The sequence below is a fragment of the Sebastes fasciatus genome, chromosome 24, assembly GCF_043250625.1.
Source record: "Sebastes fasciatus isolate fSebFas1 chromosome 24, fSebFas1.pri, whole genome shotgun sequence".
NCBI lineage: Eukaryota > Metazoa > Chordata > Actinopteri > Perciformes > Sebastidae > Sebastes > Sebastes fasciatus.
The window spans coordinates 13,762,545-13,884,440 of NC_133818.1; the positions used below are offsets into that span (position 1 = coordinate 13,762,545).

The 121,896-nt window shown below is 41.7% G+C and overlaps 5 protein-coding genes across 12 annotated transcripts in view; all 5 read left to right on the forward strand.

Annotated features, from left to right (window-relative positions):
• Positions 1–31,641, forward strand: part of LOC141762924 (receptor tyrosine-protein kinase erbB-4-like) — a 343,760-nt gene extending 312,119 nt beyond the window's left edge. Inside the window, exon 28 of one of the 2 annotated variants that reach the window (XR_012592935.1) lies at positions 31,514–31,641. The gene's annotated coding sequence lies outside the window, so the exon portion shown is untranslated. The remainder of the gene's footprint in view (positions 1–31,513) is intronic. The other variant, XR_012592934.1, reaches the window with a different exon arrangement.
• A 363-nt stretch (positions 31,642–32,004) lies between these two features.
• Positions 32,005–44,851, forward strand: lancl1 (LanC antibiotic synthetase component C-like 1 (bacterial)). The gene is made up of 9 exons (XM_074627103.1): positions 32,005–32,145; positions 32,228–32,345; positions 34,973–35,183; positions 36,470–36,617; positions 37,021–37,167; positions 41,177–41,359; positions 41,463–41,639; positions 43,284–43,356; positions 44,148–44,851. Exons 1-9 carry the CDS (start codon positions 32,059–32,061, stop codon positions 44,222–44,224), a joined length of 1,221 nt encoding a protein of 406 aa, XP_074483204.1. The 5' UTR covers positions 32,005–32,058; the 3' UTR covers positions 44,225–44,851.
• A 2,887-nt stretch (positions 44,852–47,738) lies between these two features.
• Positions 47,739–51,339, forward strand: mylz3 (myosin, light polypeptide 3, skeletal muscle). Its single transcript, XM_074627106.1, is given in 7 exon segments — positions 47,739–47,801; positions 47,804–47,839; positions 48,247–48,274; positions 49,795–49,938; positions 50,406–50,576; positions 50,681–50,758; positions 50,846–51,339. Coding segments are annotated over 7 exon segments (534 nt in total). The 5' UTR covers positions 47,739–47,753; the 3' UTR covers positions 50,875–51,339.
• A 2,979-nt stretch (positions 51,340–54,318) lies between these two features.
• On the forward strand, positions 54,319–58,911 carry acadl (acyl-CoA dehydrogenase long chain). Of its 2 annotated transcripts, XM_074627104.1 has the most exons (11): positions 54,319–54,511; positions 54,642–54,779; positions 54,872–55,036; positions 55,124–55,190; positions 55,266–55,430; positions 55,530–55,631; positions 56,072–56,185; positions 56,455–56,582; positions 56,670–56,756; positions 56,848–56,937; positions 58,884–58,911. In XM_074627104.1, the coding sequence occupies exons 1-11, from the start codon at positions 54,411–54,413 to the stop codon at positions 58,894–58,896; spliced, it is 1,170 nt and encodes a 389-aa protein (XP_074483205.1). In that variant the 5' UTR covers positions 54,319–54,410; the 3' UTR covers positions 58,897–58,911. The 2 variants fall into 2 exon arrangements, with proteins under 2 accessions (XP_074483205.1, XP_074483206.1); XM_074627105.1 differs by lacking the exon at positions 58,884–58,911 and having other exon boundaries at positions 56,848–57,754.
• Positions 58,912–59,063: 152 nt separating this feature from the next.
• On the forward strand, positions 59,064–121,369 carry LOC141762923 (uncharacterized). Of its 6 annotated transcripts, XM_074627088.1 has the most exons (18): positions 59,064–59,705; positions 83,096–83,158; positions 92,082–92,150; positions 99,502–99,679; positions 101,737–101,811; positions 103,430–103,666; positions 104,824–107,445; positions 108,471–108,668; positions 108,846–108,983; positions 109,667–109,722; positions 110,488–110,673; positions 110,756–110,870; positions 111,097–111,147; positions 112,657–112,967; positions 117,215–117,307; positions 118,317–118,398; positions 119,762–119,874; positions 119,964–121,369. In XM_074627088.1, the coding sequence occupies exons 4-18, from the start codon at positions 99,541–99,543 to the stop codon at positions 120,171–120,173; spliced, it is 4,626 nt and encodes a 1,541-aa protein (XP_074483189.1). In that variant the 5' UTR covers positions 59,064–59,705; positions 83,096–83,158; positions 92,082–92,150; positions 99,502–99,540; the 3' UTR covers positions 120,174–121,369. The 6 variants fall into 6 exon arrangements, with proteins under 6 accessions (XP_074483189.1, XP_074483191.1, XP_074483192.1 ...); XM_074627090.1 differs by lacking the exon at positions 110,488–110,673; XM_074627091.1 differs by lacking the exon at positions 110,488–110,673 and having other exon boundaries at positions 108,849–108,983.
• The last annotated feature ends 527 nt before the right edge of the window (positions 121,370–121,896 follow it).

Genomic DNA, 121,896 nt, shown 5'->3' on the forward strand with positions numbered 1-121,896 from the left:
ACGCTTTCTCTGCTAACACCCCCCCAGTGAGTACTCAGCCGTACCACCGAGGTGCAGATAATATCCCGAGTATCAAGGAAGATGCCCTCTTAGGGGCCCCCGGCACTCGGCAGGCTCGCGGCCCCGCGATTCTGATCTCATCAAGCGAGCACGTCCGCCTCCATTAGTCTCTGGCATTGTGCTCGAAATTGCTCTGACTTGTCGGGTGATTACCTCAAATGAACAATTAAGCGGCTGGCTGTCACAATAACTTGCTCCCCGTCTGTGAATTGGCTCGCCGGTTTTAACGGCTGCTGCTGCCGCCGCCATCAAGGTGCTCCAAATAAATGATCCATTCTGGAGGGGAAATGTCAGCTCATAGCCCTCATAATGAATCGGTGCGCAACATCTAGTCGCAATACAGTGTAAAGCGGGTGATGAAAGGGAACTGCTATTGGACAATGAATACGTCGGCAGAAGGAGGTGAGCCACAAAGAGATCGGTTTACGGCGAAAAGCATTTTTCGTTGTAAAAAAGTAGAATAGAGTGGAGAATATGTCACATGCACCAGATGCTTTAGGAGGGTTTGAATGGAAGTCATTACATTTAAGTCATGTATTTGTCACAATGAAATGTTGCTGTGTGTAGTGAGGAGAATCTACAGTATAGGCTTTGAAAAATATCAGCATTTGTTTCCATTTATTGACAGCACAGTGTAAGAAACTCGGCATTATTCTGGCTCACTTAAACGTATCCTCGTACAACGGTTTGTATGGTATCTCATGAAAAGTTATTCCTTTTTTTCCGGTCATGCACCGCTGCATACAATCTTTTCAAAATAAACTTCTTTATTCACAGGAAATAGCTTGGTTAGGTTTAGGAAAAGACTGTGGTTTGGGTTAGTACGGAAGTTACGTGACAAATAAATCAACATTTGGGTTACTTTTCGTTCCCCTTTAACAATCCAACTTTATATTTTTAGACTAAAAATGGGAGTTAAGGTGCAAGAAAAAGGTGAATGTATTTAGCCTCTTTGTCGCCCTTCTTCTTTTTCTTTCTGTGATATCTTATTACTTTAACAAATAATTCAAGAGTTGCTCCACGCACAGGTTTCACAAGAACCTCCCAGGTGCTGATAAATCCCAAATCAAAAATCGGTCAAGTAGTTGAGTAGCTTCGAGCTGAACCTAACGGAGCCTGTGGCGTTGGTCGGAGAGCTGCACTTATTATTTGATAAACATGAACTGCTGAAGATATACTGTTATGAGCCTCCTGGTGTGCAATGATTCCATCTAGAGCTGAAATGTTGAAGTCATTTTTCGAGCATGAAGGCCAAACATTTGATGGTTCCAGCCAATCTCAAACTCCAATGTAAACCCTCCTGCAGCGTTATTCAACGATTGGAGCAAGTGACGTACTATTAATTGCGCGAGGGTACGTTCGGGGGACGTGGATGGGTCAAGCAAACACAAGACTTTCAACCAGGAGACCGCTGTTCGTGTCCCGTGTGAAACTAAAAAGAGTTATTTTTTCACATCACTCGTCGCTATCGTCAGTCCCCGAAAGTCACGTGAGTCGCTAGTCAGTGAAGTTAACGTCAACCACGACCGTTTCCTAACCCTAACTAAGTGGTTTTGTTGCCTCAACTTAACGTCCTGTGAAAACGCAAGTTTATTTTGAAAGGACACTATGCATGTAACGAGCGTATATTGACACACCGTCCCTGACGAGTCCAGAAGTAACGCAAGAGGGGTCTCCGATGCCAAGGGGCGCTAACCAAGCGGCGGTATTTGACAAGTTGGAAGTGAGAATGCGTTGGTTCCAGGGTCTTCTGTTGCTTTTCTTAGTCTTGGGAGGTCAAAGTGATGCAGCCTCACCATGTGAAGGATGGACTTCATCTCCGGGGCTCAAAACCAGAATGCAGGCCTTGTTTATCAAATCTATAGAGAGGCACAGCCACTGATGACAACTTGCTCGAGTTGTTTGTTTGTACTCTTCCCTCCTCATCGCACCTCAATTCTACATTCATCACTGTGTTTCCCCCATGCCCTCCCCAATCACCCAGCACAGAATTGAGAGCAAATCTAGTCTGCTCCGATTGGTCTCAGCCACGGTGGGCAAGTCATCAGAAGCAGCAGCCATTGGTTCCGGACGCATCTCTATGAAGCGTAGACATCCACTAGAATGAAGTCTAAGTCTGTGTGTGTGTGGTTTAGTGTGTCTGTGTACCTCTCAGGCAAGTGGAAGAGAGCCCCCCGCGAAGGAAATCCTGCATCAGCGCCGACCAGATTACCGATCAGAGCGTGACCAATGTCAGAACGCGCGGAGTGCAGTAATGCGGCCTAATGGCGAGACAAGCCAGGGACTCTTTAATGGTAATGAATACACAATGTGAGCCCAAGGCGGGATGAGAGGGAGGGGAGAGTCGTGACCAGACTGGTGAGGAGGGAGAGATAACCACGGTGTGTGGGAAAGGAGAGGAAGCTTTAATGTTTACTGTGAGTGGACAAAAAAACAGAAACACCTTACACAGTGCATCCGAAAGACGTGCAAAAATATAGAAAAAAAATTAGTTTCAAAGTTTATACTTGACCTTGGATCACATGTTTATAACTGTTCTGGAGCTTTTGACCGCATCACATGATCTTCTTCAGCACCAATTAAAGGTGCTCTCTACGATATCCTATGTAAAGATATAGAGTAGTGATGTCTACCTGAGCAGAGAATGAAGTCGCTCTCCCTCTGTTGTAATCCAAGTTTCTCTGTGCTTTGTTGACATCGCCGGGCCGGCCAGGCATGCCTTTTAGTGCATATTCGTGCACGCAATCGTGCCCCACTGGCAAGCTCACGGCCACTATTTTGCATTGCACTCATACGGCGGTTACAGCTGATAACGCCGTCCCGACCAATTTCAAACGCGTATTTCTGATTTTCCTGTGTTCCAGGCGGCCACTGGTTTGCATTCACGCCTCTAAAATCAATTCCCAGAGTCTTGAAAGTGACCTGAGAGAGATACTGTGAGTCGTCACATTGAACATTATGTCTGCTCATAAGTTATCATTGTGTGGTGCTGCAAGTGATTGATTTGAAAAGAAGCGTTACCATGGTGTCCCTTTGACAATACAAACATGTATCTTAAGTTTCAGATCTCTACAAGTTGATTTTTTATACAACATGCAAAACCTGTGGCTACTCGGGAAGTACTGAAAACTAATTGACAGTTCCAAAAGCAGTGATATGCTTTGGAAAATGCTCAACGGTAATGTAAAGTACTTGAGACTTGTAGAAAATAGACTTTTTTCAAGACAGACACTTGTCTCACTGTTGCAGGAAAAGCACCAATTTTGTAAACTTTTCCAAATTTGAATCAAACCAAAAACTTCAAACTGCTGGTTTGAATGTGAAACGTTTCTTTAAATAGCTTCTCCAGTAGTAGTAGTAAACAGAGAGGAGGATGGAGGGAGGTGGAGATGTGGAGAGAGTGGTTGCAGCTGAGCCTCTCTTGTAGTATTTCTCATTTACTGTCCCTGTCTGTTGTGTGCACAGCCTTTCTCTCCCCATGTGATGATTCTCAGCCTGTGTGTAACAAAGGCTTCGTTCAGTGGCAGGGCCAATAAAAACAGGAATTAAACATGATCAGAGCGGCTCTTCACCTTCCTCATATCCTCCTGCGGAAGCCCACGGAGACTCGGTGCCGACCTCTCTACTGTACGGCCGACTTTCGCTGACTTTCTCAGTCTTTATCGTCCTCTCTTTTCACTTATCTTCAGGCCATTTGGGGGTCTGCACCATTTCTCGTTGGCATTTCTATTAGTGAGCTTGATTGTGGCGATCAGAGGGAGGCTGGTGGACATGTAGGGAAGTCACAGTAGCAATGGAGGAAAGCAGAAAATACGGTAAAGAAATTGTATGTCCAAAAGAAATCTTGTTAGTGGTGGCACCTTGAATGAAGACAGACATGATTTGTATATTGCTGCACAGGTTGGTCTTATAATTACGTTACTGTTTATGTTCTATATAGCAAGTCTATGGAAACCCACTTCCACCAGAGGAAAGAGAAAAACAAATGCTTGTTTATTAGCAAATGTTAGCATGCTAACATGCAAAACTAAGATGCCAAACCAGTAGAACTTTAACCCTTTCACAGTGTGTTTTCAGTTCGTCAAAGTTAATTGTAACTTTTTGGTCGCCTAAAAATGTCTTACTCAGCGTTGGGTTGTACTTAGCTCCACCCTCACGTATCACTTCTGGTTGCAAAAAAATCCAAGATGGCAACAGCCAAAATGCTGAACTCGAGGCTTCAAAACGGCAGTCTACAAACCAATGGGTGACGTCACGGTGACTGCGTCCACTTATTATATACAATCTAGCTAAACATTAGGATGTTAACATTGTCCTGAGCATGTTAGAATTCTGGCAAGCATGGTGGTAGACTCTTGGTCATATCACTTAGTATCTCATAATTACAGCGTATTATGGATATTTTTACTTTAGTCATTTGTATTCCTCAACGTTTCATTCTTAATATTTTTATTCTTTTTTTTTTTTTTTGGCGTAAATGGGCTTCCATACCAGCCACTGATCTTCTAGACATCCGCAGTTTTTTTGGGTCATCCATGCAAAAACTGATGGCAGTGCTGTATATTGACATTTAGGAATATTTATTGTATATCAGGAGTATTTATGAAAATCACAGTGTAAATTCTGAGGCTAAGGAGTGACCACACTGAACCAAATGATGTCAGTAAAGTAAATAAGAATTTTGCCGACTGTCCTTTTGAAGTGAGCAGACATGAAATAGCTGTAATTTCAATCCATACATTTATGTAAAATAGTATTTTTCTTATCTCCCCCAGAGCTTTTTTTTAAAGAATTATAACAGTATATGTACACAAACAGGTTTATTCTATTGTTTGTTTGTTTTTCTCTCCTCTCTTTTCCTTTTTATCCCTCCTTCAAGCTCTCCCATCGTTTAAATCATTTGTAAAAGGTGGATTCTGATAAGATGGTGAACACAGAGGGGCTATCATGTGGAAAAAAGATGGACTCTAGATAGACTTAAAGCATACAGATCTCTTGAAGTCGCTCTTTGCCTTAGGAAATCCATTATTTGGATGATTACCTCCTGCTCGTGAACCAAGCTACCGCGGCGAGCGCAACCGTCGGCAGTCAAAACGGACTCGCATTAAAATGCAGCTCAGAGTCCACACAGTCTATTGGATCCTATCGGAAGGTGAAATCTCTCAGCCAAATTGATCTGTTTCAACACACATCCCTAGATTACATTCTACAATAGATTAGAGGACTGTGGGGGGAAAAAGGCATTAGCAGATATTCTCTTTTGTCAGCAGAATGGTGAGAGAGTGGGAACTTCACGCTGACTCTGTTTAAGTCTGCTTTAGTCTCACTGTTAAAATCACAAAAACCCAATTGGTTTTCAGTACCGGGGACGGAAAGTACAACACAGACAGAAGAGCGCACTATATTGAATTCATAGAAATGTAATCATCTTCAATATTTAAGATATTAAACAATGTTGCTCGGTCAGGCCTGGTATTAATTGTCTTTGATCCGTCCGTTTAATCCTAAGAAGTAAAATGAAACAGAAAATTCACACAATATGGTTATAAAGTTGCTTTTAAAGCACTTTTCTAAGTGCATATAAAATGACAAAAAACTTTGAGATATAAAAGATTTTTGAGACAAATTAAAGGCAGTTTTTGAAACTCTACACATATTTGGTTATCTAATCGTCGTTGCTCAATATTACAACTGACGATGTCACTTTAAATCAGGGCCGCCAAGACAGATCTGAAGGGTCGTAAAATGATTAAAAAGATAGGAAAGCAGAAAATGTATGTGCGCTACACAAAATTGTGTGTATTTTGTCAGACATTCATCTAGTTTTTGCTTATTTTCTTGTGAATTTCTGGATAATTTGACCTCTTTTGTCATACCCCGGTAGACATACAGTTACACATCTGTTAAATCAACCAGGCCGCATTAAATGCCGTATGAATGACACGGTAATTGCAAGTCATTTCACATGAAATAAGAACGCCACTCTTGCTTTTGGCGCATCATTTGTGCGCCATGTAATCTGTACTGACTGCGATGCAAACTAGGGCTGTCAAAGTTAACGCGATAATATCACCACTAATTTCTTTAACGCATTAACACAACTTAGTGGGCTCAGTTTTAAAGCTAGAGATACGATACTAGAAATCGTATGAAACTATACAACCTAAGGAATCCATTGGCACCAACCATATCATGCTTGCTTGTAACGCTACAAAGTTCAGCTAAATTTTGGCGAGCAAAAACTGGCATGGCCAGTTTCAAAGGGGTCATCTCTTGTCAACATCGTCTTCGCTTAGTTGTTTCCTACATTTCCCAGAATGCATTTGCATTCAGAGAATTCTCTTCTTGGCTTTTTTTGTGTGCAAAAACACGAGATGGTGTTAGTTTAGGTTAGTGCATTTGTCTTTAAAATGCTGAGTACATCTTGCAGACGATCATTTTATGCAAGCCTTGTAGTGTGATAATGTAGACAATATTGAATGTACACATTTGTTCTCTTGCAACTTAAAGGTATAGCGTCTGTCTTTCTTGTCAGTTTTACCTTTCCGTCTATGTACCCAAGCCCCATTAGCCGGCATCTTGCCGCCTCTTTCTCCTGCATTTTAAGGCTGCAGTTTACTGCCAAGCGTGCTCGCTCGCGCTTGTGATTTCGCAGAAAATGATGAGGCACGGGCTTCAGCCTGGCCAAAAAATATATGGCTCTGAAAATGGATGTCCTATATTTGAGCCACTTGAAGGGGAGGGGGCGCTTGATTTAACCAGCCAAAAACTTTAACTACCTGAAGTTATTCACGCTCCAAACCTTTATGTCAAGATGTTTTTTAACCGGCCCTATGAGTAAAATTCCATTTGCTGTAAAAATTGTGTAAGCCATCGACCTTCCTGTGAGGAAGACGTTGAGCACCATCGACTTTTTCTGACCCGCTTTTTTCAAGCTGTCTTAATTTGGAGTCATCGCTTGTGAGCATGACTAATAATGTCTTTTACTTAACTGGGGAGGAGAGATAAGTAGAGGAGCATCTGAAATCAATGGAGGAGGATTAAGGAGGACCCTGGGGCTTCCACGTTCTCTATTCAGACTCCTACAGCCAACACATGCTTCTCCCTAGCACCCTGAGGACAGGGTAGGGAATACCTTTAGGCTACACCGATAGTACAATGTGCATAACACAACCCTTTTACAGTTTGATGGTTCACCAATCTTCATAACATTTCATCGCATCCGACTGTTTTCGCCCGGGGGCCTTTGCGCTTATTGGATGTTTATGATTTAATTTGAACATTATTTGGATTTAAAGTGTTGCTTTTTCTAACGGGAAAAGGCGACTGCGCCGTACATCACACGGGGAACACAGGTGGGACCTTTAAAGCTGACATTTCGGTTTCAATTAATATATGCGGCGTATCATCTGAGGAGTTGTGTCGTCGCGGAGATGCCGGGGGAATTACGGAAACGCAGCCTCAGCAAGGAATTGACTGCCCTCAGCTAGGAAATTACACTGCGACAAAATAATTAAAAGCCATGTCTAATTTAAATACATGCCTCTGCACTCTGAAATACCCCTCAGACCCCTCGGTGTGAGTCTGGAATATGCCGCCTCCACAGGTTTTGAAGTGAAATCACCCCGCAGGCGTCCGCGCCTAAGCAACAATGATTGGACCCTGCCTTTGAAAAGTGTAACAGAGAAGGAAAATAAGACGTAACCCTTTTTTTCCGCGGAATCCCAAAAAAACGGCGCCTCGCTTCCCTGTGTGTGTTTTGTGTGCGGCAAAGAGCGGCGTGGATCCGTGCAGAGCGAGGGAGCAATAAGGTGAAATGGAGACGAGTGGCTGCAGAGGAAAAATAAGCCGAATAAAAGGAGAGGAAAATGGCTTGTGTGTGTCCATGAACGCATATTTTTGTGGGCATTCATAAGTCTTTCTCTTGCATGAACACACATGTGTACCGTATGTGGCCGGTATAGGTAACAGCCCTATTATAAGGCAGTGATGCGGCTCAGCCACTATCCCAGGCCTTGCTGACAAAACTCTAATGTATAGGGCCTTGTGCTCTCTGTGCTGGGATTCAATTAGGATGCCTAACGGTGGGGCCTGCCTGGAATGGGATGGAGGAGTTAGAGCCCTGTCATATGGGCCCAGTGGGGCGGCAAGCCTCCACTCTGTCTGCCTAATACTGGTGTCACCGCCGCAGGGAGAAGCCCACTACCTAAGGGCTCCGACTGACTGAATTATCTCACTTTATTTGTTTTCTCTGTCTCTGTACAGCTGCACTAGGTGAGACTTTTACTTAAAAACAGCATTTTGTCAGCCATAGGTTGTAGATTTATGCTCTTTGCCCAAATGTAACTCAAGTATTTACACCTCTTAGCCTACAGGAAGAGACACTCGAGAGCCAAAAGGTTGCTTTTTTTTTAAAGGAGCAATATGTAGCACTGACGGCATGTTTCCTTTATCTCTGATGACACATCACGGGTCATTTTATGATTTATTACAGTAAATATGTTACATATAGGTCCTTTAATAGTGTGGACTGTTTAAAATTGAGTTACAGAAAATTAAGGTATCAAGAACCACACAATATGACCTGGAGGTTTATTCTGTTGTGGTCATTTAAAAAAAAGTAAATGGGATGGGAAACAAGATGCCAAACAAATGTCTCAGGAGGCTGAGTAATTTCCTCAAACAGATGGGCGCTGTAGTTTTATGCAAACATTACTCAAACAGGAGGAAGTAGTGCATTTCTTGGGGACTATTATACTATATTTTTTTATTTAGTGCACTTAGTGAGTATTTCAACGTATCCTCATACAACGATACGTATATTAACCATTATTCCTAATTTTTCGTTTTCCTACAAATGTCCAGCAACACGTGACGCATATGTTAATTTTCGCTTGTTACATGCATACAGTCATCTCAGAACAAACCGTCTTCACAGGAAACAACTTGGTTAGGGTTAGGTTTAGGCAACAAAACTACTTAGTTAGGTTTAGGAAAAGATCATGGTTTGGGTTAGAATAACACCAGAAGTGGCGTAACATAAGTACGGAAGTTACGTGACAAATAATTGAATGTTGACTTTTGGTTTCAGACGGGGTGAAAGAGTCGTCTATTGAGCGAAAGTGTGGTGTTTTTTTTCACCCACCCATCCGCCCCGACCTCCTCCCCACGCGGTTCACAATTATGTGGATTACACACAAATTGATTTTGTGGGATATATACGAATTACAGTGTATTACTTTTCATAGCTACGAACGGTGTATGAGAACAGCCTGGAGTATTTACAGCAGCAACAAAGATTGGATATGAAGATGAGCTCCATGAAAGCCCAAAGCAAAAACCAGTGGATCAACACCATTCTGCTTTCAATTAGAGCTGTTTTTAGTGGCATAAACTGTGTGGAGAGGCATCAGAAGTTCACGTTATTTTCAGATATGGTCACATGTAGAATCTTTGACTGTGTAAAGAGTAGCTTCGTGCTCTGAACTGCCGTAAACGGGCTCCTGCTGAGGACACAACTCGCGCTTGAATTTGGATAAACTGGGGAAGAATTTTCAGCCTGCAATTTGCCGTACTTCACGTCGAGCCCACTTTATTTGCCATTTTCTGAATCGTCCCCCTTCGCGCCCACTCCAAACATCACGCCCGTCTCCTTTAACCTCCGTCTGATTGGTGCAGCTGCCGAACACTATATCTTTATTTTGGCCTCCCTCCCTCCCATGTGAGGCCATGTCTGCAAGCCAGGCCAAACAACTTTCCCGACATGGAAGCCCGACCGGAGTGTAATCAGGGAGAGAACCTCAGAAGCACACACCCGCTTCAAAACACTCGACGTGAGCACAAAAACGTAACCAGGTAGAGCTATTCCTCACACTGTCCTCTCAGCCCGACGGCGAGGCCTCAGCGGGACGGTGGCCTCGCCAGCGATGACTCAGCGTGGGATAATCAGTGTGGAGCCGCGGCCGGGATTACGGCGGGGCGGGGAGCGCGGGGCGGTAGGCTGCGGGCGAGCAAGGTGACAGGGATTCTGGGGAGGAGGGGTTCTCCCGCCATCAGCAGACCCAGCGTGAGATGTGATAATCACCGACCCACCACAGGGCCCCAAACCGGGCCGCTAATCAGCCATTATTGAGTGCAATCACGAAGAAGAGGGAGGCCCATCAGAAAGAGAGAAACAAAAAGACACAGCAGTCTGACAGAAACACTTTTGGGGTTAAAGGAAAAAAAATATAAAGTCACTGAGTGAACCGCAAGCTCCTGGTACTTGAAATCAGCATGTAAGTGAAAATCTGCTGTGAAATATTTTCCAAGCCGAGGACAGAAAGTGAAAGTTATTTTACACATTGATGGAGTTAACCAGAAAAGAACAATGTTTCCAATATATGTGGGCTGGTAAGTATATGTATGATAATGAAAGTATGGGTTGGTATGGAGGCCCAAAGTGTTCAATATTAGATAAATTGGTTAAATGTGTTAGCATCTGTTGGGCTTGCGAGCTTAAAAGAGGCAAGGGCTATGCGATTGTCTGACAGATATTATGAAATTAAAATATCTATAATGAAAATAAAAGTGATGATATAACATTTCAATAATTTATTTATTTATTTAATTTTGACCACTTTGAGCCTCCATACCAACACATGCTTTCATTATAAATACATATATTACAAGTCCCGCTTTTACCACTTTTCTGATTTTCCTTATTTGGAATTTAGCCAAACATACCAAGTGTTAGTTTCCCCGTAGAGATATGCATTGGGATCATTACCACAAGAGCTTTTTCTCTTTTAATGTACCTAATTGCATCGCTCTTCACAGACGAATGCACACGACGAGAGCGGTTTTGTTATGATAGCTGGCAAACGTACAATTACAAGTCCCATTAACGTCCTCTTGAAAAGAACGTAGATGCACAAAAGAGATGGACTGAATACACGAGACAAAATTACAGACTGTCGATACCCCCGCTCATTGATTGTCACGGGAACACAATGAAGTCTTTAGTAGTTTTACAGAAGAGATGGAGGTATTATGTTTTTGCATCTCAGGGGTGACCAGGCAGGAAAGGGTGGGGGTCATTTTAAATCACACTTTAATTCAGCAGAAGATGACAGCCATTGTCAACACGCTTTGTATCGAGTTTTAGTCCCTGAAAGAGAAAGTAATTTAGTGCATCGGCATGTTCTGGTAGACGAGTAGCTGATTCTTTTATTCACTGTGTGTGTGGAAGGTGGGTGGTGGTGGGCGAAGTTGTAAATGTGCCTCTAGTGTGCGTGTAACTAGGTATCCATCAGTGGTCGCATGGTTACATCTCCTTTTAGTTGTCGTTGCATGAGTAAATATGAGGAACCACATTTAAGGGGATGAAGATGTTCAACAATCACATGTGGGTGTAATCATGGATGGATTACTGAACAGGCCTACCGGGCACAGGCCCGGAGGCTCCCTGGCCTTCACCTACAAAGTGTCACTCAAACAGAAACGTACTGACCAGGAAGAGACTCAAAATGACCACAATGAAACACAGATGCAAAACAGCTGCAAAGAGACACAAAACAACTACATAGAGATGCAAAAGAGCTGCAAAGAGACACAAAACACCTACGGAGAGATGCAAAACAGCTGCAAGAAGACACAAAACAACTACAAAGAGATGCAAAAGAGATGCAAAGAGACTCAAAGCAACTACAAAGAGATGCAAAACAGCTTCAAGAAGACACAAAACACCTACAAAGAGATGCAAAACAGCTGCATAGAGACACAAAGAAACTACAAAGAGATGCAAAACAGCTGCAAGAAGACACAAAACAACTACAAAGAGATGCAAAACAGCTGCAAAGAGACACAACGCAACTACAAAGAGATGCAAAACAGCTGCAAAGAGACCAAAACAACTACAAAGAGATGCAAAACAGCGGCAAATAGACAAAGCAACAACAACGAGTAGCAAAACAGCTGCAAAGAGACACGAAGCAACTACAAAGAGATGCAAAACAGCTGCAAAGAGACCAACACAACTACAAAGAGATGCAAAACAGTGGCAAATAGACAAAGCAACAACGAGTAGCAAAACAGCTGCAAAGAGACACAAAGCAACTACAAAGAGATGCAAAACAGCTTCAAGAAGACACAAAACACCTACAAAGAGATGCAAAACAGCTGCAAAGAGACACAAAGCAACTACAAAGAGATGCAAAACAGCTGCAAAGGGACACAAAACAACTACAAAGAGATGCAAAACAGCTGCGAAGAGACTCAAAGCAACTACAAAGAGATGCAAAACAGCTGCAAAGAGACACAAAGCAACTATAAAGAGATGCAAAACAGCTGCAAAGAGACACAAAGCAACTACAAGGAGATGCAAAAGAGCTGTAAAGAGACACAAAGCAACTATAAGGAGATGCAAAACAGCTGCAAAGAGACACAAAGCAACTACAAAAATGGGAAAAACAACCACAGACAAAAAAAAATGACTACAAAAAGACCAAAACAATTACAAAGTGACACAAAACAACTCCAAACACACAAAATTACCACAAAGAGACACAAAACCACAGAGAGATGCGTAACGACTACAAAAATGACCCAAAACAACAGCAAAAAGAGGCTAAACAACTCTAAAGTCTGAGTGTTTTGCTCCTTTATTGGAGAGGTGGTGAGGCATTTTGCATGTCTGTGCCCAGGGGCCCACTGTCTCATAATCTGCCCATGGATGTAATATTTGTTTGCCCACATAGTTATGAACACTTATGTGCTTTCGAGCTTTGGCAAAATTGAGGTGTCTCCTGAAATTCTTGTCAAGTCAGTTATTTTATGATCTTCCCAGTTTTAGTTTTATTTCTCCATGATATCATGACTCTGTTGCGGGTGCATAGCTTATCTCAGGTGTGTTAAGTAACAATTACTTTCTGAAAGCTTCTTATTTTTTTTAGCCTGTTGCATGTCTCAGGGTGTGATCATGTGCCACATATTCACATCCTCCAGACTGTAATTGCTAGTTGACTCCATGCAGCTTTTTCTGCTATTATCACCTATGAGATGACTTTGGATTTTTTTACCCTCGGCGGTTTTCAGCGCGGTGTCTGTAGTGATGAAAAGTCTGTTTTTTTTATCCTTTCAACTGTGACTGCAACTGTTTCTGAATAACTTACAGGACATATCAAAACACCTGTAGGATTCAGGGTGTTGACTTTGGGGAAATATTGCAGTGCTGTGAGCTGAAATTTAATTGAGCGTTGGGGTCTGAGAGCAGGTATTGAGGAGGGTGGTTCTGTTGTGCCGGACTTTATTGTTGAGCTCAGTGAAGCTTCTGAGCCTCACATGAAAGACGCTTTTGAAAGGAGAGGTAAAGTCTTTGAAAGTTGGTGAAAATGGCCAAAAAATGTCCTCAATTAAATAAGCAAGGGACGGTGATAGCGATAGAGGTCAGAGTAGCCGCAGGTCACCACTCTCCAAAAGCAGATAAGACCTTGAGGAAGATGTTTTGTGCATCCGCGTCTGTCAATCTGTAGATATTTGTTATTGTGAGCTCTTTATCTGGGCGAGTGTGCGTGCGTGCCGGCAGCAGTTTGTTTGCAGACTCCAGAAGGAATCCTAAAAAATTCATGCTTCCTTCTTCGGCAACAACCTCAGGTTTTGTTTTGCCCTTCCCGGCGAATACGTAGGTTTTAAGTTAACACAGAAATGGATTATTATCCTGTCTGGAAGCATCGATATATCGATATGTTTTGTTTCTGTGGATTGTTGAGGATTCAAAGAATACACAGTTCAAACTTTCAATCATTTGATGGTGTGTTTTAAAACAGACCTTTTTTTTTAAGCTGGTGCGGACATATTTTAGCAACATTCAGTTTTGCTGTCGTGGGCTGATTTGATTCGTGAAACATTACTCCCCGGAACCCGGAAATGAAAGTGATTAGGAAGAAGACAGATGAAGGATAACTGCTGGAAGCGAGTCCTTGCATGAGTTCTATGAATTAGGACAGGTTGGTCCTGCTCTGAATATGTGCAATTTGGTGGAGAAAGAAAAAGCTATCTGAATTTCCATCAGTCAAACTAAATGATAAATTTCCCGACTACGGCTCAGTTCATCCTCGCGTTATTCCATTTCAGAGACCTTTTAGAAAGCCTTAAATTGACTACAAACATCAATAGTATCCCGCGACACAATGTCCTTTTGTGCATCTCGGAACATGAATCTGTTTCCAGTGCTTTTGTTGTGATATATACCGTCACCTCTATGCTGCCTCTCGGTGAAGTTCATCCATGGACAATGGCTCCGTCTGACAGCAGAGATAAGGCTCCTCGAGGTGCTTTTGTATCAGTATGCATCGGCTCTCACCAGCACTTCACTGGCTGTGTTCTCACAGGAGACGAGATATCCAACCGCTCCGTCTGGACAAAGACATGAGTAGAGACGGGGCTGAGTGTGGGCTACAGTCTCCTCGGCGGTAGTACTCTGCAAACCAAAATATTCTGTTGGTATTTAGCCACGTGATACTGAATGGTTACTAAATAAGAAGCATAAGTGATTTCACTTTTCATTGCTGAAGCTTTACAAATCGTCACGGCCTTGGTTGCAGCTGCATTAGGCTACATTTTAAAGCACCGCGACATATTTGGGAAATACACTTGAGGCCTTTTCACATCAAGTATTTGTGTTTATTTTAATCCGTCATCCGATAAAATGTGTTATGCAAAGAAACCATGCACACTGATTCCGATTTTATTATTCTATTTGTTGCAAAAATACGAGACAAAACTGAATTAATTACGTGGCTGCAATGGATAGCGCGAGTCCCAAAAGGAGGCTAATTAATGAATGACATAAGCAAGAAGCTATCCTTTAGCTGCCTAGAGCACAACTGCTACTTTCTAAGCTTTCGTACGTCCTTTATTATGCGACACAATTCCAAGATGTTCTGCAATCACCTGCCAATCGGTCTTTAAATTCCACATTTGTGCTTTGTGCTGCAAGACGAATGAACGAAATGAATTAGCTTATCACAACGTGCGACAATATCGGACGAAAAATTACTGACTCGTGTTCGCTTTCTTGCCAAGAGTTAGATGATTGATATCACTCTCACTGTCTGTACAATAAATATGAAGCTACAGTCGGCAGGCAATTAGCTTAGCTTAGCTTAGCTTAGCTTAGCGTAGCCGAAAGACTGGAAATGTGGAAATAGCTAGCCTGGCTTTGTCCAAAGGTAACAAAACCCACGTCCTGCACCTCTAAAGCTCACTAATGAGCATGTTATATATCATTAGCTTAATTAGTACAAAAATCGAACTGTACACATTAAACGTCATATAACATTTGTCCCATAAAGCGACAAATTGACAATTTTACACACACCATTTTTGTTCTTATCTAATGTTGCATATTTAGCGTACAAACGTGAGGGTGGTTAAGCATTAGTTCTTCTTTTCATCAATGTTCTTTTGAACAATTACAAGCCTCTTCAAAAACCACCGTGTTAAATGTGAGCCTCATTCATTTGTCTCCTCCTTTGCTAATCCTTTTTCTAACAATGCTGTACCTCCACTTTCTGTTTGAGTCTGTGGACATTCTCAGGACCTATTAATGCATTTCAAGAAACCAGTTAGCAACACACACAGACAGGCGCGAGAGAAAGACGGGACAACACCTCGTCCTCGCTCATTATTAATGAAGGGGTCAGGTCGGACATGAAGTAAGACGTAGCACAGAGCGAGAAACATGATGTGAATTAATAAAAAAAGAGCAGCTGAAGCAGACTGTGGTGAGACGCTCTAACTAGCGTGTTGCTGTAACATCAGCCTTTCCCATGCTGCGATATCTGTTTGGTCAACCTGCTTGAAAAATGCATAATTGGGTGAGTTGGTGCTTGTGAAGAAAGAAAACCTCCCACAGAGCCGGGCTCTCACCGCGGGGGCTACTCCACAACAGCTAATGATATTATTTTATTGGTGAAAACAAGTTATTAGCGAACATATTTGGGGTTTTTGTTCAAGCTTTTTGTAATTAAAAAATAATATATTCTACTGTTCTAAAAAATGGGTTCAGGGTCTGTTTGGAATTAAACCATACTTGTCAAATACTATGCAGTTTATTCCACTACAATCACACACAACACAGGACCTGAGATCAATTTAGAAGCAGTTTTACTCTTCATGCTGTTTCAGCTTTGAGGGAAGACATTTCATTTTTCACTGTTTATTAGATTAATTTGTCACAGGTTGCCTAAACTCTGCCGCCAAACTAACTTACACGCTTGATATACTCAACCCAGTTTCACGGGAAGGCGTATATATAGCACGACATTACAAGGACGTTCAACGTGTCAAGAGGACGCATTTAGGCTTTGCGCATGTCATATGTACGCCGCTTTTCGTGTGTCATTTGTACGCCAAGAAACAAAACTACAGCAACATCCGCAGGCAACAAAACCACCCACTTTAGGGAAACATTATGGTTGGGCTTAAAATAAGAAACAACGAAACATAAGTACGGAAAACACGTCACAAATGTCACTACAATTATCGTGCCATTCATACGCCTTTTTGAATGGTCTGATATACCATTTAAAGGAACAGTGTGTAACATTTTGGGATCTATTAGCAGAAATGGAATAAAATATTAATAACTATTTCGTGTATAATCACCTGAAACTAAGAATCGTTGTGTTTTCGTTAGCTTAGAATGAGCCCTTCATATCTACATACAGAGCGGGTCCTCTTAACGGAGTCCGCCGTGTTTCTACAGTAGCCCAGAACGGACAAACCAAACACTGGCTCTAGAAAGAGCCTTTCACGTTTTTTACGTTACCTGAAGGCCACCGTAGTTCTCCGACACGCTTGTGAAACTGCGGTAACGTGAGCCGCGGAGTGCAAAAACCGTGGTACCGCCAGCCGCCGTCTAACTTCTGTTGCTCCTAAAGTAGTGTTATTATGGTATGGATGGCCTCTGAGTGAGGGGAACAGTGTTACACCGGTTTTGCACTCGGTGGTTCACCGCAGTCTTGGAAAGGGAGGAGTGAGCGGAGGAGTTGGTTGCAATCTGCAACCACACCACTAGATGCTGGCAAATCCTACACACTGTACCTTTAAAGCTGAAGAAGGAAAGTCTTTATTTCACTAGTGCGCTTTGTTCAATGGATGTGTCAATTACTATCCCGTCTACGTCCCTTCAGTGGCTTTAAATAATCACTACGCCACTAAGTGTATTTTCAGAAAATTAACTTGAATATACAATCCAAACAACTGCCCCAATTAACACCAGAAGCCTTGTCCTCTGCTGTGTCCATCCACAGATTCTGGTCAAAAAACAACCCTGGTAGCACATTACAAAAAAGAGGGTCCTTGGCTCCCAGACGCGGGGGTCCTTCTCTCTGCAGGGGAGACGTTGTGGGGAGCCGAGGCCGAGGCCGAGAGCGCTCTGCCAGCCTTATGATTCCCTCCACGTTCCTCTGATTCCCAGCCACTCGCAGATCAATAGCGGTCTTTGAGCAAAGCAGAGGTCCTATTGTGACTGCATTCGCCAGGGCCAAGCTACGGCGGCCATTGGTGCAGCTAAACCATGACGGATTCATCCTGGCCTGCTTCTCCCATTAGTCAGCCACCACGGGTGAAAACACAGACCTAAGGTCCCCTAATGGGAATTTAATGCACTTCAATGTACCTGCAGCCAAATAGAAAGAAAACGGCCGCTGTTTTTCCCTCCGCCGATGATGACTCACAGTGGATATTAGATCTCCGCAGTCAGCGAGGCCGACATGTATCATAAGCAGAGACTCTCAGTGTGCAGAAGCAGCTCCAAATTGGAATCGGAGCATTGAGTGCACTTGTGTGCCGCCGTTGGGTATGCGGCTTAGCGGAGGGATCGTTTCTTTTACTGGGACGGAAGGGTGTGCTTAATGTGGAGTGGGATGTGTGTGTGTTAGGGTGTGCTTGCTTACCTCTCGGATGTAAGCCTGTCTGTGTGTTTACCTCTCAGTTATGCATGCGAAGTGAGTAGTACCTTTATTATCTAAGTCTTGTGTTGCTGGTGTACAGAAAACTCAGTTTTTGGGCAACTTAAGCATAAAAACTCCACTGAAGCATTCAGCATATGAATTATGTATATGGATAAATGCATCATCCCATACAACCCCATAGTGTATCCACTGTGTAGCGCCTTTTTTTTTTTTTTTTTTCAAATGAAGTGTTTTTTTCTGCTCGGCTGAAGCCTCAATTGATCGAATTACTCGCTCAATTTGCCTTTCCAATCCAAACTTCCCTTGAAGAATCCCCCCTTTCTTAGTTATATATTTTAATGGTGTCCTGGTTTTAAGCGCAGAGGCAAAAGTAAACACTGTTTGTAATGCAAAATACTTTGCAGCCTAGAAAAGTGTTTCTATATATATGCGAGACACTTGCGAGGTGCAGCCTGTTGCGGCTGCTTGGGATTTTGCAGCGTGAAATTAGCATTACATTCTCATTTTTTAAGTGTTGTTTTTGTTGCATTTAGCACTTTTACATCGCTGCTAAGTTTCTTGTACACCGGTGCTTCCCACACTGCTTTATCAGCACTTCCAGTAACTATTAGGATTCTCTGTGATTTCAGCTGTGCAGTCAACAGGAACATGGCACACGGGTCGTGCTCTCTCTCCGCGCTGTGCCGTGGCCCCTTTTGTGCTGTTTATGCCAAGGGCCACGACACTGACTCTCCAGCTATGCAGGGGGCAAAGCGGCTAGCCGGTGGCCATAACCCCGTGAACCCTCCCTTGGACGCATAGATGCACACAAACGGTGAGTCGGGGGTATAAAACACGACAGTATTGGCAGGTCCCGGGATGGCTGCCCCCTCCAAGGTGTCGGGGTTTCATAATGACCCTGTACGCTTCTATCCGACGCGTATTGAGCGCTTGTGACACATAAAGCTGTCGTGGCGTGATGAGAAATAACCGCTGTCAGCCCACATCTGCGCTTCAAAAGATTTAAGCACGGAGAGGGTCGAGATGGACGGGAGAGGAGAGGAGTCACGGAAGAGAGGGGGAGGCAAAGGGCAGTCCGCATGGCAGCGCAGCGTGATTCATGCGCCTGCAATCGGACGCAGGGTTCTTCAGAAAAAACACATTTCTGTTACTTTGGCTTAGTCGCTGGCCTGCTGACTAATACCAAAATATATAGAGAATGGAGCTCCAGCACACTATGTCCAGTTCATAAAAACTTTTTTGTTCTTAACATTGTGTTGTTAGATTCTGGAGAAACTTCTCTAAATCCTCCCGTGTTCATCTTTCTTTCCAGCTGAGAGTTCGAGATCAGTAGGTGCATAGATGGATGGAGGCTGGATGGAAAGATGACATGGATGTTAAATGATACTTTGATGGTTGAATAATTGGATGGATGTTAGATAGATGGATGCATTGATTCATTAATAGATTAATAAATGGATAGATGTGAATGGTTTGACTCATAGATGAATGGTTAGATTGATGGATGAATGTTGGGTGACTGATGGACATCAGATGGATACATGGATGATGCATAGATAGATAGATGGATGGATGTTAATGGATGGATGGATAAATGGGGGGATGTTAAATGGTAAATGGATGGTAAATGTTATTGGGTCGATGGGAAATTGGGGGAATGTTAATGGATAGATGGACAAATGGATGGATGTTAATGGGTAGATGGATAAATTGATGATGCATAGATAGATGGATGGATTGATGTTAATGGGTAGATGGATAAATGGGTGGATGTTAATGGGTAGATGGATAAACGGATGATGCATAGATAGATGGATGGATGGATGTTAATGGATAGATGGATAAATGGGTGGATGTTAATGGGTAGATGGATGGATGTTGATGGGTATATGATGCATACATGGATGGATGTTAATGGATGGATGCTAATGGATGGATTGATAAATGGTTACATTAATGACAGATTGATAAATGGATGGATGTTAATGGATAGATGGGTAAATGGATGGATGTTGATGGATAAATTGATAAATGGATGGATGTTAATGGGTAGATGGACAAATGGGTGGATATTAATGGATAGATGAATAAATGGATGGATGTTTATGGGTAGATGGATAAATGGATGGATGTCAATGGGTAGATGGATAAATTGATGGATGTTAATGGATAGATGGATAAATGAATTGGTTGATGGATAAATGGATGGATGTTAATAGATAGATGGATAAATGGATGGATGTAATGGATAGATGGATAAATGGATGGATGTTAATGCGTAAATGGATAAATGGATGGATGTTAATGGGTAGATGGATACATGGATGGATGTTATATACACAAATACAAACCAAATGCACTAAAATACATTTAAAAAGTTCTGATATCTCTCTTCCCACTTTTACTTTCTCTCTCAGTAGAAGGGCTGGCTCCACACTGCGGCTGAACAGACAAACAAGTGATATCTTCAGAAAAGTACAGGCAATTAACTTTAATAACAAGTGAACACACTGTTGACAGGCTTTTGACAGGTAATCTCTCGGGAGAGGCAGCGCAACAATGACTGTTCAGCTCCAGAGATGTGAATCATGTATTTGGTTAAATACTCAATAAGAATCAAAGCCACATTCGTATTCCCAGCGAAAAAACAGTTTGCCATAGGTTGTGCATCTAATTTGAAACAGCCTTTGATTTTTTTTTTCTTCGCTGTGATGTTTTCAGGCTGGCGGGCTAATGTGATTTTGAATGATGAGACGCGCTCAGCGTGTCTTCTAACTCACCGAGGGGTTTCAGGTAGTTCTACCTGTTAACCGACGGTTAGCCTAAGTGTCTGAGCGGGCTTCCCCGCGGCGAGGCAAGAACTTCAGCTCCGCGGGGGAGGAGACGGGAGGAAGGTGGAGGCGATTAGAATCGTGTGCCGCCTCTCAATCATATCATCAGTCTTTTGAGATGAGGGAAGGTTGTTAGTGTGTGACTCAGCTCAAGTCGGCCCAACAACACGTCTGAAATGTACACAAGGGCGTGCAACTATTCTGCGCGTCATTGACGGTAAAATTGTTCATACCGACTTTTGAATGCTGATATTTATTAATGTTTATGCCACTATTCTTTGATGTAAGAATATGTAAGAATCAGAAATTGCTTGTTAACAGTGACACCTGGGGCCACTAAATCAACAACAGTCAGCGTCCTGTTGCTCACGCTTGTGCTCGTACTATGTAGACGCGAGCGACTGAACGTGATTGACAGCTAAAACCACAATATCACTGTATATTTCACATACTTGGCAGTTATGTTAGCTAATCTGTCCAATGGGAATTTTGAGGTCTGTTTTGATATCCGTTGGATTTTCCCGGAAAAAAAACATCCCGGATCCTTCAAATTAAAAGCAGTCTGCAGGCTGATAGAGGAAACCCAGAAAGTCGCGGAAGGTCTCATTTCTTAAGTTTGGTTACAGCCTGTTCACACATTGACAATAAAAAACATGTAAAAAACTTACATACAGTCCCTTTAAATGGGAAAATACTTTGAATTTAGACCATCGTAGGATACAAAAAATGAAGGAAAACTAGTCCAATTTACACGCAATGTTTGATTTCTATGCTTTTCTGGCTTGTCTCCATACATTTGTGTAATCCGACGTCTCTACTGGTTAGCATATGTTGGTTATGCTCGCTTTAATGAGAATCTTTTGAGCGTTTTTTACTCTGATTGTTGCATATTTAGTCATGAATATTCAATTTTGTGGAAAAATACTTCAGATTTGAAGCCATGGGGCTTTACGTTTATATTGTTCATCTCTTTCACCTGCACACACACAATCAGTGGTTAATCACAGTTTTTGTCATATCTACTGTTGCTTTCACTGTCTCAGTATGTTCCCGAGCAACTGTTTGTACCATCTGTTAACTTTCCAGCTTTAAACTCCAGCAGTTCGGCCTCAGACCAGGACTGTGGAGCCGCCTCAGCCCCCTCCTTTACTCCTCTGTTAACTGTACCTCCCTCCACTCTCCCTCCCTTACCTGTTTTTTTCCTCCACATCCCTGCATGATTCCTTGATTTCATCCCTCTCTCTTGACCTGCTTTGTGTGTGTGTGTGTGTTTTTGTTTCGGCAGCAGTGGGAGGTCTCCGGACAGAACAGAATCTTAATTTCAACTCCCTCCCCAAGTTTGTAAGAGCTTATCCCTCCACGCCGGAGACCTCTCTGGGCTGCTGAGCGAGCGAGCGAGGGGAAAGGATGGAGGACGTGGTGGTAGGATTGGTGTTGTTGGGGGGAGGCGGAGGGGTCTCGTGGCTCCGCACAATCAGAGCGGTGCCTGGTTTTAATGAGGAGCCTGTTTGTTAAATCCACTCAGGGAGGCTGTGCAAGTGCTTAGCATTTGCTCTCTAATTAGGAAAGCTAAACAGTCCCTATTGCTGAGGATCAACCATTAGGGGGGGGGAAGGGGGCGCTCGGCGTGGCTGTGCACGGGGTGCAGATTGCTGGGAGGAAGAAAGAAAGAAAGAAAACAATCAAATGAGTTATTGTCATTGCAAACAATAGGCTCACATTTTTTTGGGAAGAATCGATTTAAGCAGCGATGATGGAGAAGCCAGTCACACAGCGTGCCAGCAGGTATGTGAGGGTGAACTCATCAAGCATGGTCATTACAAGGAGTCCACCTAGTGGTCTTTAACAGAATTGCAGCAAAAAACACTTTATTTGTCTAAATAAGCTGCAACTGCGAAGGTGTTGACCATCCCATCATCATCATTATATGCAATTTGCTAAACCGTGCGGTCGCAGCCATCAACTGCTATCAAGTGAAGACCACCTCTCCTAAGTGTGTGTGGACGGAAAAACATGTTTCCCATCCCTGAGTGCAGGGCGCTGGGGAGAGCCACGCTGAGCATGTTGACAGGGAAAACAACAGCATTCTGCCACAGCTCCTTTTCATCGGCACAATAAATGCCTCCCTGATTACCCCCCTTCCCCGTCACGCACGCCGCTGTTAAAGTGCAAGAAGAGACGAGCGCTTTTTAGATTAAGACCCTGATCAAATTTTCATAACTCAATTTCAGGGAGAGAGGGATTGCTGTGGGATGTAAAAGTGTGTGTGTTCGTGTGTGTGTGTGTGTGTGTGTGTTGCCTGTAATCAGCTTTCTTTGTCTGCATCCATTTCTCTTTGAGTGAAACTGTGTCATTGATGATAGCGTTCGTGTGGGCGCCGGCTTTCAAATAGTCGCACCGACTTCATAAAGCCGAAGATGATAATTTAGTTGTGGTATTAAAGTTGCCGACAATTACTGCTACAGTGGTAATTTCCAATGTTTAAAAAACGCTGGTCTTCTTCAGTAGCAAACTTTATTACATTTTGTCAAAAACAACATATTCCCACGGATGTGGAAGTGTTAAACAAGAGGCCGATATTTGCAAGAGGTCATGAATAAACCAGTGTTTTCAGTACATTGCAGAATATGCCACTTGTTGAGCTTGGAAATAGTAGTTCTTAGCACACTTACAGGAATTTTTCTGGAGCTTTCAACCATACCTCCTGGCCCTCATTACCACTAAATATTTTGGTCACATAGGCTACATGTCTCGTGATAACAATCGGAACCGAATTTCCAGTAAGTGGCCCCTTTGTTAAGATTTGTGGCCTCTTCTACAAACATTTATCACACGGCTTTGTTGAATACTCGATTTTGATTGGTCAATTACAGCATTCTGCAGTCTGTCATATCTTTATAGCAGGCCGCTGCTGTGTTTGACAGACTGTTGCTAATGGACGCAGTTCTGATGTCAACCCTGGTTCCATTAAATAGGCGTTAAGCTCCATAGATGTGGGCCAGTAGCGGCCTGCTATGCGCAACATTAGGTAAACACAGAGCTTTCACCCAGGAGACCGAGGTTTGCATCCCGTGTCAAACCAACAACGGGTAGTTGTGTTTGTGTTCACAAGCGGTAGGTTTCATTTTCACTTTTGAAACGTAGTTTTTTCAAAACACAATGTTGTTCCCTTACTCTTAACTAAGTGGTTTTGTTGCCTAAACCCAAAAAAAGTTGTAGTTTTGTTGCTTAAACCTGAAGTAGTTGTAGTTTTGTTGCATAAACCTAAAGAAGCTGTTATGTTTGTGTTCAAAACGTAACGTTTCATTATCATTCAAACATAACGTGTTGCTTTTAAGTTTCGCTTTCAATTTTACAATTTAGCAGGCCCCTACTGACCCACATCTATGGTGCTTACAGTGACAGATAACGCACCTTTTAATGGCTCGATAACAGTCGAATCGGGTGCACCCCCAGTGTTGTAATCTTTCTGACAAACACTGCCAAAACGTGCTCACTCAACATTTCCAATAATTACTTGTGATAAAAACCTCAAAATGTGCATGTTACAGTACATAAAGGACATGTGCTTGATACCAGAAACACCCATGCTGGCAGTTTCATCCTTGCAGTGCAGTCTATTTAAACAGCTATCACCTCAAGCACTGCACATTACCCTTTAACGTGTAATCGTATTAATGTGTGTGTGCTGATGTGCATTTACAGTCCATAGGCTTCTCCTTTCGATCTATAAACGGGATCAGATCCAAAAGGATTCACAGGTTTCTCAGTGCACCGCTCAGTGTTTGCTTGTCATGTAACTCGTGTACGCCGCCCGTGTACTCTTTCCCACGATAGCAATATTACAGTGAGGGTATCACCCTGTCATGTGCTCCCTTCTTCTCTATTACTTTCACTCATCCTCTCTATTTCTCTCCTCCTTGTCTCGCCTCTCCTTCTGCTGCTTCAGGTTGTATCAACGCGTCTGTCACCTCTCTTTCTTTCTTTTCCCTCCCTCCCTCTTCCCAGACAGTCAACTGGTATGGCGACACCAGACTGTGTGTATTTTTAGCGCCTGCCACAGATGGGGCCGTGGCAGCATGTCAGTAGACCAGAATGTTCTTTATCTCAGCTGTCAGGACGCTCCCCGGGACCAAAAATGGAGCCCGTCCACTTCTGAAGGGGGGGAAGCTTTTTCTCCCCCTTTACTTCCAGTTGTTTTAATTGTGTCTTTTTGGCACGGTTAAATAACTGTTGAGGGTGCAAATGGAAAGGTGGCGAAGAAGGAAATGCTGCGTCAGCTCCTCTGTGGGAGCTGCATCCAAACCTATGATCAAGCTGAGGTGAAATTGCAGGCCGGGCCTCGGCAGAAATATAAGATTTATCTCCAAAGCGAGCTCCGTGAAAGGACCACATTACCAGGCGAGTCATAAAAAGATACATTTCGTTGCGGGAAAGAAGATGCAGTTTTGTTTATGTGTTGAAATAACAGCTCTGTCCTACGCCGTGACCAACCCTTGGGCAAGAGTGCACCTCTACGTTCAAGATGCCCTCTGGTAAAACACTGAACATGCACAGCTAGGGAGTATCCATTTGATTCCCTAACAAACAAAGTGTCAGACCAGGAAGCAGGCCTCTCTGACTCTGAAGAGGGAGCGAGTAGAAAAACACGCTGCAGGCTACGACTGGGGGTCAAGTGGTCGGCTTTTGTGCATCGCAGTTTGGGAGTCTGCTGAGACTCTCCTCTGGCAGCGCTCGCACACTCGAGCAGCAAAACCGGGCGGTCCACGTGAATATCAAGGAGGGGTGGGAGGAAGACAAGAGGGGATGCTGACAGAGAGGTGGTGGGCGGGCGGGAGAGGCAGAGAGGGGAGATAGTCTGTGGGGGCAAAGATGTCAGAAATGATGTGAAGTTCGGTTTGTCAGGCTGTCAGATTGTGTTCAGCAGGTGTGTGTGAGGTTGTAAGTGACTTTTCTTTGCCAATATATCTTCATTACCATGACAAAAACACACTATTTAGAATTATTTCTGTGGCTCTAGTTCACATTTAATGATAACATTGTGGATTTTAAAGGAACACTGCAGCATTTAGGGGGATCTTATTGGCAGAAATGGAATATAATCACCTTCAAATAAAAATGGTGGTGTTTTCCGTTAGCTTAGAAAGAGTTGTTTATGTCTACATAAGGAGCGGGTCCTCTTCACGGAGTACGCCATGTTTCTACAGTAGCCCAGAACGGACAAACCAAACATTTTTTTCGCATCGGCCGACGTAATTCTCCTACACACTTGGCACACGGGAGAAATTTCAGTTGGTTGCAATCTGCAACCACGTCGCTAGATGCCTTCAAATCCTACACACTGCACCTTTAAAGTATGGCGGCATTAGTCCATGTTTCTCTCATCAATAAATCTCATGAAAAGACAAAAAACAACAATGCATTTGTCCGTTTCTCAAGCCCATCAGTTCCTATTAACTCTTAAATCTTTAAAAAAAGGCTTGCAAATATAGTTTTTTTTTAATAGAACAGCTGGGCACTAGTTTTTCACAAATTCACTAAAACAGGAGTAAATAGTGCATTTGTTGGGGACTATTTTAAGCCGTGGAATGATACACATGTGGTATACTAGTGAGTATACAGCAGGAGGGCGACATATGTTAGTCATTGCGAGCATGTTTAGCATTAAGCTCAAAGCACTGTTGTGCCTAAATACGGTCTCACAGAGCCGCTAGCGTGGCTGTAGATTCTTACGGTTTGGCGTTTTTGGCCGCTCGTCTTTTGCATAAAGTTGAGGTCTAAGCTTTATGCAAATCAGGGCGTCCGGCGCGACTCGCCGCCTCTGGAAACTCCCAAAAAAGGTTCTTGGAGGTCTATGGAACAGAAGAATAAGCAGGCTTTGGCTATATAGACGATACTTGTTAGTAGGATCGGTTTGTTGATGGTTTTTGTGTTTTTATTTGCTGACAATAGGAGACAAAAATAAAGTGAAAATGTATGATGGTGGTCTGAGCTTGGTTGTTGTCCTGTGCTAAGAACAAATGATGATCAATACCTCCACTAATTAATATTTGCTCTCTCCACAAAGGTGGTTTTCCCAGCGGCGCGGTGGGATGGAGATTCAGGTCAATAATGTGTCTTTCAACGAGGAGCTTTAATCAAGCCCGAAGGTCTCCTTCTGAATCGGGTTGCATTTCGGAGCCTCATTTCCATTCGCTGTCCCTCAAGGCAAGGTAAAACAGTCCCGAGGTATACATGAGCAAAGGCTCCGTACTTTGTGCCGCATGACTAGTTTTCACCCGCGGGCCCGGTCAATTGATATGGAAATGACGGGCGGGCCAAGTACTTCTAACTGGAGAGGAAATAATGGAGCATAGACACAAAAAAAAGCAGAGAGGCAAACAAAAAAATGACAGTGATGACTGTTGCAAATCTAAGTCAATGTTATTGTCAGCTTCATTTGCGCTTTTCAAAAGACAAGGTTACACAAGTCATCAAGACGGGGAGCAAGAAAACGATGAATATACGCAACTCAATATTTAAAGTGTTCAAGGTTTGGAAAACTTGGAGTAAGCAAAAACAGTTTTTAAATAGGCTGTGAAATGTAAAAAAAAAATAAGACTTAAATGATTAATATTGTTTCTCAAGCTTTCATCCATTAAATCACAAAGGATTTGCACGCCTGTACTCTTGTGGGAACCTATTGAAGTGAAACTAAAATCTTCGGTCCATAGCAGAGTTTAATTAGGACTCTGTTTTGATGATTTTTTACTAAGTCTGGAGCAGAAAGAGAGATTCAAGATGAAACATGGGAAGAAGAGGAAGCGATTGAGGCATATTAAACAAAGAGAGAACAGTAATCACAGCCCTTCAGAGGACGCATCCCATTGCACTCTCCTCTCTTTTGAATGTGCGACGTCTTGCTGCCACAACAATGTAGTCTTTCTCTCCATTGTGCCGCTGGCAGGGCTGAACATTCAAAGGGGAGATTACAGGGGCTGGTGCCGCTTCCATCTCTGCAATAAGTGAGAAATGTGGAACACCAGCAGTGAGACTTGGCAATCAATAGCAGCCCCATGTTCTGACTGTCTGTGACTACAGTAATTATCATCACCGTCCACAGGACGATGACATGTTGTTTGGGCTTCGCAGAGAGTCGAGAGCAGATTGACGTGATGTGTCCATGGCGCCAGCGTGAGCAAAATGTTTTATTAAATGTGTTATTTGTTTGGAAGTCATTATCATGCTATTGGTTGTCATAAAATGCCACATCATTCACTAGAACACAGATCTTAAGGGGAGACACTAGAGGTGAATAAGGTAAAACTATTTAATTCGGATAAAGTTTTCAGCAATACAATGTTGTGTAAATCCGGCTATGAATGATATATGAACAAACCCCTCTGTAAAAACCTTCAGAATATAGATAGGAATGAAACCCTTAAGTTTGGTTTATGTAAGTGGTACTGAAGTGGAGATTTCTGTATTGATACATGTTGCAAAATTTCATACATTTTGCAAGATACTACAGGTGAATAGAGTAAAAAAAATAACTAAAAGATATCACCATGAAACTTCCCCAGTTGATTACTGACATTAAGACAATTATTTTTTGTATTACAAGTTTTCTGAAATTATATGTTTAAATTTGCAAATTGGACATTATCTCATTAAATATGCACTCATTTTCATACATTTCCAGAACAGAAATCTAAACATTGGGGAAAATGTTTGTTTCATTTTGTTGATATATTAGAGTCAAAGGTTTTATACTGAAGGAGTTTTGGATATCTCTTTTTATCACTCAATAAATCAGAGAATACTGTCAACAGCCATTTAAAAACATCAATTTTCGTCATGTTTTTAGGAATAAAATGTTCTTTAAATCAGGCTATGATTAATATATGAACAAACCGCTCTGTAAAAACCTTCAGAATATAGAGAGGAATGAAACTAGAAAGTTTGGTGTATGTAAATACTACTGAGATTTCTGTATTGATATATATTGCAAAATTTCATACATTTTGCAAGACTCTACCAATGAATAGGGTAAAAAATGTAAACTAATATATCACCTTGAAACATCCCCAGTTGATTACTTATATTAAGACATTTTTTTTGTATCACAACATTTCTGAAATGTTCTGTTTAAATATGCAATTGAAACATTATCTTATTAAATCTGCACTCATTTTCATACATTTCCAGAACAGAAATCTGAACACTGGATAAAGCCAGTTTCAAAATTCTTGTTTTATTTTGCTGACATATAAGAGTCAAAGGTTTTTACAGAGAGAAGTTTAGATATCTCTTTTTATCACTCCAGATAAAATTTCCGTATTGATATGTATTGCAAACGTTCATACATTTTGCAAGTCTCTACAGGTGAGTAGGTTAAAAAATGTCACTAATAGATATCAGCGTGATACTTCTCCAGATGATTACTTACATTTAGACAATTATTTTTTGTATTACAAGTTTTCTGAAAAGTTTAAATATGCAAATGAGGCATTATCTAATGCTAACTTTTGGGGAATTTAGGAGAAATCTACAGACACAAACAGACAAAGTAGTAAAATAAACACCCAAATGTGTATTTTGGATGCTTTCTTTCCACTAGTCTGAAAGAAAACACGTTATGGAAGCAAAATAGCCCAAATCTCAAAATTGATCAGTGCATGAAAAACGATGTTTTTGCCTTCAGTGTCTCGCCTTAAAGTTACAAAAAGATAAAAGTACAAAAAGTACAAGTGCAGCATCCATTATAAGAAACATGACAAATCCAGTTCTTCATTTAGACCAAAAGGCTCAACCGTATTCAGAGCATTAATCCAAGATGTCTGTCTGCAGACAGTTAAAAATGCCACCACCTCTAAGAGAGGGCGAAATATTTTCTGTTCATCAGAACTTTAATGACGCTACAGAGCCATGTTGAGCCTCTGTATCATGTCGAGCTATAGCATAATCCATGGTCTGTATTCAGATGTGAGAATCTTTAAAGCTCTTTTCCAACATAAAACCAGACCACATGGACATTTCAGCATGTAGACAACATGTGTGCTGCTGCCTGATTGATTATGCAACCTTTGGAAACATTCATGTTGATGGGCTAATGTCTGAGATTAGACACCTCCAGGGGGAACATTGTGTACTGAAGTCAGCTATTGTTGCAGGTCGAAGTGTAATCTGTTTGCATACAACACCTCCGTGTCCCCAAATAGACACACAAGGGCAGAGATCACCATTTCATTTGATCTATGATTTGTCTAACAGGGTCTCTCCAGCTCTCCAGCAACCCATTTCCGTCTCTTACTGTGTTTTGTTTCATTTGTTTATAAGATGGAAAGTGTGTCATTGAGTGGGTACACAACTTAGCACAAAAATAGAATGACTGGGAAATGCAAGAAGGCCTTTGTGCTTTTCCGTTATTCTTTTCCTCCAAAAAAATATATTGTAGGCTATGTTTATAGTCTCTGGCATGTTAGTTACTCTGCGAAATATAGTTTTACATTAAAAACAGACAAATATACACATACTCCCGAAAGGTTTTATGCATGTTTTGCAGAGGGAATCTGGGGCTCCTTACTGTATTTCCTTAAATCGGTAGGTAAAGGAATGATATTGCCACTCAGATTTGCAGAATTTAAGGAATCACTGACATTGTAAGTTTATGACCTTGAAATAGTTGTAGCACAACAGCTGCACATGTCAAAAAACCATCCATCTTTTGTTTTAATTTCTCACTTTAGTATTAATTCTTAGTACTTTGCTTTACCATTTTTTTCTGGTGGGGATGGTTGATTATTTTTAATTTAATTTAATACATTTATTTACATTTTTTGTCTTTATTTTGTGTCTTTGTTATTCACGCCTTTGTTATTCATGTACTTAGAATATGCAGTTTATGTAGTTTGCAAAGGTATTAATATTTTACAGGTTTATAATTTTTATTTTTATTTTTTATTAATTAATTAATTAATTTACATTTTTTGTCTTTATTTTGTGTCTTTGTTATGCATGCCTTTGTTATTCATGTACTTAGAATATGCAGTTTATGTAGTTTGCAAAGGTATTAATATTTTACAGGTTTATAATTTGTATTTGTATTTTTATTTTTATTAATTAATTAATTTACATTTTTTGTCTTTATTTTGTGTCTTTGTTATTCATGCCTTTGTTATTCATGTACTTAGAATATGCAGTTTATGTAGTTTGCAAAGGTATTAATATTTTACAGGTTTATAATTTTTATTTTTATTTTTATTTTTATTAATTAATTAATTAATTAACATTTTTTGTCTTTATTTTGTGTCTTTGTTATGCATGCCTTTGTTATTCATGTACTTAGAATATGCAGTTTATGTAGTTTGCAAAGGTATTAATATTTTACAGGTTTATAATTTTTATTTTTATTTTTATTTTTATTAATTAATTAATTAATTTACATTTTTTGTCTTTATTTTGTGTCTTTGTTATTCATACCTTTGTTATTCATGTACTTAGAATATGCAGTTTATGTAGTTTGCAAAGGTATTAATATTTTACAGGTTTATAATTTTTATTTTTATTTTTATTTATTTTTTATTAATTTATTTATTAACATTTGTTGTCTTTATTTTGTCTTTATTTTGTTCATCATGTTCAGAGCATTTTGTCCACTAGGAGTTTCTCCTTTATTTCTACGAGGTGCAGTACCGCCTCCGCAGCAGCAGGTGTCAGCAGCAGCAGCGCGCCAGCTACCGGTACAACCCAGCATCCCCCAGCATCATACAAAAGAAGAAGATTCAACATCAACAGTGCAGGACCGAGGTAACGGTACATCACAACGTTTTCTCCCTGTTTTCATCCTCTAGCGCATCAACCTAACTACAAACGATATATTTCTAATATATAACGTGTTAAATATTGTATGTTATATTGTGCTATTGCGACACTAAATTGCCACTAGCGAGCGTTAGCCGTTAGCTGTAGCTTTAGCAGCTAAGCTAACTAGCTAAGCTAAGCTGTCATTATGTTGCGTGTGTGGGTGTAATGTAGCTCTGCTAGAGAGCTTTACTGCGCTTTATCGCTCTTATAAAGACAGATAGCTCACTATCTTTACTCTCACTCGCTTCTCCAGTCTCCTGATCATCATATGCCCTCATCATCTCTCATCATCTCTGCAGATAATCCCTCATTTTCTGGCCCAGATATCTTTAGCAGAGCAGCAGTGACCCGAGCGGTGTGAAAAGATGGACACAAGAGCCTGGAGGAATCCATATCATGACTATGATGGGAACCCAGCGTCCACACAGGCGTTGTTTGACTGCCAGGGGAAGGTAAAAAGCATACTATGTGTGTGCATGTGATTGCAGTATTCCTCCATCATTTAACACGTTTTTCTGTCCTTTCCCCTTTCAGCTCACAGCAGAGTTTGCCCAAAGGCTGAGCAGCAAGATCAGCGAGCTGTTGGCTGTCATGGAAAACGGGCTGAAGTCTGCTGACCCAAGAGATTGCACCAGTTACACCGGCTGGGCAGGTGATGAAACATTAACACATCTTGTTACAACGTGGCAGAATATGCTCTGATTGCATACATGTGGACTGTATGTGCCATGTAATGTTGAGTAATAAGGCTGCACATGTATCATTGTGATGCTCGTTGCTGACACATTTTTTCCCTCTTATATTGAGAAAATGATTTTATGTGTAATAATGCAAGGGCTTTCAATTGATTTTAATATTTAATCATTAATCGCAGGATTATCCATAGTTAATCGTGATTAATCAAACATTTTTTATACCTTAAAGGGGGAATTTGTCAAGTATTTAATACTCTTATCAACATGGGAGTGGGCAAATATGCTGCTTTATGCAAATGTATGTATATATTCTTTATTGGAAATCAGTTAACAACACAAAAAAATTACAAATATTGTCCAGAAACCCTCACAGGTACTGCATTTAGCATAAAAAATGTTTAAATCATAACTCAAGTAGAGGAAAACATGTACATTCTCAAAATTGTTTGTGGTGCTGGGAGTAGATCCCCTCCAACATGTACTTTTTAAAAAAAAAATGACTTTCTCAGGCACACACTTTTCTTTGCTTTATTAGTCAACGTTTCGTTCAACAAGGACCTTCATCAGGACATTGAGAAGATAAAATGGTGGTGTGTGTTCTTTTAAACACCACTAAATCAATTTGATTGGATGATTGAAAGTGTCTGCCATCCCTATTGGTTGAGGAAGTGACATCATCACATATCCAGTGCACCATGAAAAAAAACAGGAAGAGAAGAGAAGAAAAATACATGTCAAACAAAGAACATCAAACATACATCACTATTGAAGGAAAACACTAATAATCTTAGCATAAATGATCACATGGCACATGATCATAAGTATATAAAGTTACACATTAAAAACACTGCTTGGCTAATTTACTAACAGCAACTCAAACAACAAGATCAAAATGCCAAGCCATCATCATCATTACAATTAAGTAGAAGTTCTATATTTTACAGACACACACTCGAATCTAATTCATCATTGAGCCCAAAGTGGGTCCCAAAATTTTGGATTTGTCAAGTCTTTAATACTCTTATGAACATGGGAGTGGGCAAATATGCTACTTTATGCAAATTTATATATATATTTATTATTGGAAATCAATTACCAACCCAAAACAATGACAAATAATGTCCAGAAACCCTCACAGGTACTGCATTTAGCTTAAAAAAATATGTTCAAATCATAACTCAAGCCAAACAGGCAACAACAGCTGTCAGTGTGCTGACTTGACTATGACTTGCCCTCAAACTGCATGTGATGATCATAAAGTGGGCATGTCTGTAAAGGGGCGACTCGTGGGTACCCATAGAACCCATTTACATTCACATATCTTGAGGTCAGAGGTCAAGAGACCCCTTTGAAAATGGCCATGCCAGTTTTTCCTCGCCACAATTTAGCGCAAGTTTGGAGCGTTATTTAACCTCCTTCTTGACAAGCTAGTATCTTTAGTTTTTTCTCTTCATATGATACCAGTATCTTCACTCTGGCTTTAAGACTGAGCCCGCCACAACCTAAACATCACAAGTTGCATTAAAGAAATTATTTGCGTAATTTGCGTTATTATTGCGATAACTTTGACAGCTCTAGTTAAAGTTACGATTTTTCTTCACAGTTAACAAACTGAGGGTCGTACTCAACATTAGAAAACATGATTCACTGAGGCATCTGAAACTTGTCCATTTAGTTAAAAGGTTACTGTTTTTGCAGTTGAAGAGATTAGATATACACGTTATTTTAGTTTACAACAATTTGAATCCATTAGTTGCCAACTATCTAATTAATGGCCAACTATTTTGATAATCGATTAATTGGTTTGAGTAATTTTTTTAAGAAAATAAAAGTCTAAATTCTCTGTCTGCAGCTTCTTAAATGTGAATATTTTCTGGTTTCTTTACTCCTCTTTGACGGTAAACTGAATATCTTTGAGTTGTGGACAAAACAAGAAATTTGAGGACGTCATGTTGGGCTTTGGGAAACACTGATCAACATTTTTAACCATTTTCTGACATTTTTATAGACCAAACAACTAATCGATTAATCAATAATATAATCAACAGATTAATCGACAATGAAAATAATCTTTAGTATTAAAAACTACTGATAATATTCATCATTCACCTCCCTCAATTGAACGTTTGATCATTTTTTTTACATTTTTAGCCCAAAATTGGCTTGTTCATATGCCTTTTTTTTGTCCGGTCAAAAACCCAAATATTTAGTCGTTATTTATTTTAGTATTTAATTTATAATCATAGATGACCAATAAATCCAGAAAATAATCAAATTTAAGGAGCTGGAACCAGATCAATTTGGGCATTTTGCTTAAAGTATAGAAATGATTAATCCATAATCAAGATACTTTAATTTTCTTTGAACTGATCAAAAAACGTATTGTTTCAGCTCTGCTTTGATTTTACAACATTGCAGTTTCAGTCAATATGCTTTCATTCTTCAGTGTTGTGCACGTATTCTAAGAGTAGATTATTCTGTAGGATACCAGATGTGCAGCCTTTCTTCAGTTACGGTTTGAAACGGGACACATTTCTTGGTTTGTTTGCAACGATAACGGAACATGTATCCGTCTGCTCCACAGGCATCGCTCTGCTCTACCTGCATCTCCACAACGTGTTCAGGGACTCCTCCTTACTCCAGAGAGCTCTAGAATACGTCAGCCGCAGTCTGAAGTCTTTGACCCGACGCCACGACGTCACCTTCCTGTGCGGGGATGCAGGGCCCCTGGCTGTCGCTGCTGTGGTCTACCATCGCCTGCAGAGGGTGCAGGAGACCGACGAGTGCATCAACAGGTCAGTCTAGAACAAATAGATATGCCTAACAGGTATTTGCTTAGATATTAGGTTTCTCAGATATGTAACTTCCTACTTATTCCTTTCTTGCTTCTCATGTTCCGTATTACAGGCTTGTGATTAATTGATCCGGATCAAATCTTATGTCACATTCAAGAATGATTTTTTTGTAGATTCCTGCTAGGGATGTTCATAATTAACCGTTAACCGACATTAAGCATTTTAACCGATTAACGCTATCGGTTAAAACGGTTAAAAGAAATATTTATAATTAATTAAAAAGCTTTAAGGAGAAAAGCTGGTCAACTTTAAGAGCCCACCTTAAGAGGCGGAGCCGGAGTTGCAGGATACAGGAAGTCGGCTCCGGTCTATGGCTCGCTCGGGGCTCGCTTGAGCGTAGGAGCAGTAGTTTCGTAGCATTTATTCAGCAACAAATAAACTGTACACACACTGCTACACCTACGTTCACAGCTGTAACGCCACCAGCAACCCCACACTCGCCGCCGCCAAACACACGGACACTTGTTATAGTTACATCGCGCTGAAAGACTGTATGTGTGTGGCGACGGCGGCGAGCAAGAAGCCTCTGGCAATGCTAGAGCTGCTAACGTAGCACAAATACACACCCTTTTTAACGGGCAATCGCTATCGTTAATCCGGGCACACAGAGTGTCGTTACGCCAGGCAGACACACTTTCAAATGTCTGCTTTATTTTACCGTTTCAGCTGCATAGGAGTCGTGTTAACTTCTATTGTGAAGAATATAGGAAATGAAATGTGTTAATCACCGTTTTTACAGCCGCTTCTTTGACCACTAGTCGCAGCCACGGTTACACACACCCTCAAGCCGGTAGCCCTGTTGTAATGGAGACGTAAATCCCCTGCCGTGCTGGGATGACGCGCCGAGTCACGTATGGAAAAACCCTACAAGACACAGGAACTCGGCTTGTGTCTTGAGGAGTTGTAGCATTTATTTCACCGACAGCCTAAACATGTACACACACTGCGCTGCTACGCTCACAGCTTCACGGTTATCTTCATACTCGATGTCAGTCTGTCACACACGCTCCCTCGCTCCATCTCTCGCGCTCTCTCTACCACACACCGACACTCGCTAACATTAGTTATTCTTTAAAGAAGTTTGCTACTTGTAGAATACATTTTAGTTTAAAAAGCATCTTAAAAATACGTAATTCCCTGATGCTCTTGGTCAGATTGTGATCACATTTATTTGACTATTAATTGTACACAGTGATAGGTCATTGTGTTCTGTGCTTCTCTCCCAGACTGCTGCAGTTTCACCAGAACGTGGTCAAAGGTGCAGGCGGGCTGCCTGACGAGCTGCTCTACGGACGGATGGGCTACCTCTACTCCCTCGTCTTCATCAACCAGCAGCTCGGGCAGGACAGGATCCCACTGCAGTACATCCAGCAGGTGGGTCAGAAGTGACAAAAACCTGCACTTCCAAGCAGCGTGACTGAAGGATGTTTTTATCCCGGACAGGCTGACTGATCATCCATGACTTCTTAGTCAGTCCAGAGATCTCATACAGTAACCAAAGAGGAACCTAATGGGATAAAAGAGTTGGGGAGGGAAATGCATGAACTTCATATGAAAAAATGTAATTAATTGAAATAACACTATTAGTAGATTTTCAGGTTCTAATCCTGCTTCTCTAACTTCTCGGTTGCTGCCCCCAAGAATCTTGATTTGGCGCCAATTTGCTCGCTCTTGCACATATTGATGTCCAATAGCTCTAAATTATCTCCATTGATGTCTTTCTATTGTACAGATTTGGTGTGTTTGTGAGGCGGGATGTGTTATTTCCCCCCCTTAGATCAGTGAGGCCGTGCTGGTGTCCGGCGAACACCTCAGCAGGAAGTTCAGGGTGCAGAACCACAGCCCTCTGATGTACGAGTGGTACCAGGAGCAGTACGTCGGCGCCGCCCACGGCCTGGCGGGCATCTACTACTACCTCATGCAGGTAAAACATCTCAAGCCTGGAGCACACTGCCCGCTTCATGCTCGCGTGACGGCAGCGTCGCGTGTTGTTTTTTTATTTCGATGTTAACAGGTTAGAGTGGACACACTGCCCGCATGAGACGCACGTCAGACGCGCGTCTATTTTATAGAATAGAAGGCTCGCCTATTTTACACGCGAGCCGCTCGCCTCTCGCCTCTCGCCTCTCGCCTCTCGGCTGCGTCTCCCAGCAGCAACAGACAGTGAAGGTGATCTATTGACTGTATATGAACATCATACCAGCAAGATTACTACAGTTTCCATGTCTAGACATCTGTAGAATATGTCACAGACAGTGAAAGGGATCTAGTGACTGTATATTAACTTCATACCAGCAAGACTTTACTACAGTTTCGAGGTTTATCTGTAGAATATGTTACGGAGATGAAAAAAAAGTAAAGTTAAGTAAACTTGTTTTTAAATCAACACTTCCTGCTTTCATTTCAAAATAAAAGCCCTCAGGCGTTTTTTTCTATAGTCAGAATCCCTTCATTTGTTAACACAAGGCTTTTATTCTGAAATATGAGCAGTCAGTGCTGTGGAAAACGCAATCACTTTGGGGGCTCCAAACATTTATAAAGTTTGGGGTTTAAATCAACACTTCCTGCTGTCATTTCAAAATAAAAGCCCTAAAGCGGGTTTTCTTTGCACAGAATTCCTTCATTTGTTAACACGAGGCTTTTATTCTGAAATATGTGCCGGACAGTGATGTGGAACAAGCAGAGAGTTGGAAAGCATCATAAATGAATACAGTACTGAGTTTTAATTGTGGATTATTACTATTATTTACTAATTACCCCACGTTTCTGAACCTTTCTCTGTCTAAAATAAATATAAATTAAAGCTGCAAGCAGCGATGAACGGGCCCTCGCCCCCGCGGGCACGTCTGGGGAACGCGCACGTCGGGGTACCCGCTGTCGTTCATTCCCGTGAAAGTCGGAAACTGCACGCAACAGTTAGAGTGAATTTTCTACTTGGAGCATGTGGCGCTGGAAATGAACTGTTGAGAACATGTGGGGCGTCCTTTAAAGCACTTCTATGAGGGTGGCTGGCAGTATACGACCATTTCCTGTTGTCAGTAGGTGGCGCTATGACTTTCAGTCATAATACCACGTATATGTCTTCAGGCCTGGACTCTTATAAAACATGTCAAATTTGGGGAAGATTGGACAATGTATAGACAATTTACAACAACTTCCTGTTTCCTGTAGGGGGCGCTATGACTTTCACTCATAATGTTACATATATGTCTTCAGGGCTGGACTATTATCCAGCTTGTGAAGTTTGGGGCAGATCGGACTATGTAAAGTCAAGTTACAACAGCATCCTGTGTCATGGCGAAACATCAGAATTCGCCGCGCCGCCACAACAACGCCGTTTAGCATAAATACAAAAGCTTCGCAATTTAGCATCATGAAGGTGTTGAGATTCTGCTGCCCGACTTTGAGATGGATCGCTTGTATCCTCTAGGAGGAGTATCGCACAGTTCCATACCTAAAAAGAGACAAAATGGCGTCTTTGCACATGACGTATGACATCACCGTTCGAGCGATCAAATATTTCTTCGCAATTTAGCATCACGGTAGTTTGAGGGTTATACCACCCAAATTTGACGCGGATCCGATAAACTCTCTAGGAGGAGTTCGTAAAAGTATGCATAAAATACATGAAAAACGCACAAAATCCAATATGGCCGACTTCCGGGTGGGCGGAGCTAATGAAACCCGATGAGGAATATGTTTCAAATGATGAGTGGGATATGCATACCAAATTTCATGAATATAGGATCAACTTTGACCAAACTACGGCCTTCCACGCGTTAGGGGGCGCTAGAGAGCTGGCTAAACATGCTTAACCCAATAACTGTACATTTACATAAAGTTCACAGGTGTCATCATTTTGCCAAGTTTCATGAGTTTTCGAGTACCTCAAGGTATGTTCAAAACCTAAAAGACATAAGGGGGCGCTAGAGAGCCAACATGCCATGCCCAAGCAAAATTTCACCACTAAATCAAAGTAATTATGAGTTTGGATGTGCGTGTAAAGTTTCATGAGTTTTTGTGCATCCTAAAGTCTTCAAAGATGTGTTCGTAAATTTTAAAATCACGCAGGAAATCCAAGTTGGCTGACTTCCTGTTGGCCGAAAAAATCTCAAAAATATTTAACACGAACTTCAAGACGTATGCAATGACATACTTGAATTTCGTGAAGATCGAAGAAACTTTCCCTGAAAAACTGCCTACATTAGGGGGGCGCTATCTCGCCCGCTGGCGACACCCGAGCCCAATCAATACAGAACTTTGAATTTCCCACCAGTTCTGATGCATATTCCACTTTTCATGAGTTTTTGGGGATGGAAAAGGTCCCAAAAACGCGATATTCCAGCGGAAAAATAATAATAATACTTAGAAAAACAATAGGTTTCCTTGCACTTTCGTGCCAGGACACCGTTGGGGTCCTGGCACTTTCGTGCTCGGGCCCTAATTATATTTATCATGAAGTTAAATGGCCATTAAAAGGCAAACTCTATGTAGAAAGAAAGGGCTGACAGCAGCAGCAAAAACACAGCTGACAGGTAGCTGACACGCGCCCGACAGGCAGCTAACTCGCGTCTAGTGTGAACACCCTAGGTGGGCATCACGCAGCCACGACGTGACGCTGCCGTCACAGTACAAGTTGTGGAGCTGTTTTTTTTTTTTTTATTATATTAAGGCTGTCAAAGTTAACACGAAAACCCAAATGCGTTTTAACACCACTAATTTCTTTAATGCCTTAACGTGATCTTCAGGTTGTAGCGGGCCAAGTTTTACAGCTAGAGTGAAGATACTGGCATCGTATGAAACTAGGAGCACAATTTTGTTTAATATCTCTCCCCTCCCAATAACTTTCATTATTGATTAATCTGACAATTATTTCAATAATTGATTTATTGTTGAACCTGAAAAACATCAAAAGGCAGCAATTACATCATCACTCATCAGTATGCATTAGTCATGGGTTGTTGCAGTTTACGGTTCTGCATAGGTTACGTTTATCTGTGTGTAAACTGGCCAAACTGACCCCATTGGATCCCCATGGAACAGGTATGTTTATTTATTTATGTGTCACACGGTTATTGTTTGACTGCGTTGTCTGGTGTAGTCCTGCAGGAGAGGCTGTAGCATTCTCTACCTTACTCGCTAAACATCTGGTACTCCTTAGTTGGAAGAAAGTTATGCCACCATCTCACAAGCGCCGGGCGGAGGAGTTTAATGTCCCGTCTTAAACTTGAGCAGCTTAAATACACGGCCCGAGGCTCTACCCAGAAGCATTATAAGGTCTGGCAACCATTTCTGTCCTATTTGGAGATTGAGTTCCCTTAAATTAACGCAATGTAGCCTTCTTTTTTTATATTTATTTATTTATTTATGTCATTATTTTTTCAGCATTTGCATTTTTAAAATTTATTTATTTATTAAGCGCCAATTTACTGTATTGAAGTGGTATATCACTTATAGTTTTTAATACTTAGCAATAGTTTCTATCCTTATCTTATTTTGGAGTATTGAGTACTTTGTCACTGTGCAATATATGTGAAAATCAATAACAAATATTTAAATATTAATAATAAAACTTCAAAATGCCTATCAGAGGTTGTACAACCAACATTACAAAAGTTAAAGATATTGAAATAACGGTATAAAACAAATACAATAAGCAATTGAGAAGACAGAACCAGTGAATATTTGGCATTATTTGCTTGATAAAGCACTAAAATTGTTGTTGATAAATTGATTAAATGACAAATCCACTAAAGAAGTAATGTTTCCCTAGCCCGTTGTGATAAAATATTGCTTATTTATTACACTTTTAGTCCTGCCAGTCTCTTTTATGTTGATTTTTTTTACAAGCACTCTGCTGCAGTTGATCTATCTATCGCCATCTGTCACTTCTTAATCATCAGTAAACGTGGTCCGATATCTCTCCCTCACAGCCGGGCTTCGTCTGCGTGGAGGAGTACGTACACAGGCTGGTGAAGCCCAGTGTCGACCACGTCTGCCGCCTCAAGTTCCCCACGGGAAACTACCCTCCATGCATCGGGGACGACCGAGACCTGCTGGTGCACTGGTGCCACGGATCCCCCGGGGTGGTCTACATGCTGCTGCAGGCGTACAGGGTAAACACGAGTGATGCGTTCGCTTTATACAAAAGGTCATTCATTGAGCGATTGCCTCCACGACTTTCCTTTCTTTACATTTCAAAATAACCCTTGTTCCCAGGCCTTCGGAGTGCCCCAGTACCTGGAGGACGCCCTGCAGTGCGGCGAGGTGGTGTGGCACTGCGGCTTGCTGAAGAAGGGCTACGGGCTGTGTCACGGCGCGGCGGGGAACGCCTACACCTTCCTGGCCCTCTACCGGCTAACGCAGGACCCCAAGCACCTCTACAGAGCCTGCATGGTGAGAGAGAGAGCACATGAAAGAGACTTCGTAATGTAAATCAGTGCGCATCATTCACCCGGCGCCGCAGCTGTTTGAGTGATCAAACAAGTGCACATATTAATTGTGACACTCCAGTGGATCTTAATTAGTGTCCAAATACTTGATCAATGCCTTTTGACTGAGAGGAATTACGATTGGGAGACAGGAGTTGTTTTTCTTATGTGCTTTAGGTAGAAATTAAGTTTCTTTTTTTAGCACTAAATCTGTTTTATGCCACAAACATACATCAGATTGGCTCAAACGGGTGCTTTGCAAAGGCCGCGCCCCTTTTTGGGGGGTAGAAAACTGAACATCCAATAGACTTCAATGCAATTTGATGTATTATTGGATTGTAATTTTGACAAATTCGTACGCATTCATCTCTAGTTATACAAACGTTCGTTTTATACACATGTCTAAAGTTATTTAGCGATGTTGCCTGAACCCTGAGCGTTCACGATACCTTAATAAATGAAGGTTGATCGCCGCCATGTCCCTTCAGTCTTCCCCCGTCCAACAGGCTTATCCAGACATCTCTACATATTTGATTGAATCCCGTTAGGCTAAGTGTTGTCCGTAAATAACCAACGTGTTAATAGCCAACTGTTTGATCTATATGCTGAGATTTAGTTGGAGTCTGATGCTGCTATATAACATTAATGTATGACTGTATTACTGCAGCAGCCTCCCACTCACGCTAACGTTGGCCAGCCGTGCTAGTCACTGTCACCAGCAGCTTTTACCAAACTGACAGTGAATATTCACAAATCATACTGTGTGTGCCTCAAATCTCAGTGTGAAGGCCTCGGTTAACCCCGCTACACAACAGCTTTTCATCATTATCTCTCCTGTGACACCGAATCTCTTTCCCCCAAAACGGAGCGCATCCTCGGAGATGACGCCACGCTGGTCTGGTCTATAGCTCGGAGCCATAAAGCCCCTCTATTATAACTTTTTTTTAAAAATACAACTTAATCAAATGCTTCTTTACCTGTTGTACTAATAATATAAAAGTTGATATGTACTGTCCTTCTTACCTACTGTGTTTCTCGAGGTATAATGCCAGAAAGAGGTAACGTTGTGTCTTTCTCTGACTTTGATGCGACATGTGAAAGTCATATGAAACTCAAAGGGCAACCAATCATGGCGCAGTTGGCCCCTCGCCAGCCGCAAATTTATTCCAGAAACAGGGAAGCATGTGAGAGGCAGGGGCCTTTTATGTTTATTGACAATGGGTTGGTAGCTGTCGGTGCGAGTCGGCGTCAAAAGCGGTGCCGTGCGGGGCTGCGCAGCTCGCTCTCTCTGGATGCGCTCCAGGTGGCACGGGTCCCACGTGTACTATCATTAATATGAATCTATTCATAGAGGATGGAAATAGACTCCTCAGATGTCTCGCCTAAGCTCCGTTACATGCTTCCCAGCGCACCAGAGTGACATTGTGGTCATAATCTGATACCTCGACACAGATGCTAGGATTTCACTGAGAGGAGCACAATTTTTTTTAGCAGTTGTTGACATTGCTCGCCGTTCTCCTGAGACGGCTCGGCTACGGTTCAGTGTTGTGATAGGATGGGAATGCTATTATGACACTGCTTCTCTCTCTCTCTCTCTCTTTGTCTCCAGTTTGCTGACTGGTGCATGAACTACGGCAAACATGGATGCCGAACACCCGACACTCCCTTCTCCCTTTTTGAAGGTAATATATGATGACGTGAACCACATATGCTGATATTACAATGCTTGCTAGAGCAGATTAATATAATTGGACCAATCTTTTTTTAAATTAAAGTTACTCTGAGGGAACTTTTAACTAGTTATGAAACAGTCTCAATTTAATAACGATGCCTCTATATGACCTACATCAGTAAACAAGACCTCTATATGACCTACATCAGTAAACGAGACCATCAGCGAGATGATTGGCTGTTTCTATATAGTTTTTTCTTTCCACATAGAGTTTGCCTTTTAATAATGGCGGCAGAGAAAGGTTCGAAGCGTTTTGCTTATTTGGAAATAGTAGTAATAAGCCACGATCAAAACTCTGCACTTTATTCATCCGTGAAGCTCTGCAAGTCACTGCATGATCTACAACACTGCCCTGTAAATATTTCAGAATGAAAGCCTCGTGTTGTGGTTGGCCAGTGTGGCTGCTCGAACCTGTTAACATGCACGCCTGCATTTGGCACACTGTACTGTATGTCACAATGATATCTGACACTTTTACAGTTGCCACATTGCATAATTTTGCAGTTACCGATGGCAGCACCTATTTTGAATTGCAATTGCTAAGCTATACAAGTGAATTGTCGCGTGAATTTGATGAAATTTAATAAAGAGAAAGCAGTTTATATGAATGCCATAGACGTGAAATTAACATCGGAAAACAAAGGAGCTGCTTATAATGTCGTATTTTCTGTATGGCTATTGTACTGTATCACACCGTGTCTCTGTTACTGTCACACTCACCACGCCACTTCTTGTTTCCAGGCATGGCTGGCACCATCTACTTCTTGGCCGACATCTTGCAGCCAATGAAAGCGAGGTTCCCATGCTTTGAGGTGTAAAAGCGCCCCCCCCCCCATTCCACAGGTAGTCCTCCCCCCAACCCCACATCGCGGGAAAAATACAACAAGGAGAAGACCCACACTTTTTCTCTATCACACTCATGCATGAAAACATTCACGTTCACAACAATCGACAGTGTGCCATGTTTTTCCTGCTCTTCTCTTATGGGGAATTTACATGTTATTAACAGGATATAAATACATATACTCACATCTCAACTACATAATTGTCTCAAAGGTGAGAGCTTGCCTCGCTTTTTTTCGGTTCCTTTTTTGTGTATAAATTCTGCTCAGATTGTGACGTCTTTTGAGGATTTCAGCAAAAAAAAGAAAAGAATTTTCTGGCTGTAAGAAACAAAACAAAAAAAAAAAGTGGTAAAACTTAAATGGTGTTTTGTTAACACTTAACTGCATATTTCTATTATTCTGTAAGCTTTATGTTTAAAAAAAAAAAAAAAAAAAAGGAAATGGATGCTTTAGTTTGCTTTTCTTTCTCAGAGTCAACAGCAAAGCTAGTAACAATGCACTAAATATAAGCTGTGCCATGTGTTCGGGGATTAACCCCCAGAGTGTAAATTGTTGCCTGTCCTTTGCACTGTCTGAGCAATAAATCATGTTGTCTTTTTACGGCTGTCGCTCTCTAGTGACTCTCAGCACCCTGTGCTCTTAAGTTTGGTGTAATGCAGCAGCGAGGAAACACCACCAGGGGGCAGCAGAGAGGCGGCATCTTGTGAATTAATATGCGACAGTTGACCTCCACCTGGCAAATGAAGTACATCCACCTCGGTCACTTCATGAATAGGTTATGTGACAATTAAATGTTATGCTAATCGGGTTGAATTTTGCATATTCAGTGGAGAAATGGATACCGCTTACAAGATGGTACAAGACAGAAATACATTTGTAAACATTTTGAAGGCTTGCAAAAGAAGCTACTTGGCTCAACTGGTCTGCTCTCTATTCCAAATAAGGCTCATGTAACACTCCTGAAAACCAAGCGACGACACAATGCCACCGCTCTTTTTTAAGCCCACTGGCCGTGCTTCTTCGTGACCCCGACGCCAGCTTGGGCCTTTGAGGGCTAAATGGGGGAGGGGTGGTTACTGTACCAGAGAGTCTCTAGGAGCGGGAGCGTTCACTTTCTCCACCCCCATCCTGCATAGAGCCAGCGTAGGAGAAACCAAACACCTCCAGTAGGAACGGGAGTAAATATAGAGCTCAACTGTCCAGGGGTGTGGTCTCCCGGTCTTTAACTGTGCTTCACTCAGTCTCACATAATGGCCTCTTTTCCTTCTGTCCTTTAGCATAAAGGGACATAATTGTTGCAGTTAGTGGATTATCTAGTCCAGTGTGTGTATTTGCTCTTCTGTGTCTTCTCAGCTGTGTCTTGTGAACAAACTTTGCATAACAGGAAAAAAAGTTGCCCACAGTTTGACATCTTGGAGTTGCAAAGACGCTCACTATGCACTGAGCAAAAATCAAGTACAGTCCTCATTATTCGTAATGAATTGAGCTTGTTGATAATAAAATCTAAATTATTAACATACTGAATATGCAGTGGCCATCAGAGGCTTGTGTAGGAACTGCAGAGCTTCTCATACAGTGTACTTTAACCTTCAATGCAAGGAGAAGCCCCACATTTAGGACAACAAGGCTGAGCATGAACGTAGTGCAGATGCAAAATATATTTCCATTCGTAACAAATAAAGTTGATTTTTTAACAGGTAAGATGCCCCTTGAGTTAGGATTGTTTTGTCAAACTGCTGTTTTCCATATTCAAGAATTTACTTTCAGAGTAATATACACCAGAAGCTGTCAGCAAAAGTCAGCCAGGGACCACCATTTTTATTTGGTCCCATCAAAGTAAGTATAAACTTTTTGTACTTTTTTTTTCAAGTTTTTTTTTCCAATTTTGCATGTACGGAGGAGTATTAGTGTCAGGCATAAGGGGAAAAAATCAGAGGACGTTTTTTATTATTTTTTTGCATGTTGAGAATAAAGGTGAAATATTGAGAATAAATTTAAAATGTTGAGAATAAAGTCATAATGTTAAGAATACATTTAAAATTGAGGATAAATTAAAAATGTTAACAATAAAGTCATAATGTTGAGAATAATTTAAAAATGTTGAGAATAAAGTCATAATGTTGAGAATAAATTAAAAATGTTGAGGATAAATTAAAAATGTTAAGAATAAATTAAAAATGTTGAGAATAAAGTCATAATGAAAATAAATTTAAAATGTTGAGAATAAAACAACATGTTGAGAATAAAGTCATAATGTTGAGAATAAATTTAAAATGTTGAGAATAAATTAAAAATCTTGAGAATAAAGTCATAATGGGAATAAATTTAAAATCTTGAGAATAAAGTCATAATGAAAATAAATTTGAAATGTTGAGAATAAATTTGAAATGTTGAGAATACATTTTAAATCTTGAGAATAAAATCATAATGTCGAGAATAAATTAAATTGAGAACAAATTTTAAATCTTGAGAATAAAGTCGAAATCTTGAGAATAAATCAAACTAGTGTTGGCGCATATACTGAAATTCAAACTTTATTCTCAACATTTCGACTTAATCTTAAAACACAAAACAAAAAAAATAAAAAACGTTCTTCTCTCACTTTCTTTCTCCTTATGCCTGACCCTAATGTTTCCAAGACGAAATCCATCAGAAATTCAATACAGCGGATTTCTTTTGTAGCAGATGTTACAGCTGTGTTTTACTGCATTAATAACAGATTCCTGTTGATACTGCCATCAGCACCATGGAGAGCTCTGGTGGAGACGGAAGAGCGACTCTGTGCTCGGGTCATTTCACCTTCAGAGATTATGCAATCAAGTCTTAACTTCTGGGTAATTTAACCTATTATTACTATTATCATTTTATAACCCCCATTTCACTCTAATGCATTATAGTGCTCAATTTAACTACATGAACTTGTCTTTATGTCTTATATATTGCAGATAATGTGGTGCAGTGACTCTCTGATTTCAGAACGGTAAGTAGTATGATGAAAGTATGTGAAGCAGCCACTCAAAGTTGACTTTAATACCTTTTCAAGCGTTTTTTTTTGCCTTACCCGTAAGAGGAGGAGCAATCTATTTTAAAAAATACCACGTTGTAAACGAGCTCTCTGTGCTCGGAGCCCCTCTGAGGTGGGCCGCCACACTAGGTAACTGACTTTTCTGCATTTTCACCGACACAGTTCAACCGTGTATCTCCTTCCGAAAAAGCAAACATTTGACGTCAAGTCGATAAAAGCGTTTTTTTCTTCCTCTTTCATAGAAATAAGTTTCAAAACAAATCTTGAGACACAAGACACGGGGTCTTGACACAGTTATTTGGTCATCTAAAAATACCCCTGTCCCCTTCTAAAGGCCTACTCCCACTGCACAGGACCGCACAGCTCTCCTTTCCGTTTGCCCTAAGAAAGTTAAAGATGTTCCAACGTGTCATCTGATCCGCCCCATTAGCATACATGACGTCACATTCCCGGAATAAATAAGAGGGGGCCTTGACCATGGCTCAGGACCACTCTGTCTTGGGACTCCAGCTTTGCTTCTCCTTTTTGTCTTTCTGCTCCTCCAGCTCCTTCTCTCCACGATGGTGTGTACATGATTACGTTTTGGACCTTTTGGGTGGGGGTGGTGCCGACGGAGTTACTTTTTTTTTCTGCCGGGGACAAATCTTTGTGGGTTTTGGATACCATCTCTCCAAAATCAGATCAAAATTGGGACTTAATAGTCTTTCTAAATCGTGATAAAAGTTCAAGGTTGAGGTTAAAGTTGACGATGAGCCCAGGACCTTGAAATACATCCACATTTTCTATTATATCTAAATGCAATGCGCCATAAATCACACGTATTTGGTGCAGTTTTGGACAGCAATAAATTCTGATTTAGCAATTGTTAGGAGATCTTACATGAACTGGATATTTTGTCTGTCGTAAATCATTTGTTTTTATTCACTTCTCTGTGCCTTTCTGTTTGTGTACATGTGCCTCCACGTGACAGGCCGAGTTCTCAGCGGACGAGATTGCGGGTAAGTGGAGAAGATCTTCATCCCTTGCAAATAACTTGTGACATTTTACTAGATCACACCCCCCCCCCCCAAAATTGTCATTTTTATAGTTTATCGTCGCACTAAAACAAGCCTTTAGTCCAAAATTAAAAAAGAAGTAGGGACGAAGAAAGATCGCCATGTGACGTGCCGTTCCGCGGTCTTCCCAGTTGTCGCGGAGAATGGGAGATATGTCTATTCTAAGCCGACCTATCCCTTGCACAGCAGAGGCGTAAATCCCAGAGTCACGGTTTAAGACGCGTCCTGTTACACAAGGAGTCCAAACTGTGACCCCCGACCCTTTTGTCCAATGCTAAAAGAACATTATGTTTGGTGGAATGCATTTGTCGTGGCTCTCAATGGGGAACACGTGGATATTTTATTATCATCTAGAAGTGATCAAATTTGGAGAGTGTCCTGTAAAGTTGTTTTGGCTTTGCACCCCAAAAAAAGATTAAAAAAATTGCAACTTTTGCACATTCTGGTACATTTCTATTACAGTTGAATACATGACAAGGTGTTGATTACAACACTGTCAGCATTCTTGTCTTTTAACTGTAGCCGAGGGGCCACGGGGGCCATGCCTCTATATGGCCGGGGTTACTCTGTCAGGGTGTATCAGTTTGCCTCCCAAATGCAAGCGGAGGCAGGAATGGAGAGGGGTCAGAAAAGGGGGGGTGGGGTTGAGGGTTGGGGGGGGGGGGGCAGGTACAGCTGTTCCTGCTGCTGCTGTTCAGAGCACTAATCTGTCAAAAAGGTCACTGGGAGGATTCATAGGAACCTTTGTTGAGTCGGTGCCTTCCGCTCGGGCACAGCTGTCGCCTCCGATTATCTGGGGAACAATGACGGAAGTATGCGGCTTCTCCTTGGTTTGATCCTCGAGCACAGTGTGGCACCACATAGCCGCCACAGCTGACTAAGAACCCTGTAAAATTAAGAATAGAAAACCCAAAGGCGATGGATCAAATAGGCACGATGGCGTACGAGACAAATCAAACTTTTCGATGGCCACATAAAAAGGATTCTTCTTCATGTCTTATAGCCTTGAGAAGTGTTTCACAACAGTTTAATAAAACAGAGCTGATGATTGAATTCAGATTTTTTTTTTTTTTTTACGAATTTGAAGGATCTGTGACAAACAATCACTCTAAAAACTCAATATAATGACAACTTTCTATTATTCTGATGATCAATGCGATTCTATGGAAGTCCATTTCTGTCTGATAGGAAAAGAAAAACAAAAATAGATATATAACAAAATTGTTAAATAGCAAAATTATGAGATAGTAAATCAAGTCTTTGACCAGGGAACAATTATTTTACTTTAAATTATTATTAAATATACTGAGTCAAAAGTATGAGATCGTCACTAAATCAAAAATAATGTATGTCACAATTTAACGATTTAATATCTCATATCTTTTTTCAAGCCCATAGATTTCCAGTGTGTGTGTCTGTCAGTACTTTGTAACTCAACGTTCTCTCTTCGTTCTCCCGGCCAGACTTCAAGGAGGCTTTCGGCCTCTTCGACAGAGTCGGTGACGCCCAGGTGGCCTTCAACCAGGTCGCTGACATCATGCGCGCTCTGGGCCAGAACCCCACCAACAAGGACGTCGTCAAAATCCTGGGCAGCCCATCCGCCGACGGTGAGACACCCCGTTCCAGTCTAAACACACAGGAGAGCGGTGGTTTTGTCATTTTATTAGCAGGAACCGCTCATTGAGTGCTCTACACACCAGAATGTAGTGTTAATAACTGATGGTAAATTGACGATTAATCCAGATGATTAATTATGTGTTTGCTGGCTTTTTTTTTTTATTCTTTATTTATTTATTTTAGTTATGTTTTATTTATTTATTTTGCTTTTGGTTATTTAAATTATTATTATTCATTTATTTATTTATTTATTTTTAATCGTATTATTTCATTTTGAACCATCATTTCCCTGTGTAGATATGTTATTATACGTTATTGTGTCTAGGCAGTGGGGGGTGGGAGGAAAGTGAAAATGCTCTGTGTTAAATATCTGTTAATAATATTCCTTTTCTTAAATAAAAATATTATATAAAAAAAAAAATTAGAGAGGTCGTTTATGGTGCCATTTTTCCAACAGACATGGCCAACAAGAGGATCAACTTCGAGGCTTTCCTGCCCATGCTGAAGGAGGTCGATTCCCAGCCAAAGGGTTCCTACGACGACTACGTTGAGGGTCTGCGCGTCTTCGACAAGGAGGGCAACGGCACAGTCATGGGCGCTGAGCTGCGTATCGTGCTGTCCACCCTGGGTGAGTTCCCCAAATATAGAAGCGCACAAATATAGTCTGCTTCAGCACGCACGGCATGTGAAACGGAGATTCCGTCCCTGACACGGATCCTTGTGCGTCTACAGGAGAGAAGATGAGCGAGCCCGAGATTGAGGCCCTCATGACCGGCCAGGAGGACGAGAACGGCAGTGTGCACTATGAGGGTAAGCTTTGACTTCCCAGCATGCCTTGTTTTTTTGTTTTATAAATATATTATACCAAAGATTTTTAACATATTTGTCTTTCTCCAGCTTTTGTCAAGCACATCATGTCTGTGTAAGAGGCCGGCAGTAGGAGTGTTGAAGAAACAGGACATCTATACTATACCAAAGACCAACCAAGGAAAGACAAGGACTATGTACAAGGGATGTTGAAGCAAACCCATCTTGTTGTTTATTTTGTTTTTCTTTCCATTTCGTCTCAAACCCTCCTCCCTCGGGACACCACCACCACCTCTCAGTTGTAGACCACCCCTCACTCGGCCTCTACTCCACCCCCGGGGCGCGTCTCCACTCGCCGCATGGGGTGAGGAACGGGGGAGAAGGGATGACCGCTCATCAAGTGAGGGTAGATCCCTCCCTTCCCACCGCCACCTCATTTCAGTCACGCCATCACTGGCCCAGCAGTGCCAAAGGTGCTGGAGAACGGACGTGGATAGACCGCCAAAAGTCTCCCACCTCCCTGAAAAGTTTTATTTATTGTCACCTTGTTCATCTCAAAATAAACTTTTCCAACGTACATCCCATCTGGGTTGATTCCTGAACTTTTATTGCTGCCCACATACAGGTGTAGATATGCTTTAGTGTAGGGCCACCAGTGCATTGTAGACGTCAATGATAAACGATAAACCATGTGACTTTTGAAAGATTTTTTCTCTCACAAATGGGAAGTTGAGTTCAAAGTACAGTGTAAATAGCCATGCTTGTATAAACATGCGATGTCTACATACAAATCATCATAAGTAATCTGTGTAAGAGAGCCTGCAGCCTTGTAGTGTAATGGGCAAGTTGGACAGACTTTTATTACACAACATATGTGAAGTATGGCAGTGAAAGGTTAAAGTGTTGTATTATTATTGTATTTTTTTTCAATTATGTTACATATTAGATGGATGCATGTGCCAAAATAACATCTAAATATCAATACCTCTTATTACTAAATGATTTCTGCACCAAAAATATGTTTTTTATTTCCATTTATTTTGCTTTATGTCTCTTATTTCTTATTTCCTGTGATGTTGCTGAGTACATGTTATCTGCGCTGAAGAGAAGGAAAGAGAAGAGAGGTATCACTCTGTTGCTGTTGTCATAGACAAAAACTTCTGTCCAGAGTGTGAACACTTGTTGCTACAAACTCAGTTTTATTTGCACTAAATTACACACAAATGAAAGATAATGTAAATTAAATATAATACATAAATATTAATAAATTAAACATATCATATATAATATTAATATATATATATATTATATATATATATATATATATATATTATATCAGCAGCAAATGCAGCAAAGTATATACGTTTTTAGTTCTCCAGATATTTATATTATATTATATATAATATATTTAATCTATATAATATATATATAAAATAATATATATAATTATTAATTTATATTATATATAATATAAATTAATGATTATATATATATATATAAAATAATATATTATATATAATTATTAATTATCATCCATAAGCCCATATATGAACATAACTGATAACATGTACTCAGCAACATCACAGGAAATAAGAAATAAGAGACATAAAGCAAAATAAATGGAAATAAAAAACACATTTTTGGTGCAGAAATCATTTAGTAATAAGAGGTATTGATATTTAGATGTTATTTTGGCACATGCATCCATCTAATATGTAACATAATTGAAAATAAAATACAATAATAATACAAAACTTTAACCTTTCACTGCCATACTTCACATGATATGTTGTGTAATAAAAGTCTGTCCAACTTGCCCATTACACTACAAGGCTGCAGGCTCTCTTACACAGATTACTTAACTTTAATCCAGTCTGCCCCAGGCTGTTTTGTGTAAATTAACTGTTAAGGGATATTTGATCCTATATTTACCTCTATGTCTTTGCACTATTTGTATTGTTTACAAAAGGACTTGTATATAGACATTGCATGTTTATACAAGCATGGCTATTTACACTGTGTACTTTGAACTTCCCATTTGTGAGAGAAAAAATCTTTCATGTATAATTATTAATTAATATTATATATAATTTAATTTAAATATATTATATACAATATAATAAATATAAATATAATATAAATATATGGAGAACTAAAAACGTATATACTTTGCTGCACAGAGCTTTAACGTTAACGGCGCCGTTAAAAACGTACTTTTGTAGTCCTGAGAAGGAGGAGCCGGTGTGATCCATCTTAATGTTGTTTCTCACTCAGACGATCTTTGCCTCTGATTCGTCTAGACGAAGGTCGCTTGTAGCAGTCAAGGATGTTTGTTAAAAAAGTTAGCAAAACGTGTCTTTTTGGGCTGAGAAATGTCTACGGACGAGGACAGGTGTCGTCTGTGACTACTACCAGGTGAACTATATGTTATATTATTATAATAATGTTAAACGGCTCTTCGTGGGTTCGCCTTACTAACTATAAGCTAACTATTAGCATCCGGGCTACTATACACTTTTCAAAATGACAGTATCCATGGTAACAGCAGAACACTCATTAACATACAGAAGAAGCGAAAACATAAACAAAGAGCTGTGACAAACATAAAAGGACAACAGAAATGAAACAACATAAAATTAAAAAACACACAATAAAAGCCTTGGACAGACTGGATTAAAGTTAAGTAATCTGTAAGAGAGCCTGCAGCCTTGTAGTGTAATGGGCAGTTGGACAGACTTTTATTACACAACATATCATGTGAAGTATGGCAGTGAAAGGTTCAAGTGTTGTATTATTATTGTATTTTATTCTCAATTATGTTACATATTAGATGGATGCATGTGCCAAAATAACATCTAAATATCAATACCTCTTATTACTAAATGATTTCTGCACCAAAAATATGTTTTTTATTTCCATTTATTTTGCTTTATGTCTCTTATTTCTTATTTCCTGTGATGTTGCTGAGTACATGTTATCAGTTATGTTCATATATGGGCTTATGGATGATAATTAATAATTATATATAATATATTATTTTATATATATATATATAAAATCATTCATTTATATTATATATAATATAAATTAATAATTATATATATTATTTTATATATATATATATATTATATATAATTTATATTAGATGGATGCATATGCCTGTAACTTCAAGAATCGTTTTAGTCATTTTTCAAGCAACAATGCCAAACTTTTTCATTTTCCAGCTGTGAGGATTTGCTGCTTTTCTTTGTCTTAGATGATAATAACCTGAATATATTTACGTTTTTGATTGCTGGTTGGACAAAACAAGACATTTGAATGGACATTACATTGGGATTAAGTTTGTTTTTTTCATTATTATTATTTTTTTCTTTATTTACATTTCACGATTAATGGAGAAAATCAACAGAACAATGGATAATGAGAATAATCATTAGTTTCATGCTAATGGTAGCATCTTTACCTTAATATCACACTTCCCATAATCCCCCTCTGCTTTACCAAAATTAATTCATGTGTCATGTGTTTCCATATCAGCTGCTTGTTGGCTTTCGAGATGAGTATAATTGGTTGAATTTCTCTCAGGTTACAGCACAGTTTGGACCAGGAGCCTGTCCCTCCGACCCGTCCAGAGACCTCCACTGCCAAGACCCTGATGGACATCGGGACCCGCCGGATTTTCAACGAGAACCATGATATCTTCAGACAAAGCGTCCGGCGCTTCTATCAAGAGGAAGTGGTTCCACATCACAGGGAGTAAGTGGTAGCATGGCACAGGCACAGAAAATCACTGGAAACACGACTACAAAGAGATGCAAAATAATGAATTACATAACCATTGTCAGTCTTTCCCCACCTCACTACGGTCCGCTTTTCCTTGTTCCAGGTGGGAGAAGGCAGGTCAGGTGAGCAGGGAGGCGTGGGAGAAAGCTGGAGAGCAAGGCATGCTGGGAATAATGATACCAGAGGAGCATGGTGGCATCGGAGCAGACTTGTTTTCTGCGGTTGTCGCGTGGGAGGAGCAGTGAGTTGTTCTTAAAATTATAAAACACCATTATTCATATCTGAGATCAAGCACTACATTTTTATTAATGAGGTTTTGTTTTTGTCCTCCAGAATGTATTGCAACTGCACAGGCCCGACTTTCGCCCTGCACTCCGACGTTATCATGCCCTACATCTCTAAATATGGTAGCAAGGAACAGATTCAACGCTTCGTCCCCAATATGACTGCAGGGAAATGCATCAGCGCTATCGCCATGACGGAGCCAGGAGCAGGCAGGTCAGGACTCAAGCGTACATGTAATATCAGCTTGCATAGCGCTAACGTGGTGTAGCTTTGATGACCCGTTATCTTTTATCTTTTCAGTGATCTTCAAGGCGTGAAGACGTACGCTAAGCGGGATGGCAGCGACTGGATCCTCAATGGCAACAAGGTAATGAGTCATAAAAGCAAAATCTGTCATTTCATTGCATCTCAACGTCACCTTGAACTCTTTTCACCTCTGCAGGTGTTCATCTCAGGAGGTTGGGTGGCCGACTTGGTGGTGGTAGTGGCCGTGACAGACCGCGAGGCGAGGACAGCGGCGCATGGCATCAGTCTGTTCCTGGTGGAGGATGGAATGAAAGGCTTTCAGAAAGGACGCAAGTTGGAGAAGATCGGGTTGAAGGCGCAGGTACCGGAGCTCAGTGGCTTGGGAAGATAGTGTGTCCATCAATCGTCTAATCTTTCATGCAAAAGCCTGATGCCACTATTTTTACTCCGTCTTTCACAGGACACAGCTGAACTGTTTTTTGAGGATGTGCGTCTCCCAGCTGACGCCCTCTTGGGGGAGGTCAACAAAGGTTTCTACTACCTGATGAACGAGCTGCCTCAGGTAAAAGGAACATGGAAAAAGTAGTTTTTAGGTTCAGTGTGACTTACTCTTTCCTAGGATGTCATTATCTCTCATGTCCATTGCGAATAAACATCCATAACTTCATTCCAAAACTTAGCGCATGATTATCCCCAAAATAGAAGCAAGACTAAAATAAAACCAAGAGTGTCAAAGCCATTAATATTCACTTTTTCCATTTAAAATTTTATTTTTAACTTTTTCTTTCCTGATTCTTTCTTCCATGAACTTATGAACTTTAGATAGATAGATAAATTGATAGATAGATGTACTTTATTGATCCCAATTTGGGAAATTATTGTTTGTTTTTTGTTTAGTTACTTTGTTCTACTACATAGATACTTCCACTCATCTGAGTCGCCAATTACTTGCTTCGGTTCGGTTAGTTTGATGGTAAATCATCTTATCATTTTGTGGCGAAGGAGCGTCTGGTGATTGCTGGCGTGGCTATAGCAGCCTGCGAGTTCATGTTTGAGGAAACCAGGAACTATGTGATGCAGAGGAAGGCTTTCGGCAAGACGATCGCTCACCTACAGGTCTGTATAACAAGTTTTCTTTTTTTTAAGAAGTCTTCTTGTGTTCCTGCTTTTGTATAATTTACTGTTTTAGCTTGTGACTGGCAACCAAGATTTTCAGAAGTTCAGGTTTAGGTTTTGTACCTGTTCTTATTCTGCTAAAACTAGTGAGATCCGCTCTGTCCTTTTTTCCTGCTAATATACATTTTTAGTTATTTATGCGCCGGCTATAGAATCCGACTTTGTTCTTCCGGAGAATAAATATCATTGCATCTAATTTCACTCCACAGACTGTGCAACACAAGCTGGCAGAGCTGAAGACTGAGATCTGTGTGGGCCGAGCCTTCGTAGATAACTGCATTCAGCTCCACGCTGAGAAACGCCTGGATGCCGCCACGGCTTCCATGGCCAAGTACTGGTGAGAATGTGTTTCTGTATGAACCGGCTTCTTATGAAACAGGCCATGTTGCTGCCATTTGCTAATGTCCTTTTTTCTTCTCTCTAGGGCCTCCGACCTCCAGAACAAGGTGGCCACTGAGTGCCTGCAGCTCCATGGAGGCTGGGGCTACATGTGGGAATACCCCATCGCTAAGTAAGTGTAACAGGATGGGAAGGAGGAATGCCACGTTGTTTGTTTTCCAGTCCATCCACCAGTTGCTGAACTGGTCTCTCTGTCTCTCCAGGGCATTTGTGGACGCCCGTATTCAGCCCATCTACGGAGGCACCAATGAGATCATGAAAGAGCTCATTGCCCGCACCATTGTTAGCCAGAAGTGATAGATGTTTTCCCGGTGGAGGAGCACTGGGGGAAAGTGGGATGGTGTGCACAGATTTTCCGTTGACAGTTTTTCTGAAAATGGGTTAGCGTATGACGAGCGGTTGTGAAAAGTCAGGGAAGGTATTACAGCGTTTAATCATGCTTGAATTCGTCAAATCAGTCAATCGGGATTAAAGCTAGACTTTGTAACGTTAGAAAGGAAAAATAACACCTGATTGCCTTACAAATGAAAATTTCAATTTGCTGATTTAGAGAAAAAAAATGAGAAAGAGCGCTGATGGCTTGACAGTTTCTCAACAAAGGCTTTATTAACCTTCAAACTTGAGTTATATTTCACAATTGTTGGTGAAATCACGACCAATTTTTATGCCTCCAAATTTGGCACAATCGTCCACTTGGAATCAAGGATGAATCGCTTCAATTTCGGTGATCAGAGGTCGCGGCGACCTCACGTACAACCCATTCTCGTGACATCTCAGAAACGCCTTCACTGTGACCTCCCATAACTCAAGAATTCATAAGCTAATTAAGATAATTTCACACAAGTGTCTAATAGAATAAAATGACGCTGCGATTTAGGACAGACACGAAGCAAGGTGGTAATTCTATCTGTTTTCTTAGTCGTGTATTTATGTATTGCACGGAAAAATAACAGATTCAAGATAAAATTTATTTTTGTAAATGAATGTATTATTAGTTGCTTGTGTGTCCAATATGTAGCTATACAGAAGAGATTAATATGGCTTTGTGTCAACACTAAAATTGTCCAATACATGTAAATGTGCAATAAATACAGTCTACACACTGTTTAACAGGCCAGTGTTATTCATAGTGAACATAATATTGAACTAAACATTTCTGTATCCTTTTATTAACACAATATTGCATTGCATAGTATTGCATTAGTTCTTCTACTAATCAGTATTCATAAGGCCTTGTATATAACCACTAGAGGGAGCTAGAGCTCCATCAAGAGCCACATGCATGCATACCCTTACAAAAAAGAAGTATACTTCAAGTTTATTTTATGAAGTAAACTTAGGTATATTCCCAAGTATACTTTATGTAATAAATATGCTAATATCAATGTGCTAGTAGTATACTTGTAAGTGTACAACTTCAACACTTTTCTGGACTAAATTGGCCCACTTTTTAGTTTATAAAAGTATACTTTTAAGTATACTTTAAATGTAAGAGTGGTAAACTTTGAGTACACAACTAGCTAAGTTGTTTTTTGTACTGCAACTATAAAGTGAATTTATAGGTGTGCTGTTAGTTCACCAGTTATATACTTGTAGCCCATTTTTTTTAGAATGAAAGTACACTTTAAAGTATACTCTCAGTAAACTACTAGTTTAATGTTTTTTACTGCAAGTATACTTGTAAGTTTTCTTAAATGAACTTACTGTTATACCTTTCTGTGTACTTTTCAGTATAAGCCAAGAATACTTGGACTTTTCTGTATACTTGCCAAGTACACTCACACTTTTCTGTATACTTACCAAGTACACGCAGACTTTTCTGTATACTTACCAAGTACACGCAGACTTTTCTGTATACTTACCAAGTACACTCAGACTTTTCTGTATACTTACCAAGTACACTCAGACTTTTCTGTATACTTGTCGGCATGAGCTAAGTATAATTGTGTTAAGTTTATCTCTGATAAGTACATAAAAAGTAGTCTGAAGGCATACTCTCTTATTTTAAGTTTAAAAGAATTATACTAATAGCATACTTGAGTAAACGTTTTTTTTGTACGGGTATAGTTTGTCAAAGAGATATAAGTATACAAAAAAAGCATAATCCTGAAAATATCCAATGAATCCAATGTTCAGAAATCTGAAAAAAATAAAAATATCAAAATAAATATTCATGCCTCAAACATATGGATTGAAGAAAAACTTGTAAATCCCCTGTGCATTGTCTTATTTCCACCAGTAGGTTGCAGTAAACGCATGGAGAAGGCTGGCAGAGAAATGACAAATGGCCAGTTGATTCCATTGCAGCACAAAAACAGCAGACTGTTGAATGTGACTCCATGATTTAAAGCACCTTTTTGTAGTTTTATGGATTAAATTGTACACTTTATGATACCAATATCTTTGAATGGATACACCAGTTGAATTGCATTACCATGTATTTGCATCCTTGTGGTTCTTGTGATGTATATGTCTGACTCTGATGCTCAAATTCCCCCCAAAAACCTGTGCCGGTTGAGGAAGGCAAACAGCATTCCCACCACGCCTCACCTGGGGGGTACAGAAGTGCAGCTACTGCTCACTGATGCATCCTCCTCTCCATCCTCCATCTTTACCCTCCTTCCCCACTCTCCCCTTGGCATCACATCCTCCTCCTCATCCCCTCCTCTCTCCATGTCTCCTCAGCAACAGCCACACCCAACAGTGCTCCAGCTTCCACTGCAGACTCCCCCCTTTTTATGGTGCAGAAGCCCTCTAAACAATGACATTTCACTGCCTTTTTGCACCCGATGGGTGTATTCCCATCTGTCTTCATGTCAGTGTTGACCAACTGCATGCATGCATTTTGCACCCCCAAAAATGTGGCACGAATGGCATCACAAAGTAGAAGGATTGCCTTGTCAGAACAGAAATCCCGTTGCGCCTGCACTGCTGCATTTACGGTAGCGATGGGGAGGGATCAGAGGGCCGCGTCCCGTTCCGCTCTCATTGTCACTCCGGCTCTCCTCACACACGCACACACACACGGGTATTAGTGCCGCTCAGCAGCCTGAACCTCCAGGTAAGAGCTCCAGCTCTTTGTTCATCATTTAAAGGCGAATTAAGCGTTCAAATAGCTCAGGATAAATGTGTTTTAGTGCTGTGAAAGTTACTTTAAAAAAAGTGATGGCATTGTTGTGCACTAATCCTCAGCTGTGTGCACTTCTGCGTGATTTTTTTTTTTTTTAGAGGTCTGAAATGATGCAATGGAGTTTGTAACTTGCAGGGAAAGAAAGCGCGTTTTGTGCATGTGGAGGAAATGTGTTTTATTCGCGGTGTTTTGTCGCTTGTCCTGCTGCGTCCTTATGGTACGCCTCCATCCTCTGCAGCAGCACCCTGCTCCTTTTGTTCTGGTCCACGCCTGTATGGTGCTGAAACCGGCTCCTCACTGCAGCACAGCAGAGCACACTCACCTAATAATCATAATAACATCATAATAATAATCATTTGAACCATATGCATGTATTTTGGCATCATGTTTTTGCCCTTGGACCTTTGTGGATATGGGAGTAGCCCAGCTTGTAGTTGGGCATCTTTGCTGCACACAGCCAGTTGCCCTTTGCAGTCATTATACCAGCTTGCATCAGCAAAAAGGTTGCATTGCTTTGCATTGGATGTACATATTCAAACATATTTAGTTGTTGCAATAATTCTGTTAACAGTGCTATCATAATGGACCCTGATGTCTTTTCTATCATATTCAGCCCTAGATAATGATCTAGAAATGTTCCATTTAAAGCTGTGGATCTGGTCCAAACCTGGTTCCTTTCAGTGGAATCAGCAGCCTCCACATGGTTGAGGAAGAAGCGTAGATTTCCCCATGTCTGGATGCGAAAACATTCCTTTTATGAAAAGGAATTAACGCTTGGCACGAAACTGCTGTATTCGCACATTCCTGTATGCTGTCTCGTAAGACCCCCGGTGTTTGGAAGATATGTAATGAAACATCTGTCTTGGTTCATGTTGGGGGGTCAGTTTTGAACTCCAACTCAATGAGACAGGTGAATGTCACAGGTGTATATGTTTGCAGCTCAGTCAGCTTTCTTCTTGGTTTGAGGTTTAGTAATTTACGACGCTGTTAAAGTAAAGCGTAATATGTTTGCTTGTTTAATTATAGGGATTTGTTTTACTGGCACGAGTGCATTAACTTTTGTTGGACTGCAACTCGTTTCATTCTCGATTAGTTGCTTGGTCTATAAAATGTCAGAAAATTGATTGATTGTTGATTCCCAAAGCCCAAGATGACGTCCTCAAATGTCTTGTTTTGTCCACAACTCAAAAGATATTCAGTTTACTGTCATAGAGGAGGAAAGAAACCAGAGAATATTCACATTTAAGAAGCTGGAATCAAAGAATTTTGACTTATTTTTCTTTAAAAAAAATAACTCAAAGCGATTTAATTGATTATCAAAATAGTTGGCGATTAAATTGATAGTCGACAACTCGTCGATTAATCGTTGTAAACTTTTGTCTTATGAAGAAAAAAAGCCATTTAAAATGTGTCTTCCTACCTTTTCCCAATGTAACTACAGTCCCGTTTACAGTGTGATAGTGACTTTTATTGATTTAAGGCAAACCCAGGAGGTTTGTGGGTGGCAATTAACCTCCCATACAATGCAAAGAACAGGCAGAAAGATATACATATGACCACACACATAGTATATAACCTCTGTCAGGCCAGATTGGGCTGTGTCTAATCGCCGATGGAGTAATTGAAATGACCTTAATCACGTTAACAACAACAGGCTGGGTTTGTGTGTTTACTCGCTGTGAAAACACGACTTCTTTAAATGTAATTCTGGTGTTCTCCTCCCGTGTTCACGTGCATACATTTAGCCTTTCCGACCACGAGGAAACCCAATCCGCCTCCCTGCACCGCGCGGGAACGCTAAGTATATTTCCCAACGTCAATTCTGGTTAGGTGCGCCGTCAAAATCCCTGAAACCACAGAACCGCTCTGCGCTCCGCTGACATCGAGACGAGCCGTATTGGCTTCCTCCTGGGAAAGATTTGTATTGGAACAAATGTTTGGATCGGTTTCTGGATTTGTTTGCGGATTGATGGTCTGACTCCGTTTGCGAAGGTTCGGTTTAATGCGTGCCACGATGGGAGGCATTTAAGTGGTGATGTGGAGCTTTTTTTGTGTGCGTTCTGGGAAGTAGGTGAAGTCAGCGCGGTCTAGTGCCGTAGTCACAGGTGTTTGAGGACTCATCATGTCCCCTGCTGCTCCTCCCGTCTGAGGCCTTCTGCACTACAGGTGTCTAATGGGAGCTGGCAGAACTGTGCCTTTTAGTACTTAAGTCTTGACTGTGAGAGGAACCTAATGTAATTCACATACAGTATACGTAAGAGGAACCAAACGGCCCTCTGACATGCATGTGGAGCACACGGACTGCTTCCTGGCACACATTAGGGATTTTTGATGGGCATAGAGGATTGTCGATGGGGAGCAAATCAAGGAACGGGAACTAAAAAACTCACGATGGAAAGGAGGAAAGGAGGAGGTAGTGAAAGAAAGAAGGAGGTAGTGAACGAAAGCAGGAGGTAGTGAACGAAAGGAGGAGGCAGTGAAACGAAAGGAGGAGGCAGTGAAACGAAAGGAGGAGGCAGTGAAGGAAAGGAGGAGGTAGAGAATGAGGAGGTAGTGAAGGACAGGAGGAGGTAGTGAATGAAAGGAGGTAGTGAACAAAAGGAGGAGGTAGTGAAGGAAAGGAGGTGATAGTGAGGGACAGGAGGATGCAGTGAAGGAAAGGAGGAGGTAGTGAGGGACAGGATGAGGTAGTAAAGGACAGGAGAAGGTAGTGAAGGAAAGACAGAGGTAGTGAACGAAAGGAGGAAGCAGCGAGGGACAGGTAGAGGCAGTGAAGGAAAGGAGGAGGTAGTGAAGGACAGGTAGAGGCAGTGAAGGAAAGGGGGAGGAGTTGAATGAAAGAAGGATGTAGTGAAGGAAAGGCGGTGGCAGTGAGGGACAGGTATAGGTAGTGAGGAACAGGAGGAAGCAGTGAGAGAAAGGAAGAGGCAGTGAAGGAAAGGAGGTGGCAATGAAGGAAAGGAGGATGTAGTGTAGGAAAGGAGGTGGCAGTGAGGGATAGGAGGAGGTAGTGAACAAAAGGAGGAGGTTGTGATGGACAGGCTTTTGCAAGAATGAATGAATGAAAGGCTCCTTTCAAAGACTGAACAGACCAACATGCTGTAACTACAGAGGACGGATGGACATTTACTCATCAGCAGAGAAAGCTGTCGGACAACAGCTAGGATGGCCCCTACTGACCCACATCTATGATGCTTATAGCGAGCCATAAAGCACATTTAATGGCCTGGTAACAGTTGGATCTGGTGCAAAAATCTTTGAAAAAGCAGCGTAATGTTTTTGTCCTGCATCACATTCAAGCTACAATCTGCAGTCCAGATGTTGTTGAAACAGCTGTTAAAATCCAGACTTTTGTGTGTCTTCATTAAGATTCTTTAAAGTTCATTGTCGAGGACGCAGGTGTTGAGTTTATTGAGTTGGATAAACCCAGTTTATCCGGCGCTAAGATCCACCCTGTGACCTCCTCGGTACTCTCTAACCATCCATCCATCCAGCCTGCTTGCCCTTGTACCATCTCCATCCACGGCTGACTAGCACCCAGTCTCCCAAACAAACCCTGACAGCCAGCGTCACATCTCATTCCTCACGGCCGATGCCCCTCGACAGAGAGGACACTCATTCTTACACTCTCGGCAGCAAACTCCCTCACTTATTGGCACCTATAATATTCTCTTGCCGCTGTTGTGTCGTAACCGTGTTAGTTAATCCATGAGGTCAGCGCGATAATGCCGGGGTTTGTACATGAGAGGCTGCGAGTGGGAAAGAAAGTTTATTTCTGAGAGACAAAGAATACCGCCTACCATCAGGTCGACTTGGCTCGAGCACAGCAAATCCATGTGCCTCAAACTTATTTTCCCTCCTCTAGAAAGCTTTCTTTCTTTAGATCCATTTGTGTGGACGAGTGCCTTTTTTTTTAAAAAGCACATTCCAAGAAAAGTGCTGCATGTTCACACGGAGCCGTTGCAGGAAGTTTACACATCTCTGTCTTCGCAGGGTTATGACATCGCATAGTCCAGCTTTCAACTTCTGCGGTTTCACACCCCCTAATTGGCAAACGAGAATGCAGGCAACTGGGCTGTTGACATATTCCGGATAATATTCTGGATGTTTCTATATGCAGCCAGCTGCCTCCTGCATCTGTTTTAATGTTAACAACGCGCCAACACTTGGCAGGGTTTTATTGGCAGTTAAAAGTGTAAAGGAACGGTCAATGAAAATGCATTTTTATTGACGGATAACAATGTGTTTTTGGCGGTCGAAGAGTTTAAAGGCGACAGGTGGCTAAAGATTTTGTTACATGAAGGAAAACTCTTCCTTTCACTTGTCCAATCAAACACAGAACTATTTTAAGACTTAATAGCAGCCTAAATGATGTACTAGAAGCAGCAGCACGTTGGCGACTGGTCTGGTTTTTTCGGACTTTGACCTGGGCCAACGGTGGTGAAGAAACCACTAATGAGCCTCAGCGTCTTCCTGAATGGGCCAGGGACCTCCTGTTAGCCTAGCGTAAGCTATGTAGCGCCGAGCCTTTATGGTTTCCAGATGTTGGAGCTACACAGCTAGATTGTGTTCTCCCCGTCCCGTTTTGCAAACAGCGCACTGGCAGCCTGAGACATTGGGTGAAGTGTGCTGGGGGAATCAATGAGCCTCATTGTTGGAAGTATTGTTCGACAATGCATAGAGTCAGGTTTCTTTATGCTTTTTATGAATTTTTTTTTTTGTGTTTTTCAGTTGATCCATTAAGGAATTTAATGTCATGGAAATAAGTCTCCAAGGATTCAGGGCCTGGAGCTTCCTAAACGAAACCAGAACATCTCTTTTACTGTGTCCATCTCCGTTCCGTTCCGTTCCTGCGTGCATCTGCTCGTCAGGGCCGTATTTCTGGATGAATGGAAAGAACCCCCACTCCCACCGATTCATAGGAACTTCACACACTGCAGCTCTGTAAAGCCAGTGTGAAACGTAGAAACAGATGGACATTGATGGTACATCACGTTCCTGTAAGTCTGTTTTTAACTGGACTGCAGGAACACAGCAGCTGAGTGTGTGTAGCGGACCTCCTGGCCGGCTTCCAGGAAGTTTTTTTTGACTGTGACCGCCACTGGGATATGTCTGAAGAGGGACTTACCAGCAAATCCAACTTCCTCTCTTAGATATGTAACAGGCAGACGAAGATGAAGAGAGATGGAGGATGTAATTTAGTTCAAATCCACCAATAAACTATCCACTAAGGGTTTGCGGAGTTGTTAACATTTTTAATGGGGCTGACAATCGATACAAATATTTAATCGTGATTAAACGCAGATTTTGTATCTGTTCAAAATGTACTAAAAGCATTGGGAGTGGGCAAATATGCTGCTTTATGCAAATGTATGTATATATTTATTTGCACCCTTTCTGGGCTTTTGAACCCCTAATAGATGAAATGCATAAGTGCTTCTTGCACTCTCATACTATACTGTAGTGGGTTTCGCATTCAAAAGTATCTTCCTATCTGCACTGTCTGTGTTGTTTTCAAGTGTCGACTGTGCCTACTGCCCCCATTGGGACCATCAAGGGCCCCCCTCACCACGGCAACCCCTGCCATGGAAACCAGCCCCTCAAAGGAATGACCCCTTTGAGTACCAGTGTGTAGAGACCCCTCAGTTGTTGCTCTACCTCGCTCTGTAGTACGAGGATACAGGCAGGAGAAAATAGCGTTCCCCTTTTCTCCATCGTGTTCCCTTCACTTGCTCTTCCGGTCCTTTATTCTCCTTTTCACCTGGGAATCCCCTGATCGGGACGCAACCTTTGACCCCACCTCAGACGGTTAGAGAAGGGACTTTCCTTGTTTGTTTGTCCCCATTTTTACATTCATTCCTCTTGCAGCGTTTAATGGACCAACCATGTGGAGTCAATGGCAGAAACACAGTTGATGCATGTATCCCCAAGGCACTGCGGTGGGGTGGGAGACTTCACTGTCTCAGGTCTCCTCGTTAAATCACAGAGCATAAATCCTGGTAGAAAAAAAAGGAGCCATTGTCTTTTATTTCGGAGCATCAACAGATGTTTGTGAATGGCCTCTTGGGAGGGAATGTCTCTCTTTTAGAACGCTGACAATAGCTGGTGATAAACTGGGGACAAACTGAAGAGCTGAGCGCACAGGCCCAGATTTTCATTCATCTATAGATGCGTACCAAACTGGCACCCTATGGATGAACTGTTTTACTTTCATTTAGCATTTTATAAAGCAGAAAACGTGTAGATTTTAAGGAATAAAAGCGCGGTTGGAGAACAAAATAGAAAAAACTTGATTAGTTTACTGTAAAATTAGTAATAATTCAGGCTGTTCTCATAGACCGTTCGTAGCTGTGCCTACAAAAAATTATGCGCTGTAATAATTTGTATGTATCCCACGAAATCAATTAATTCAGTAATTCACGTAATAGTGAACCAAGAAGTATAAAGAACAATAAACGCTGTGTAGGGAGGAGGTTGGTGTGGATGGGTGGGTCAAAAAACACTGTTCTTTCACCCTGCTTTTCGTACCCCGTGTGAAACCAGAAGTCAACGTTGATTTATTTGTCACGTATGTGTCGTACTTAAGTTATGCCACTTCCGAATTTTTTTTTTATTCCAAACTACGATCTTTTCCTAAACCTAAGTCCTTTTTGTCACATAGTTTCTGTAATTATGCTACGCCACTTCGGTTGTCATTTTAACCCAAACTCCGATCTTTTCGTAAACCTAACTAAATAGTTTTTGTCACGTATCTTCCGTACTTATGTTACGCCACTTTGGTGTTATTTTAACCCAAACCACGATCTTTCCCTAAACCTAACTAAGTAATTTCCTGTGAAAACGGATGTTTATTTTGACTGTATGCATGTAACAAACGGAAATGAACACGCGTGTCACATTTTGCTGGACATTCAACGCACGGAAAATGAGGAATAACACTTTTCAACACCAACTTTCACATGGAAATAGCAATAATTACATTCCCTAATGCGTAGTCTCTGTTCTTTAAGTCATGCCATATATCCTGGCATCTATATCACATTCCAACTATAGCCTTGGTTTCCTTATAAACTTTTATATTCAGTGTTATTTGTATATGTTTTATAGATTATACAGTAAAATCTGTGCAGTTTCGTGTTCTCTTAGGAGCAGCAAACCTGTCCTCTGTGTTTTACCTCCGCCTCTAAACTGCCTCACATTTCTCAAACAGACGTCTGGGCTGCAGCTCGTTGTTGATACCAGCATGGCCGTGTAGCACGAGTCCAAACATCACAGACGTGAACTTCAAAGCTCCGTATTAGCCGTGATGTTATCTCCGCTGCTGTCATGTCTACAAGAGCCTGATTGCTATCTCCTACTGCAGGGATGTATCTGTGTTGTATTACATTTAGATTTTGCACGCCACTCTTCTAAGTAATATGCACAGGAAATCCGTATTGTGGCAAAAATAACAAGAGAATAGTCCGTAATTAGCCGTTCCTCCTGCAAAATCACGACTGTGTAAAGCCACCAGCTTTTTGCCAGTTCTTTTGTCAGCGCGCCACGGGTCGCCAATTATTGATTTTGTCTCTCCCGAGCCTTCCGTCTCCTCACCTCACCTATCCCCTGTGGGGAAGCAGGAGGAGAGGGAGACCCCCCGTTGATCTGCATGTCCACATTCAGATGCTAATCCGCTGCCATCTGCTTTCTACCTCAGGGGGGCACGTGATGCCTCCCTGTACGCGGCGGGCGCTACGGGGTAGGGAGGAAAATCCCTGAGCTCCTTGTGCCCTGAGGGCTTGCCAGGCTGATTGCAACCTTTACACCCTAATCGAGGCACACTGCAACCCCCTTTTCTCCCCCTCTTCCCTTGTCTTTCACCAACAGGGGTCATGCATAGAGAAGGCTAAGAAAGAACCTAAAGACCCCCTTTATCCAGGGGCAATGGACCTTAGCATAATAGACCCCTTTTTTTCTGCACGACCCCTCACATCGACGGGTCAAAGAAGCTTCCCATCCGATGAGTTAATCACTGCCGGTGCAATGTCGTCGGCCGTTCAAAAGCGCCACTCTTCCGGCTAATCAAATGAAGCAGACGTGATTTACACGGAACTTCAGGATTGTTGGAGTTTAGCTCCCACTCTCTTTGAGTGGGAACGCTTCTCAGGCTTGTTTTTCTGGGTGGTTGCACGTCAACTGGTGTGTGTGTGTGTGTGGGAATCGTGCTCAGATTTGCGGCTCCGGGATGACATAATAGAGTTTATTTTGGCCGTCACTGCAGGAAGTTCCTCTTCAAGCTTGTAGCATTGGAATTCAATTATTTCTTGACTATTATATCGTGTAAAACAACTCCTCTCATGGATGAAGTAGATGTAGTTGTACGATGTAGTTCAGATGCTGTTTGGGAAGCCAACAAGCATTTTGTTTTAAGCACACTGACCGCTTAAGGCTAATGGATTGGATTATAAACGTAAATGCTTTGTCGGGAAGCTTAAAGGAATAGTTTGGGTGTTTTGCAATGCGGTTGTGTGAGGTACTTATCCATCAATACCAGTTTAAGTGCGTGCCTAATTAAGAGTATTTTCACCGCTTTACCTCGCCATGAGACAGCCATTTCTGACAGGAAACTGAAGCGGTTGTTTCCATCTATGCTCTCTAGAATGCAATGTACAGCAGAGTCCAAGAAAATGGTAATATGACAGATCACCAATAATGAAAAAAGTGCAAATAAGTCTGGAATGAAAACACTACAGCCCTGATAATAGCTGTGACAAATGTCCCCCAAAAAATTCACACACTACTTGGATGCTTTTCCCATCGTGGATCAAATGAAAACTTAACAGAGACCTGACGCAAACAGGAAAATAAAGTCCCACTCCCTCCGGCCTTTATCTCCCATGTCCTCACCACTAATTCAGCGCAGCTCGTTTCAAACCAGGAGACGGGGAACCCATTTTATCTGCAGTAGCTCGTACGTTCTCAAGCCCAGCTATTTCCTGCATTCCCGTCAGCAGACATGTGAACCGGTTGTGATCTAAACCACAACGGGACGGAGCTTCAGATTCAAGACGCTGTAATCTGCGTCCACATCTGAGTAATGAAAACACGAAAGCTCCGTCTGGTTCAGCCTGTGCTGCATCACTCGGTCTGCATGGGACTGTGTCTGCATGTGGCTCTATTTTGTGTTTTGGTTCTGTGGGTTAAAGCCAAAGTGACACTCAAGTCCGTGGCATTGCAGACGATGTCACGCTGTCTGCAGAGCAGGTGATGGCGGCGACCTGAATGCTGATGATGCACTGACACAAGCACTGCTAGGTGTCCCCTTTTCTGATGGATGGACTTACCTTCGCTCGGGTTCAGTTTGTTTTTCTGTCACTCTGGCTGTGTCATCATGAATAACAAATGACTCCGCTCAATTTGAGGCAAAAAAGGTTTCTAACTCTGAACTTTTGATTTCACCTCTCCTTTTCCCTTCATTCTCTATTATTTGACTGTCTCCAGCTGTCTATATGGTTTAGTTCAGTCCTTCTGCAGGCACTTAGTGATTCATTGATTAGTCAGCTGGGAATCTGTCTCATCTGGAATTGTTTTTGTGACTTCTTCTTGAATTGTCAAGTTTTGTGTTGTGAGGACTGTGAAATCTTGGCCTTGCATAGTTTTATATTTCAGTAGTCTTCATTCATGTAACTGGATTTAATACCAGTTGATCACATCCACATTGCAGTCCCTTGCTATTAAAGGGATAGATCGGGTGTTTTGAAGTGGGGTTGTATGAAGTACTTATCCATAGTCGGTATATTACATACGGTAGATGACGGTCAGAAGTTTGGAGAAACAGACAGGAGTTACCGCATGGGAGCAAAGCAATGTACTGCTGTGGACGGGGGCAGCATCAAAACCTATTTTAGCCACCTAAAAGAAAGGCCCACCTAAAAAAAATCAATCTCAGTTCTAGTGTACGCTAGTATTTTCACCGCTTTTCCTTGCTGTCAGACAATTATACTGTCTTTGATTCCAACAGGGAACCAAAGCCGTCATTTATGCTCTCGCCAAATCAACCAAACTCCATTGAAAAAAAACAGTAATTTTACCTCGCAGAACACAGGAGATGCTGGTCGAACGCTGCCTCGATCGGTTAGTTTGTTTGTGTTATTATGTGACTTTGGTTAGTTCCCAATTTTCAATGGATTCTGGTGGCTTTGGCGAGAGCATAGATGGATACATTGCTTTGCTCCCATGCGGTAACTCCTGTCTGCTTCTCCAAACTGGGAGGCGTGCCGTCCGTCATCTACTGTAGGTGATACACTGACTATGGATAAATACCTCATACAACCCCACCTCAAAACACCTGAACTATCCCTTTAATGCTTTGTGTTTCTCTTCCGAAGTCAGACTTCAGAGGCACCAGATTCATGCAACTTAATAAAAACCGCTTCCTATAAAAAGATGAACTGCTTTTTTAAAGCGTTTATCAGTGACTACATCGTTTACTTTTTTAATTTTATTTCCCACTACATCACCTCTCTGCCAATAACGCTCTCGTCGCCATCGCAGCCGCTGGGTCTTCCTCTTTCATTTAACTTTGTTTCCCCGATGGAGCCGTAGCCATAGTGACTCATCTCAGTGTCATGGAAACAAAGCGCTATCGCCGTGGCAATAACAGCAGCCTCCAGAACCCCCACAGAAACCTGTAGCCCACACATATTGACTGGATTAAACCATTATGTTCCCCCATTTTGAGCCTATCTACGAAGAAGAAATAAGCAAAGTCGTGATTTAATCTCTCGCCGGAAGCAATACATTTGGCATTAGACAATGATCCTGACAAATACACACTCGCTGGGCACGATCTTTCATTCTTTATTATGGGACATAATGGCCACAGCAGTAATCAGACAGACACATCCTGAGCTGCAGTTGGCTCCAAGCATGTAAATGTCGAGTCAGTTAATGAAGAATGACCTCACCCTTGAGTCCCTCAAGTGCATGAAGTCATTATCGCTTCGCTACACCAAACCCCGTGTCAGTGCATTATACCTGGGATGCTCTGCTCTTAAATAACTCTTCTTTCTTCACTCCTTCCTCTTTTGTTAATGGAAACTGGCAAGAGATTCCCCTCCCCTCCCAGCCTCCCGCATCTTCCTGCTCATATTATTGCCTCCCCCCCCCCACTGCATGCCATCCAGGCTCTCCTCTCACTCTAACCACAATATTGCTGTATCACTTACACTAATAGCCTGCACTTAGAGTACCTGAAGGTGAAAGCGTTGCCGAGATGCTTCCTGTCGACGGAGGAAAGATGCGGAGGTTATTGCACATTGTGTTTGCTGTTACAACGCAGTTTAAAAGCCAGTCTGTTTGAGGTGATTGAATAGTTATGTACTACATTATCACTCAGCTGTCAATTTTACCGGTCTCTTTGGCGCTTGATGCTTTTTATTGCTCGTCTGAGTCGTCGTAGTTCCTTTTTAAAGGACCGTACCGGTGTTTTTTTGCAAGTTTTATCTTGTCAATTTCAAATTGCTCAAAATACATGCTGCACAGTTCTACGGTTTCAGATGTGTAATTCCTGTGATTCCAAGCAGCCACTGTTTTCTATTCATTTCTATGCACAATGAAAATGAATTGTCAGACTCTAAAAGTCAAACTGGAATTTAAATCATCGTCGTTTATGTGTGAGGGAGTGTGCATATTTGTTGAAACAGTGTCTAAGCCTCGAGCCTCTGGGTGGACATTTGAGAGCTGATATTGCTACTGTCAAGTCCCATCATGGTGTGCTACTAACTGGAAATTTAGGAGGAACCATCCCGCTGCTGCTGTCCATCCATAATGTTTCCTGTTTGAAATGGCGAGCAGAAATGAGGGACCAATCGGGTGCATTCAACGATAGGGTACGTCACCGCTTGAGCGGCCAGTTGAGTTGAGTAGCGCGTCCCCTAGCGCTGGACCTGGTGGATTTAACATTATAGACATGACCACTGACTATTAGTGTATCAATTTAGCCACAAATTCACAGTACACGGTCCAGACATATACTCGGTTTGGACCGAGTCTTGTTATGTATAGGATATTATAAATCAATTTACATCTAAGATTTAACTACTGTAAATCAGTAGCTGTCTTAATAGTAGCTGTTTCCTCACGAGCATGTGTGTATATATATAACTGACATTTCTTAAAGTAAAAGATTGTAAAAAGCCGCTAAGCAGCTATTATGCAAATGTGTTACTTGGTGACATCACCACGTTACAGAAGAAAAAGGCGGGACTTCAAGCGAGGCGTTTCAGGAAGTTCAGCAGCAGTGTTTCACCCTTTGGCGTGGACTTTGGGCTTTGTAACTTTGCAGACCTTTTACATGCACAAAAAACTATATAACACACTAAAGCAGAGAGGAAAAGCATAATAGGTCCTCTTTAACATAATTTCTCTTTGGTAAGTCAAAGAGCTCCGTCAGAATAATGAATTTAGTATGGTGCAGAAATGAACGGAAATCAATAGCTGCTTGGAATGGTGGAAAAAATTGTTGTTTCCAAAAGTGTTAGGGCTAATACTATTTGTTACGGTCCTTTAGGAGCAGTTGAAAATTTGTTTTTCAATTTCAAAAAACATAACACATTGTTGCTCGTTTCTCATGAGGGTTGTGCTCGCAGTATTCCCCCATTCAGAGCAGCCAAAAATCAAAATCATGTCTATTCCCGAGCCTCCTACCATGACTCATTCTTTTTCGGGAGACGGGAGGAGGAGGGAAAGTAGAGCGGGCTTGCTTGTTTTGGACGCTTTACTGACGGGGCGGTTTCCCATGCCTGGCCTGAATGACAGAGTTGCCCCATAAGACTTGACAGCTGTTGACTCCAACTCTGGGATGCATTTGTCTGTGTTTGTTTTGTCATTTATTGGTGTTTACACTTTGGCAGGACGGAGCTGCGTGTTTGCGTGCCGGGCCAAGATGTGGGTCGCCGAGTGGTATTTTGTTTATGCGCGCGGGTTCATTTTGCTATATTTGAATGGATATCGCGAAGTGTGTGGCCGTGTGTGCATGCGAGTTGTGACATCCAAAGTCCCGTGCAGCTTCCACCAACCCTCCTCCTCCTCCTCCCTGCTCGTCCCTGATGACTTCCAGAAACTTCCGCTCTTAACTCCGTCTCAGTGACACGTGTGTCCTCTCTCCTCTAAAGCCTGAACACTACAGCAACTCAACAGGGCTGCTTCTCACACTTCTCTCTGGAGAAACATCTGGACTTAAATAGTATTTAATTAACCAAGAGCCTCGCTAATAGCCCCGTGTCATCGCTTATTCTTCCTCACATAAAGCCAGAGCTGTGCCTCTCTGTGCTGGAAGTCATTTATTTTGTTTTCAAAACTTCCATCTTAACGACAGCTCCTCTTCCTGGATCGACTTTTCACCTTCTAGCCAACTAGGGACTGTTTTCATTAAGCTGATCTCTCGCTGGAGCGTCATGACTCCAAACCCCAGCGTCTGACCACTGGTGCCCAGATCTCAGTGCTCCCCGCGCAGGTGCTAATTTAGAGCAGATGGCATGCGGACGGCGAGGTTTGGAACTCCCATCAACAGGAAATTGCTCAGAAACGGGGACATCCTTGCTACAAATTACAGACCTTACCTCGCCGGTGGTAACCTGCCCTTTAAATGATCCGCTGAAGAGAGAAACACTCAGACACCAACAGAAGCCAATTACTGTTTTAGCACTTTGGATGCATCATTTTATTCTCATTTTCATTTGGCGCACCGTCTCTGTGCACTTTGTAGGCGTGAGTGTATCATCTCTGACTTTTTATGAATTATTTGTTTGCTTTGCTGCATTCAGACACCCCGCAGGTACAGACGAGGATAATATGATCTAAACTGAAGAGCAAGATGGAGCTTCTAAATTAGAGAGTGAGCACCTGAGGCCCACGTTCTTCAACAGAGGTTTTTTGGACTGTAAGGGGGAGGCATGGGAGGGCAAAGATACATGCTGCATGAGGTGAAAGGGTTCGGTGCATGCTGATTTTAGTTTAGTTTAGCAATTAAAGTGGACCATTAGCGCCCGATTGCTAAGGGTATAACAATAGATTCAATAATCCAATATGATCAATTCAAAGTGAAAACCAATACATATCATCTTTGAGATTTTATTTTGAAATTCCCATGGCAAGTCTGTGTCACCATTTCTACCCAAGCGCACCTCCTTCCTACAGAGCCCAGTGAAAAAGACTTTTTGAAATCAGCAAATATCATATCGGTTTTCCAAAGCATCCATATAATATCGTATCGTGATGAAACTGGTGATTTACATCCTGACCGATTGCAGCAAATAATGTCAAAAATTCGCTTAGAAACCATAGACAAAAGAGGCTACTTATAACTCCAGAACTTGCTTGGGAAACATAGTGTTTTTAAGTTACAAAGTTAACCAGTGATAGTTGTCCGTACAGCCATGGGTGCATTACAAACAGGAACTGCGGATAGATAATTCGGCATATTATTAATGATGCCAATTTGCCAAAACATGCAAAAACAACAGGGCTCAAGTCGTAACCCACAGCATAACTCACAATTCAAATTTATATTTTGTTATATTTTGAAACCCATGTTCTACTATGATGACAAATCTTGATAATAAATTAATTTTGTCATTAACCATGTTTCCATTCACATATTTTTATGCGCATTTTGAAGTATCGCATTAGAAAACCTCCTCAATTTGCGAAAAGAAGTTTTTATGCTCGCTTGAGGTGTTTTTTGCTTTTATAGAAAAAGAGTTGATGCACTAAATGGATTATGGAAACGCCTAATAATTTCTGGAATAGCGAACATTTAACTGACATGACTGATCAGCTGTTTCTGCTGTTGCGTCTTTCTGGATTATATTGTCTTTAGGGCGTCTGTGGCTCAGAGGGTAGAGCAGGTTGTCCACCAATCGGAAAGGTCGGTGGTTCGATCCCCGGCTGCTCCGGGTCACATGTCGATGTGTCCTTGAGCAAGACACTTAACCCCAAAATTGCTCCCGGAGGCATAGCCATCGGTGTGTGAATGAGTATTTAGATTAAATCCTGATGGGCAAAGTTGGCACCTTAGTAGCCTCTGCCATCAGTGTATGAATGGGTGAATACTGACATGTAGTGTAAAGCGCTTTGAGTGGTCGGAAGACTAGAAAAGCGCTATATAAGTCCAAGTCCAAGTCCATCCATCTTTGTCTCCGGACAACATGAAACATGGGCAACACTAGCTGACATGAAAGAACAATTACAATTTGTCCAAATTGAAACAAATTCCTGAAGACCTCTCTCCATTTTTTCTCTTGTAGATCGGCCAAGGCGACTTGTTTCCGGTTTGCAACGTCTTCTTCTACTTTGTTTACTGGCAGATTACAGCCATGCGTAGCCTATAGCGCCAACTACGCTGTAGCCAAGTTTATTTGCTCCAAAACAGTTGACGGAAACGCTGCTAATACGCATTTCTTGAATATGTTTGGGTTTGGGTGTGCTGGTCAGGCTATTTCCTCCCATTTTATACACTAAATCTATTAATGAAAAATGGAAATGCTTGTTAGCTGCAGCCCTACACTGAGCCCTTCTGTGCTGTTTTTCTACCCAGTGCAGTTTTACCCGGGGAATAGAGAGGCTCTGTGTTCCCCCGTGAGTAACAAGCATGTTGTGATTTTTTTCCATGGAGTAATATGGCAATCTTGTACAGTAGCTTGTGTTTCAGTTCAGCCCAGGGTGCATGGACGACTTCAAAGCCCACGGCTACACCCTGTGGTTAGTGTAAAGCCGGGCACACGCGAGCCGGAGCGTTCACGCACATACATACAGCCTGGCAGGGAGTTGATATAAACGCCGTGATATACACACACACACACGCCCTCAGACCGGCGCGAATTTATTTAAGTCCATAAAAACAGTTGACTGCGTTCTCACCCCTGAATTCCCCCACAGTCGTAGCATCAATCCCCCTCCACACGCCCTCCCCCCTTCTCCTGCTGTAAAACACACAAACACATGCACACACTCTCCACTTCCTGTCTTTCCCTTCAGATCACATCTGCGTTTTAAAACGAGACATATTTCACATTTAAGGAATTTCCTGTTCTGCTTTTATCAGAGAGGAATGACAGTCTTAAGAGTAACACACACACACTATCTTTAGTAGCCTGTCAGAGCGGGAGGGTGTGTGTGTGTACGCCTCCACATTGTATACGTGCATATGGATGTGAGTGATGAGACAATATGCACCCCTGAGAGGCCGTCTTGCTGGGCGGTAGAGAGGAAGGACGACTTTCCATCCATCACTGTCAATATTTCATCCAGTGGTGGTCCGGCTGTTGCACGAGGAGGGTATTGGACATGTGTTTATTGGTTGTGTTTTCAGTAGTGTTATGAATTTCAAGCTGCTCATTGAGATGGTGTGACGCTCACTCTTGGCTAAACGTGCAGCCTGCTATTTGCTCTCGGCGGTCGCAGACGAGGAAAGCTGCACTTTTTCAAACCACTCAGGTTTTTATGCACTGAAGTGCTTTTCACAAGCCTTCGATACAGTCGCACTCTCTGAATAACGGCGAGCGGTCGGGTGATTGCGTGTCAATATCCTAGAGTAAACTGTTCCCGGAGCATGAATGGAGTTGAGTTCATCTGGTGTGTTATTCTAGTGCGACTGTAAATAAATGATCAGGCTTTTGTCACCCTCTTTCTGGAGAGTAATCTTTATACAAAGATTTTCTTTTGTGTGTGTTTGGTCTGGGCCAGAGGGCAACCTCAAAAGTGAAGCCAATGCTGAAGTGTCTTAAACTTGCATTCTTTCTAACAGCCAGCAGGGGGCGACTCCTCTGGTTGCAAAAAGAAGTCTGATTGTATAGAAGTCTATGAGAAAATGAGCCTACTTCTCACTTGATTTATTACCTCAGTAAACATTGTAAACATGAGTTTATGGTCTCAATCGCTAGTTTCAAGTCTTCTTCAATACAGCATGATGTTCATTTAGTAGATGATGGTCCCATTTAGAGTCAAATAGACCATAAAGCAGGGGATGCTTTAGGGCGTGGCTACCTTGTGATCGACGGGTCTCTATCACGGCGTTGTCCGGTCTGGGAGTTGTCTGTGTTTTCATCTTAAAGCTTTAACCCTTTCACAGTGTGTTTTCAGTTGGTGAAAGTTAATTATAACACTTTGGTCTCCTAGAAATGTCTTATTCAGCGCTCGGTTGTACTTAGCTCCACCCCTCTTGTGTCACTTCTGGTTGCAAAAAGCCAAGATCCACCAAATCACCAAATCCTCAAGCTGAGTTGACTGAATCATCAGTATCTCTGGCAAAATAAGTAGCTTTTAGGTCTGCAACTAACGATTATTTTTATTGTTGATCAATCTGTTGATTATTTCTCGATTATTCGATTCGTTGTTTGGTCTATAAAATGTCCGAAAATGGTGAAAAACGTTGATCAGTGTTTCCCAAAGCCCAAGATGACGTCCTCAGATGTCTTGTTTTTTTTCCCACAACTCAAAGATATTCAGTTTACTGTCATAGAGGAGTAAAGAAACCAGAACATATTCACATTTAAGAAGCTGGAATCGGAGAATTTAGATTTTTTTTTTCTTAAAAAATACTCAAATCGATTATCAAAATAAATGTAATCGTCAACAACTAATCGATTAATCGTCGCAGCTCTAGTAGCTTTAAGCATTGAAGCTTCAAATACGCAATTGTCAATTCAGCCATGATACAGTAGACTGCGTCCAGTACAAAAGCTCACTGAAAGAGTCCGAGCCACAGAAACAGTCACGCTGACTAATTCTGCTATAGTTCAGTGGTTAACCGTACAAACAGTGCTCATAAAGGACTAGTTCTGTACTGAACAGTAAACAGTTTGAAGTTGATCAGCAGGTTGTGCAGGAGCATTGTACACAGAGCTTGAACAAGGTGTTAAACTTTGGTGAGTCAAGCTGTAGTGTCTATATGCAGAGGGCTCTCAAGGGATGGAGAGGATTAGCTTCTGTATCTGGTCTAGCCGCTCTGAACAGACTCACCTTTGACCTCTGACCTTTGAGTTCTCAAACAACTTTTGATCAAACAACAACAGTAGTAAAAGACAGCATCGTACACCTTTGAACACATTTTGTTTTTGAGTAAAGTGAAAGCTTGGGAAAAAAATAAAGATTTGGATCTCATATTAAAGGAAATTACTTAAACTAATAATCATAAATAACCTTTACCGATGAAATAATCATATGAATGGTATATGATTGGCCTGGCTGGCTGAGCCTGAGACACATGAGTGTCTGCTAACCTTGGAACAGACAGACGGATCAGCACGGATTTAGGTAATTAGATTTTCCACGGTCTTAAATCTAATTTACTGTTTGTTTAAAGCAAAACAACCAAACAACCGAATGGCACGGTATATTTCTACCGTTTTACGTCAAAAGGAGCAGTCGTTGTGGGGAAACGGACATCGGACTTACTTGTGCTGGAAAGAGATTGCTCTTGTGATCCTGCTGATGCTGTCGTGGTGATCTGATCCTCAGTCATTAACATGCGTCTGCCAGCGCTAGCGATTACTAGGTCCGTGTCTGGGTGAAAGTATTAACATGGCACTGACTGTAAGGCTTATGGTTTTGTACCGTATATACTGTGGTAGGCAGGAGAAAAAGATGTTATTAGTATTTCTAATATTGTTTATTTTTATTTCAAGAAGCAAAACTACTTTTTGAGCGGACTTAAATTTTTATGTTCATTGTCAATTAAAGTGCCCAAACCACCGACGTCTGAGAAAATAACCCTGATGATGTCACAGTGATGTCATCAGGGTTATCTTGAATTTGGGCTCAAAACTTCGAATTTTTACAGAAAATGTATGAAAATGTATGTTACAAACTGGCAGCGTTGACTTTGAAAGACGTGGGTGTTTAACAGACAGGAAGTGTCTATTGAAGGATGTTTTGAGTTGCATCATGGGAAGTGTAGGATCCAGTGTTATTGGAGTTTTGACCCATTCTAGGCACTGTAAGATAGGATATCTTGGCCTCTGCTGCATCGATTAACACCATTTTTTATTATCTGTCACTCACAAGTGGTGCTGGGCAATATGACAGTATACTGTATATCATCAAAATATTTTTCTATATTTATATCGTGATATGGGCTTTTAGAGAAAACATTTTTTATATTTATTTATATTGTATTTAAATAAAGTACTTTAGTATAAAAAATACTATTTCTTAAAATGAGAAAATACTCAGTACATTTAATTTTTCAAGTATTAAATTCACACAGGAGTATACAGAAATATTCTTTACCACGTGGTTATTTCATATAGATTATTTATTTATTGAATTACCAGAAAACATGCTATATCATGATATATATCATTATCGAGATATGAAATGACCTATATCAGGGTAGAAGATTTGGGACATATCGCCCAGCCCTACTTCCAATTTACACAACTTTATGGAAGTGCAATAATACGTCAATATATCATTTATTCTTCTGATTAATTGTTTAAGATGTCAGAAAACAGTGACGGATGCCCAAGAAGTTACTTCAACTCACTTGTTTTTTTCCAACAAACAGACCAAAACGCAGTGATATTAAGTTATCAATGATATAAAACTGAGAAAATGTGTCAATATAATTATCAAAGCTGTTGTTGATACTATAAACATTTTCTCAATTCTATAAATTCTAAAAAAGATTTGTTCTGATGCTCATCTGTTTTGATTAGCTTTCCCCAGTTTGTCTCAAATTTCCTCCGCCTCCTTTCCGTTGTGTCCCAAAGCACTAACCCTAATCCCTAATTAATATCTGCATTCATATCATCTGCTCTCTGCTCTCTCGTAAAACCACAGCAGTTAAAAACAGAGCTGGAATTACAGCTTTAATGACACTTGTGTTCGATGACGCAGAACCACTGAAGCCGCCACCGCCGCCGTTGTGTTCTCAAGCACCTGCAATAAATTTGCCCACTCAGTGAAACCCAGCTTGTGCTTAAGCTGCTGCATTTTTAAAAAGCTTGAGTCATGCTTTCAGAGGGGGAGAGGGAGCTTTTTAGGATATGATGATACACCAGCAAGTCTGGAATTCATAGGCGAAATGAATTAGTCAGCACTATTTTGTTTTTGGTTGATCCGGTGTCCTGGATATCGTATGGTTTTGGGGCTGCAAACTTGGAGTAAAAAATAAATGCATGACCTCCTCATTGATCTTTATTCCGGATTTGATAAATTGTATGAAATCTCCCGTCCAAATCTGGATGAAGGGGTCCAGGCCGATTACACACAAGCCTACGATGATCCATTCGGTTAATCCAGATCATAGTGAGTTGGCTGCGCCCCATTCCCACTGATCAACCCGCTACCCCAACTCCAATACAATGCGATTGACCTACCTTTTAATTTGGGATTAGACATCAAGCTTTATTGTGACCCATGAGAATAAATCCTGCGAAAAAACCATATGCACCTATTTGATTGAAGAAAGTGATTAAATCTGTCACTGGAATGAACAAATTGGACTTGTGTCCAGTGAAAATTGGTTTCTTGGCGAGTAATTATCCTGATACCAAACCAGAGGACTGTATATATCAAAAAATATTGACGCTTGTGTCTTTCTTAACCACACAAAACCTGTGAATTACCTCGCCAAGAAAACTTCCGATGGACATTTTTGTCATTTTTTTGGTCTCTCAGAAGCAAATATATTCTTCAAGTCAGGTTCAAAACAGTATAAAATATCCTATAATGACGTCGCCATTGTTTCTTCTAAGTTGGTTTCACTATTCAACGTTCTTTAAATATTCTTAAAGGGACAGTGTGTAGGATTTGGCAGTAGCTAGTGGTGTGGTTGCAGATTGCAACCAGCTGAATACCCCTCCTTTTTGGTCTCTCAGAATCAAATATTTGATTATTATATTATAATATTTGACATACAAATATAAAGGTCATGTTCAAAACTGTGTAAAATATCTTATAATGATGCCATTGTTTTACCTTTTAACATGGTTTCATTATTCTTAATGTCTTAAAACATGCATTCTCATAAAACACGGTGAACTGTTGCACTGCAGCGTGGCCTGTTTCCACCTATTTAGTAAGATTGGGTCTGATGTTTAACCGTCCATATATCCTGCTCAAACACAGGATAAACAAAACGTGTAATCTGGGTACGGCGGGTTGAGCCTGCCGCTGTGTTTGTTGACGGTTGGTAGCGGAAGATTGGCGTTAGCGCGACTCGCATCTGCTTTCTGGCAGCGGAGGCTGAGGGGAGATTAGATGTTAGTAGTGGCCACGCTAGCTGGCTCTGCAGCTCCGGTCCAGGCCTCGCTCTGTAATCAGCGCTGGCTAAAGGCCTCCCTACAGGCGGCTGGCGTTGACAGGACTGTCTGCGCCTCTCCGAGCTTTGATTCCCACTCTCTCTCCCACCGGCGCCACCCAACCTTCCCTTTATTCTCCTTATAACCCCTCTCTTTTACTCAAAACACCCAATGCCGCTTGGTTCGTCATGAGCAAAACGTGAAAATTATCTCATAATTCAATTTGACAGCAGGATTATTTCTCGTTTGCTTCTTTTTTTTTTAACCTGATCCAGTCCCAGACACTGACAGGTTGATTACAGTCTTCTTACACTGATGACTCTTTCTACCCCCCCCTCCTCTCTCCTGTATAACCAGACAGGCTAATGATGGGACTGAGAGAGAGGATGTGATGTGGGATGGAAGCAACAAGGCTGGCTTGGTTCATTCCCTCTCTTCCTTTTAATTTTTTCGAAGTGGTTTTGGGAACAGTATGAAGATGTATTCTTTATGATTCAGCCTCGCATCAACCTCCTTGGTCTCTGTGAGGTTTGGCGATCATGTTAGGGAGTGTCCCTAGACATCGGTCTGGCTAATTCTGGTTTGCTTTAGTGGGTTAATGTATTCACTTCTTGAAGGATGGGTTCAGAAGTCTACGATAATACTAACTTATATCAACATTAGCCTCAGGATCAGTTAGATCTAACGATAACGTTAGATCTATGGGCACATGGCAGTCTCGGCTTCTTTTAAGCTGTTGTGTGCATGTTAGTTGTTCAATGTTAAATAACTCTGGATTCAGCTATTAGTGACTTTTACAACATTTTAGGACCTAATGATTTAAATAAGGGCTATTCAAGTGTCCGTACTGGGAAGTTGATTCACATTCTCAGTTACAGACGTCTCTTTCCCAATGTAAGTCTATGGGAAAAAGTCTTTTTGGCCCCAATGGCATCACGTGACGGACACAGAAGTTGTAGCACCACCATTTGGCCACTACGAAAAAATTGGGATCAACGACCGGCGCTCCTCCTGAGGTCTTGGTTGTGTCCTGCTAAACAAACCAGGACGTATCCCTCCTCTGCGGCTCAGCATTGGAAACAGAAGAGGGGGTTTTTGTACTGAAAGGCTATCCTTTAATTAACTTTTTTTCTGTTCATTTATCCAGTTGTCCAAATTTGCACTCATTCATTCTTTTGATTCATCTGCTCTCTCTATAGCTCATAAATTCTCTGTATTTATTCACATCTTTGACATCTCTAGTAGCGACTGCGGGGTGATGGATAGCTGAAGACTGGGACCATTGTGAGCCCCATGGACTCTAAATATATTTCATTTCATGTGGTTTTTGAGGCTGGAGTAATGAGCAGGGTATTAGGCTTTCAGCAGTCAGAGCTCAGTGCTTTCTGGGGTTGCATGCTTTTGCTCTGCTTGTCTGGCCTCTGCAGTCTCTCACTCAGACCCTCTTCTCCCCTCCTCGTCCACCACCCCCCACCTCCCTCTCTGTCTTTGTTTCAGTGCTGCTGCTGCAGTCGGCCATGCCTGCAAATGAGCACCGGGACAGAGCGATTATTCAGCACGGGGCAAGCCCTGCACCCCTCCTTTTTAGATACATGTTTAGATGTTTCATGCATTCATCATGTCTTTGAGCAAAGAATTTGTACAGAAGAGATACACACTGAGAATGAAATATGAAATTTCTTGGATGGAGGTTTATCTTGCAATTCCCCTCAGGGATGGATGAGCTTCATATCTCTTTCAAACATGAATTAATGTGACTGACACATACACATTTCTTGTGCCCATCCCCTCCCCCCCTTCTATCCAACCCCTCCCCAATGCTACGGTTTGGTTGCGGAGTGTGTGCCGGCGACGGGGGGAAGTCAGGGAGGGAGGGGGGGAGACCTACGTGAGACAGCATGCCGGTTTTGCGAAGGAGTGTGTGAGCCGGCGAAAAAGCATCAGCCGTCTCTCTGTCAGCGTGGCGCTGCCCCCTATGACTCCTGTTCGCTCCTTTTTCTGTCTCTCATCTTTCTTTTTTTTCTTCTCTCTCCGCAGAAGCCGCTGCCTCGCCCCCCCTCGAGCCCTCTTTGCAGACAAAAAGCTGCCCTACCCCACCAGGTAAGACGTTTTTTTTCCTTTTCCTACAGTATGCTTTATTGCTTGGAAAACAAAAGCAGCAGAGATGAAGAATATATCTTCCTCTCCCCCGAGCTTTCAATGTCTCCCTGCGTATCATCTCCCCTTTGTTTGCAGAGATTCTAATTATTCAGGATTATTTGCCGCTGACATATTCCAACAATAGAGCGAAAAAGAGCTGATGTTGTGATAAGCCAGGGGCTGTTTCTGTGTTTTGGTGACCCGTAGTCTTTGTGACGTACCCAGTCTAGACGTCGCTGATTATTCAGCCAGCAGGACAGTTCATTCCGAGTGTGCTGCTGCTAAAAGCAAATGTTTACCAAGAGATATAAAACCAAGAAAAACATAATTGTGACATATTTAGAGGCCGAGGCTGTGATGGCAAGTGGCCGTGGGCGGTTAGCGACTCGTAGCCAACAGATTGTTGGTGGTTTCTCTCCGTGGGAGTGACACCGAGCCAAGCGAGACCACAGGACACATTACTCGGCCTGTCAGCGCCGGCAGAGCTGGCTGTCACACGTTTGATGACGGGCTCGGTCGGGCGGTCGGGAGGAGTTTCGGGGCGTTTTTTGATGTGAGCAGGTGGTGATGGAGAGATGAGACGCCAACCCCTTTTTCTCCCACTCTGTTTATTCCTGCCTTTATCACCCTGTCCCCCCCTTTTATTTCCCCTCTTTCTCTCGCTGTCTTGCTCTCTTTCCCTTTCCGAGTTGTAGTAGGGCTGCACGATTATGGCCAAAATGATAGCGATTTTAGCGACAACATATTTTCACTTTCACATTAAAATAAACAGAGCACTGTTTTCAATTCCATGCAGTGCTGCATTCTTGCTAATGTACAAATTAGGGCTAAATGATGGAAAAAAACTGACATTGCAATATTGTTTTTATCTGCTACATATATTCCAATATGAAACAAGACAGGAATATTAATCTTACCCCTTTGTTAGCTACATTTTAAAGTTGAACGCTTCAATCTGGTGCACTTCGGGAGTGAAATTAGCAACATTAAGAGCTAGATAAACAATTTTATGCCCTCAATTTAATCATAAACACCTTGGTTGTATAGATAATATCTATACCCGAATGTGAAGCCAAAACATCTCGATCGCCGGATGTTGCCTGTCTCTATCTGCCTGCATGATGCAGACAGACAGACTGACAGACAGACAGAGATTGGCAGCTCTGAGGCGAGCTGTCCTTTCCTGGGAACCAACATTGGATGACACACCATGGCGTAGGAGGGGAGGACGAGGGGGCAAACGCGCCCTCTCTCTGTCCTCTTTTTCAGGGGCACAAATGTCCCCCCAATCATCCTCCTCCTCTTCCCGTTTTTTCCTGCGTCCGTCTTCTGCCCGCGGAGCGAGGTCGCCGTTTGGCAGGGGAGGCCGCTGTTGCGGTTGGTTAACCAACTGTTGACGCGCTCGCAGGGCCAAACCAGTGGGAGATGGGGACATTGTTTCGGGGTCAACGTCGCCCCCGGCTCCTTTTTTGTCAGCGAGGCATTTGAAATGTAATGGAGCTAAATGTAGGTGGTACAGAGATGCCAACTGGTGAAAGAGAAGGGCATTGTCCCTCCTTCACTTTCTCCAACCGTCAGTTAGAAACACATCTCAAACAGAAATCTGAATTTGTAGTTTAATCCTGGAATGCACAAATGTTACCACGTTGCATGATGGGAAATAGTGTTTTTTAGGGGTGGGAATCACCAGAGGCCAACTGTTTCAGAATGCATTGATTCGTAGGTCTGTTGTCTGCATTTCCACTACGGTCTAAAGACCTACGAAGATCAGGCAAAAGCACCAAAAAAAAAGCAACATGACTTGCTTTTTTTGGTGCTTACAACCACATCTCATGGCGTGCATCAGCGTTTGCTCAGTGTATCTTGTAGTGTAAATACTGAGCAAGTCGACCTTGAGTTCGTGTTTCAGTCATCCAGTAATTGCAACAGTATTTTTTCAACATCAGCCTCTCGTGCTGCAGTGCTTTTTAACCATCAAGGCATCCGATACCCTTGATGTTTGTCACAATTGCCCGTAAGTGTCTGTTGACAAGTGATGGGTCGGGTATGTAGCTGGATGTCACTGATGAAGATGAGGCGAGCCGTACAGACAGATGCAGCTGAATGAAGTAGACAGCATGTTATTTCGGGCAGGAAGGTTGGTGAAGCTGAGCTTGAACCAGGCGCTGTTGAGGAATACGGGATGATGCTGCATGACGTAAATACGGATTAATGAAAAAGTTATCCTTTGAGTTAATCCACAAAGCACTTGTTCAGCTGCTGTCTTCCCTAAAAATGTTAATTATTTTACACATTTCAGCATCTTCACATTCCTGAGGGTGAAAGTTCTCCAGAGTAATAAAAACACAGCCTGCAGGCTCCATTCTGGGCCGCCTCGTCTTGTCGTGTTGATTGACGAATGTGTGTGTGACGCTCTTAGGCCACTAAGAAACCTTCATGTATGTGGATATAAACCAGTTCTCCCACCTGTCTTTACTCTTAAGTGCAGCTGTCGCCTCGGGGGCACAAAGACCTGCACCTGGTCCCTGCCCTGGTTTACATAGCGCAGCGGGGAAAAGTGCTGCTCGCATGCGTTTGAGCTTGTTAGATTATCTGACGGGCAGAGAGCGTGTTTGTTTTTTTGCATCTGCAGTGTGATGCGTTTGTGTTAACATGTGGATCCAAGGTCTTCTCCTCTGTTTTCAGTCACATCCTGTCTCTGTTTTTTGTCCAATAAGATGGAGATGCTTCAAGGACAAGTAGAGAAATCTGTCATTTCTAACGCATTGCTGTTCTGCAGATGTGTTAAAGACCAGATGAACCCATGAGTATTTAAAAAGAATTTGTGATATCTTGCTTTATAATCATTGTAAACAGAATAAGATCACTTTTATCTATCTAAGACAGGTTTGTACTCAAGTCTGACTTGAATCCAAGTCACAAATTTGATGACTTTAGACTCAACAAAATCAAAAAAGACTTGCAACTCGACTTGGACTTTAACACCAGTGACTCGTGATTTCACTTGGACTTGAGGCTTTTGACTTGGAAATACTTGTTACCTTCCCAAAGATTAAAAAGTATGTTATTTAAAAAGTGTGCCATGAATCAATTCATGTCTTGAATCGACTAACTTTAACGTTATTCATTCCCAGTGAGTCGTCACTTAAATCACTAAAGGTCAACTTTGTTTGAACCGATCTGACATTATTGAATCAAGTTGTAGTAGACAACCGCGAAGAACTAACGTTATGTTACGAGCACCAGTTAGGAAAAAAAGATGCCAAAGATAATTTTGATCGCGTACAAAAACTATGCGGTGGTCAACAGATAATTAATTGCAGTAATTAGTGATGCAAGTGTCATTACATTTGGTGAAGAGCACATTATGACTTGTTTCGGACTCGAAACTCAAAGTTTAGGACTTGAGACTTGACTTGGGACTTGGTTGTCTTGATTTGGGACTTTACTCTGGACTTGCTTGTCTTGATTTGTGACTACTCGGGACTTGCTTGTCTTGATTTGGGACTTGACTCTGGACTTGCTTGTCTTGATTTGGGACTTGACTCAGGACTTGCTTGTCTTGATTTGGGACTTGACTCAGGACTTGCTTGTCTTGATTTGGGACTTGACTCAGGACTTGCTTGTCTTGATTTGGGACTTGACTCAGGACTTGCTTGTCTTGATTTGGGACTTGACTCAGGACTTGCTTGTCTTGATTTGGGACTTGACTCAGGACTTGCTTGTCTTGATTTGGGACTTGACTCAGGACTTGCTTGTCTTGATTTGGGACTTGACTCAGGACTTGCTTGTCTTGATTTGGGACTTGACTCAGGACTTGCTTGTCTTGATTTGGGACTTGACTCAGGACTTGCTTGTCTTGATTTGGGACTTGACTCGGGACTTGCTTGTCTTGATTTGAGACTTGACTCAGGACTTGCTTGTCTTGATTTGGGACTTGACTCTGGACTTGCTTGTCTTGATTTGGGACTTGACTCTGGACTTGCTTGTCTTGATTTGGGACTTGACTCGGGACTTGCTTGTCTTGATTTGGGACTTGACTCGGGACTTGCTTGTTTTGATTTGGGACTTGACTCGGGACTTGCTTGTTTTGATTTGGGACTTGACTCGGGACTTGCTTGTCTTGATTTGGGACTTGACTTGGGACTTGCTTGTTTTGATTTGGGTCTTGACTTGGGACTTGCTTGTCTTGATTTGGGTCTTGACTCGGGACTTGCTTGTCTTGATTCGGGACTTGACTTGGGACTTGCTTGTTTTGATTTGGGTCTTGACTTGGGACTTGCTTGTCTTGATTTGGGTCTTGACTTGGGACTTGCTTGTTTTGATTTGGGTCTTGACTTGGGACTTGTTTGTCTTGATTTGGGTCTTGACTTGGGACTTGCTTGTTTTGATTTGGGTCTTGACTTGGGACTTGCTTGTCTTGACTTGGGACTTTGATGTGCGCAAACTGGACACCATGTTCCAAGATGCAGCACCATTCATTCCAGTGATGCTTCCTTGGTTTTTGGTTCTTTTAAGATCTACGGCTCAAATTGTGAGTCATTTAATGCGTAAGTCTGTTATTTCCTAATAATTTCCTTTAAAAAAGCTTTGTGATTTGGTGCTAGTTACAGGACAAAGAGAGACAAAGTTCTGCTGCTCCCCTCCCTCTACAATCATCTCTTCTCTATTCTCACTTTGGATTAATTAATGAGCCTCTTTCCCTGCAGAGTTTGGCTCATTAGCCACACAGGCCTCTCTGTCCTCAGTACTAAAGTGTGGAGGTATTAGAAACAGACCCCTCTCTGTCTCTTTTACACCTGTAAGATTGCACCGAGTACACTGAGGCCCCCGCTGAATAAAGGAGTTCAGGACGACAGTACGTGCAGAGTTGTGATGAGAAAAGGCGTCGATGCAATTACTCGCGAGTGAAGTCAGTGATGGAAAGATAATGAGCCATAAACGCCAGAATGGTTATCAGATGTGGGAGAATAGTTTTTCAGTGAAGATCGGTTCCTTTATTGGAAGAAAATTTATTGAAATAATGTTTTATTTTGAAACTTTTTCTGTTACATGTGAATATTCCTCACCTTGACTACAGCCCCTTCGTAGCTTTGATGTATTAAACATGCATGCGTTTGAGTGTCTGCTGCTGTGTGGAGGCGTTCACTGGCCCCGGGGAGTGTGCGTGCGTGTTTGTCTTTGGGGAGAAGGAGGCTGTCTTTGTGAATTATAGATGAGGAAGTGGCCAAGTTAAAAGGGGAGGAAGCAGAGACCTCGGAGGAGAGGCTCTGTCAGATGTGCTGGCTGGACCCTCGGGTTGGAAAACACACCACAGACACGGCCAGGACGAACCACTGCAGCTCCAACAGCCACGTTATTAGCATTACGCATGCCCATTCCCTGGCACTAATTTCATTTTTATACACATTTATTGTTTTTACTTCATTGAGATCAGTGTGTGGGTTAAAGTGTGCTTTGATTTCACGTAAGTATCACCTAAAGAACCCAAGGGACTATGAAGAATTGTCTGAATTGACCGGTTCTTCATCAGAGAGATTTCTGTAATGCAGAAAGAGCCGCTCAGTAAAAGTGAGCCAGATAATTGTGGAAGTATCTTCCTGTGATGTTCCCCTTTATCTCCTCCGTTGCCTCATTTCAGCAAAGTTCAGCGAGGTTTATCAGGCCTTTTAACGCGGCGCTGAGATTAGGATTCATTTCCTGTTTGCCTCGTCTCTAATGATGAAGTCAAATCTGCGGATTAGGTCGGGCTCTGACCTCCTTCCCCTCCTTCCTCTATCCTTGACTCTTCCCTTCCTCCATCTCTCTGCCTACTGTGCGACACATTTGGCCTTCCCTCCTCCTGGGAAGGAACACGCAGGTCAAGATGAATGTCGTGCTTCGTCAGTTGTTTTCTTCCTTTCCAGAGACTCGAGACAAATTGTTTTGTTACTTGAACTCTCCGTTTGTGCCCGTTCATTAAATATCAAACCCAGGTGATGCGCCAGTGGAGGTTGATGGTCACCGTGGGCGACTGATAAGATTGTGAAAATGTCAAATTATCAGCATTTCTTCTTGTGAAAGCTGTAATTAATGAGCGTGGAGATCAGAGGGTGGTTGCAGTTACTAGTGACGCAAAAAAAGGAGAAGAAGTTATTTGTTAACAACCGATCAAAAAGACTTGTTTTCACTCATTAATTCATTATTGGTGCACTTTTGGAAAAATAAAAAGATATAGTTTGAATTTTGTTGAAGGAGATTTAGGTTTCATAACAAGCAAGGCCACCTGCTGTGAGAGAGACGGGTCATTTACTGTGACAGTTAAAAACGGGGTTTTCAGTACAATGCCTCTATTTCTGTCACACTCCTTATTTTAGGGCTGGGCGGTAACTACCACTATCTCCCTCTCTGCTCATCCCTTTCTTTTTCTGGCTAAGCTTCCCCGGCTGGCCAGCCTTCACCCCCCAGAAGACATTTCTTCCTGTGTGACCTTACTGTCTCTTTCTCTTACTATTTTTCTTCCCTCTCCACTCCCTGTCTCTCAGTGTCTTTCTCACCTTCCGTATTATCAACGTGCTTCCTCTCCTCTCTGTTAGAGAGTCTCTTTCTGTCTCTCTGCAGACAAATAACAAATCAGAGGAAACATCTTAATAACTTTGTGTAGTAACATAATAAATGCAGATGTTTGCATTCAATCTGTTCTGGCCGATCAATCCAATTTCCTTCAAATTAAAAGACCACACCAACAATGCTTTTGCATGTTTTAGTCTATGGAAGATAAAGGGCACATGTTTTGTTATTGCGATCCTTTTTTACAAAGCAGGTATGGAGGCCCTGAAGTGACACGATTACAAAAAAAAACCCACAACACAACAAACAATCAAAACACATTTTTTTTTTATACGAATTAAACAAGAGACGTAACAGACATAATGTGCTAGTAAGTGAGCTTTAGAGATTTTGGGAGGTGGATTTTGTTTCCTTTCGACGGAACCAGGCTAGCTGTTTCCCCCTGTTTCTAGTCTTTATGCTAAGCTAAGTTAATCAGCTGCTGGCTCCAGGTAATTTTTTTTAGTACATTATCATAACCAGTAGAAATGATGGACAAAATTACAAAAATACAACCTAAGTTGCAATAAACCTGAATGGTCCTTTAGGAGAAACACAGTTTTCCTCCTCTGTTTCCTTCTCTTTTTCACTCCAGGTCTCTTTCTCTCTTCTGTCTAATAAATCACCCTCCTTCCTGTTTGGAGAATCTCTGCTCAGCCCTCTTTGCGTCCCTCTACTTCGTCCTCTGTCTCTTTCTTTCTCTGTCCAACTCTCTGTTTTGGCTCCAGAACCCCCGACAGTTCCCCCCCCCCCAACGGTCCTTTCACACACTCTTCTAATGTTAACAGGATGCTCTGTTTTCTACCTCCTTACAATCCAAAAGCAGAGTAAACATGCAAATCTGTCTAGTTTCTTCATGGCTGGCTTAAGCCTTAACTCATCCTCTGGCTCAGCCTCAACGGACCAATCCAGGAATTTAACAAATCTCAAAAGCAGAGCACAGAGATGATGAAGCTTGCTTGTAATCACTCAAAAATCATCACTAAACAATAATCATCCCTGCAGTTGCCTTGGAAACTATCCTACTGACCTCTGTTTCTCTTTTTTTTAATCTCTCGCTGTCTGTAGTCTCTTTTGTTACCTTGAACACTGATCTGTTTTTTTTACCGCATGTTAAGCAGCTTTCCATTTTGTTTAAAGAAATAGTTCAACATTTTGGGAAAATCACTTTCTTGCCAAGAGTTAGATGAGAAGATAGACACCAGTGTTGCATATTTAGTTTGATAAACATAAGGCTATAGCCAGTAGCTGGTTAGACTAGCTTAGCATTAAGCCTGGAAACAGGGGGAAACAGTAAGCCTGGCTCCGTCCAAACGCACATAACTCCCTGTAAAACAGTGAATTGTAGTTTCACACTTCTATTTTTCTGATCTTCTCATCTAACTCTCACCAAGAAAGCGATTAAGTGTATTTGCCAAAAATGTCAAACTATTCCTTTAAGTTTGCATTACAACACCAATCCACACAACTTATCAGTGTTCCGTGGATAACCAAATAGTGGAAAAACACATTTGCTTTTTTAAAAAGAAATCCAGCACTTGCATACTATGCCATCTTCATGAGTATGCAACAAAATGAATTAAAAGATGAAATGATAACTATGGGTTACTGTAAATTATATGCCTTCCTCCAGTTCACCTACTCTAATTCTAACTAATACTATTGTCATTACTATTATACTTTCATTTAACAATATGCTTCATTTCATTTTGTTTATTTATCTTATTGTTTTTATTATGTTCATTTATATATTATTTTATTTTTCAAATAAATCACACATCTTTGAGGGGAAATTTGAGCATGCGAATAATGCCATTTATTTCAATATAAAACATGCAAGTACAATTCTTGATCACAAAAACATAAAACGTCAACTAGAAGGCGTTTTCATGTGTATGCACGGACGCTTAATAGATCGTCTTTGGCTTTGTTGTTGTGTACTGCAGCCCATTAGCGGCAGCTTAAAAGAGAGACGAGGCCACACTGAGGTTTGGATTAATGTTGCTTGCAGACTCCAGGTGACGGAGCTAAGCTGCTGTGTGCATGCACGGCTCACGCACGGCTTTGTTTAACACAAGGCCCGAGATGAGAGCTGTCTTGTGAAAAGTCCCTCAATTTGACTCTGGACTAGGCCGGCTGGATTCAGAAGTTAGAGCTTCAAGCTGTCGGTGAATTAAATGGGTTTAGGCTTTTGACAGTGACATAACTTTTTAGAAGTGTTAAACTTTTTTTGCAATTTATTAATGCCCTATAACATGTATTCCCTCTTCCCTACCTCCCTCTTTTTTTCATGCAGGCCTGAGCAAACGCTTCAACTCAGCAGTTGTCTTTGTCACCCATCAGTGAAGACAGCCCTTCAAGTTAGGTAAGCGTCATCTCACACCCAAATAACTAAAAGAAAAAGCAAAAACATAGAAGTCTGGACTGCTGCCAGATCGTATACTATGCACTACTTCTACTCATATCCCCCTCCACGACATTTCACACTCACTTTTCCCATGACTCATGGGCCCCCGGGAGTCCGATCTAAGTGGCTGCACTCAGCCAGATGATTAGCTTGGCTGTCCACGGGTGTATAATAGAGGGGGAGTTATGCTCAGCAACATGTTGGAAGGGATTGTTTGGGTGGAAGGTATTTTTGGCTGCCAAAAAGCAGTCGTTAAGTCATGTTTTGAGCTTTGGCTGCATAAATGTGTTTGAGTTATCACGACAGCGAATTGAAATAACAGAGGGAGAGGATAAATGTAGATTTGGTGGTGAATTCAGTCTTCGGTGTGTCTGTATTTAGCTCATGTTAACAACGTGTTTGCAGCCAGAGAGCTGTGGGTTTACTTTTATGGATGCATTCGGGGGCGTCGATGAGAGGGTGTGTTTGTGTGCGTGTGCTTGCGGTTGAGTTTTTTGGATGTTTGTGCATGCGTCCGGGTTCATTTGGGCAGTGAGTGTGTGTGTGTGTGTGTAGTGTGTGCAGGGTGTAGGCTGTCGACAGGCATCATAATCCCCTCAGCCACGAAGGATGCTGCGGCTGGGGAGGGAGCTGCTAAAGAGACGGACGGACGGGAAGTTTTGTCGGGAAATGCAGCTCAGTGCTGTGTGTAAATGTCACAGTTGTGGCTCTCTAGACGATTGGCAGGAATTGTTATGCAGAAATAGCTGGTGAATTTTGAAATGCAGTCCCAAATTAATCACAACATTTGTTCAAAATGTAACTTAAAGGGAGATTTGTCAAGTATTTAATACTCTTATCAACATGGGAGTGGGCAAATATGTGTGCTATATGCAAATCTATGCATATATCTATTAATGGAAATCAATTAACAACACAAAACAATGACAAATATTGTCCAGAAACCGTCACAGGTACTACATTTAGCATAGAAAATATGCTCAAATCATAAGTGTCAGTTTGCTGACTCGACTATGACTTGCCCCAAACTGCATGTGATTATCATAAAGTGGGCATGTCTGTAAAGGGGAGACTCGTCGGTACCCACAGAACCCATTTTCATTCACATACCTTGAGGTCAGAGGTCAAGGGACCCCTTTAAAAATGTCCATGACAGTTTTTCCTCACCAAAATTTTGCGTGACTTCGTAGTGTAATTTAGCCTCCTTTGCGACAAGCTTTAATGACATGGTTGGTACAATATTGCTGTAGTGTTTTTTGCTCTAAATCACCTGTCAATCAGACAGTGTGGGCGGTACCTACACATCCTACTAAATTAATTTTGTTGATGCAATGTCTGAAGACAAATTACTGTTGTCGCTGCAGCAAAACAGTGATACTGTAAGATACAACCCCATCAGCATCAGCTTAATAGTCTAAAAAGACATCAACCAGCAACCGGCTATCAGCATATTGATGAATCTAAATGGCTCGGTTGCCATTTGTGCCAGTGCAGATAGAAGAGGGACCCCCGGGGCTGCGCCTGCAGGAGCTGGTGACCTATTTCAGGATCCATAACATGGTCAAAGTCCTCTCTGTGCAGCCAGCCGCCCTCTCCTGCTCGCCACCAGCCCCTCCCACCCGGGGCTCACATCACCATGGGAACCATGACATCACCGTGGGGTGGGGTGGGGCTGCCAGGAAGCATCTACTCGTCTGATGAGATTGGAGGCTGAAACTAAAGAGAAAGAAAAAGCAAGCAGTGAGAGGAGGGAATAAATCTGAGTTAGGACGCACAAGGGACGGAACCGTCAGTTTGATTTAGATCTAATCTTAAATTGCTTTGAAGGAAGAAAATTCTATTTAAGGGCAGACTTTACTCTCAAAGCTCACTACACATGTACAAAATCCAATAATATCCAATCAATTTGTTACAATATGCCCTTTAAACTACAAGCAAAATTGTATTAGCAGGTTGCCAATACATCAAAAAAGCACAATTGACTATCACTGGTGGATTCATAATTGAGATCAATTTTTACTGTCAATTAGTTGAGCCCTTAATGTTTCTATTATGTTTCTACTGCAGGTGACAGTGGTTTATATGACTACGTTATAATGATGATGATGATGATGATGACTAACTCCCATTGTAATCACTACTATTTTATCTGTTTTATTTTGAAACATTAGAGAGATACTGAAGTAGTTCAGAGTTTTTTATATTGAAACACAAGAGTGATACAAATCTAGTTCAGAGTTTTATTTAGAAAACACAAGAGTGGTACGGATGTAGTTCCAAGTTTTATTTAGAAACACAAGAGTGATACAGAAGTAGTTCAGGCTTTTATTTTGAAACACAAGAGTGATACAGAAGTCGTTCAGAGATTTATTTTGAAACGAGTGATACAGAAGTAGTTTAGAGTTTTATTTTGAAACATAAGAGTGATACAAAAGTAGTTCAGAGTGTTATTTTGAAACATAATAGGGATACAGGAGTAGTTCAGAGTTTTATTTTGAAACACAAGAATGATACAGAAGTAGGTCAGAGTTTTATTTTGAAACATAATTGATACAGAAATAGTTCAGAGTTTTATTTTGAAACACAAGAATGATACAGAAGTAGTTCAGAGTTTTATTTTGAAACACAAGAGTGATACAGAAGTCGTTCACAGTTTTATTTTGAAATTCAATTTAAATTAAAGCAGAATTATAGAAAATATATTCTGATATTATATCATCGTTATTGTCACCTGGGGTCAGCTTTGCTTAATTCATATGTTTTGACATGATGAGATATGTTTCCAAGGAGCAACGCTTTGTTAATTCGCAGTGCCCCTATACTGCTGTTATTACGGTACTTAATCTGCAAGGAGTGGAACCAGCCCAACACCTCCTGCTATTATACCGGGCCTTGCTCGTCATGCTGCTGTTCACCATATACACAGTTCATTCACACTTCAACGGCAGCGCTCATTACATACCCGTCAATCCCCCACACGTCTTGCTGAGTCAGCGAAACGTAATCCGCCCGTCTGCTGCTGCTGCTGAAGAGGAAGCCGCTGGATTCTGGGTTGATTACAGGGCACGGCAACCTTGAGTGTCCTACTTTCCTCCTCGGGGGCTACTGTTTAGTTTGACAGCCACCCATCATTCACTGCAACGTGCGACACAGTGACTGTGTTATATGTAACAAGGTAGTGCTTGAATGACAGGAAATATCACTTTCACACCAACTTATCCAGTTATCTCTTATCATATTATTGTCATAATTGAGATAATATTGGAGCTGTATGAACCGTAGTCCATGTAAATAAGTTAATAACTGACCTTCTTGCTGTCTCTAAAAGTGCTTTTTTCCCCCTTAAGAGACAGGAGAGAACTCAGGCAAAGGATTAAATATGTATTATTATAAAACCTATAAATTCAAATGACAAAACACAGCATTGCTCAGGACATTTTTGGCAACATAGCCTCCACACTTGGATGCATAAAACATATATTCTGATATAAAAATGATAATGATTGTGATGTAGAAAATCCTACCTCAAATCAGAGCTCAAAGACAGAGACACACTCACACAGAGAGGATTAAGGCCAGGTTGGCCTACTGAGGCTGGCTGCCAGAGATTCCATCCTCCCTCCTAAATGGATGGTGACATTCCGATGTGAGCGGCGCTCACATCGGAATGGGTGACCCAGATTGGGGTGCGGTTGGTGGAGAGGGGAGGGAGGCGCAGACGGGGAAGTGAGGTCGGATTAGGGACGGTGTGGGGTGGAATCGGTAGAGAGGACGGATGCTGGCGTTGGAAGGTAGAGCGAAGTGCAGGGGGGGGGACTGTGAGAGTGCGAGACGACGGCGTTCAAAGACAAAAGAGAAGTCAGGCGAGCCTCAGGCCTGCTGCCACACCTTCGCTCTTGTCTCATGCTGGCATGTTCAATCTAAGACATCAATCCCGAGACGTAATTAGGTTTGACAGTCCTTTTTTTTTGCTGTTGATTTAACCCTTTGAAGATCAGGACACTGTGATGGTTCACATGCTGTGTGGTTAGGGGCTGACTGCTGAGCTTTCGAGCCTTTCTGAAAGTCTAGAAAAGATAACCTAATTTCTAATCACAGCTTTAGTGTATCTGGTTTTCAGGTTTATTATAGTGCAGAAGAAGATGCCCATTACACATTTTATCCTTTTCTCTCTAACACAATAAGACTGGTAAACAGCTAAAAGGGAGCGATGAGAAAGGGCAACGTCGGATCACGTTAACCGCGCGAGGATGACAAGGTGTGCCTGGAGAGCAAGGTCCAGAGTGGGGGGAGGGGACCCAGACATCAGGAGAGAAATAAACAACTTGGCATGAGTTCAGTATCTAGAAGTGTTTCAATGAAAGGTAGAGAATAAGTACATTTCTAGATCAAAAATAAAAATAATAGAGTAATTACCAGGGCTGTCAAAGTTCACGCGATAATAACGCGTTAACGCAAATTCGTTTTTAATGCCACTAATTTCTTTAACCCATTAACTTGAAAATAAGATTAAAAAAAGAAAACATTAAAATAAAATAAATAATAATGAATGATGTACACATTGACAGTAATAATAGTTATAGGATAAATCTCAAACTACGGATAAAATAGGTTGATAAACTTTACCATTTACAAATGGACAATTTAACTGTTAGTAGTAAGTTCTCTTTACATAATTCAAACTTCATGTTGTCGTACATTTTAGCTGACGGAGAGAAATACATCTCATATGCCATAAGTCTATTAGTCTGCCCAAATACACTATGTCCAATCAAAACTAGAAGTGACTTTATGTTATCAATTTTTACGTACATATTCTTTGAAATCTTAGCGAGCCACTCAGAAACATGAGCTTCTTGTTGGAGACTGCTGTTGTAAATGACAAGTTTGAATAGAAACTACAACAGATTAAATTGTAAACTCTTCATTGTATTGTGCTCTAACAGGACCGGTGTCACATGGGTACAACTATTGCCACCAATCTAACCAGTTTTCCTTAAACTACTTCGTATTAAAAGGCCAGTTGTTTTTAGTATTTTACAGTCTGGTGGCGGGGGAGACGTTCAAATACAAAAAAACACAGACAACAAATAATAAAAGAGATATTTGTGGTATATCTGGACCCTTGGGGTGTAATGCATTTGAATTAGTGAGAAAAGGTGTGCTGTGTTTGTGTTTTTCTCTAATCAAACGTCTTTTTATCAAATGACAACACAACGGATTTATGTAAGCAGCCAAGGTTTATTGCCATCCTTTTGTAGACACAACGTGCGAACGCCAAGTGTGGCGTAACGTTGCCAAAACAGCAGCTGAAAGCAGGTCAGTGCGGTTCTAAACCAGCATCAGCACAATCTGCCTGTCAGCGCACCAGTTTTTCTTCCTTAGCAACAGCTGGGACCAGACTGACTGAGCCCTGGGCTCAGATTTTCTGTCTCAGACAGTTTGGCCCAATATCCTTAGTGTCAGTAGGTCTTTCTTCTCCTCCTCCTCCTCCTCTTCTTCTTCTTCGTCTCTCTCTCTCTCCTCTGATCCTCACGTCTTCCCACTGCAGCAGACATTAGCCCCGATCGCTGCGAGCCTGTCGTCATGCAGCGCTGCAGGGGAGGAGAGGAGAGGAGGGGAATGAGGAGGGAAGAGAGATGAAGACAAATGAGAGCGAGGGACACTATTTCTCAAAGGCTTATACATATTTTAGGACTGAAGCTGCCAAAAAATCAAAGATAATGTTTCCCTCTGATGAGAAACTCAATTAGATTTTCAATTTTAAACGAATAGTTTGACATTTTGAGAAATAGGCTTTCTCACCAAAAGTTTCTTCCCATGAGGAGATCGTCTTTACGCTAAATATGTAGCTTACCAACCGGTTAGTTTAGCTTAGCATAAAGACATCTAGACTGGCTCTGTCCAAATGCAACACAATTCAGATCAAATTCAGATCGATATTGATCGACTATAAATTAGAGCTGCCCCCTGTTAGTCGATTAGTCAACTAATCGGTCGTTTTGTTCTCAGTGTATTCAGCGTTTACCAATGAATTCCATAGGTTCTAGTTTCATATGATGCCAGTATCTTCACTCTAGCTTTAAAACTGAGCCCGCTGCAACCTCAAAACCACAAGTTGCGTTAAAGAAATTAGTGGCGTTAAAACAAATTTGCGTTATTATGGCGTTAAATTTGACAGCCCTAATATTGACTTAATATGTTTGCAAACTGTTCATCGTGACTCGAAAATGGGGAAATCCGCGATGAGTGGCAGGAGAGGAAGAGAGAAAGAGAATGAAAAAGAAAAAATGTAGACGAAGATGGAAGTGTAATGGAAAAAGCCCGCGGCTAATGGACTCGGTCAGAGAGAAAGAAAGGGACATGAGCAAAGAAACGGAGGGAGAAAGGAGTCTCAGTGATGATTTGTTATGATGAAATTAGCCGCAGATGATGATAATGATGCAATTTAGCTTCGCTTCCACGCAAGGGAGACACACACTAATCTTGTTTAAAAAGCAACAATGTGTGTTTCCTCTAAAGGGATGAAAACGGCTTTTCTGCGGGTACATGCTTGATTAGAGTGTGGATACTTTAGCAGTGATTGGGACGAACCTTTTGTTATTATAATTGGTGGAAAAGAGCTTGTTGCACTTGTTCGTCTAGGTGTGGAGCACTTTTGTGTCTGAATGGGGCAAGCCTGTCAAACCCATCTGCTGGACCCCCACAAGACCTGTTCAGGTTGCCGTGGTAACAACCTCCTTATCGGTGGTGAGGGGATGTGAAGGGTGTGTTCACATGCTTTTTTTTTTTTTTTTCTCTCTCACCATTTCATCAGCCGCCTGCTGCAGTGCACCTTAACATTTTGGTCTTTATCGTGTCACATATTCAGGATCCATATGCATTTTATTATAAATGTCCTTTACTAGTTTATTCATTGTCTTTTTTTGGATTCAGGCTCGGCGTATGCATATTGAATGCGCATGTTTTAGCATGGATCAAATCAAAAGCACAGGCAGGGGACGCTGTCATGCTCCACCTGTTAAGCTCACTTGCATTCCACTTTTTGGACGCCTTTGGGAGTCACATCCACTGTGAAAGTGAAGAAAAAAAAGAATAGATTAGGCACAGCTATTCATTCATGTCAGTCTCTCCTTCCTGTCTCAGCACATGGATGCTGAGACAAAGACCAGCCGGTAGAGGAACGACCTCACTCCCTCTGGTGGCTGATCTGTGAGCTTCACCATGCAGTGTGCTCCTCTCTTTTCATCATCTCCCCCTTTCTCCTGCAAACCTCACAATCATCTCTCTCTCCTCTTTCCTCCGACAGGTGACCCGTCTCCCCTCCCCGGCGTCCCAGCAGGCAGGCATGGCAGACGGTCGGCAGCCAGACGAGCACTGGGCCTCAAACGGCCAGGAGAACGGCGAGAATGGCTACTCCGCCTACAGCTCTGCCTACAGGGAGAACGGATACCACGGCGGGGCGGCTGCGCATCCTGGAACGACAGGTAGGAACGTGGCGTGTTTGTGAGCGTGTAAGCATGCAGCACCGGGTCAATGACATTGATTGGATCGCCTGCACATACTGGGTAATTGTGATTGGTTTCCGTGGTGCCAGGCAAGAGCAGTCAATCCTCAAAATGGTTTCACAGTCTGCTGTAGCAGTGCTGCCAAAGGTTGAAGGACATTGCCGTGGTCCCTCAACTCTTTTGTATAGAGGACAGTTGGACCTTTTTCTGGAAGTAGACCAGAAAGCTCCATGACTCCTTGGAAATACTCCAAGGTTTGAGTAAAACATTAAAGAGGACCTATTATGCTTATTTTCAAGTGCATACTTGTATTTTAGGTTTCTACGAGAACATTTTTTACATGCTTTAATGCTCAAAAAACACTATTTTCCTCATATCGGCTGTGCTGCAGCACCTCTTTTCACCCTCTGTCTGAAACGCTCTGTTTGAGCACCTGCCCCGCCTCCAAAAAGCCCAGTCTGCTCTGATTGGTCAGCTGGTTGTGATTGGTCAACCGAACCAAACTCTTCGAACTCCTGTCCAGCTCCGCTCTAACTAGCTTTGTTTGAGGGCGTGACAAACTAGAGGCAGGTATTATGCAAATGTGTTACTTGGTGACATCACCACATTACGGAAGAAAAGGCGGATTTCAAGCGAGGCGTTTCAGGCAGTTCAGGAGCAGTGTTTCTCCCTTTGGCGTGGACTTTGGGCTTTGTAACTTTGCAACTTTGCAGACCTTTTACACGCACAAAAAACTTCATAACACACTAAAGGAGAGAGGGAAAGCACAAAAGCATAATAGGTCCTCTTTAAGAGAGGAGGCATCTTGCAGTAAAGCTGTTTTATTTCCTAGCGGAGCATGTTGCCTTTCAGAAATATGCTTATTTTAAGGATTTTGCACTTTGGAAAAACTATATCAGAAAAAAAATCTGCAATCTCTAAATTATGATAATGTGGCTGGCTGAAAGTTAATAAATCTGACTAATATAATAAAGCATCATATCCATCATATTAGAACGTGGAAACAAAGGCTGGTAGATGTCAGATTTACAGCAAAATGCTAATATTTTGATTGATATGTCTGCAAAGTGATCAGTCTAGCTTAAAGGAAAGAGAGAGAGGAAGAAGAAGAAGAAGAAATAAAAAAGGGAAGATGGATTTTAAAGAAGAGTAAGCTGCCTATTAGGTAGATAACTTTTTCTGTCATGCTTATGCTGCATTCGCATGGAATCAGGCAGACGGCAGACGGACAACACCTTCTGGACGGCACGGGAAAAACAAACAACAGTGCGACGGAATGGCAGGATGGCAAAACAAAACATGCATGATAATATGTTGTTATGATGATGGAATCAATTTTCTGTCTACTATATTATGTAATTATTCTAGTAATGCAAATAGCTATAAAATGCAGATTTCTCTTAATATTCTATTTCAAACTTAAGCTACTTTCTCCTTGTGTGACGGAGCTACGTAGCATTCGGTTGTACATTCTGTCGTGTCTCGGAGGACGGCAAAATATTTGACTTGCCTGGCAGCAATACTTTGACCGGCAATGCCATCTACCGGCCTTTAACATGACTCCCGATTTACCGTCTGCCTGATTCCACATGAATGCAGCACTACTTGTACTGGCACACTTTGACCATGTGCATGTGTACATCTGTGGGAACTCATAATTTCCACTTTTTTTTATGGTGAATTGAATGTAAATAATACGTTTGTCAATGTCTTTTGATTTTTTTATGGTTGAATCTTGAATATTGAGCCACTGTAATGTGACTCAGTGTATGTTTTTACACCATCTGAGGTAAGTTCTAGCTGCATCCATCTGCACTTGACATTGAATAAAAGGCCCGACTAATCAGATCCTAGATGAGCAAGAGATTCACACAACGAGCATTGTTCCTAACTCAAAGGGAGGCCACCCGCAGAGATAAGGTCAGCACAGTTATTAGTTTTTCATTTCCGTCCTCCCATCCATCTCTTGTCTTCCCGGTGTTGTCTGTCTGTCTCTCTCTCTCTCTCTCTCTCTCTCTCTCTCTCTCCCTTCGCAGTGGATGACTCAGCCAATTTGCCTCCCTCCCCTCCCCCCTCTCCATCCGCTGAGCAGATTGGGCCCGTGGCACAAGGTACACCCACGTGCACTTATTATAACCCCTCAGACCATTCAGGATGAGAGTGTGGATGGTGGTGAGAGTGGTAAAATCTCTAAAAGAAGACACCAAAACAAGTTCTCAAAACAGCCACTCGCATGATTAGAAAAACTCTCCTCCTCTTTCTTCTGGTCCCTTTAGTGTTTAATGTCGCCTTGCATGTCAGCTAATCACCTTTAAGGAGTCTGCAGCATGTGCCACACTGTCCTGTCCACTTTAAACAATATTAGTTTAGTATTAGTTCTCTAACATATACCAGTATGTCCTTGGCCCTGGATACTAGACAACACCTTCCTCCCTTTAGTACATAAACCTGCCACTGGAGCCCTTCATCTCACTAGTCTGCTTTCCCCTCAGATCATCTCCTCTGTTGTTCCTTTACTCATTGCGTCTATTGATTTTCTCAAGGAGTAAATCACAGATTGGCTTTCAGCTCTTTACTCACAGAGAACAGCACCGTCTGTTTTCTAATCATTTCCTTCTCGCATGTGGCATGCAATCACAAAAAAGTGTAGAATCCTATAGTCCCACTACAGTACAGCTTTATGGCTAATGCTAATTATTCATTAGTACACATAACTAACACTAGCTCTTAGAGTTGTTCCGATACCGATACCAGTATTGGAAATGCCTCCGATACAGGCAATGCAGCGATCCGATATCATTTATCAGCTCATTTACACTTAACAGGAAGAACAACAACACGTGTCACTCGCTACCCGATCCTGCCCGATCGGTACTGCGTATGTGCAACTCTCAACAGAGATGAGAAAGAAGCGAGATAGCTAGGGCTGTCCTCGACCAAAGAGATTCTTAGTCGACTAACACTGGTACGATTTTGTCAACTCATCGATTAGTCGATTTAATCGACAGATCTGTAAAACTAAGTTTTTCCACAAAGAATCACACAAAATCTTGTGTTTACCAGAGATGTGCTTATAAGTTTATTGGAAATAAGTCATTCAGCATGAAAAAAAAGCACAAAAAATGACTAATCGACTAAAGAAATCTTAGTCGACTGAGACCAAAATAAGCAATTAGTCAACTAATCATCTAAGAGGGGGGCAGCCCTAGCGATGGCTCACTCGTTAGCTACTTCCAGCACCAGCTCCGAAAGAAACGATCGCTGCGTCCAAGATCAGTGATGGAAGTAGCCGATGAGTGAGCCATCTCGCTTCAAGTTCAGAATCGGAATTGGTTTGTAGCTTCATGTCACCAGCTTCCATTGAAAATGACTTGCAGCCTGTTGCTGTGTCAAACACAGCATATGCATATTTTTCTCGTACTTTCTAAAAAAAAAAATCTATAAAATGGGATATATTCTGAAAAAAAGACTAATTGCATCCATGTTGAGGTTAAAATATGTTATTTGCAATTGTACAGTATTAAGATGCTCTATTATTTGTAAAGCAAATGTGCAAACTCTTATTTTCTACCTCATGTTTAATAATTAACTATTTATCGATCAAGACAAGGCTAGAAAGTGTGTTAATTGCATCCCATGCATCTCCATCAGAGCTGAAAGTAACCCATGTAACCCCGGCTTTGTTGTCCTCCATGTCTCATCTATGTGTCCTCCCTTCCCTGCTCAAAGAAGATAAAGTAGAGGTTGTCAGTCAACAGCAGGATGAGGAGGAGGAGGAGGAGGAGAAGGCTCCAGAGGAGCCCCACAGTTACCAGGAGGAAGTGGCATATGAGCAGCCTGCAGCCTTGCTCTTAGAGCAGACAGATTATTTAACAGAGCCCCAGGCTTTGGGCTGCCAGCAAGCCCAGACACCTGAGGTCCTCAATGGAGGAAGTCATCAAGGTGAACACAGCCCATCACAACAAGGTGTGTGTGGTTTTTATGGGTTTTTGTGTGCGTGTGCAGTATGTGTGAACATCCTTCCTCTAGGAAAGCGTGTTGGAGTGAATGTCTATCCATTACCTATTTTGCATGATCCTCTTGTGCTCTGTTAACGGGTACTCAAGATTTTCCGCTCTTGATTTATAAATTGTGATGCGACTCAGGCTTTCGCCGCCAAACCTTCCTGCAGCTTTGTTGCTCTTAAATCGGCTTCCGCTTCAGTACCTGAAGTTGTGCAAAATGATGTGACATAGCATTTTGATTTTGTGCTTTTTTCATGCAAAACATAACCATTTGCTTTTCATCGGAGCGAACACCGGATCAACCATTTTGTAGTTGATCATTTCTGCACTTTTGTATTGCCAGCTACATTGCAAATGCAGATGTCACTGTCTATACTGTGTCACTAGAATTAGATGTTTGTATATTTTTATGTGGGTTTTCCTTGAATATTGTGTGCAAGAAGGTGTTTTCTGAGTACACCCACCTGTATGGGTGTTTCATGAATCAGTCCTGAATGTATTTTTAAGTCTGTTGTATATCACTTGCTTTGAGTTTCAATGTTGTTTTCATTTCATTACAAGGCAAAGGATAATTCTGTTTTCCTATTGTTACTAAGGACACACTTTGGGCATTACAATCCACCCTCATTGGACATGTATCATCATCCTTATCTATTAATTGAATCAAAAACGTACCCTTAATAAATTTACTTCCAAGCAATATAAAGATTAATTCGAATCCACAGTATTCCTGTAGAATCTATAATGACACCATTAACAGTTAATTACATCCAAACAATACCTTTCTTTATCATCAGGTTGACCATTTTTGTCAATCCTTGAGTATTGCAATAGGAATTCAATTGTGTACATTTTACTTTCTTGTCATCTAATGTCATGCAACTCATTCCTTCATTCCAGTTCTGCACGCTATCTTAGATGCTGCGACCCCCCTCTGTGCTGTTGTGGCCTGCTGCAAAATACACTGTGCTGTGTGTTTTGCTTGATAGAGAGCTACTGTATCTATGTGCAGAAGGCCTCGGCTTGACTGTATTGGCTAGCTTTTGTGGATGCTTCAAGCAAAGCTTTTTAGCTTGTATGACTCGGCGCAAAGTTGTACAGTATCCTTCAAACTCACAGCCCAGCCAGAAGAATGCGTCAGTAAGGCATCTTGTGAGTCTGCTATGAAAGAAGATGAACCTCAAGTGGCGTCGCTACATGGGACGCTGTTGGCGGTTGAAAGAGCAACACCTGAAGGTGCAGAACTTGCCTCGATTGAACCTTCCCCGCCCTCTATGAAAGAGAAAGAGCACTCCTCAATTGACCAAGACACAACGGATGTAGTAGAAGAGGTCGCTGAGAGCCACCTGCTTGTAGAGTCCAAAGAAAAAGAAGAAAAACAACCTGTTCTGACAGAGGAGGAAGACAAAGAGGGAGTTATCTTACCAAGCAAATCAGAAGCCCCTATGAATGAAAGCAAGGAAAAAGCAGGGACAGTTGAGGGCCAAGATAGTGGCAGTGACATTAGATTGCATGAAACGCCAGTGACTGACATTCAAAAAGGGGACCAAAGACAAGAAACGGTCGAGTCAAGTCCAGAACTTGGCACAGAGTTGAAATCGGCATCAGATATTTTTGTAGAACGCGAGTCCGGATACTTTGAGACATCTTCAAAAAGCCACGAAGAGGAGTCATCCCAAACCCAGAGCTATTACGAACTCAGCACAGCAGCAGAGAAAAAGTTAAGCGAGGACACTAAAAGCATTGTGCAGAAGCTCGAGGAACAACCGGAGAGAAAAGCCAGAACATCTCCTGGTAAGGTGTCGCTGGAACAAAGAAGCCTCTCCTTGAACGTTGCTGTTGGGTCTTCGGTAGTAAAGGGAGAGACGTTAAGGACCTTGTGCCCAATCAGCGGAAGCTTTGATGAATCTGAGGTTTACCCTTCAACACCATCTGTTGAGAGCCAACAACAGTTTCCTCCAGCTGTCTCCATTACCCCGACTACCACTGAATCACCTGAAGATACCCCCACCAAGGTAGACACGCCTTCCCCTTCTGATAAGCAAAAACATTTGGAACATTCAGGCAGCCTCTCTGAGATGTTGGACCTGGCTGGAGACCTACCTCGCCCATCATTAGAGAAGAGGGAGCTTGATCACATGAGGCGAAAGTCCGTGCCCGCCAATGTGTCAGCTCTAATGGGGAGTTCTTTGGCCAAGCTCGCATTGGGAGATCAAGCCTCGAGAGTGGTGGAAGGGGAAAGCCAGCTGGAGGAAGTGGGCTACTGTGTTTTCAATGAGTACTCGGGGCCCATGCCTTCTCCTGCTGATGTACCCAGTCCTGGGGACTCTCCACACCAGCGTTTCCCTTCTATGGAGAGTGAAGTTGAGGAGGAGCTAGGGGCGTCAGAAGTTGAAGGTGTTCAAAAAGGAACTCAAGGAATTCTCCCTGAAGTTTCCCAAAAAACAGTGTTTGAAAAGAAAGATGCACCAGTAAAGAGTACCCTGAGTCTTGAAAGAGCCGTGACAAGTGGAGTAAAACCTGATCGTCTAAGAATCCCAATGACTTCTTCAAAAGACAGACTGACTGAGTTTCGTTTGGAGAGTGGCCTGCCCGGTGACATAAAGATCCAAGCAATCCCCGAGGTAGACGTTGAAAAAGACCCCTCCAGAGAGGCTTCTCCCATCCCACCAGACAGTTCCTTTACTTTCACTCCTCTGGAAACTGGAAGCAAGGTTCCCCTAACTCCCACTACCCCCAAGTCCCCAGATGATATTCCCTCAGAAACCCAATTCACTGGAGAGAAGGCAGGGAAAGATGTCTTACTGGAGGTCAAAGCAGAGGATGATCCAGAGCCTGAGAGGATTGATAGTAAACAGACAGAGTTAAACAAAGAAATGCAGAAATCTGAAGAATCAGAAGAAAGAAGGGATGAACCGGTAATGCCAAACATACCTTCAGCATCATCTCAGTCTTTAGGAGAGAGCACAGAAAAGGATGTCCAGAAGATTCAAAGTGAGCATGGGACACCTAGAAGAATAGAAAAGCAAGAGACCTCAAAGGCTGTTAAGGATTTAAGCACTGGAAAGGCCTTAGATGAGAAAGATGCCCAAATCCAGTTACAGAAGGTGGATGCACCAAAGCCACAAATATCTTCCCCAGTCATTATTATACCTCAAGCACAAGTAGAGGAAGAAGCCGATGAAGAGGATGATATTGAGATTGCTGAAGAGCCTCAAGAGGTAATGGAGGAAGTGCCTGAGAGTCCAATCAAGGTGAGGCTGACGGTAGGCGATCAGTTGGGGGAAGAAGATCCCAAGTCTGGAGCAGAAGAATGGAGTCACAGTGCGATAAACAGTGATGGGGACCCCGCGACAGACAGTTCGCACTTGTCTCTATGCTCTGACCATGATCTACCACTGCAACTGGATGAAGGTGGCGGCAGAGATGGTGGGACAGGGGAAGATAAAGTAGAAGAAGACAATAGGGATGATGGAACGAAAGAAGAGGGTGAGGTGGTAAAGGAAGTCCTAACAGGGGAGGAGCAAGTTGGTTCTGATGGGGTAGGCGAAGAGAAAGAGAGGAAAACAATGGAGGATGAGGGGCAGGAGAGGATAGTTGAAGAGGAGAAAGACATTGAGATTGGTCAGGAGGTGGAAGAGACCTCCGCTGTGCTCTGCCAGACCAGTCAGGCAGCTAACGATGAAACCACCATGGACGTCTCCATCCTAGATACAGACAGTGGCTGGATGGACTCACAAGGTACCCAGAGCTTGTAAAATTAATAAATTAACCAATTGTAAAATACATGTTTAAGACACTTAATGTATTTTCTTTTAATACCAAAAACTAGCTTACGCTATAACGCTTGTTTGATAGTAAATCTTAAAGGGATAGTTCAGGTGTTTTAAAGCGAGGTTGTATGAGGTACTTATCCATAGTCAGTGTGTTACCTACAGTAGATGACGATCGGCACACCCGCAGTTTGGGAGGGAGCAAAGCAATGTACTGCTGTGGACGGGACCGGCAGTAAAACTTATTTTTGCTACCTAAAAAAATCAATATCAGTTTAAGTGTATGCTATATTTAGAATATTTTCCCTTTTAGGCCGCTTCAGTTCCCCCGCCGGAACTGAAGCCGTTATATCCAGCTATGCTCTCCCGAAAGCCACCAGACTCCATTGAAAGAAACTGTCATTTTACCTCGCAGAAAACAGGGGTTGCTGGTCTACCGCTGCCTCGATTGGTTAGTTTGTTTGTCTTATTGCATGACTTTGGTTAATCTGAACTAACCAAAATCACACAATAACATGTTAACTAACCAATCGAAGCAACGGTAGACCAGCAACTCCTGTGTTCTGCAAGGTAAAATTCGAGTTTATTTCAATGGAGTCTGGTTGCTTTGACGAAAGTGTAAATAACTGCTTCAGTTTCCCATCGGAAACATAGACTGCATAGCTGTCCCACGGCAAGGTAAACTGGTGAGAATATTCTAAATATAGTAAATATATTGATATTTTTAGGTGGCTAAAATATATTTTGCTGCTGCCCCCGTCCACAGCAGTACATCGCTTTGCTCCCGTGAGTAACTCATGTCTGCTTCTCCAAACTGGGGGCGCGCCGACCGTCATCTACTCTAGGTAATACACTGACTATGGACAAGCACCTCATACAACCCCACTTCTAAACACCCGGACTATCCCTTTAATGTGTCTTCTGTACTAAGCTAGTGCTCAGCTAGCTAGGAATGTGGAGAATTAGTCCTCTTTTAATCCCTCTCCACTGCAGATGATGACAAAAGTATCATGACTGAGCAAATCGAAGCCCTTCCTCAGGTCCAGAGTCCTACCAGTACACCTGTGGTGGACAGACCCGCTAAACGGGCCCCTGGCAGAGGAAGGGGCCGCCCTGGCACCACTGAGAGTAAAGTGTCCCGCAAAGTCCCCAGCCACCATCCACCAAGAGAGGAGATGAAGAAGAAAAAAGGTTCCAATTCTGTATTCAAGAAGTGTTGTTTATCTTAAATTATGTATATTTTGCATTTACACTTTTTATACTTTAGCAAATTATGTGTAACTTGATGTTAAGCACAGATTTGCCTCTCTGCAGTACATGTAACCGAGGTTTGCATGTTGGTATAATCCTGTCTCTCCTCTCTGCTAGTAGCTGTGAGGAGGGCTGACCAGAGTAAGGTGTCAGCCCTCCAGTGTCGCTCTCCGTCTCGAAAGAGTGTAGCCAAAGCGGCGGCCAGACATCCTAGGCCCGCTCTGCTTCACGGCTCTGCTAGACGCAAGGTCACAGGTGAACACTCTTCACCGGGAATCGGCGCCGTGGATAGAGAGAGTGCAACTTCATATGGCTTCATATGAAGTGAACATATACATAACCCGGGTCCAATTTTCTTTATTTAACCCTATTCAACTGCAAATACAGTCAAAGCTGGACCAATTCAGGGTTTGAATTGTTGCTACAAAACATACAATAACAGGTGTTTCTGATGCTCTCTCTCTATTGATGGCTCATTGAGGAATCAAGCAGGTGCAATGTAGCTGGCAAACATCATGTGCTGCGCTCTTTTTTTTTTTTAAATGAGCTCAACTGCTTTGTCTTTGTCTTTTTTTTGGTTCTCATTTTGTCAAAAATGGAGTATTTACTCCTGCTTGGCCTCATATTCATGTTTATTTCTGCTCACTGATGCCTCAGTTATTGGTATTTAATGACTGATCACAGCTGCTCTGGTGCCATTCTGTTTCTGATGTGTCACATGTATACGTTTGCTGGAAACGGCTGCACGTCGGAGGTTGTGTGTTTGGTCGGCTGGTGTGAAAAGGCCTCTGAATGTAGAGTGACTAAAATGGTTTCCCGACGTTTACGTTCGGGCTGTACATTTATGGGTGTGTGTGTTGTGTGTGAAAATTCACACTCGCTAATGTCTCCCCCTGCTGGTTTACATTGATCATTACAGCAGGACTGTTTCTTCACAGGTATGGAAAGCCATCAGCCCCTCAGTGTGGCCCACCAGTCCAGGGAGAGGACCACTGTAAGTACTATCAACTACGACACACACATATGCAATCGTGCTGTGATTAGCATTAGACATTCTATAGACCAATTAAACGATTAATCGAGAAAATAATCAACACTAAATCACACATAATCAGTACTATGTTGTTGTAAACAGGCGCTGCGCTTGTCTTTCAGTATATTTCACAACATAACTGTGTGTAAATGCATCATGGGGCTCGTTGTTTGCATCACAAACTGGATATTTTCTTCCTTTTTTTTCCATTTCTGCATGTTTTTATTTCTCTCTGTGAACACGTTTTGTCTTGCATGCCCTCCTCTGTCCTTGTGCCAGCCTCGACAGAGAAAATCTGTGAGTATAGAATTCAAATAAGAGTAGGCAGAGAATCATGTTCAGGTTGTACTATTATACACTTATAATGTGCAGTACAGGGGCTCTCAGAAATATCTTGAATTCCATCTTTCACCTCTCACCACTCTTGCAAAAAAAACATTTTTCTACCTCTGTGTAAAAGTCTCATTATGTTTCATTTGTAAAAACATCATCCATCCATCCAAGGTTTTTCTTGAAAGAAAATCATCACTTGTGTTCATTCATTACATTACAATATGTTCTTTAGTGTGTACAATACACTTGCACGTAGTGTGTCACCCCTTCACCTCCACTCCATCCCATCTCACATCTTCATCTCTCCTTCTGTTTGTCACCTCTGCTTCATCAACATCATCCTCACATCCTGCATGCTTTCCCGCCCCTTCGTCGATCGCGGCTTCCGTCCAGAGCCCCACGAGAGCCGTTCTGTTAAAGATGGCGGTTCAGCGGCGGGGAAACGATTACACGCCCCCCCGTCCAAGCTCCGCCTGTAGCCTTAAGCGGAGCCCTCTGGTACAGGCGGAGCTCGACGAGGCTCGGTCCGCCTCTGCGTGCTCCCACTCGCGCCCTCTGCCAAACAAATGGGCGGAGAAGGTAAAATGGAAAGGATTGATAGGTAGCTGTGACCAGTGGTCGAGCGCCAGGTGTTGACTCTTCAGTGTGTGTGTTCATTCAGGAGAGAGCGTACCGCAGCCCGGAGAAGAGGTCGTCCCTGCCGAGGCCCGCCAAATCTCTGACGCGCCACATCCCTGCTGCTGAACAGGACGACAGCACCCCCTCCAGGCCGACCTGTAAGAATACAAACATGTACAAAACACAACCCTCCAGCTTGTTTGCCTCCCTAATTAACTCATCTCTTCCTCAGCCTCTTTAATCTCTTGCACTTATACTCTCCTCAATCACTTTCTTTTTTATTGAATTCTAACTCCTACCACCTTACGCTCCCTTCCCTGCTCTTCCTTCCCTTCACTCCCTTTTTCCCTCCCTGTCCTTTTTTTTGCCTCTCCCCTCTCAAAGCGATCCAGTCCAGAGCGGACACCAGGTCTGGAAGAGCCCCTGGTATGGCAGGTAGACCACCTAGTAGCTCCTGTTTAGACCCATCACACCCTCTTCATCGACATATTACATCTGTTTATTACACGGCTTTGTTGAATTACTCAATTCTGATTGGACAGTCACGGCATTCTACGATCTGTTATTTCTTTATAGTAGACCGTTGCTATGTATAACAGACCGTTGCTATGGGCTGATGTCGGACTCTGGCGGACCATTTTTGTGTCCAATTATTGATTTCTTAAGTAAGAAGCCGTGTAATAAGCGGGAATAATGTACAGCTAGATGGTCATTATTGTGAAATAAACCCCTTCAGGGCGATGGGAGACCCCTCCGCTTCGGTCGGATCGCCCTCTCAGGGTTTATTTCACAACAATGACCCGCTTGCTGTACATTATCCCTTACATGTTCTATATAGAATCGAGCATCATCCATCGACAAATCATTCATTCATTCATCTTGGTCACAAGTTACTCTGAAGAGTGTCGTGCAGGTTTCAAAAAGTCTTTGAGTTGCTCTATACGTTAAGTGTTGTAATCCGAGTTTCTCTGTGATTTATTGACATCGCCGGGACGGCCGCGGTGCTTCTCCTGCATGTTAATTGTCAATGTCAATTTTCGCGACGAATAGAATAATGAAAAGCATTGCACTGTGTGCAAGGGTTCTTGCGTAAGTTTTTTTTTTATTGAAATTAAATGAATAATAATAAAATAATATAATTTAGCAGATTAAAAAAGTTCACACAAAAAATACGGACTTGGTGTGCAAAGATCTTCAGCTGTCGCCATGTTGAGAGCTGTGCGAGTAATGCTCCCAAGCTCCCATTTAGCACCTTTAAAATGATATATTATTCAAGTCTTCTTACAGTGCATCCCCCTCTTAATACATAACAGGGTTGCAATATGCAAAGCCTGATTTGCTGTATCTGCCTAAACATTCATTTTCTGCACATTTACAGTTAAAAGATCTTCATCTTCCAATCAGAAAGAAGGAGAATTTGCAAGCTTGTTTATTTAATTTCGTTCCCAAATTTCTCAAAATGTGTTAAATCTGGCGTTGTCACACCTGCAGTGACCTTATCAGAGGAACAGGTGGGATCCATAACAACAGGTTGCTACCTCTTCTTCGTAATCAGGATGTTGTCGACTATAATCCTGTTGGTCCTGCACCGGTATCCCGGCAACAAGCCGCCAGCGTTAAATGAACTCAGCTGCCTGTGTGTGCTATCACAACTTCCTTGTCAAACATTCTTGTTTGACCTTGGTTGTTTGTTTTGTGGGAACTGAGCAAATTTGGCAGGAACAACAGGGCAGTGTTGACAGTGTTGTTTCCTTATCATCATCATCATCAGAACCAGAGGAAGGATCATACACTCCCGTCCATCTGTTGCTCCAATGTTTTTGTCTCTATTTTTGTCTTTGTCTTTCCCATCTGTCCCTCTCCAGGAAGGTTTTTCATGTCTCTGTTCCTCCCTCTTTCTTCTCTTCATCATTGTAACCCAGAGATATCTCTTCTTCTCTCAAGGTTCAGAGTCTGTGCGTTCCCGATCAGTCCGCAGCGGCGCCTCCACCCCCGGTTCCACCGCCGTCACGCCCGGCAGCCCACCCACCTACTCCTGCCGCACCCCCGGCTCCCGCACGCCCGGCAGCCACACGCCCAAGTCCTTCAGCGTCCTCCAGGAGAAGAAGGTGGCGGTGATCCGAACCCCGCCCAAGTCGCCGTCCTCCATCCAGCGGCAGCTGAAGGTCCTCAACCAGCCCCTGCCTGACCTGAAGAATGTAAAGTCTAAGATCGGGTCCACGTCCAACCTCAATTACATGCCGAAAGGCGGACAGGTAACCGGCCATGTACACACACAGGATTCCTCTGTCACAGGAAATCTTTACAGCACACAGAAAGAGACACATTTATTGCAATAAACAAAATAGTCTATTTACAGCAGATAGAAAGACATAGAATTACATAAATTTGTATTATTATTTAATACAGGCAAAAAACACATAAACACGACAATATGATGACATGACAATATAACCTCACAAAAAGAGAGAAAAACAAAGAAAACACTTAGACAAAAGGAAAATAACAAATAAATTAATAACAAGAGACAAAAGGAAAATCCATAGAATCCATTCAGTAATTCAAATAATTAGGTTGACGGGTAGAGCATATTTAATATTTTATAAATTCCCACTCTTCTAAATAACGCTCCAAACTTACGCTAAACTTTGGCTAGGAAAAACTGGCATGTTCATTTTCAAAGGGGTCCCTTGACCTCTGACTTCAAGATATGTGAATGAAAACGGGTTCTATGGGTACCCACGAGTCTCCCCTTTACAGACATGCCCACTTTATGATAATCACATGCAGTTTTGGGGCAAGTCATAGTCAAGTCAGCACACTGACACACTGACAGCTGCTGTTGTCTGTTGGGCTGCAGTTTGCCATGTTATGATTTGAGCATATTTTTTACGCTAAATGCAGTACCTGTGAGGGTTTCTGGACAATATCTGTCGTTGTTTTGTGTTGTTAATTGATTTCCAATAATAAATATATACATACATTTGCATAAAGCAGCATATTTACCCACTCCCATGTTGATAAGAGTATTAAATACTTGACAAATCTCCCTTTAAGTTACATTTTCAACAGATAAATGTGCAATTAATTTGTCATTAAATATTTTAATCGATTGACAGCCCTAGTATAAATGTAAAATACATATCGAGTCGGCTTAGACAAACATAATGCATTTACCTGTTTCTGCCACACGGGGGCAGTAAAGGACAAAGTTATATTGTACACCTTAAAATATATAAGCTCACTATTTACTGCAAGACTAATAACTTTATTACATTCATACTATAAGTTAATAGGAGTTCATATTTATTCATTTGTAAATAACACTATTCATACACACAAGATGCAATACAATGTGATGTTAAAAGATTAAATAATACACATAAAAGACAGATGCAAGAAATAGGAGCATTAAAAACAAAGCAAAAGGGATTATTTATGTATTTGACCATTCATTTTTACTCATTATTAGAAATTACATTCTCCTGTGTCTTTATCTGTTGTTGTAGCTGGATATTTGATTTGTAGTTCCACTGCAAAGTGTCAGAATATAGAGATATTTGTAACAACCTTCTTCTTCTCTGTCTCTCTCTGAGTTGTATAAATATTGTAAAATATCTCCTTTCACATCTTCACTATCACTCACTGCCTCTAAACGCCTGCCATCACTTCCTCTGACTGTCCTCTCCCTGTCTGCCGTCCTCTCCGTCACCGGCTGACTTTCCCTTTGTCTTCTTTCTCCTCACCTCTCTCGAATGTCTCCACCAGCTTCAGCTCTTTAGTCTCAGGAGCAGATTCAAAACAGCTTTTCTCTTAAGAAGCTTCCTTTCCTTGCCTCCGAGGAGCAGTCAACCTGCAGAATCATTCCCCCCGGGGGGGGATCTGCTTTCGTCATCGCTGTGCAGGAGTTTCCCTCCGGCTCTGTGTATTAATAATTGCAAGCGGACGTAATTACTTATTGAGAAGTTGCATTCAAGGACACAGAATGAAAATATATCACCTCGCATCACTTTTGTGAGGAGAATTTTGTGATAAAAAATTTAAATAGAGGTGCGAGATTCAAACCCTCTTCACCTCAGAATATTATCACGTACACACTCACTGTTTTCCTCTAATAATAATGATTTAATACCCTTTTATACCCTGGATAAAAATGACAAAACACATGCTCCTCTCATTTTTGTTCATGTGGTGTAACAGATGTGTGTTCCACTTATAGACTGCACATTTTTAATCACATAACCACGGCAACAGACAGTCTTAATGTTCCCGGAGCGTTGCAGAGGTGAGACTTTTCATTAACCCCGGTGATGTATGGAGGAGGAGGAAGAGTAGGAGGAGGAGAAAAGTGAGTTCTTCTTCCCTCTTTGAGGAGAATTGTGACGTAGGGCAGACATTTTTAATGAAGCTGGTGACGCACGGCTTGGATGAGCAGCACAGTGGAGCACAGTGTGTGATAAACTGGTTTCACAGTGTTGATGTTTGACTCTTTTAAAAAAAATAAGTAGAAAAAGAAAGAGATTTCATACCTTAAAATAACTTTTTATGACATATTTATCATAATATATGTCTTAATGTCATTTTATTTTGACATTTAAAGACCTTTTTTTTCAAAACAAAATGTTGCATGTGCACGAACATGCTGTAAAGTATGAAAATGAGACCGTAGCCTCGGTGTTTTGGCAATATTTTGTCGTAATTTGGGGGGATTTTTCTCCGCTACCTTAACACTGAGATATAAATAATTAAATAAAGCTGTTGCATAATGCATACGGGCTGCCACATTGTCAGTATTGAATAATCTGATGAATATTTATGAATAATTTTTTCATAAAATGGCAGAAAAAGAGTGAAAAATACCCATCACAGTCACATTGACATACTCATATTAGTTTAGTTTATTACATTTATTTGTATCAGCTAGGGCTGGGCAGTATATCTATATTATATTAATATCATGATATGAGACTCAATATATCATCTCAGATTTTGGATATTATAAAATAATATCGCATAAATGTTGTCTTTTCCTGGTATTAAAGGCTGCGTCACAGTAAAGTGATCATTTTCAGAATTTACCAGCCTGCTCTAGCTGTTCTGTTATTTGCCTTTACCCACTTAGTCATTATAACCACATTACTGATGATTATTTATCAAAAATAAAATTAAAAAAGATGAAGAAAACCAGCAACATTTCAGTATTTTTTTGCTTAAAAAATGATGGATAATCGATCACCAAAATAGACGAATTGTTTTAGCTCCAGTATAATAGATTTTAATATATATATATTCTTTAGTTTGTCTAGATTGTCATTTAGTGCAGGGGGGTTGTCATTGGTTGACCTTGCAGCTATCTGGCTGAAACAGCTATGAAAAATAAGAAAAAACAAACAGAAGTGGATGGTAGGAGCAGTGTGTGTGTGTGTGTGTGTGTGTGTGTGTGTGTGTGTCCATATTTGTGTGTAAGAGGAGGAGCTGTCAAGAGAATCCAGGTCAGGTCAGAGACGACCGCAGACGGAGGCTTGCTGTCAGGGCTCTAGTGTGTTCTCCATGAAACCTCTTCCTCCTTTCTGTTCTCCCGCTCCTCCCTGTGTTCACCTTGGGCTCTTTGAACAACGGAGTAGGTGTTTTTTATTTTACAAAACAACACAGAATGGCGCACAAGGCAGAAATACTGTCATTGGTTGTATTAAACACCAATTGAGCATCGGCTAAGTTATATATATATTATATATATATCTTTATCTCTCGCATGTAAAGACACACGGTTCCCTCACCCCACACTTGACTTACCTAAACGAGGCACATATAGTGTTTTCTTTCTTTAAAATGTTTGTTTTAGGTTCAAATTTCACACAAGAAACTGGACTTCAGTCACGTTCAGTCAAAGTGCCGCTCCAAGGATAATCTGAGGCACGCGCCCAAAGGAGGCAATGTACGTACAACCCTTTCTCTTGTCTCTCTCTTTTTCTTCCTTTCTCTTTTTGCGCTCTCTCACGCTACTTTTATGTGTTCGTCCGTCTACACATCTGTTTGGGTGCCATTGGCTTGTTGCAGTCAAGCCAAAGAAGGGTTTATATCCAAAATGTCTTTGTCAACCAAGAAGTAAAGTTCCCAACTTCCCAAGTGATATTTTTTGCTTGTATTTCGTGCCATCCATGTATTTATTGTCTTGTGTAGTATAGTGGATGTTGCACTTGGGAATTAAACTCTTTCAAATGTGCTCCAGGCCGCTGTAACAAGTTCAAGACTCGATGGATTACAGCGCTAAAAGTGCAGCTCCTGCTCTCTGATAAATGCCTTTATCCCTGCGTAAAAACTCCATCAATAAAAAGGCTCCAGTGAAGTCAGTGCTGACAGGCTGATAGGTTGTGGATTTAAAATTGAGACACTTTTACGGGATTATTTTGGGCAGGAAAGGGGAGAATTTTTAAGCTCCCCCGATCCAGTTTGCCCTCAGTGTTTGCCGTTTGTATAAAAAAAGTCACCCTGTCATTCCCAGGTCATGATCCCAAGTGTTAAACTGGACTTTAGCCACGTTCAGGCTAAATGTGGCTCCCTGGACAAAATCCAGCACGCGGCAGGCGGCGGAAACGTGAGTGACTCTGCAGAAAAACACATATACATTTAGGCATGAACGTGTTTGTGAATCATTTTCATCTGTGTTTTGTGCCTCTGAATTTAATTTTCTACCAGCATTTGCACCAAAAATATCATATTTAAAGGTCCCATATTGTAAAAAGAGTGATTTCCATGTCTTTTTTAATTATAAAGCAGGTTTAAGTGCTATATAAATACTGTGAAAGTATCGAAACGTTAAATCCACGGAGAAAAACCCCCACTTCTGTGACTTTGTGATGTCACAACTGTACAACATTTCACAGTTTTAAACGTAAACATTCCAAATGGGTCCCAGTTTATTTCCTGTTGCAGTTTATGTGAATGACATCAGCTGACAGGAAGTAAACATGGACCCAAGCTGTTGCCTAGCAACGCAATTCCGTTGCAATTCCATTAAATGTGCTAAAACGGAGTGTTTCAGACAGAGGGTGAATACAGGCATATTCAGGCAGACCGTATGAGGAAAATATTGAGTTTTTTAACCTTACAGTATGTAAACATGTTCTAGTAGAAGCCTAAAATACAAGTATGAACCTGAAAATGAGCATGATATGGGACCTTTAATATTTGCCCTAGTCACACGACATACAGTATCTCTGCATAGTGTATCACATCTTAATGTAAACAGTCCTTTACAGCATGCACGGTTGTCTGTATATCTTTTTAACAGTGTGTGTACTCACACTAATTGGACAATAAAGTTTAATTGAAGCACCTGCTCCCTGTAGCGTCACATAGTGCCCGTGTTGTGTGTCTGTTTGATGTTTGTGGCGTCGCCGCTCGCTTTCATGTCAACCTCTCTCCAGGGAACCCACATCGGCATCTCTTGATTGACTTAATCATACATTTTATTTTCATTCCTCGCTGCATTTCATGTCTGTTACTTTCTGTAGCCTACACCTCTCCAAAGCATATACCTGGTTTTTGTTCAACTTTTCCAGGTGAACATATGTTAATATGTGCTTTGTGCTGCTGCCCCACAGATCCAAATCCAGACCAAGAAGGTCGACTTGAGCCACATCCAGGCCAAATGTAACTCCATGTCCAACATCCGCCACAGACCAGGTACGGCACTGTTTTAGCTTTGATTTAAGGAGGGTCCTTATGGAATTAAATACTTGAAAACAAATTAAAAAGTCTGCTTTTAATTGACCCTATATGTATACCCAATATTTAATATAATATATATTAATATTTTCATATAACAAGATTGTCTTTATCTTGCCTTATAGTGCGACATATGACTGAATTTCGACATCAAAGTGTAGATATAAAGAGGATAAAACATGATAAGAGATTAACAAAATTGGTTATTAAAGTTCTTGTTTTGTATTTATTAAGAGTTTGGTGTCAGGTATTGCAGAAAAGTGGAACGTACTTCATTGCTTTAAGCATCAGTTTGATTTTTTAAAATGTGATTGTGCATATTTTTGCCATATTGTTGAAATAGGAAAATATTTAATATCATGATGATTTCAACCATGTTGCCCAGCCTTATGTGATACTCTATGTATCAAGATGGTAAATAGATAAAACTATTGTTTTTGTTGTTGTTTTCCGGAAATATTTTTATTGCTGGAGCTGTAAGTACAAATAAAGTATCCAAAAGTAACAAATATATATTTATTTGAAAATAAAAATACCATGTTAGTAGGTTTATGGGTTGTCATAGACAAAAGCATTAGACAAGGAAACAGAAAATAATAGAATAAAATAAATTAGAATATAAGAATAGATAAATAAATGCATTTTAAATAAATAAAAAATAAATACAATAAAAAAATTATTTAAATATAATAAATAAAAAGTAAATAAGAAAATAAATTAAAATTAAAAAAATTAAATGTCATGTCTCAGTCTCATTTGCTCATAGTAGGTTTACATCAATTAAGTCACACAGGCAAGAGCATTAAACAATGAAAATTTATAAAATACATGTAAAAAGTAGGCAAACCAGCCAAAACCGCACATCTCTCATCAACATGTGATCTCTACAGGTGTGACAGGTTTGCAAAATCAGAAAGGAAATGCTGCCATTTTGAGTAATGTCGTTCTTCTGATCCTCTCAGAATATATAAAACAAATGTCTAATCTTAAATATGACATTATGTCTTTTAACCACCAGAATATGATGGTGATGAAGGGGATCTCCAGGCTAAGAGAATCCTTCGGCGAGCCAAAAGAGTTGTGAATGCAATGATATCAATTTGTTTAGTATTCAAGGATAAGAAGAAATTCCAAAGATGGCAATTTGTGTACTTGTTTCAAAAGGAAAGGGTGTTAAAAACTAAAAAAACACAGTGTCCTTCCCGTGCGCTGCAGTGTGCACACTCAGATTCTTTGCCCTGAGTGTAGCTCAGGAGAAGCCTGCAGGCGAGTGATGCCCCGTGGGTCTGATGCTCTTCTTCTCCTTCTGTCCTGTTCCCAGGAGGAGGTCATGTGCGCATTGAGAATGTCAAGCTGGACTTTAAAGACAAGGCCCACGCCAAGGTCGGCTCTCTGGGCAACACCAGCCACACTCCTGGAGGGGGGAACATTATGGTAAAAAGAAGCAGTATCCTGTCACTGACAGTTTCTGTAGAAACAAAGAAATCACCCTTGACCTTAACCCTTTTTGCTCGCCCCGCCAGATCGAGAGCCACAAGCTGACCTTCCGGGATACAGCCAAAGCTCGGGTGGACCACGGCGCAGAAATCGTCATCACCCACTCCCCCGGGGTCGAGACGGGAGGCACGTCCCCTCGCCTGTCCTCCTCCGGCAGCATCAACGTCCTGGAGTCGCCCCAGCTCGCCACGCTGGCCCAGGATGTCACCGCCGCCCTCGCCAAGCAGGGCTTATGAGCGTGCTTCGTATAGCCTCACGACACCATTCCTCCTCTTCCCATCATTCACCCATAAGCATCCAGTGTTCTCCCAAGGTCCTTTACTGCAACATGACCCCCCCAAACACTTGACCCCACAGTAGTTGATTGACTGTCTCGTCCATCAACGACCCTTCCAGTCCTTCCGGTGGGATTTTAAAAAACTGAATTCTAAGATTATTCTTCATTCACGCCCAGTCAGTCTTTATTTCTCATTCATTTTCAAATATGGACTTTTCTGTTTTGTTCTAGATCGGCTGAATGCTGAAGGTTTCAGTGTTTGTCTAAGAAGGCGTTGACGGTTTTGCGATTGTACCGTGATTTTATTAGCGTGATCACATTCCACTTGTACGCGGGATAAACGGTAACTCATGCATAATGTTCATTCAGAATTTATATGGTACTGAATGCGAGGAATAGCTACTAGACGCTAGTCTTAAAGATACAACTGTGTGAGAGACGTAACTTACAGAAACATGGCTTGAGAATGGCTGACGAGCATGTCTGCTAAAATGTGACATGACATTTTTGTTTGTTCGTTGGTTATGATTTCCTGATATGTGCTGATGAATCGTGTCATGTATTCTTTTTATATATATGTCACTGTAGTGGAAGTTGTTACAGTTTTGTATGTTCCCTGTGGCTGCACTGGCTTATTAGCACTTAAATGTGGATAACCACTGCAGTTATGTCGAGTCAAGCGCTTAAAGGCTAGCTTTCCAATAGATTTTTCTTTTCTTTTTTTCTTATTTGCAAACCAATGGGCTGCTCTTTTTGTTTGGTTTTACATTAGCTCTGTGATTTTATTAGGCTACGACAATGCTGTTATGCTGGCATGGCAATTAAATAATAAATAAATTAGATCTATTTGGAGCTTAAACTTTTCAGCGTGAGTGTAAATGACCGGGATGCATTCTAGTGTCTCCTCAGATCCCTAAACGGCTCCTGTGATCTTTCTCCTTTTGCAAAGACGATGTATTTGAATGGGCAAAGTTTCAAAAGTGGAAAAGTATGAAGCTTTATATGAAAACATTCCATTAAAAGAGCAGCTACCTGGCCCTTTTTGTGTGATCGAACCAGTAACTTTAAAGGGAAATGAAAGCAGAAATGAAGAATGGGAGTAACCCTCAACTTGCAACTGTTAAAATTCATTTAAAAAAAAAAAAAAAAAAAGAATAATAATAAAACTGTTCTAGCATATTCTCTGCTCACTGTTGTGAAACTCCTCTGCCCTCCTTTTCCTCCTCCCCCGGTGTCAGTTACCCCTCCAGTGTTTTTCTGTGCTTCCTATATCCTTGCCTCCCTCCTCTCCCCAGCACCCTCTTTGCCTGTGTAAGTGTATTTAAAAGACCATGTAGATGTGTGCACACTTTCCGATGTTTGAGACGTACTGATGACAAATGCTCCTACAGGATGATGACAACAGAAATAAAGAAAATAAAAACAGATTCACTCTAGTTTCTCGTATAAATTCTCCAAAAATATTGTGATCAATTTATCTCCAGCATGCATTTTTTTTAATCCAGTATAGAGAAATACAAAAGTGTAAATTGTTAAATCTGTATAAATGATGTCTCTTTAGATTTTATTTGACCACTTTTATTGTGAAAAACATGTTTTTGTGTACATGAATTCAAGTGTAAATTTGATTTTATTTATTTTTATTATTATGAATATTTTTCTGCATTTACATAGTGAGAATG

Coding starts and splice junctions, on each gene's coding strand:
- lancl1 (XM_074627103.1), top strand. CDS start 32,059: ATGGACACAAGAGCCTGGAGGAATCCATATCATGACTATGATGGGAAC. Junction 32,146..32,227: donor TGTTTGACTGCCAGGGGAAG/GTAAAAAGCATA, acceptor TTCCCCTTTCAG/CTCACAGCAGAGTTTGCCCA. Junction 36,618..37,020: donor CACTGCAGTACATCCAGCAG/GTGGGTCAGAAG, acceptor TCCCCCCCTTAG/ATCAGTGAGGCCGTGCTGGT.
- acadl (XM_074627104.1), top strand. CDS start 54,411: ATGGACATCGGGACCCGCCGGATTTTCAACGAGAACCATGATATCTTC. Junction 55,191..55,265: donor GGATCCTCAATGGCAACAAG/GTAATGAGTCAT, acceptor TCACCTCTGCAG/GTGTTCATCTCAGGAGGTTG. Junction 55,431..55,529: donor AGATCGGGTTGAAGGCGCAG/GTACCGGAGCTC, acceptor CGTCTTTCACAG/GACACAGCTGAACTGTTTTT.
- LOC141762923 (XM_074627088.1), top strand. CDS start 99,541: ATGGCAGACGGTCGGCAGCCAGACGAGCACTGGGCCTCAAACGGCCAG. Junction 112,968..117,214: donor ACATGCCGAAAGGCGGACAG/GTAACCGGCCAT, acceptor TGTCATTCCCAG/GTCATGATCCCAAGTGTTAA. Junction 118,399..119,761: donor CAACATCCGCCACAGACCAG/GTACGGCACTGT, acceptor TCCTGTTCCCAG/GAGGAGGTCATGTGCGCATT.